The sequence below is a fragment of the Notechis scutatus genome, chromosome 2 (assembly GCF_049901735.1).
Source record: "Notechis scutatus isolate UNSWTSFEM ecotype Mainland chromosome 2, rNotScu1.2, whole genome shotgun sequence".
Lineage (NCBI taxonomy): Eukaryota > Metazoa > Chordata > Lepidosauria > Squamata > Elapidae > Notechis > Notechis scutatus.
In genome coordinates, this window is record NC_142010.1 from 205341764 (window position 1) to 205485942 (window position 144179).

Sequence of the window (144179 nt, forward strand, 5' to 3'; positions counted from 1 at the left end):
AAACAGAGGCTTGGTCTACATTTTATATATGATGTATTTATTTGTATGACACCATTATGATTATTTTTATAACCAACTCAAAGCAGTGAACATACCTAAAACTCCTCCCTCCTCCTATTTTTCCCACAACAACTATACTGGGAAGGGACTGGGCTGAGAAAGAGCAACTGGCCAAAAGTCACCCAGTGGCTTGCATGTCTAAGGCAAGATTGGAACTTACCATCTCCTGGTTACTAGCCTGATGTTTTAACCGCTAGACCAAAGTGGCTATATAACCTCAGATTCTGTGATTCTGTGATTTGGGATAATATTTGGGGTGACACAGCAAAAATCTTAACGATTTAATCCTGAGACCCTGGGTCTGTAAAACATATGTTCTATCATCAATATGTCTCTTTTGGAAAAGGTTTTAGAATTTTCTGCAAAACAGTAAAACGGGGCAGCAAAAATATTCCCTATTCTTTTCATCATATAGCATTCTCAACCCAAGTAGCAAAAACATGTGTAGCCGAATTGCACTCACCTGAATATTTCCCCCTCCCCGCCAGTGGTGCATGTAGTAACAAAGGAAGTAAATCTTCTTTGGCCATGCTGAGATCCCAAACCATAGACATCCCATAGAAAGGCAGATGATCCCTGTTTGGACATGTTTTGCAGGAGCAGTCCTTTTATTTTGAAAGGTAAGCTATACGTACAGTGTTTAAATACTTCGGTTCTTTAGCATTTGAGTCAAGTAAAATGAAAATAAAATATACACAGAGTAATTTACCTTGATTTGTATACCATATTTTTTTTCTTGAGCAGCTCAGATCTCCTTTCCCTTAACTCTGTTGGGCTGGTCTAAGAGAAAATGATGGATGAACTTCCCTCCAGAATCTCATAGAAACTGTGAGTTTGAACTTACATTTTATCAGTTGTACCCTGGTTTTCAAATTACTATTCTCTGAAAGGAGGAGGTGAGTCTTAAGATAGCCAGTTTCAAGGCAAATAAGCCTTTAAAGAATAATGGCAGCACCAGAATTTAGCAAAGAAACAATCACCTCCAAGTCTCTTAGTTAGGAGAGGCAAACCATTTTGTATTCAAATTCTCCCCAACACCACTCTAATTACAGATAGTCCTTGACCACAATTGAGCCCAGAATTTATGCTGCTAAGTGAGAAATTTGTTAAGTGAGTTTTGTCCCATTTTTATGACTTTTCTGGTCACAGTTGTTAAGTGAATCACTACAGCTCTTAAATTAGTGACACGGTTATTAAGTGAATCCAGTTTCCCCAATGGCTTTGCTTGTCGCAAAAGGGGATGACGTGGAACCTGGGACCATCATAAATGTGAGCCAGTTGTCAAGCACCTGAAAGTAAATCATGTGACCACGGGGATGCTGCAATGGTTGTAAGTGTGAACAAGTGTCATAAGTCACTTTTTCCAGGGCCGTTGTAACTTTGAATAGTCACTAAATGAACTGTTGTAACTCGAGGACTACCTGTATATTCTTGCTTGTATCATATCCACCAGCCCACAAGTAGACTAGGATTTTTGCAGGAAAAATAAGACACATAAGAGCATCTGGTATTTCTGAATTCTACAGAATATCAGAAACTGGAAAAATCATCAACCACATTGGCTAAAAATTCTCAAACCCATCAACCCCTCCATCAGTCCCTCCATTTCTGCATAGTTTAGAGGTTACCAAATCGTTAAACTTAACAACAACAACAACAACAACAACAACAACCACAACAACAAAACCTAATCAAGCATGTCAGTATGATGGCTTTATTCCTTGACCTCCAACCTGTGTTTTCTGTCCTATGATCAAAGATCACCATATCAGGCCTATTTCTGCAGAATAGTAAATGAAATCATTTAGTAGTTGAGGCACAACAACAAAAAATGTTAGTCATATCCAATGAGGTCTCAATGTAAGCCAGGATAAAAAGGTGTCCAGCAATAATGCAGAAACAGCGTATTTTCCTTTCTCCATGACTCTAGTCCAGTGTTTCTCAACCTTGGCAACTTTAAGATGGGTGGATTTAAAGTCCCAGAATTTCCCAGACAGCAAAGCTGAGGTCCATCCATCTTAAAGTTGCCAAGGTTGACAAACATTGCCCTAGCACAACACTGAAGATTGAAAGTTGAATCATGGCAACTGGACTTATTTTCTTGTTGATTTGAGACATGTGAGAAAAGTGTAGTTGCCATGAATCAACTTTCAGACGACTCTACCTGGATGGCTTAGAATCTTTATCGAATATTGTTATGCACCTGGAGGAATAAACTCTGAGGCTGGAGGAATTAATATATTCCAAACGAGCTCTCTGTTTAATCATCTTGCTCAGACTGATGAAGCTGCTTGGACGAGCCACAAAACATCTCAAACTAACAAGAAAGTAAGTCCAGTTGCCATTATTCAAGTTTCAGAACACTCTACCTGGATGACTGAGAATCTTTGTTGACATTTTGCTAAACACTGAAATCTGTCTTTTCAGGGGAAGGAGAGAAGGGAGGAGAAAGAGAAAGGAGGAGAGTGAGTGAGTGAGTGAGTGAGAGTGAATGTGTGTGTGTGTGAGAGAGAGAGAGGGAGAGGGAGAAACCATGCAATGTACTTACCTGGTTCTAGCATTAGAAAGGCCAGGATTTGGGTCATGATACCGCAACACACATTTCTTGGTCTTTTCCTCATTGACGTTTACATTGGAACCTATATAGCAGTCCCCCAGTTTGAAGGCTCTTCTTAGCAGTTCTAATAAAGCTTTGCTGTTGCTGAATCTCCACACTGGCTGGACTTGTACAGGTGAGCATTGCCCATTGCACACATCACATCTTCCTCTGGAAATAGGATTGATGGAGGATTTCGTCTGGAAATAGCATCCTTCATCTCTTTTGCTTAGAATTTAAAAGAGAAAGGAAGAAGAGGAGAAGGAACCCAGCTTTTTCCAACTCTTTTGAAAATAACATTTTTTTTTCCTCCTGCTTCACTTCAGGAGAGAGAGGAGAGAGAAAGAGAGAGAGGGAGGGAGGGAGGGAGGGTGGGAGAGAGAACAATAAGAGAAAGAATCATTCTCCTTATGTGATAAAGTAAAAGCTATAGGGAGTATGTTTATTTATTTATTTACAATAACTTGTGTGTCACCTCTTCTCATAACCCTAGGCAAGCAGGGTCCTGAGTTGGGTTAAGTGATGAAACATATAAAAGAGAGAGATGGATTGATGAAAAACAATATAAAATATGAAGGCTAGCTTTTACTGAAGAACAGGGCCCCTAAAATGAAATGTTTATGCTTATGAGACAAAAAAAAATCTATGTATATAAGAGTGTGCTGTTTCTATAACCAAAATGAGATGTACTTCTAAGCAATTTACTTGCAACTTGAAAGAAAATGGTTTCCTTGGCAACTGTGTAACAAACAAGAATTGCGTATGGATGAAGCATGACCTCACCTGAAAGACAAACAACTGTGTGCTTTTGTTTGTAAGTTCATGTCTACCTATGTCCCGATACTGGCTTTAGAATGATTGGGAATATTACAGTGATATGTTCCGTTGTTTCCACTCTCTGATCAACAAAAGGCAAAATGCACGTCCAAGGCATAAACACAGGTTTGCTGTAGAAAAGGATTTATTCCGCACAAAAGCCCTGTTCATAATAGTTATTGGGACAGAGAATTTTTACCACTGCATTTCCGTCATTCTGCAACACTTAAAAGTAAACTTTTAGCAAAGATCTCTCTGTGATAGTCACAGATATAAAGAAATATACAGTATATTTTTCCAATAACATGAATAAGGTATTTCATTTTCTTCTTTTATGGTAGTTGGAGATTGATGAAATCTAGTTTCAGATTCTGGTATGTTTACAACTTGACACTAAGGCTTAATGGTGATTTCCACTTTGTAAAAGTTTGCTTCGGTTGTACTGATCAATGAGACATCTGTAAAATTACCATACTTGAATGGCCATTAGAGGGTAGCAAAGAGATACATATAATCCTTAGTTTTTGCTGTCGTCTAGGAGTCCTCTGAATTTTTGCACCCCAAATCGATTAGTACTGTCATGTTCCAGCATATAACTTCTATATACTGTTGTTGCTCTCTAGCCCCATCTAATGGCCGAAGAGACAAATACCAATTATATTGTTTGAAGCTGACCCAACTCCTTTACCCATTAGCCTGCACTCTCAAAACAAGTGCATGCTGGGAAGCCAAACTACATTTCCTTTAGCATTTGGAGAAGGCAGAAGCACAAAGAAGAATCCATCTTAATCCGTGGCACACGCTCATCCAAAGACAAATCCACATCACACACACACACACACACACACACACACACAGCATCACTGGTGAGATTTAGATTACTTGTATTTATTAATTGTTATGTAATTCAGCACTGCCTATCTTGTATTTGATTCTCATTGTATGTATTCCTATTTTCCCCAGTTTCACCATATCATGTTTTTCAATAAAGCATCCACATGGTCTACTTTATTGGATGATAGGTGGGTTTAGCTGCATGTTGAGCTGCACACAGACTAACATGTAGTGAGGACAGAGCAAATACTAATGCCCACAACATGCCAAATTTTTTCCATAACTACGTAGTTAAAACTCATAAATCCTGTTAGAAAGCATTGGAATCATAATGGTAGAGAATCCAAAATCACCAAGGACTTGTCTCTGATATTCTATAGTACTGGTATTCATTCCTTGTAAATTATTTCCAAATTACCATTTGGTGCATGTACATTTATCTTTGTTTCTCTCTTCTAGCCTCTACCATAGGTCTTGCTAAGTTAACACTAATCACTCCACATTCATCTTCTCTTAACTTTAGTGTAATACTCTTATTATCTTTATTCTCAGAGTACAACATGTGTACAATGAGATTGGCTGAGCCTCCCTTGGTGCACCCACCTACCCCCCATACAACTCACAGTGAGGACAGAAGTCCCTAACCCAGTCCCAATCTTATTACATACTTATTAAAGTATGTGACCTTGTTGTACAATGCACCGGCCCCGCAAGTCTATCATACTATGTTGACATGAAGTTATTTTCTATTCAGGAGTTTGACAGCCCACGGGTAGAAACTGTTCTTTAGCCTGTTGGTGCGGCTGGCTATGCTTCTGTATCTCCTATCTAATGGTAGGAGAGTGAAGAAGTGCTGACCAGGGTGTGAGTTGTCCCTGGGAATTTTCCTCACTCTTCTAAGGCAGCGAGCCCCAGCGATGTCATCTAGTGGTATCAGGGAACAGTCCACGATGTTTTGTGCTGTGCTCACCACCCTCTGTAATGTCTTTCTATCCGCGGCTGTTAAGACAGCTTACCACACCGTAATGCAATATGTGAGGACGCTTTCTATTGTGGACCGGTAAAAGGAGGTCATCAGTCGTTGTTCCACTTTATTCTTTCGCAAGACCCTGAGGAAATGGACTCTCTGTTGGGGTTTTATGGCTACCTGGGTTGTGTTGATTTTTCAGGTAAGATCTTCACTGAGGTAGACTCCCAGGAATTTAAAGGAGGAAACTCTCTCCACACAACGCCCCCTTGATGTAAAGTGGGGCGGGTTCCTCTCTCTTCTTCCGGAAATCTAACATCATTTCCTTTGTCTTGCTGATGTTCAAGTGCAGGTTGTTTTCTAGGCGCCATGAGGATAATTTTTGAACCTCCCCTCCCCCCGTACGCTGTTTCGTCTCCACCTGTAATGAGACCTAATATGGTAGTATTATCTGCGAACTTAATGATCACAGTGGATGGGTCAGACGATACACAATCATGTGTGTACAGTGAGTACAGGTAGGGACTGAGCACACAGCCCTGTGGGCAGCCAGTCCTAAACTTCTGGGAGGTGGATGTGACAGACCCAGCGCTCATTATTTGTGGCCGGTCCCTCAGACAGTCTGACTCGAAAGCTAAGCTATTCTGCAACCCACATTTTAGGCAGAAAGGCAGTGTAATAGCAGAGATACAGAATATTTCATGCTGCCCTCTAGTGGTCATCCACGTTTTTGCAGTCCAGATATAGTAACTAGATATAATTTAAAACCCAGGTGCTTGAACCTCCACCTCAGTTTTCTTCAGCAAGAATAAAGAGTTTATTAACAGTGGTTGCTTCCCTCTACATCATATTGCACAAATTGCTAAAAGGAAACAGTTTTATTTATTTCTATTCAGGCCAAATTGCAAGACTCTTAAACCCAAAAAGTTATGTCACTGGAAATTAACCCTCTCCCAGCCCAGTCCCCTTAAAATGCAATGTGATTGCCATTCCCAGAACTGCCAGCCAGCAGGGCCACAGCAGGTATTAGAGGAAGCAGATGAATGAGGACTCTTGTTTAGGCTAAGTTAAGGTCCAATTATGGCTAGAGATTATACCAACTCACATTTGTGTCTTGAGTTTGGGAAGAATAGCTGAACTATAAATGAATATAAATGTCCAGTACAAACCTTACTTAGATTGGAGATTGTGTCTTATAAGTAAACAAATGGTAAGAACTTGTACTGAAAAACATATTTTAAAAAGTGGAGCACACACATAAGACTGAATGGTCCACTAACACTTTCCCTTCTAAGAAGAATTCATTCTTTCTTTCTGCACTCTTGCTCATTGTTTCCCAAACTATCCTACAAAAGTAGAAATGGAGGAAGAGGAGGACAACTATGTCCCTTAACTCATGAAGTACAACAGAATCCAATGAAATGCAACTTTAATGCTTATTTTTCTGTAATTCTAATTCTTTAGCTATCCTTCACTTCTCCATTGAGTTCACCAATATCTACAGTATCTTTTATTTATTTTATTTTGTCAAGCAATTATAAGATAACAGGTATAAGTATAAACAGGGTTATGAATACATGAAATGGATACATATAAGAGAAAAAAAAGAAACAATAGGACAGGGATGGAAGGCATGTTGGTGCACTTATGCACGCCCCCTACAGACCTCTTAGGAAAGGGGTGAGGTCAATAGTAGACAGTCTAAGGTTAAAGTTTTTGGGGTTTGGGGGAGAAACCACAGAGTCAGGTAGAGTATTCCAGACATTGACCACTCTGTTGCTGAAGTCGTATTTCCTGCAATCAAGTTTGGTGCAGTTTACCTTGTGTTTGTATCTATTGTGTGCTCTTGTATTGTTATGGTTAAAGCTGAAGTATTCATTGACAGGTAGGACATTGGAATGTATGATTTTATATACTATACTTAGATTGGACCGAAGGCGGCGTAGTTCTAGGTTGTCTAGGTCTAGAATTTCAAGTCTGGAAAAGAATGAAATGTATAACGCTACATAGTATTGAAGCCAAAAGTTCAAATGTCCAGGTGGTAGAGTTAGGTCTCCAGTTTGAGATTCTGGAAAGTCACTACCAGTCCCTGGAGACCTTGATGGGTTCATTTGTGTGACTCATTTCTTGTTCGTTAAATATATGCTTCTAATGATTAGCAGAAAGAAGAGGGGGAAATACTCTTTCAGTCTTTGGAATTCCCAAAATGTTATTGCCATTGGTTTGAGGGATGATAGCATTCCTTACACGTGCACTCAGCTTTTATTTCTGGATTAAGAAATAGGGCTGAGAAAGAATCTGAGTCAAACCTAATCCGTCTGGCACACATACACCATATGCACACAAAGTGAATATTCCAGTTCACCGTCTTGAAATTTTTTGTTGTTATTTAGCTTTTTGTCTCTCTAGATCTCTTCTTCACATCCCTCCACCCCGCTGTCACCTCTAAAAGGGAAATCGGTATGCTCTGTGGGGTCTGTTAGACAATCAACATTAATTCAGAAGGGAAGCAAACAACCATCTCACTTTCCCTATGCCAGGTGTTCACTAATTGTGCAGCTGAATAATGGATAATGGCACTTCCTGGGATATTTATCAATCCACGTATCTTTTTACAATGCAAAAGAGATCATTTGAGATTGTAGCCTTCTCCTTCCCCCTCCCCCACACCTTGCCCTACTGCCAACTATTTTATTCATTAAAGAGGTGCTCTCTATAATGCCTGTGGCCTGAAAGGAAAGGGAATGAGAGGGGCCACATTACCTGAAAACAATAATGGAGTGCAATCCGACATGAGATTGTAATTAGGTTTAACCAGGGCCAGACGGGAGTTGCTATAATCAACATCACTCAAAATTCATTTCCCAGTTATGAAAGGAGGTGAGGTGAGCTTGACTTAATGGTGACCAAAACTAGCCTGTTTCCCATGCATCCACAACCTTTTGAAAGGGGAGACAAAAAGAGGGATAGAGGGAGACGATATTGTATTATCAGCACTCTAGTCAGCATCCTGTCCCTTTCAAGAAACAATGTTCTGCCATTTTAATGAGCTCTAGGGAAATAATAATGGGCTGATTATCACCTGAACTTTCAGACATTGTATTATCCTTTAGGGTTTCTAAGAAGCTAATATCCAAAGATGAATATTAGAATTTTTTTTTTTTTTTTTGCCTTTGAGTAAATTTCGCACTTAACAAACAAGGCAATATATTCTGGAAGCTGCAATGAAAATTTAGGGTGCAGATGATGTAGATAATCCCAGGTGTGTGAATACACCTGCTTAATACAACGTGGGAGACAGCCTAGCCACTTGCCTTATTTATTTCTCCAGTTTCCCAAGGTAAATTCTTTACCTGGAGAGAATGAAGATTATATGTATGGAGTAAGAAGGGAGCAACTGATTGACAGCTGAAATAGGCCACTTAATGTGTTAGAGGGTTACTTATGAGTTATAGTGATTCTCGGTTCACAATGTAGCACAGCCATGGCAAGCTACAATCTCTCAATTGCAATTCTGCAACCGTCATGCGGGGCGATTATAAGCTTTCCTGACAATCCTTCCTGTGTTGTAAGAATTCCTGTCTTCTGGAGACTGCTGTCTTGCAGTCTCCTAGTTAGGAGCATCCATATGGAACACAAAGTGAACAATCTTGCATTCCCTTTTCCTCCAGTGAAGGTTGAAGGAGCCAGTTTATTCACTGGCTTTTTGTTCTTTGCTACAGTCATAGTGAAACTATATTCAGAACATAATATCTTCCTTGGAAGTCCGTGAGTCTCATTGTAATATTGGCCACATCACCTCTGGTTTTAGGAAGTTTAAGCTTCTTTTTTTTTTCCTAAGGAAAAAGCAGGTCCAGCTGCCAAAAAGATTACTAGCTACTCATATATATCATATTTTATTTGCTTCCTTTGCATAGTATGATATAACCTAAGTGCTAAACATTGTTAAAACAGCAGCAAGTCAGGACCACTAGAACAAAGGTTAATTGTATAGCTAAAATTATATTTTTGAAAAGGCAACTGAACTGTTTTTTTTTTTTTTTAGGAGGAAGATTAAAAAACTTTTGCTTCCTATCCGGAAGCTTCATCAATTGTATTGATGAAGTTTCCAGGATAGGAAGTAAAATGTTTTTGTCTTTTTCTTCTTTCTCAAAATCAATCAATCAATCAATCAATAAATCAGACCAGTTGCCTTTTTAAAAATAAAATCACTTTTGATACAACTATGACCTGGCTGACTGAGAATCTCAGAATTCATAGCTATAATCATAGATATAAGAATATAATAATATACCCTTATTTATGCAATGTTAAGGTAATAAATATGACATCCATACATGATGATGTGTTCTTTTATTGGTTACAGCAGCATAATCTAAAATGCACCAAATTAATGCTGAGATTCAGGTGCCCATGTGCTGACAAGTTGAGTTAATAGAGATGGCAGCCCTGCCCGATCACTGGGAAGCCCACACCAATAGGAGTGGAAGCAGGAGTGGGATTCAAATTTTTTAACAACTGGTTCTGTGGGTGTGGCTTAGTTGGCGGGTGTGGCTTAGTGGTCATGCTATTGGCTGGGCATGGCCAACTCAATATCACTCACATCGAGGCACGCATCTCCTCACCTGGCCTCTCATGACTGTGGGGATGCTGCAACAGTTGTAAGTGTGAAAAATGGTCATGAGTCACTTTTTTCAGTGCCATTGTAACTTTGAATGGTCACTCCACACAAGCAAAGTACCAGCAAAGGAGGGGAAAAAAACTCCAGAGAAGTTCCTGAGACAGGAAGTCTAGTCCTGCCAAGAATGTAATAAGGGTTAATGGAGAGGCAGTTGCTGTAAGCAACACCAGAATGTTTCCTTCCTGCCTTCCTTACAGGATTAGGCCAGTAATTTCTTCTAACAACTGGTTCTCTGAACTGCTTAGAATGTTAACAACTGATTCTAGCAAAGAGGTGCGAACTGGTAGAATCCCACCCCTGAGTGGAAGAGATCTGCAAGGAGCTGAAATCCTTTATCCTGCTTGCTAATTAAAAAAAAAACCAAGCTAATTAGAATAAAGCTTACACAACCGCTTGCTCCTTTCTGTTCTTCCACATCAATTTATTATTTAAAAAAAAATCACAGGGGAATATTACAAAAGATCATCAAGAAAAAAATAACTCTAAATACAGTTATTACTTCAGGATGTCTAAGTGCAGTTGAGGCAACAAATGTTACCTTGAAACAAGGTTGCTTTAAAGCAGTGGTAGCGAGCCTATGGCATGCATGTCACGGGTGGCACACTGAGCCCTCTCTGTGGGCATGTGTGCCACCACCCCAGCTCAGCTCAGCTCCGCCATGCATGCTCATGTGCCTCCCACCAGCCAGCTTGTCTTTGGGTCTCTGCCATTCATGCGCAGAGAGCAAGGTGCATGCATGGGGGTGGGATGCATGCATGGGGCACATGTGTGGGGCACATGTGCAGGGACACACACACGTGAATGGGGGACATGTGTGTGCATGTGGGATGCACATACATGCACACATGGGGACACACATGCACATGTGGGGCATGCATACATGTTGCATTTTGAGTATGCACACACGTGTGCGCTTTGGGCACTCGGTGCCAAAAAGGTTCGCCATCACTGCTTTAAACCTTTTTTTAAAAAAAAAAAATCATAACATCTACAAACTCTAACTTTGCCTGTAAAAAGTAGGTAGGGCAGGTGGGAAGCTGATACCTCTATTTTGAGTTTTCTGAAGGTGAAAACTAATGGACAACCCATTTACCACTTTGAGGGTGAAAGAATAGTTTGTGCCACTGTCAGTTGTACATCAAGCATTTCGCTCTAATTCATGTCTAATTACAGTCTTGTGCTGCATTTATGCTTCCACATCTCCTAACAATAGTACATATTTTGGTAATTTAAGAGAGATGGGCTTTTCTTGCTCTTAGAGTGTTTCTCCAAGCAAAGAAAAATACTTATTATGTTGCTATCACAAATTATGCCATAGGTCGGCTGAAAGAGGCAACATCTGGTTTAATTATAGGAGATGAAGAAGGAACCACACACTACATTTATACTGATTGCTGTAACTCTGAGTTTTTCTTCATCTTCTTCTTTTTTTAGGCTGCAAACTTGTACTGTTTTTGTTTCCTAATGGAGAATGCTGTGCACCATTCCAGACCTTTTATCTATGTTCCATATTGTAGTTATATAGCTGTTGCTTAGACTGCGCGTCCTCTATCTGGTGCCTTCCAGATGTATTAGATTATACTCTCTTGCATGGCCAGGGTCAGGGATGCCTGTGGGGAGGTAAAAAAAGTCAAGATGGAGGTCCCAACCTTGCAACTGAGGTCCTGCCTTGCATCGTGATGCAGTTGACATGGGGCAAGGCTTCGATTGTGTGGTTATGGTGAACATCTTGATCTTTTTGACCTCATCCCTGAGGATATCCTTGGGCAATGGTGAGGGATGTTCTAGGTTATAGCTTTCTTCAAGGCTGCCTTTTCCCCATTCATACTTAGTACTATTTTATGCATAATTCATATCCCAAGGTTTTTTTTTTTACCCCAAGTACTGTGTTCTAATATATTATTTATGGTTAGTTTTTTTTTAGTTATTTATGCCACCCATGGTTGAGAAATTCAAAACATTGCATGTACATGGGAGACCCTACTCTCACTATAATTACAACATCCCTGTGAAAAAAGTTGGATTGAGAAAGAAAATAATGTAGTGCTGTGCCCCTCAACCTTTTGGGCACCAGGGACCAGTTCCATGGAGAAAGGTTTTTCTGTGGCCCAGAGGGAATGTGGTTTTATGTGCTGCCTCTGCATCCCATGAATGGGGCTTGGCTTGTTTGTGTGGCCAGCATGCCAGCAAGCTGTGGCATGATGCTGGTCCATAGACCTGGGTTTGGGGACCCCGATCTAAAAAGCTTCTGTGGCTCAGGTTGGACTTAAATCTGACTTTCTTCAGTTGTTTCACTTTGCCCATGCCATACAGGAGAATTTACTGGAGAAAGCAATTATGTTTGCAAGAGTTAGTGGTAAAAAGAAACCAGGCCATCAAAGAACACAGTGGCTGGATGCCATCAAAGCTGACACCAAACAGAAGATAGAAAAACTCAAAGAAATAATTCAAGATTGGAAGATGTGGTAAGGGCTGGCCCATAGAATTGCCGAGAGTTGCAGTCGACTGAATGAATATCATGTGTCATTTTAAATAAAAGACAGGAAAAGTAAATTATAGTAATATCATGATTATATGTTCTATACTATAAGTTTCTATGACTAATCTCTTAATTCAAGGATTTTATTGAATGAGGTTATACTGCACTAGTGAAGCCACACTTGGAATACTGCATCCAATTCTGGTCACCATGATACAAGAAAGATGCTGAAACCAAGGGAAAAAGTGCAGAGAAGAGCAACTAAGATGATAAGGGGCTTCTTCTTCTTCTTCTTCTTCTTCTTCTTCTTCTTCTTCTTCTTCTTCTTCTTCTTCTTCTTCTTCTTCTTCTTCTTCTTCTTCTTCTTCTCCTCCTCCTCCTCTCTCTAGTTGTCAGTCTAACCAGCCAACAAAAATAGAGTGTTATTATCTCCCCCAGCAAGCTTTCCCTCACTCAGGTAGGACAGCAAAATTTGCTTCAAACAATCACCTGGATCCAGATGCGATGGGAAATCTTTCATGAAAAGGAAAAGATCTTTCAGAAGAAAGCAAAACTTATACATGTACATTATGTCTACAAAATATAAACTTCTTTAATTTGGGCTGTATTTCTCTATTTAAATATGAAATGCATTTGGGGAGAAGCATCTGTGTTTTTCCTTTTTGAATAATTTTATTAAGTATTATATTGAACAGATAAAATAGATATCAAAAAAAATCCCCAAAACACATTAAAATATAGAAGATGTAGGAACTCCTCCCCCACCCCAAGAAAGAAAGAAAGAAAGAAAAAACATATATTCTAAAGAGCTGGAGTTCTTTTGTTGAGACAACAGCAGGTGTATTTTGTCTTTTTGGGATAGTGAATCTTTTTGAAGGGTGAACAAATGTAACCTATTTTATCCTTTATAAAGAACTAGTAATTTTCATATAGCCAGGAGCCACATTTAATTATTTTTCTCCTGCTATTTTGAAACAATGTAAGAAAAATATGATACAAATAGAAGAATCAGATACAGGTTTATTGACTTGAAATACAGGCAAAAAGCAATACATCAGAAATACCATAAAACTAATATGTTCCAATGATCATTAGAGACTCATTAAATATTTCATATCTCTTTTCTAATAAAAAGTCACATTGTTGAACTTTAAGCTAAAAGGGCTTCGTTAACACAGTTCAGGATGTTAAAAAAAGACTAGATTGTAAACAATTCATTAAATCAGTGCTGTAAATTGTACATTCAAATTAAGATATGAACTCTAAAACTCAAATTTTGAATGTGGCAAAGTTCCATGTATAAAATTGTAATCCAAGAATAGTTTCCAATTAGAATTATGTCTACATCAGAATATGAAGTTATTCTCAACATGGAGACAGACATACTCCCACAATTTAATTAGCCATTCTTCTGAAGAGGAGGTCAGAGATCTTTTCTAGTAAAAATAGAAAGATATAGAATTATTGCAATTTACATATACAAGGGGAATTTGGGGTATTTTGAAGGCATACATAATTCAGTGAAATATGAAGTTGCAATGGGGATTACAACTTTCAAATTTTGTTCCATTCTAAAATTTTCCAGTGTTGTTTGACGTAACCACATTGCCACCAGATAGGAAAAAAAAGATCCAATGTGCTCATTATATTTCCAACATTTATTTCCAGCCATGGTAGCACAATGATTAGAATGCACTCTGCCCACTGTTAGGAATTCAGTTCTGACTGACTCAAGGTTGACTCAGCCTTCTATCCTTCCGAGGTCAGTAAAATGAGGACTCAGATTGTTTGGGGACAATATGCTGACTCTGTAAGCTGGTTAGAGAGTGTAAAGCACTGTAAAGTGGTATATAAGTGTAAATGCTATTGCTATTATGCGGGGATCAGTTGGGGCTATTGCTGCTGAACCAGCCTCCCTCTTGTGTGACAACCTGTGCTCCTTGACTCCATAACGAACTTGGCATTAGCATTTTACCGGCTTTTTTCCCCCACCAAGTTTTTTTATTTTATATTTACAATAAATCCATCTTTCATTTAAACAGTGTATGGACTGGGTACATATAACTTCTGCTAACAATTGCAATTAATACTTTCTTACCAAAATAACAATAATCAATATAACGTTCCTTTATCAATTATCTCTTACATCTGTTGTCTTTATAACAATCTTAACTTATTTCTCTATATATTCATCTACTCAGTTTTAACTAGTTTTATTTTCCAACCATTAATTAAATAGGTCCCATACCATGTGATATTCAGTTTCTTATTTTTCTTTGATTGCCAATGTTAATCTATTCATCTCTGCACATTCTAATATTTTCTCAATCACCTTTTCCTCTGCCAGAATTTTTTTGCTTTTCCAATTCTGAGCAAATACAATTCTGGCTGCAGTCAATGCATGAATTATTAAATATATGATGCTGAAAACTATAAAACACAGAAGACAAAAAAAAAAAACATTACCAAAATCCATCTTCAGGATGACCGAAGAGCTAGCAATCCAAGATGTATGGCAAGAAATACACCCAAAAAATAACCAATATACATTCTACTCAAATAGACATTTGTCCTGGTCCAGGATTGATACGATGTGGGCATCAACAGATTTAATCTCTAATACACAAGAAATAAATATTGAAACAAATACAGGGGCAGACCATAATCCAATAAAAGTGACATGGAAGGCACCAAAAAAAGAGAACATTGAACTATATTTTTGATATTGATTATGGTCAGGCAGGATATTAAATAAGAACACACATACATTCAAGAAAAAGAGGACTTCAAAATTGCAATTCTGAAAGGCAAACCAAGAATAAATGACCTTGATCAGATAGAGTGAATAGCACAGGCTATTGTTTGGGGGGTTGTTGTTTTTGCTTCAGCAGAAAAAGTTAGAATTAATCTTAGATGCCTGGAATACTATGTTCTTTATAAAGATCTCTATAAAATAACCATTATAAAAGTACATTGGATGACAGTGTATCTTGTTCCAAACCAGATGGACAAATGCTTTTCAAAAGTAAAATCTGAAAATATCTCCAAGGATAAGATTAAAGAGGGACCATTAAAATGAGCATTGAATCCCTTTTTTTACAGGGGCTGTTAAACGGAAGCAGTATTTTGCAAGAGGTTAGTCTTTTGATGGAGTAATTACTCCAGAAGGGATTCTACCACCACCCTTTTAATAAACAATATGCATGATCCTTTGTATTATTGTTGTTTCAACTATACAACCACCCCATGGTAATCGCAAATTTAGGAGTAACTTCCAGTTCAGGAAATTTCTACTCCATAGTTAAAACTAGAATTTTTAAAATAAGGACTTATGGGTAACCAATTAGAAAAGAGTTGTGAAAGATTGATTTTGTACACTTTATGGTAATTGCAGAAAGATTATTGTCTTCCAGGACAAAAATGGAAGGTTACTGAATTGCTCCCAATGGGGGGATAGATGGTTAGAGTTGTTGGAAATGGCAAAACTAACCTATTTGGCCAAGTAGAAAAAAGTATTTTTTAGAGACTAGAAACCTTTTATGGACTTTGCTAAAAGAAGAAAAGAGTGAAATCATGATTTATGGATTTCAGGACTGAAAATGAGGAGAAATAAATATTGGGATGAAGGAATTCCTGAAAGAGTTAAGCGGGAGAGGAGATGATGGATTTATTAACATTTGTTGGAAGTGGTCCACTTTAATTTCTTCAGTTGTTTCCCTGTCTTTTTTGTTTTTCTTTGAACTTTCTTTTCTTTTCTCTTTTGAAAAAAAATATTTAATAAAAAAAATCCTTCATAGTTTACTGGCAATGAATGAAGTAGTCTATGGGAGTTAACCCTAATGGAGAGAAAATAATTTTTTTTACCAATCTTCAAAAATCAGCATTCAATATTGTACCTTGTTTAACCCCACTCCAATTCAGCATTCCCCAAGATAGTAAAAAACAAATGCCCTAAAAAAATTGCACTCTTTCTAGGGGCTAAAGTCTGGAAAGACCATATTTTTTTTGTGAATCATAGTTTTCGCTTAGAATACCTTGATTTTGAGCAACAGACTTCAAAAAACATTGGAATTCCTCTGTGAGGAATTTTGGTAGGGGATCTTCAGGAACCAAAAGCATCGAAGACAGGTGGTTCAATAGATAATGTGTCCTTTTGGAGCCTACTCAAAAAAGACATTCATTTTTGATAAACGGCTTTCAGTTCTTTATCAGCAAAATGATACACCTGAGGATTTTGTTTCATGCCCATCATAATGTAATAGGGACTACATGGTTGATAAAGTGAAGCACGGAGAGATCCCTATTAGTTGTATTGGGGGCAGCTACCTTGAAAATCAAGATTTTTTGGGACTGATATAAACATTCATAAACTTATGAAATGACCCAAACCCGTAAGTAAATTGATCTTCTCATCACTAACTAAAAAAGATTAATATGAACATTTATCTCCTACTCATAAAAATGTTATATTGCTTTAGTTAACATGAAAAAACAAATATTTTTAACTGCTAAAATTGCATGTGAAGATAAAAAGAATGTGTGGCTATGCCACTGAATCATTATTGAAATGTTTTTTCTAACATTTTAAAGTAGAGTTTTCTTAGGTTAACCTAGATATAATCCAAGTCTAAATATTTGAGGATTCATTCCTAAGTAATGAGTAGTTAATTTTCAATTCAATTCTTATATTTTGATTAAAGCTGGGTGTATTGAATAAAAGCATGCATGACCACTAAAAAAATTGGGGAGAGAGAAACCTGACTGATAAATTAAATAAAAATCTGGCAACAATAAAACTCACTGAATTAAAATGTTGCTATTGAACAATTATCTACTATATTAAATGTGCTTCACCACTGAAAGATTTATGATGTTTTATTAAAAGAACATTTAAACCTAGTCAAACTTACTTCCCTAAATACATTTTCAATGTACTTTTGTGATGGGCAGCTTCCAATATCTGGCACCTGTATAGACTACACAATGAATCTCTCAAAAGCCACATTTACTTAAGAGTTGAGATCCCAAGGTAGTAAATGTTCATTAGGCCCTTAAATGACTGCTTTAAAGCAGCTTTTGTAATGTTGAGAGCATATTTGCCCCTCCCCTCAGCTGCTCAATATTTATTTTAAATGTATTAAACTGCCTTTGAAATATTCATTGCACGAAAACCCTTTTTATGTTTGCGTGGATTAAATTTACACGTCCAAATTAATGCTATAAATTGCATTTACATAATTCATTTGCCACAAAGCAGCATTTGTTTCCCATGTATGGCCGTTAATATATGCATTGGAAAAAGCAACACAGAGCTGTATTGTTGTTTACATCAATAATTTGGCCTAAACAATTTGTCAACCACTTCTGTGTCACTCAGTTGTTTGGCTGCAGAATTTCTTCTTCCCTCTTTTGCCAAACACCAATATCCCTATTTCACAATTAATCATGTACGTGTGTTCTCAGGCAAAAAAGGATCTTGTTTAGAAGGCTAATGTGATCCCTAGGAAAACATTTTTTTATAAAAAAAATAATGTGTTAGTGTTGTGCTTATTGGAAAAGGCAGCAGGGGACTTATAGAAGGTCAGCCTCTAATAGCTTTCCTTTTGGGTGTTAAGCATCTTAATGAGGGAGGGTGGGAGAAAGGAAAAGAGAGAGAGAGAGAGAGAGAGTTAAATTGGGCAAACAAAATATAGCAGCTTAGAAGGATATCTCATTTTATCAGAGAAAAGCAATATAAATTATTGTTATAGTTTAAATTATAAGTGGGTTGCAGGACCTACCCCATTTCTCTGTGCCCTGGAGCTCACTCCAAATATAATTGCTGATTGTAGAGCACTTGCAAAGTGGCAAGCCACAGACTCTGTAGGAGATGACCAGGCTGAGCCTGAGGGTGGGGTCAAATGCATCATAAGTTTGGAGTCATTACAGCTCCCCCATAAGAGACCCAAGTCCAGCTCCTCTTGAAATCAGTTCACTGTTATCTGGTGCCAATTTGCCTTGACTGTTAGTAGATAGATTCTTATGAATAGGAAAATGAAATAAACTCATAGCACTTTTGAACTCTATCCTGGTCCTGATTTCTTATTCTTGATAGACCCGCCCTTCAATCACCGCTCATGCTCACCAGTAATGTTTGGCTTCTCCAAAGGGAAAATGGAGTTCTGGCTACTAAATGGTTTTTCCTACAGCTGAAATGTATTTTTTGGTGGCAGATAAACAAGAAAAAACATTTTCTTTTAAAGAAAGAAAGAAAGAAAGAAAGAAAGAAAGAAAGAAAGAAAATAAATAAATACAGTTGATTTGGAAAATGACCAGCAAATTTTGAAAAAAAAAAATACAACCTGAAGGTAAAAAATTAAATACGTTTTATTTTAAAAATATGCAGTGTTTTCAATCAGTACCATGGGGTCTCCAAACCTGGCAAGTTTAAGAGCTTTGGACTTCAACTCCCAGAATTCCCCAGCCAGCATATCAGAATACAGGAAGTGTTCACCTATTTATTACTTTGTGCTCGCTTACTGATGGCTGGCTTGAAAATTTTGGGACTTGAAGTGCACAAATCTTAAAGTTGCCAGATTTGGAGACCCCTAGTGTAGATTCAAGATGTGGTTTAATAATTAAAACACAGCATTGAAAATAATGAAGTTATTATATCATTTTAATACACTTACATCTTTACTTACCAACCACAGTTGGGATTGGCAGAATTCTGGAGGACTACAATGCGATGGAAGGATAGTGGTTTGGCTGCCCAGGTACCAGCTCGGTTGTAGGAAATGCTTGTGTGCTTTACCATGGTGCACCACAAGAGGGCAAGCTGGCTTCACATCACAAAGAAAGGCAACTGTCTCTTCCTGAAGCGCATCCAAGCGCGGCACCCTTTCCCTCTCTGGAGCCACCTCACAAACAGGCGCCACAAGTGGGAAGGTTCAGAAAGCAGGAATCTGACTGTCTGCATAGAGCACCAGCTCATTCCCCCCCACCAAAATGGTACCTATCTTTAATCAATGGAACTGCTTGTCTCCATAAGTTGTGGGTGCTCCATCACTGGATGGTTTTAAGAAGAGATCCCCACCCCCCCCTGTGACCCTTCCCCCCCCCCGCCCACGGCACAGCCATTTGGTCCTCAATGGTATAGAGTCTCCTGCTTGAGCAGAGTGTTGGACTATAAGTCTCCCAAGGTCCCTTCCAACTCTGTTATACTGTTACTGTTATACCACTGGGATGAGCAAAGGAAATGACATGCTTTCAATATCTGGGAAAACATACTTCTTAATTTTTGGTGGGGGGGATGGCTGAGCTCTGTTCTGATATAGTGAGTAGAAGGAATGATAATGCTTTTGTAATGGGTTTAAAATGATACTCAGGGATTTACAAATCTTGCAAAAGGCTTAAATGCTTTTAGAAATGAGTTATCCCATTAAAAAAACATGTGTTTCTTCTGAAAAATGCCATTGCTTCCATTTTCATGCACTTTGTGACCAAAATATGGTTTTGGGCAGGAGTGGGATTCAAATTTTTTAACAACTGGTTATGTGGGCGTGGCTTGTGGGGGGCATGGCTTGGTGGTCATGTGACTGGGTGGACATGGCTTGGTGATCATGTTATTGGCTGGGTGTGGCCAACTCAATATCACTCACATCGAGGCACGCATCTCCTCGCCTGGCCTCTCGTGACTGTGGGGATGCTGCAACAGTCGTAAGTGTGAAAAATGGTCATAAGTCACTTTTTTCAGTGCCATTGTAACTTTGAATGGTCACTCCACACAAGCAAAGTACCAGCAAAGGAGGAGAAAAAAACTCCAGAGAAGTTCCTGAGACAGGAAGTCTAGTCCTGCCAAGAATGTAATAAGGGTTAACGGAGAGGCAGTTTCTGTAAGCAACACCAGAATGTTTCCTTCCTGCCTTCCTTACAGGATTAGGCCAGTAATTTCTTCTAACAACCGGTTCTCCAAACTGTTTAGAATGTTAACAACCAGTTCTAGTGAATAGATGTGAACCGGTAGAATCCCACCCCTGGTTTTGGGGGCTCTGAGCATCATAAAATTATATATGAGGAGTGAATTGGCAGCATTTTCCAGCCATAATCGTGGAGTTCCTTGGGTAGATTGTCTTTCAGTACAAATTGCGACTTCTGCATAATGCAAATTCTTACTCCAGTATTAATGTGATCACTCCAGATGAAAAGAAGGAGTACAAAGAGTCTTGTTCTTGTTGTTTAACAACTAGGGGTCCATCCCCCAGTTCAAAAATGTTTGAATTTTATGTGTAAAAAAATAAAATCAAAATATGACTATAAGGTTTCCAGTCCTTTCCATACAAGGAAACTTTTTAGTTTGCCCATTGAGTGATTTCACTGATCAGCGTAAGACAAAAGTGAACAAAGCAAGACTTATTTCTGAGTAAATGTATTTTGGCTTGAAGGTTAGATATCAGTACCCGTTTTAAAAAAATAAATAAAACAATCTATTTTGCACTGCAAAAGCCAAAGTCTCTTGGAATCAATTGAACTTTAAAATGCTGTTATGTGCACATCTGTTAAAATTACAGAAAAGGCTTCACTTATGTAGCACTTGGGATGATGCTTAGATTTAAGAAAAAGATATTAAAAAAAATAAGCCTTAATGGTTGCTGGCATCATCTAAACTAGAACACATTTAATGTAATATCTTTTTAACAACTGTTATTTTATCTACTCATATTCTCCTTCTGAGCTTTTCATGAAATCAGTCTTGCATTGATGCAGGATAATAAATTGATAGTATCTGTCCCATTTGATGAGAGTTCTCCTTACTCTCTATATTTGCTGGTTTCGATCCCACAGAGATGTTCTAGTTCTTAGGGCAGGGGTCAGCAACCTTAAACACTCAAAGAGCCATTTGGACCCATTTCCCACAGTAAAGAAAACACCAGGAGCCACAAAACCTGGGTGGGCGTGGCCAACCCCATGTCACTCACTTCTAGTCACATGACACCCCCCAGCCACAGCCGATTATTAGGGCAGAGAACTGGTTGTTAAATCATTTGCCCCCCCCCGTCTCTGTCTGTCTGTTTCCTTTCCACTATTTGAGCCCCTCTGGAGAAATTAAGATTTCAAGTACAACTAAAGTTTAGCTCTCAGGTAGGTGCAAAGACTTTTACCTGTTATATCAAAGGAAAGGAAAGTGTGCTAGATGAGCAAATGGAGGTGGGGAAGAGAAACCAGCACATGAAATGCTTGATGGGTACAGAGATAAGATTGGCTCCTGGGGCATCTTCTGCAGGATCCCCTTCAACTCTGGCAGTGCCCTGGGATACCTCGCTGAATTAACAAGAGGACAACAGAAAAATACATTTATCTGAAATTTAAATCATAGGGCACATAACAAGAAACTGTGTCAGGGAGAATGCACACTTCTGTTATGACCTATCACTACTTAGTTTCAATGTGTGGAATTTCAATCACTCTTTCACAACTTGACTTATTTATTTATTTATTTGATTTGCCAATTGTTTACAAGATAATAAGTATAAATGTATACATAGTTGTGAATACATGAAATGGGTACATATAAGAAAAATAAAAGAATAAGAGAAACAATACGACAGGGACTTCTCCCTGGTAGCATTGGATTTCTTTAACAGCACCACTCAGTAGCCTCTGGAGGGACATGACATCCTTATTCCTTCCTTCCTTCCTTCCTTCCTTCCTTCCTTCCTTCCTTCCTTCCTTCCTTCCTTCCTTCCCTCCCCCCTCCTCCTCTGATTTTATCTTCCTTCCTTCTCCCCTCCTCTGATTTCACCTTCCTTCCTTTAATCCTGTGTATTATGGTTCGTTATTGTTAGTATTTATTAAAGAATGCTATGTAGCTTAGAAGGTCTCAGCAAAAATAACATCAGCTGTTGTTTGTGGCTGAAGCTACCCTGGGCTGTTATTTACATACATACACACACATCCCTAACCTATTTTTATTCCACTTTCCCTGTGTCCTTGGGAAAGGAATGGCATCTTTTCCCCATTCCTGTCTTTAATAATTAGAACTTTGCACCAGTGTGAGATTTAAGCACACATTTTGTGGAGTGTTTCTCCTCCCCCCCTTGAAAAGAGCCACCTCCCTCCTGCTGGCCTTTTGTGCTGGAGGAGGGGAGGAGGGGAGTGCTTCCCCATGCTGCCCCTTCTTTCTCTTGACCCCGCCATGGGAGGAGGAAGGCCAGGCTTGGAAGATGGCCCCCCACTCTGCAAGATCTGCCCCCTCCATTCTCTCCCAACCCTCTTTGCTGGTGGCAACAGCAAATGTACCACAATGAAGGTGGAATCCTGGTGCTGTGCAAAGGCAAGCACAGGGGTGCTTTGCTCCCGCAGTAAGGCTCCGGCCATCGCCACCACCACAACAGGGTGACAGGGAGCCACAGCAGAGGGATGAAAGAGCTGCATGCGGCTCTGGAGCTGCGGGTTGCCAACACCCATCTTAGGGAATGCCCCATAAGACTGCCTTGTCCCAAGCTTTTAAATACAGATAGTCCTTAACTTACAACAGTTCATTTAATGAACAAAGTTACAACAACATTGAAAAAACTTACAATCGTTGTAGTATGCCCATGGTCACATGATCAATATTCAGATACTTGGCCACTGATTCATTTATGATGGTTGCAGTGCCCGGAGGTCATGTAATTACCTTTTGCTATCTTCCGACAAGCAAAGTCAATGGGGAACCCAGATTCAGTTAAAACCTATGTTACTAACTTAACAACTGCAGTGATTCAATTAACAACTATGGCAAGAAAGATTGTAAAATGGAGAAAATTCATTTAAAAACTGTCTCACTTAGCAACATAAATTTTGGGCTTAACTGTGCTCATAAGATGAGTACTACCCGTGACACCATGCACAAAGTGAAATTCGAAAGAAATATAGTTTACTTGAGTGTTTTTCCTTCATCCCAGCTTTACCCCATTCCTCAGGAACATTGACATCTGTGCTAAAATTTCATTAGAAACCTCCAGAATTCTGGCAGACTCATCATACAGTTTTGCAAATAATATATTCTTAATCTTGTATTCTAGATTCAGCCAAATCCACAGTGTTTATTATCTCTGTCATTGTTAGCTTTAGGGCCTGCTTAGAAAAAAAAACATATTGAAAAAACAATTTGTACAGGAGCAAAGAGCAAGATACGTCTTTGCTTCAAAGCTGCAGCTATTTCTCATCCGTCTTGACAAGAAAAGTCTGCAATTCTACTCAAGCATTAATTAGCAATGATCGACTCAGATATCTGATTTACCACTATACATACAGGTAGTCCTCAAGTTACAACCACAATTGAGCCCAAGAGTTCTTGTTGTTGAGCAAGACAGTTTTAAAGTGAGCTTTGCCCCATTTTATCACTTTTCTTGCAACAATTGTTAAGTTAGTAATATGGTTGTTAAGTGTACCTGGCTTCCCCATTGACTTTCTTCATCAGAAGGTTGCAAAAGATAATCAACATGATCCTGGGACAATTGAATTGGCATCCTTCAGTCTCAAGAGACTATAGTGTCGTGCTATGAAACCGGGAACTGCCACTTCCCGTGTTGTTTCAATGCTGGATGCATAGCTGGAGTGTCCTCTCCAGAGCACGAAGCCTGGGTAATTTAATAGGGAAGGTAAATTGTTACCCAAGCAGCAGATCCCCCTTCTCCATGTCACTGGGATAGTCTAATTGAACAGAGCTGATACGATTAATCCCAGCTGCATCGCAGGAGGTACCAGAACATGATTGTACACAGTCAGGAACTGCTTTCGGGACTCCGGCTCTGGCTTTTGCCTCGAGGTTGACTCCTGAAGCCTTTTCCAATAGTAGGCATAGCTACAAGGCAGTGGAGGTTTGAAATCAGAGTTTCCCTTTTCCTAGAAGATGGTTCTACCATTTTATCTGCTGTTGGGGCATAAAGCCCTCTTCTGCCCTCAAAACTGTTGACCATTTTCTCCTGTAACCCTGGAAAGGGACCCTTACGAGGTGCTACCAGCTGGACCAAGGTTTTTTAAGGAGGTATTACTCCTCCAGCACTCCTCCTCACTCCAGGACACCCAGCTTGGCTCCATTTGCAGTGTCCATTATCCTCCAACTGTCACTTTCCAACCATTCCACTCTACCAGCTGTTGGCCTATCAGTTTCTTCATCTCTCTGTTTCTTCACAGTTAGTTTATCAAGCTTGTCAAGCTTGTCTCTTTCTTGCTTTTCCCTCTACACACTCTTCCACTTTCACATAACAATCTCTACAATCCAAATTCTTCAAAAACCTCTCTGCACAACACTTTGGAGTACCATCTATAAACACATGCAGCCGCTGTCGCCATCTTAAATTTTTTTTATTTTACATTGTAATAATGTAACACTACATTATTACAATGTAAATTATAATTTACATTGGGACACTACAACTATTGTGTTCTACAGAAGTTCTATTTCTTGATCTGCAATTTGAGTGGGAGTTTTGTTTGTTCTGATTACCTGAGCAGCCTGACAGTGAACTATAAAAGGGAGCTGTCAGACAGCATCAGCTGTTACCTGTCAGCTGGCTGATTCAGCAACATATCGGCAGACTAGGGTAACCTGTTTCTTTGTTACAATAAACATTGTTTTGTTCTTCAATGCCTACCTCAGCTCATTCTTAGAAAGAATATAACATTGGTGACGAGGATGGGATGCCTGCTTGAAAGCTGAGGAAGAAAGGGCCAGAGGTATTGTGTTTTTTTAAAATCTCAGGATAGACAAGATGTCAACTGCTCCAACATTTCCGTGTTTTCACCCATCGTCAGAAACTTGGGAATCTTACATTAATTGTTTTGACTGTTTCCTAGATGCTGCTGATTTGTCTGAGATTTCAAACCATAGGAAAAAAAGCATATTTCCTAAGCTTTTGCGGGGCCGTGGTTTTTGATACCACCACAGACTGTTAAAGCGGTATCCTGGGAAGATTTACAAGAACTTTTAAGTAATCATTACTCGCCTAAACCTTCTAGAATTGTGAGGCAGCACTCATTCAGGAAACGAGTATAGGCTGAGGGAGAGACTATCAGTACATACATGGCTGCCCTCCAAAAAGCAGCACTACATTGCGGGTTCTGGGATCTCGAGGATCAATTACTGGATCAATTAGCATGTAGTGTATGAGACCTCAGGCTTCAAAGATGTTTATTTGCCAAGGGTGATTTAACCCTTAAGATGGCTGTTGAAGAGTCTCAAGCAGCAGAAATGTCAATTATCTCTGCTGCTGAGATATAAGGCTCTAATAGCTCTGCTACATCCAACCCGAACGCTATTGTGCATTATGATGACAGTTTTCCTGACAAAAATTCTGAAGCTGATGAAGATGTAAATTGCCTCAGAGAACAGCCTCCACCACAGCGAAAGAATTGGATTCCTGATAACAAACCTATGCAACCACAAACAGCCTGCCTGAGTTGCGGTAGTAATCATTTTAGATCCACATGCAGATTTAGAAACATAATTTGTTTAAAATGTAAAAGAAAGGGACACATAGCTAGGGTCTGCAAATCAGGAAAAAACTTTAATCCACAATATCAACCTCAAGTTAGATTACAAAAACAAAAAGAAGAATGTTTTACTCTTACTAGGGCTTCTTACAATTCTAAGTCACCTAGCAAATTTAACCAGATCTATACTAACAAAATTCATGTGACTGTCTCCTTAGAAGGAAAGCAGTGTCCAATGGAAGTTGATACCGGCTCATCGCTATCCATTGTATCCTGGAGCACATTAAAAAGGTTAGTTCCTGCTATCACAAAGAAACATCTCCAGCCATGCAAACTGTCCTTAAAAGACTACCAAGGGTGTTCCATTCCAGTAATGGGCACAGGTCAATTCAATATCCAGTTTCAAAACTTTGAGGGACTAATTCCTCTCACAATAGTAGAAGGCAACCTACTAAGCCTATTAGGGTTAGACTGGTTCACATTTTTGGGACTTACAATATCTGGAATACATTCCATTCAGGATCAGGATTTACAAGCATTATTAAATGATTTTAAGGAAGTATTTAGCGAAGAATTAGGTCAGTATGTAGGAACTCCAATCTCATTTACCGTGGACCCCAATATAGCACCCATCAGGTTAAAACCGAGAAGAGTTCCATTTGCAATACAACCTAAAGTAGATGCTGAATTGGATAAATTAATAGCCCAAGGGGTTCTAGAACCCACAATGGGAGACCCCTATTGTGACACCTTTGAAGTGTGATGGTTCTATGAGGATTTGTGCAGACTATAAAAGTACCATAAATAAGGCTTGGCAAACCAATGCTTACCCAGTGCCAATAATCCAGCATCTGTTGCATTCACTGGGAAAGGGGTCTATTTTTGCAAAACTCGATATGGCTCAGGCCTATCAACAGCTACCTGTTGACAACCTTACAGTGGAGGCACAGACAATTGTCACCCATCGTGGTGCTTTTAAATGTACCAGATTACAATTTGGAGTTTCAGTAGCATCAGGGTTATTTCAATGCCTGATAGAGAGATTGCTTCAGGGCATTCCGGGGGTAGTGCCATACTTCGATGATGTTCTCATTTCTGCTTGCAACAAAGAAGAACTTTTCAAATGTCTCAGAAGGGTCCTAGCCTGTTTCAAAACAGCAGGCCTTAAATTGAAGGAAAACAAATGCAAATTTGCAGTCAGCCAAGTAGATTTTCTGGGATACCACATAGATGCCAAAGGTATTCATCCCATTGAGTCAAAGGTAAGAACTATTAAGGATGCCCCTACACCATTCAATAAGACTGAACTGCAAGTGTTTTTTGGGCTCCTGAATTTCTATAGCTCTTTTCTTCCGCGTAAGGCTTCTGTGGCAGAACCGTTACATAGATTATTGGATGCAAAGGCTTCCTGGTCATGGGGGCCCAAAGAAGAATTCTCTTTCAATGCTGTCAAAGCTCTGTTGTCATCTGACAGTGTGTTACTACAATTTGACAGGGATTTACCTTTGATACTTTGCTGCGATGCATCCCCTTTTGGGATAGGCGCTGTGTTGGCACACAAATTGCCAAATGGCCTGGAAGTGCCAATAGCATATTTCTCCAGGACCTTATCAAGTACTGAGAGAAATTCTGTACAGATCGATAAGGAAGCCTTAGCAGCAGTTGCTTCCGTAAAAAATTTCATGAGTTCCTCTATGGTCACCATTTTCAGCTTGTGACCGATCACAAACCTTTATTAGGCATTTTGTCTGGAGATCATCCAAGTCCTACAGTGCTGTCTCAAAAAATGACTAGATGGACAATATTCCTTGCTGCCTACTCATATACATTAATATACAGAGCTGGGAAACACCTTAGTCATGCAGACGCTTTAAGCTATTGTCCTTTACCAACCCCTGTAATTGACCCCGCACCACCATTAACTGTATTCTCTTTGGATGATCAACAATTACCTCTGACTGCAGCAGATATTGCTCAATGTTCATCAAGAGACCAAATAATATTACAGGTTTTGGACTGGGTGAGAAGGGGTTGGCCTGAAGGAAAATTAGACACCAAATTCTTACCATTTAGAGCCAGGCAGCATGAGATGTTCACCCAGCAGGGGTGTTTATTATGGGTTGCTCTGTCATTGTCCCTAGCAGGTTGAGGCCTGGGATAATAGATAGTTTATATGAAGGACATCCAGGTATTGCCAGAATGAAGGCACTGGCAAGGAGTTATGCCTGGTGGCCAGGCATAGACGCAGACATAACTACTAAGGTCAGGACATGCCAGGCATGTCAACTCTTGAGGCCTGCCCCACCACCTGCCAATCCAGGGGAATGGGAATTGGCTAAGTCCCCATGGTCACGAGTCCACATAGATTTGGCGGGCCCTTTCCACAGCCACATATTCTTAATTGTAGTGGACTCTTATTCCAAATGGGTTGAGTTGTCCCTCATGCATTCTACTACTTCGACAGCTGTCATAAAAGCATTGAACCATTTGTTTGCAACTCATGGTTTTCCAGATGTTCTTGTTTTGGACAATGGTCCACAATTTGCATCAGCTAGTTTCGAATTGTTTCTAGCTAAGAAGGGGGTCCAGCACACTCTGACAGCCCCTTATCACCTGGCAGTGAATGGGCAAGCTGAAAGGAATGTAAGGGCAGCCAAGGAGGTTTTAGGCAGACTCGAGGGAGAAGATTGGCACTCAAAATTAGCCACTTATTTACTATCACAACATATCACCCCTAGCTCAGTGACAAATTGTTCTCCAGCAGAGATGCTGATGGGAAGGAGGCTTAGAAATAATTTAGATAGGCTCCATCCAAGCTACTCTCCTTCAATTCCATTAGATTCTTTTAGCCAGGTGAGGTCATTCCAGGTACACGACCCTGTGTGTGCTAGGAATTTTGGGGGTAATCCCTTCTGGTTGCCCGGCCAAGTGGTGGCTGTCACAAGCCCCAGGTCCTATAAAATTGGGTTACAGGATGGCAGAATATGGCGACGCCATATCGACCAATTGAGAGGTCATTGGGGCTCATCCCAGAGTAACTCAGAGGGGGACGAGCAAACAGAGGGAATGTTTTGTGGGTATGATGCACTGGACTACGAGACACCGATGAGTGATGCGTGTGCTGACACAAACTTACCTGATGAAGAGTTCTTGAGAGAGTCCGACTCATCTTCAGCGAGAAGTCCAGCGCCACCACATCCGGAGCGTTTGGTGACAGCTGATCCATTCCAACCAGCTGCAAAGACTGAACTGCATAGGTTGGGGCGAGAGAGACGACGTCCCACCTATTTACATGATTATGCATGCTCCTAGCTGGGGGAAAGGAGTATTGTGTTCTACAGAAGTTCTATTTCTTGATCCGCCATTTGAGCAGGAGTTTTGTTTGTTCTGATTGGCTGAGCAGCCTGACAGTGAACTATAAAAGGGAGCTGTCAGACAACATCAGCTGTTACCTGTCAGCTGGCTGATTCAGCAACAGATCGGCAGACTAGGGTAACCTGTTTCTTTGTTACAATAAACATTGTTTCGTTCTTCAATGCCTGCCTCAGCTCATTCTTAGAAAGAATATAATAACAGTCATAAATACATGCCAGTTGCCAACCCCCCTAATTTTGATCATGTGACCAGGGGATGCTGCAAGAGTTCTGTGAGAAATAGTCCTAGGTCACTTTTTTCAATACCAATAACACTGAACAGTCACTAAATGAATGAATTGTAAGTCAAGGGCTACTTGTATAAGGAAAACCAAAAATCACACTGCAGCTGGATTGATACTTTGTGCCAACCAATCAAATGGTCTATATGGTTTTGATGTTGTATGATGGGGAAACCCGGTCACTGTGGCTTATTAAAAAAAACATGGTTAAACAAACTATGGATTAACACAATGTGTGAATCAGGTGGCTATTCGTGTTTACAAAAGAAACTTGATAAGTGCAGAAGATTACGGGTAGAACATAACTAGATAAGCAATCACATTACAGACAGGAAGAATCCATATATGCACAGAAATCAGACCTCTCCACAGGATTTAAGTTCTAGTCATTTTGTTCCATTTTTTAAAGTCAATGAAAATTTGGCTCTTCACTTCCCATCTTTGAACCTGGGAGCAACCTCAGTGTTTACATAGTTGTTCTGCCTAGCTTAGAAATTGGGGGTTCATACATTATCAACTTCATTTAGTATTTAGTGTTTATTTGATTTGTCAATCACTTACAAGATACAGGTATAAGAATAAATATAGTTTTGAATACATGAGATAAATACTTATAAGAAAAAACAATAGGACAGGGACGGTAGGCACAATTGGTGCGCTTATGCATGCCCCCCCATAGGCCTCTTAGGAAGGGGGTGAGGTCAATAGTAGACAGTCTAAGGTTAAAGTTTTTGGGGTTTGGGGAAGAAACCACAGAGTCAGGTAGAGTATTTCAAACATTGACCACTCTGTTGCTGAAGTCGTATTTTCTGCAGTCAAGTTTGGTGCGGTTTACCTTGAGTTTGTATCAAACTCAATGATTGAGTTTAATCATCCCTAACAGGCAATTTTTCTCCTTGGACTTCATTGCTTAAAGCTGTGATTTGGAGGCCTGTGTGCTGCTTGCAGCTCTCCCCATCCTAAAATTGCATTGTTGAGATTTGGTAGCAGAAAGATCAATTTCACTGATGTTTTTTTGCTCTCTAAAATCAAAGCTGGACTGGGACAAATATGATAATATTGTTGTTTGGATGCTTATATGTCCTGTGCTTTTATATGTTTTTAGCCATCCAGCAGTGAGATTGGCAGAAACATATTGGACAGATAAATAAATAAAACATGCAGTATTACTTTAGAGCTAAAATGGAATTCATATGCAAAGCCTGTGTATCTTATTTTTTGCAACATATATGCTGTCAGTGTAACGCAAGTTCACTTTAAATATTAAACTATACATTATATATCACACAAACAAGGATCAGTTTAAGCAACTGGAATGGACTGATTGCTTTCAATCCCTAGGAAAAATATATATTATTCAGATATTTAATGACTATATTACCCCATGTTTAATTTTCTAGGACATGGATAAAAGTCAGATTTATAATATTAATGAAATTTAAGCCTCAGTCAAGCCACAACAATAAAGGGTCATTAAGTTTTAGAAAATAATTCTCATGTAAACGTTCTCCAAATGATTCTAAAACAAGCAAGTCTTCAGTGTGAAATATATTCAATTTTATGTTTTTAGGTTAATGTTTGTTTGCTCTTTGGAATCCACAAAACCCAACCCATCTGGGTTTGGGCTGTTCCTGCTGAGGTAGAAACTTTTTAATATTGATTTGAGTATCAAATGCTTTCCATTTGATATTGTTCCAAAATATGCTGGAATGAAAGCACAATATATTTTTTTTCTATCATCTGGGCAGAAACCAATTTTTTTTTTTTAAAAAAAGTTTAGTACGCAGTGTGATGACTGAGGCTGCTTTGTTTTCAGGCTTCGAGTCACTTTGCTTTTATATTTTTTAACTTCCTTGGATGATCTGTATTTCATCCAACGATGCAGGTAATTTTAAATTGCAGCTGAATTTATACTTGTTAAAGATGTAAAGCTTCAATTACTGCCTGCAACCAGAAACCAACTCAGTATCTTGAACATTTGTGTCCTCTCCTTTTCTATTCCATTTTAGGCACTAACGAAGTGCTAGTACAGTAGTACTTTCCTCCTTGTTTTGCTTTCTATGTTAATCTACTTAGTGAAGAGTTCAAAGATTCACACCTTATTTTCTTTTTTAAACAAAAATATTTTGTTAGAATTTTACAGTACAATGAAATGAAAAAGAATGAAAAGAAATAACAATGAAAAGAAAAATAAGAAAAAAGGAAGAATTAGAAAAAAGAAAAAAGTAAAGAAAAGAAAGAAAACATTAAAGTTTGACTTCAACTCTTCTTTCTATTAAATGATTGCCATCTTACTTTTTCTCCTTCTTCTTTAACCCTTTCTAATCTCCAATCCATAAATAATCAGTTTTGCCTTTTCTTGTTTCAGCAAAAATTCCATATAAGGCTTCCAGTCTTTATAACTGTTTTTTCTCTGACCAAACAGAATAACTTTGCCATTTCTGCAAGCTATGTCAGTTTTATAATTTAACCCTCCACTGTGCGTTATTTTGTTATTCTTCTATCTTTATGCTTACAATAATCTTGTCACAGTTGCAATATACAATAATGATTTTTCATATTTATTTTTGAGTTCGACATTCATAAAGCCACATACAAATAATTCTGGTTTCATTGTAATATTAATCTGTGATATCTTTTGCATCGTAATATAAATTTGCACCCAAACTTCTTCTTCTTTTTTCCAGAAATCCACCATGCATGATTAAAAAGTCCCTCTTTCTTTTTACACTTCTAATCCTTGTTTTACATTCCTTTAGACATTTTAGACAATTTAGCTGGGGTTGTATACCATGGATAACATCATTTTATAAAAGTTTTGTCTTAAATTATTACAATGTAAATTACATTTCTCAGATTTTCTCCTCCATAGCAATATTTATATTATAACCAAAGTCTAAAGCCCTTTTTACCATACAGTCTTTAATCTGTTCATCCTCTGTTTTAAAACTTAGTAACAATTTGTTAATTTTAGGTATTCTATGAAAATAATTTGTGCATAAGTCTATTTCAAATTCTGTTTCCTTCTTGTTGATTCTGATTGTCCTTTTGTCCATATTAAACTTTTCTTTCATCTCATTAAAAGAAAACTATTGAAAATAATGTTCTTTTGTGACTAATTTTTCTCTTCATCTTCCTTTTTTTCCTTATCTTGTACTAATAAGCCCTCATATGTTAAACCTCATCATTTTATAACCACTCTTTTGCTTCTATAAAAACCTTGTCATTAAAGATACCTGTGGACAAAGTCTGGGATTATATTTGTTCTGTATCTTAACATGTTTCTCAGGTAATTATTCTTAAAAATCTAAATTTATTTTCACTTTGTCATAAAAAGTTTGCACATTATTTTCTGATCGTGAATTAGCCTGATTTTATTGCCTCAAAGAGTTTCAGAAAAAAATACAGGCTCTTTAAATTTGGAACAATTTAGAAATATATCAGTCAGGCAAATGTGACTGACAGAAAAAAAAGAAAAGAAAACCAAATTCATAGCTATTAATGTATCTGGTACCTACTGTTTTTTCATTTCGAGATAATCAAATCTAACTGTCCTGTGTGTAAAAGATGAATAAATAAATGTGTATTATTACTAATTCTTTGAATTGCCTGTTGCAGCTGCCCAGTATGTTCTTGTGGGATTTATCAACTGAAGAGCACAACTAAAAATGTTTACAATAATAAACAAAGTACTCTGTTTGGTCAATTTAATTATTTAATGAAATCAAGTTCTTGCTTTGAAAAACGGGTTATTCGCTTCTTATTTTTGAATGGTCCAAACAAACTCATTTCATGAGCTTTATTGAGTCCCTATATGAGGTAAAGCTGGAGAATTATTATGATTAATCTTTAGAGAGTATATTTTCTTGTAGACTCTCTCTCTATAAAACCAGGATATGGTCCTTGAGATATTGCAAATAGAACAGGCACTTAATTCCTGAGAGAGAAAAAGCACAAATGAGAATGGGAATAATAGAATGTTATTCTAATTTAGAATGAGGTATATTTATATAAACACTATTTATTAGAGTTTATTAGTAGTTATTTTATATTTATTTATTATAAGTTGTTTTGTTTTATTAAACTTAGGAATAATAATAAATAAATAATAAAAAAGTCATAATAATAAATTGCATTTGCTCACAGTTGACCATGGTTTTTTAGTTCTGGAGGAACTGCCTGGGGTGAAGACTAGCCCCAGATGTCTGAGAATGGTTTGAACCTATTGGGCCTAAGGAAGTGGACAGGGTCCTGAGCACTGCTAGCTCATCCTTCTCTCTAGATCCATGCCTCTCTTGTTTGCTAAGACATTTTAAACACAGGATTGGCATTTGAGTAGACTCTAGGTCTGGTGAATTCTTTGAGTCACAAGGTTGATCCTTTCAAGGAGGATTTGATCTGCCTGCTACCCAAGAAGCCATTCCTGGACCTCACAATACTGGATAATTTTCATCTAGTATACAATGTCCATTTTTTGGAGAAATTGATTGTGCAGCAGCTTCACAAGGCCCCGGATGAAGCAGATATTTTATTAAATTTATATGCTACCTATCACCCTGATAAGGTGACTTTGAAGTGCATTTATACAGGGGTGGGATTCAACATTTTTAACAACCGGTTATGTGGCTTAGGTGGTGGGTGTGGCTTGGTGGTCATGTTATTGATTGGGTGTGGCCAACTCAATATCACTCACATCGAGGCACGCATCTCCTCGCCTGACCTCTCATGACTGTGGGGATGCTGCAACAGTTGTAAGTGTGAAAAATGGTCATAAGTCACTTTTTTTAGTGCCGTTGTAACTTTGAATGGTCACTCCACACAAGCAAAGTACCAGCAAAGGAGAGGAAAAAAACTCCAGAGATGTTCCTGAGACAGGAAGTCTAGTCCTACCAAGAATGTAATAAGAGTTAATGGAGAGGCAGTTTCTGCAAGCAACACCAGAATGTGAGGTGGTATTCAGCAGGTTCTGACCAGTTCTGGAGAACTGGTAACAGAAATTTTGAGTAGTTCGGAGAACCGGTAGTGGAAATTTTGAGTAGTTCAGAATACCACCATTGACTGGCCCTGCCCCCATCTATTCTCTGCCTCCCAAGTCCTAGCTGATCGCCTGGGTCTTCTTTTGTTGCCCTGAACAGGAGAATGGAGCTGGAAAGCAGGTTAGTGGGGTGGGGAGGGAATGAGATTTTGCAGTGTCCCTCCCCTGCCATGGCCACCAAGCCACACCCACCAAGTCACGCCCACAGAACCGGTAGTAAAAAAATTTGAATCCTACCACTGACCAGAATGTTTCCTTCCTGCCTTCCTTACAGGATTAGGCCAGTAATTTCTTCTAACAACTGGTTCTCTGAACTGCTTAGAATGTTAACAACTGGTTCTAGAGAATAGGTGCAAACTGGTAGAATCCCACCCCTGCATTTATACATTCTATATAATTTCTCTGGCATCCTGTACCAAAGATACATATTAAAAAAAATGAACAAGGAAAGGATTTGATATCACTCAAAAGTTTCTTGTTCCTCAGAGATAGTGGTCTCTGACAGATTTAATGCTCTGAAAGATGAGGGAATAGCCACCTTGCTCAAATTATGGTCAGTGCCTTTAAAAGGACAATAGGTTTCATATTTCCTTAATCACATTCAGGAATTACTTAATTGTTTTTCAGCTATTAGGAACCTTTACATCAGGGGTGTCAAACTCACATCGTCATGACTGTGTCACATGACATATCGAGACTTTCCCCCCCTTCGCTAAACCAGGCCTGGGCGTGACCAGCATGTGATGCACCCTTCCTGTGGGACGCAAGTTTGACAGCCCTGCTTTACGTGAAGAAGTTTTATAGCACTAGGTGAGTTTCCTTCGATCGGTAATAAAAAATTTAATTTTAATTTTAAGAACTTAAAATGTTTTTTAATAAACAGAAAAAAGGTGATTAAAACTTCAATTTTAGAAAGCTACAAACAGATTAAGGCTCCAGATATATCTGAAATAAGATTTTGAAATTATTTATAAATAATCCTTGTGGGAAATTCTTTTTTTACAATTTTTATTTTATTCAAAATAATAAATTATTTATTTTGATAAAAAAGACAAGACTTTAAAAATTGGACGCTAGGGATTTATTTGTTCAGTGTTAATACTGATATATTGTTATCTCTAATAATCTTTAAGTGACTTTTGGTGACATCAAGACTGAAATAATGATGGTTTATAGACTTGTTTATAGATAAGAGATGGCTATCAGAAGGAGAATGATTGTTGCACTTTAAGAGAAAGTGATAAGTTACTAAAATTGTTCATACTCATGATAAATGTGAGAAGTTATTTCTTTATATTTGTTTTCTTTTTCTTTGCTATATATTTATTTCTTTTCACTTTCTCTTTTTGCTTTCTGCACTTTTTCTTTTCTTTTCTTTTTAAAGATTGTATTAGTTTTGCTTTTACTATAGAAAAAGGAAATAGGAGAATAACCTGATAAATTATTGGCTTTTCATTTTCTGTAAACTAATACTTGCTGCTCAGTTGTTTGCCATAAGGAGCATCATATAAATCCAATAATTAATGGATTAATAAACCAATAAAATATTCCTCAGGAACAATTATAGTCATTACAATTTAATTTTTATGTTTTAATATTGAAAATTGTATTCCACACACATGGATATTTCTAGTAAACAGAAAAATTATTTTTTAAATGGTAACAATTATTCCAGAAATGTTAGATGTAGAGCAATTGGACTGTATCCTAACTTTACAAGAAATCTATGATATTATTGATATGATGAACTATAGAAAGGCCCCTGGACTTGGTAAATGGAATAAACTTTTAAAGATGGAAATTACTCCTATACCACTGGGAATTTTTTCAGGTGTCTTATGAAAACAAGCCCTTCATTCTGTATGAATGAAGCCTGTATCACTTTAATTTTGAAGGCTGGCAGGGATCCTACAAAGTGTGTACAAGCTATCACCCATTATCTCTTTTACAGGTAACAATCTTAAGACAACATATGTATAGTAACAATCGTACTGTGTTGTTGATAGTAATATTTTAACAATAACATTGTTAAGATGATGATCAAGAAATTGCAATAATAGATCCAGCACAATCTTGGTCCACATGCGAGCATCATTTTCAGATAATAGACTCACCTCTCTCTCTCTCTCTCTCTTTTAATTTGATAACCACAAACCACTCAGGTTACTTTATGGAAAAAGCTTTTGATGTGGTTCAAATTAAGTTTTTTGTTCAAGTGTTCCAAAAGTTTAGATTTCTTAAAGATTTCATTTAATGGATTATCATGTACAGGTAGTCCCTGGCATGATAATTCGTTTAGTGACTGTGCAAAATTACAACAGCACTGAAATAAGTGACATGACCATTTGTCACACTTAAACAGCTTCCTCATGGTTACGTGATCAATATTCAGGCACTCGGTAACTGGCTCATATTTATGACTGTTGCAGTGTCCTAGGATCATGTGATCAACTTTTGTGACCTGATGAGCAAAGTCAATGGGAAGCCAGGTTCACTTAACAACCATATTACTAATTTAACAACTACAGGGATTCCCTTAACAACTGTGGCAAAAAAGGTCATAAAATAAAGCAAAACTCCCTTAACAATAGTGTCACTTAGCAATAGAAATTTTGGATTCAATTGTGTTCATAGGTTAAGGACTACCTGTATTACCTTAATGCTTCTGCATGTCTAATTACAAATGGGATTATTTCACTAGCAATTAAAATGCAATGAAGATGTCTCTAAGTTGTAAATAGGCATTCTGAGGAATGGCCACTGTTTGCTTACATAGTATGCAGCTAGGCATAGGAAGTTGAGTGCTGTAAGAGATTAGTAGAACTTTTTAATTAATGGAACTTTTCAATGTTTCATTTACTAAAAGAGTAGACCCTTTTGGCAAATGATAAATTTTTCATCATGTTAGCATTTCTCGATATTTTAATTTGACAAAGCTGGACTAATATTTTCAAGTGAACTGTAATGTTTCAGTTAGTTTTTTTCTAGATATCTCTTATGTTTACAGTTCCTAGTTGGTATCATTTTAACAATATATGTTTTCATATTATTACTTTCCAATTATTAATTATAAATCAATTAAATTCTTAAAAACATATTTCTGAAACATTGAAGAATCAAGAAACATATCTGACCTTCCTCAGAATATCTTTTGGTAGGTTATTCAATTTAAGCATTTCTATTTGGGTAAAATAAAACACATTCTTTTGTTTCTTCTGTTCTAATTCTTTTTAAAAAAGACACTCAAGATACTAGTTCAGATATTATTGCTGTTTCTGAAAATCTGCGTCATGGGAAGTGCTTGAGGAATTAACTCCTAATTCTTCAAAATGTAACTTTTAAGGCAGTAATTCTCTTTTACACAACGTGAAAAGTAGCTGATGAAACCAGTACTAGTTAGTCACATAACTTCTGGAATAATGCATTTCAATGTTCCAACCCAGTCAACCAGTGGAAGATTGCTTTAAATAGTATGAAATTCTGTGGCATTAAAATTAAAGTAACTCAAAATTTTGTTTCAAATATACCAGACACCTTAGAGAATGTTTAATAAGAGATGGTTGCAGTTGACATGCTGATGAGATTGGACCTTAGAAGCTGGATCATTTGTTCATTTTGGATAACCCACATTCTGGGTTGAAATAATTAATCTTCTTTTGTGTGGCTAAATTGTATAGAATTTGGAATCCAGAATTGAGGGTTTTATCATAAAACATATTACAAAGGAAGAAGAAATCTCTCTTAATTTATGTTGATTTCAACTTTTCCCATTTTTTTCCTCACAAAGAGACAAGGAAAAAGGTTTCTGAATGATAGGGTTAATTTCTCCAAGTTCTTAGGGGTCCTAATAAATGTACATGTGTTGATTAGTCTTGGACACGAAGTTTCTTTAAAAATGTATAGGTTGCATCCTGAATTCAACAATACATGAACCAAATTTCATAGGACAAGCTCAGGGAGCAAGAACGTGATTTTTTTTTTTTTTTTAAGAACTTCCCTGACGAAACCCTGCCATCTAGTGTTTCTTTTTCAAGAATTAGAAAAGAAGAAATAGTGGTGTGCTTTATTTTACCCAAACAGAAACTGAGTTTCTTAAAACTCATTGTTGTGCTTCATCAGCCTAATATTTAGCAACACTGGACTTGCAACAAGGAGGCTGTAAGATTTATTTTGCCTCTCTCAAAAGAACAAGGCAATGCAACAAATGAAGGGTGGGAGTAAAGGGAACAGACACACAGTTCCAACTTAGGTCTCTATGTTACAAATCTGAGGCTGGATCCCACCCCCTCATATTATTACTATCCTGATTATCATATTGACAATTTTATATTTGACAGGAAAGCAGTTTCCATATCACAATGGAACATTAAGAAAAGTAGCTAGCTATGATTCTTTGGGCATAGGCATCTGACAAGGATAAATGAGTAATTTTTAAAAGATTAGGACGGTAAAAGAGCCAGCTGCTAGCCAAAATTATGTGGTCCCCCATGATTAGCAACAACCTTTTAAAACAACTAATATAATACAATGTTTTCCTTATATAAAATATGGACCTCACCAATGATCTTTTAGATCAGTTTTTTTCTTTCAGATTATCTCATTGTAGATTTGTTAGTATCAAAAAACCAAAAAGCTACTCAGATTGTTGTATCTAGGCTGCAAGTATTTTATATGCAACAACAACTTTTATATTCTACACCCTATCAAGGAATTTATGGACTGTCTCTGCTTAATTATTTTCCTGTGCAATCTGGAGGTCCTCCTGGACTCATAACTCCTGCTTGATGAGCAGGTGGCAGTCATGGCTTAAGAGCCTTCGCACAATTTCGCTTTCTGTACCAGCTGTATTAGTTCCTGGTCCAGCAAGTCCTGTTTATACTCACTCAGGCCTTGGCCACCTTCAAGTTTGACTACTGCAATGCATTCTTCATGAACAGCACATGTTACAACTCTGCTCCACAACCTGCCTGGTTGCCAGATTGCTTCTGGGTACAACTCAAGGTGCTGGTTTTAACATTTAAAGCCCTGCATGGCATGAGACTGGGCTATCAGAGGAATCGTTTTTCCCACTTACATCAGCCTGTTGTGAATCAATAAAAGTTAATAACTTAAATGCAAATCAGGGTTTGAAAACCTGCACACTTGATTGGTCCTTATACAACAACTTTGGATTGGGCCAGAACTAGTCCCTGATTGGCCACTATTTGGACTATTCTTATTGGTTATTAGTTTGAACTTGTTGCTCATCTCATTGGGTAATAAGGTAGCAGCTAACCCTATAAAAGGGTTACTGCTGCCCATAGCCTTGCTCTGTTCTGTTCTATTTAATGTTATTAAAGAGTTGAAGTCACTGGTCAGATGTCTGGTCTCCATTATTCTCCATACTTAACACAGCCTATACCAGATCTTGCAGGGAAGGCAGGCCATGAGTATTACTGGCCAGGGACCTAAATTTGGTTGATTTCAGAGATGTGCCTTCTCTGTTAGGGCACATGACTTATGGAGCATCCTTCCCACTGAAAACAGATTGGCCCCATCCCATCCCTTTAACATATTCTCCAAAACCTCAAGATCTGGATGTTTATGGAAATTCTCAGTTATCCAGGTCATGGTGTCCCAAAAGTGCTTTTTCAAGAGGCAACTGGGCTTTCTTGTTATTCTTTGAAGGCGTTTCACTTCTCATCCAAGAGGTTCATGTCCAGTTGCCTCCTGAAAAAGCACCTTTGGGATTTCAAGATCTAGTTATGTGAGCAGGCCTGCAGCTCCCATGGAACTGGAGACTTGGCTAGATGGTATTGAGGGGGACATTAAAAAAAAACCCCTCACTTTAATTGTACTTTGAAGACATTTACTACTATTTTTTAATTACATTTTACTCACTGTTTAAATATTTTTAATCTATTGTTGTGCGTCACCCAGAAATGGGCGAAATGGGCACCTATATACAGTTGATTAATAAATAAATGAATATAACTCTCGACTCTTTCCCCTAAGCTAGTTAATAAAATTATTTACATTCCATTGTGCAAAAATACAAATCGTACTTGTGTCAACATTTCAGTTCTTTAACAAAACAAGAAAGCTTTTCATTGGGACCTTAAAAAAGAAAAACTGTTAGATCAGTTTTTCCTATAAAAATTCTTATTTACTTACAGGTTCCTGTTTACAGCTCCATATCTTGGCAAAATACACACTGAAAAGTCTCTCCAAATTCAAATTTGAATAAAGTGAAATTTGAAGGACAGATGGGCAAAAAAAAAAAAAAAAGAGAGAGAGAGAGAGAGACATCTGCTGTGATTTAGTTGGAAGTTATATGCAAACAGAGGAAGCTTCATTCTGGATTTCCTCGCAGTAGAGAGAAATGGCTTCTTGTCCCAGAAAATCCTTGCGGAATTACTTTGGATCATCCAAAGTCTTTTTTGAATATCTGCAAGTAGAGATTAGGTAAAAGAGGAATCCCTGGTTCATGCACTATTGTTTCCAGTCTAAGTAATTTTTATTTTCCTCATTCAAGTCATTAGCTTTATAATTAAAACTTATACCTCTATTTCCTTTATTAAATTAGCAGCTTCCTGTGTTTTTTTTTTCTAAAGAGGGAAAATTAGAAGATCAAACTGAGCTCATTCATGTCATGTGTTCTTTATAAAATAATTGGTAAGATTTTTGCTTTTGTATTTACTGAGGGAAAATGCATAGAAAGACTGTTACTGTTTTTGTTGATATAATGAATTGTTGTGAGGAAGTGTAATACGTATCACAAAATGCTTTTAAGGTCCAGGTTTCTAATGGTATTGCTCAGATCTTTCCAAAACCAGTGAGAAATTAAAAAGTGTCATTTAGCTGTACTTGAAAGTTCAGAATTGATTTTAATTAAAACTAGTTTATTCCTCATATAAACTGTTAGATCGGGTAGATCGGGCTCATTGAGACACGAGACCAAAGTGAACAGTCAGCTCTTTATTGAATATACAGTTCTGTCCAAGACCTGCGAGCCGCTTGGCTTTATTCAGCCGGCCGGCGGCTCGGCGGCCAATGACAACGCTTTGAATTTCCCGCGATCGGCTCGGCCAATCGCGGTAGATTCGTAGCGCGCCAATCACATCAGTTTAGTTAACCAATCGGGTTGCGGTCCGTGTGGACCAATCAGAACTCAGGATTTGGAGAATGTTAATATAGAACATAAACTATGTTATTTTCTTAGTACACATTACTAAGATAGCATTTTATCTATATAGCAGCTCTGGATAGAAAAACGTTATTTCAAAAATCTGGCTGATAAAATGTTTTATTGGTTCGGAAATTTCCCTATCCCTGTATGAAAATACAATTTCTATTAATTCAGTTCACCGTTCACTTCTTTATAGGAGTGAATGGAAAAAGGCAAATTCCATGTTATGAAACATCAGGAAAATTAAACAAATGAATTTGTAATAACTTCAAGGAAATCTAAAGTGCCTCATTTTCTGCAATCATGTGTACAATCCTGGTCATTACATTTAACTGCAACAACACAACACCAACAAACCCCAGCCACAAAAAAGCCCCAAATGGGAGTATGGAGTAAGGAAGAAGCTTAAGACTGCACCACCTTGATTCTCTTTAGTATAAAAGGGGAAGGGGAAAGAGAAATAAAATTTGTCAGGCTTTTATGATTCTTTTATTTTATGCTATAGCAGCAGTTCTTGTGAAGTCTCTTTCTTGACCTGGCCTACTTTGAAGGGCTGACATGAGACCACCTTTCCTTCTACATGTTTTCTAGATGTACTGAAAACTTCTACTTCCACAATACAGCATAGATTTTAAAATTACTAGAACTGAAGTCTATCACACCTGGAGAGTACTGCACTGAGATCATATAAATACCAGAATGACAAGAATATCAATAATTGTTATATGTCTCTAGGATCAGAAATAACATACCACCAGCTGCAGAAAAGCAAATTCTATTGCCACCATGTTCTTGTGATTATTCGGATAGAAAACATATATGTTCTGATCTCATAAGACCCTCCTCCTTCTCTCCCTCCCCCCTCTCTCGCATGCACACATGAACTCATATATAGCATGTTTTTTTGTGGCACAACTAAACTACATGAACTTAAACTTGCTTTTTAAAAACACACAATACTTCCATTAGATGTTTTTTCAAAGAATGAGGTCAGCAGTTTTATATGACCAGAAAGAACTATGCGTGTAGAAAAGAGTTTATTAATTTTATTAAAAATTAAATGTTACCATTACAATATATACAGATTTCAGAATGATATTTTTATCAACATGTTTTCCATGTTGCCGAAATAATGTACAAAATGCCCTTGGAAAATATTTTGAAGGTTAAAAAGAAAAAGACTGCTTAAATATTATTAAGATAAATCATTTAACATTTTTTAAAAACAGAAATTTGACAAAGTTCTATTGCAATACACAATAATTAAAAAAAAACTTTTATTTAAAAAACATTTTTCTTTTTTTTCTTTTCCTTTCTATTAATAATTCTTTTCTTTTTCTCTTTGTTCCTCTTTATTAATAAAAGGAAAATAAAAGATCAAAGTTATCTATTGATGCATGGCAATTTCCATGTATTTATTCATGAAATAACAGAATAGATACTATGATCTACCAAAATCTCCATTGCAATGTTTTTCAAATTCAACAACTTGAAATTATGTGGACTTCAGTTCCCAGAATTCCCCAGCCAACATGCAGTCTGGCTCTGGAATTCTGGGAGTTTAAGTCTTCACAATTTAAAGTACTTCTTTGAATGAGGGAATTGTCCTTTTACCTCTTAAATACGCCTTGGTTTCAGAGGTGGTATTCAGCAGGTTCTGACCAGTTCTGGAGAACTGGTAGCGGAAATTTTGAGTAGTTCAGAGAACAGGCAAATACCACCTCTGACTGGCCCTGCTGCCATCTATTCTCTGCCTCCCGAGTCCCAGCTGATCGGCTGGATCTTCTTTTATTGCCCTGGACAGGAGAATGGAGCTGGAAAGAGTTAGTAGGGCGGGGAGGGAATGGGATTTTGCAGTAACCTTCCCCCAGGCATGGGGAGGGAATTGAGATTTTGCAGTATCCTTCCCCTGGAGTGGGGTGGGAATGGAGATTTTACAGTATCCTTCCCCTGCCATACCCACCAAGCCACGCCAACAGAACCGGTAGTAAAAAAATTTGAATCCCACCACTGCTTGGTTTGCCATCTTTTCAAGAAGCCCTTATTAGACCCCTCTATGCAAGACAACTTTCATTCAGTATTTAACCTCTCCTTTTGGGGGAAGGTGATTGAGAAGGTGATTAGATTGTAGTTTCAGTGAATCGTGGATGAAATGAATTATCCTTTTCAGTCAGGATTCAGATCCAGTTATGGGATAGTAATGGCACTGGTTGTACTTTTGGAAGAACTCTAGCTGGTATGATGAGGGTTGTGCTTCTAGCCTTGCTTTTTTGTAAGACTGGCAGCAATACAAATTGATAAATATATAAAAATAACTGAAACAGAGCATATTTATTTAATTATATGGGTTAGTATTACCCCTGCATTTCCTTAAGAATCTGGCAGAACAAATTCTAATAGCAAAAACTGTATTTTCTTTTATAGATCATATAATAGTACTTAAATTGATATTTTGTTGATATTGTAGCAACAAAAGTACCTTTGTGCCTATAAATTTCATTAATTTATACCCATGACCATGCATTTTTGAATGGTGGTGGTGATGGGAAGCTGATTTTCAAGTGGAACTGGTTTTCCTTGATTAATATCTGAATGAAAATATTCCCAGTTTTTAAAAATTATATACTTTATATAATTTACATACAGTACATAGCTATATTATAAACAGTGCATAACTCTTAAAGTAAATAACAACTCAATTCTGGGAAAGAAGAAGGGGTAGGAAAGAAAGTCAAGATAGCCCTGATTTGATTTTGTTGGCACAAGAGGGCCTAGACGGAAACTCTGGCAAGATTTTAAAATTCTGTTATTATATCCTATAACACCAAAGCGGAGTTCAATTAGTTTGTTAGTTGCTTGTTTTCTGACTTGGATTTGGAAATAAGCTCCATATATGGAAAAGAAGCAGCTTCATTCTGATCTTAATTCTTAGGATCACATTAAAATAACAATCTTATCTCAGTAGAACAAAACAGGGATTTTGATCGGTATCTAAACAGGTGTAAATTAAGCAAACGTAGAGTCACTTTAAATAATTATTGAATATTTCTCTGATGGGTTCAAATTGAATTAATGTGATGGAACCTGTCTCCATCTTATCCCATCACAGGCTGCATTTTAACCAAGTTTAGTGGCTTGTTGCATCAACGCGATCCAAGCTGGGAATTGGTGCAAACCAGACCTTTTAACCTACGATGTGTTGTCAAGTTATTTCCATAAATCCAAGATGGAAGTCATTTCAGATTCAAATGTCTTTTAAAATCTTAAATGTGAATTGTGATATATAGTGTGTGCAAGTTTTTTTTTCTCCTTACAAATATATCAACATGTCCTTCATCAACAACATTATGAAAATAGAGGGTGCAGATGGCTATCACTCCAGTTTAAATGAAAACAAGTTTTTTCCCCTTGTCTATGTTAGCAACAAGATCACCCCATTTCCATCTTGTCTTTTCTGTTCATTCACCATGAATTTGAATTCTATGAAACAGCTTAAGATAATGGAGTGACCAAGCTGCAATTAACCTTGGATGGGCCCAGCAGTTGGCAACATTGGTGCAAGGACCTTAAACCGCTGTTAGATTTTGGGAAGACCTCTGAAGAACTGTTGCCACTGTTTGATAAAAAAAAAAAAGAGAATGATTTTTTAAAATAATAATAATATGAATAAAATTACTTATCATACTTAACATTTCATCAGTGGATTACAACATTATTATAAACTGTAAAACAGAAAATGCAATGGATAAAATGTCCATTATGAATAATATTTTCAAAATGTTCTTGCACAACTAACAGCTTGTGTCATTGGCAATGAATTGATATGATTATTTCAGACTAGCTAGAACAGAACAATAAATTTAGCAAATGTAACAAAACTCGCCAGATTTCTTTGAGAGGTTCCCATTCTCCCTAAATTAGCATTTGGCCAGTGGGAAAAATTCTGTGCATGCAAAAGCCTTTGTTTGTTCATTAGCCTCCTACTTAATTAGAGTAAGGTTGCTTAAAATAAGGATATTAACTGGAAAAAAGAAAAGGTATAAACTGCATTTTTCACTAATCATAGATCTATAAGATTTCCAAATATAGATACTAGGCAAGAGAATTCTTAATGTATTGCAAATGCATCAATGAAGATAAAAATTTACCATAAATCTTCAAAAACTATACAAACTAAGACAAAGGTGTTCAAATATAAATTACTGTGTCTTGAACAGTAGAGAAGTAGAGAAGCATTTTTTTTAAAAAAACCAGCCTTTTATAACCCTTAAAAAAAGCTATCACCAGGAACTTCTGAAATATTATTATGCCATATTTTTATATATTATAGTTCATTTCACATACAGTGTTCTTGGAGTATCTACTGTCAATAAGCAGTTTGACTTCATACATGATCTCTATGGCGCGAGATTCTGATCTAATTACCTGGTAAAGAGGTTTAAACAGCAAGCAACTATTTCTGTGCTATTGTCATTTGCACTGAAGTTGCTTTGTAATAACGTTGTACATGGATTTTCAGATAGTATACCTGAAAAAGGGTCAGAAAAGATATTTGTATTAAGAAATGATACCTCTGGATTATGGCAACAAATTCACTGAGACACTGACTTGTACTTCATTTCTGTTTTTCATAAGGTTGTTCGATTTAAGAACTTTGTTTTATAAGTTTCTTAACCCAATTTTTGATAGTTGCTTTGCCTTCCATTTCCTCCCTTCCATTTAAGGAAGATAATTCCTGGAAGAGGCTCCTAGAGCAGGGGTCGCCAACCTTTTGGACCTCAGAGACCACCAAACTCATAATTTTAGATCCCAGGGACCACTAACTGGTTCTGTGGGCATGGCCTAATTTGTGGGTGTGGCTTGGTGGTCATGTGACTGGCTGGGCATGGCTTGTATGTAAATATTATAAATATTTATATAAATATTGATTTTTTTTATAAAAAAGAGCAACTTTTATCCAAAATCAGGCAAAGCAGGCAGATTGAGTTGCTCACAGAATCACAGATTTATTCAGTGATCTATCTATCTGCCATCGGCTAGCTCAGTCTGTCACATAAAATGTGCTTGCAAGCAAAGTCACAAAATTAACTCACAACACACCATGCATGTAAATATTGAATTTTTATTTTTTTAAAAAGAGCAACTTTTACCCAAAATCAGGCAAAGCAGGCAAATTGAGTTGCTCACAGAATCATTCAGTGATCTATCTATCTGCCATCAGCAAGCTCAGTCTCTCAAATTTGCTTGCTGTGAGTCTGTACTGAATTTGCTTGCAAGCAAACCTTCAGTCCTAAGGGAGGTTCAGCTGTGCTCAGTCGAAGATCTAAAGACTAGCTAGAAAGCAAGAAATCCATCCATTTCCTGCTTCCTAGCTAATCTAAATCTCCCGGCACAGCAGAACAGATGATGGTCGGAAAAAGGAAAAATAGCAATTTAGCAGGCAACTTTACTGGGTAAGGAGCGAGTGGGCGGGGAGGTTTCCCGCGGGCCATGTGGGCGGTGCAACCTTGTGTTTCTGTGCAGCCTGGATTAATTGCTTTGTGGGGGTGCTCTGGGAGTGAGATTTCTCTGTGGCCCACCAAAATTTTCTCACAGCCCACCGGTTGGCAACCACTGTCCTAGAAGATTCAGAGCCTTTCACACAGAGGGGATGCACTGATCTGCACTATGATGCCATAATAATATGGGGCACATGTAGGATTTGGGAAACGGCACCAAATAAGAACCATAGCTTTGTAGCATTTCTTCTGGAACAGCAGTTCTCCCACAAGTGAGAACTTTTAACTATCTCTGCTTTCCAGAATCTCCTCCCTGCTTCTTAAATCGAAGGTTCTTCTATAGCGTCACAATTTTCTCCAGTTTTTGAAGGATGACTTAGTTGCTTCCGCCATCAGCAACTTTTTGAAGACAGAAAGATGAAACACCAGCTGCATTCCATGGTTAAATGGAAAGATGGAGCAGAGCACTTGCATAGAGAAGAAAATTGTGGCAGAGACTATAAGGGAAGAGGCTGAGGTCTATGTAGAAAGATCTTCAAAAGGCTTCTGGGAGATGATAGAAGGGAAAGTTCCTCCCTTCAACTTTTTTCTCTCCAAATCTAAGCTATTATAATTGCTATCAAATCAACAGTTAATCAGGAATTTTTCTTCTTTCTATTTAAAATCAAATAATGATATCACTGAAGCACAATTATATCAAATTTAAGTCTTTCTAGAAACTCCACTGGTTTCAGTGGGGGAGTTCAATTTCCCCCGTGAGGCATAAAAGACCTGGATCATGTCAAACATAACATGTGAAATGGTGGCATGTAATGTTACAATACCTGCAACACAAGCTGTCATGAAGCAGGCCACAGTGCCAGCAATCATGGCCCTGAAGGCTCCTCCCGCAATGTCTCTCTTCCTGGAGGGAGCCAAGGATGCTGGAGACATGAATAGAAGGAAAAAAAACAACAAGTGAGCAATATGTAATGTTGAGACATTCGGGGCTTTTCTAACCCTTTTATAATCTCTGGAACAGCTTCAGTAAAGATTCTTGCTACTTAGGATAGATGCGGTTTAGATAACCATAAATGATATTGGTAATATCTTTTCAAATGAAAGTTCACTTGATAAAATCATGCAGAATTTATTTCTCTGTCCCTGAATCTATATAGGTTTTCCTTGCCTTTAATTCCCATTACCAAATTAATACAATAATTAGTCAACTTCTCATAAATATTATATAGTATATTGACATAATAGAAAGTACATTTCTGTCTGTGTTCCTTTGGCCTCTTCAAAGTCTGTGCAATTGCCTTCCATTCATCTCCTTTAAAAGTGATATGGTACTCTTTATTTACTAACAAGCTGTCAGCCTTGGAAGCCATATTAGCCTGAGAAGCTTCTATAGTGTCACATTCACATTGGGAAAATGGGAGGGGGGCATTCATAGAGTGGGGATAGTTAGCCATAATAGCATTCTTCTTCCCCAGTCAAGGTCATGTCACCCTGCACCTGGAGAAGGAATGGTTGGAGAAGTGTCTTCAGTGGGACTGATGCCTATTGGGTCATGTGTTGGACTGATGCATGCAGGGGATGGGATTTTGACCTTTCAATTACTAAGAGAAAACTGGAAGCTTCAGATTCAAGTTTTCCCAGATTGTTCTGACCCAAACCTTGTTCCAAGTAAACAAACACCAAATAGCGATAAAAGGAAAACCTTCTAATGCTTCTCTGCGAATTCCATTAATTCACGCTTAAAAGGCTATTAAAACTAATTGTCCCTGATAAGAACGAGACTTGCCAAGGTTGTGCAAGGCTGCCAAAAGCACGAGATTAAGTTGCCAAGAAATATTCCAAACAAAAAGTCTTCAAATGCAAACCAAGATAGTCTGAACTTCTACAAGGCTTGAAGTGCAAGAACTTCTTTACTTCCTGCAAAGAATATCCATCTCTCAGGCTGGCTTTTATCTCTTAAGGGAGGGGCCATTACTTTGCAACCTTACTTTCAAGTTGCCCGTACTGCTGCAGCTGCTCTTTCCTACGAGCAGCCCTGCACCCACACTTACTGGGCACAGGCTCCTCGGGGTTCTCTGCATCACTGCTGCCAGCCTCCACAATCACTCCACTCCCTGATGGTCCTGGCCTCATCCTTACATCACACGCAGGCTCCTCATCTGAGTCCTTGCTCTCTGAGACCTCAGCCATCCGCACCTGCTGCCGGCGAACCACAACACAGATGTGCCAGTATGATTGTCAAATAAAATGGAACTTTGAAAAAATGCCTGTCTCTGAGTTTTGTGGGTTGGAGTTCATTTGCTGGAACACTCCCCTCTTTTAGTTCCCTGATATGTATAAACGAGTATGAATATCTACAGTTTTGTTTGAGGGTACCATTCTGAATGTTTCATGGCATTTCCAGCTAATCAGTCTTCTTATCCCAAAATCCTTCCAATTTCAATCTTTAGTCTGGTTGGCATTATCCTGATATTTGAATGTTTCAAATTATTTTGGCATTAAGGCATTATGAGGATGGAGTGTGTTTATCAGACTCCTTTTCAAACTTGCAGGATGGTAACCAGGGTTAGCAATCAAGAGGCAGGGTGAACCAATTCCCTCTCTAATATTTCCCCATGGTGCCTATGCTTTAAGGTTCACCACTGCCAAACAACATTTCTCTATTTGTAGAAAAGTTAGCATTTATTCAATTATGACAGCAGACATAAGATGGCCATATACTTGTGTCAATATCTTCTTGAAAGATCTGTGCCCTTGCCCAGTTTGGAAGAGCTGAAATATGCTTATTTTTCAATGCTAGCTATGATCGATAGGATTGTACCTATAGTCACTTAGTTGTAAGACAATATCTTGCCAGCTCTTGAACTTAACCTGAAGTATTTTTGAAATATTTTGCAGCTGATGCTAATTGGAACTGCTTTTGAATGTTTTCTTTCACAGGGTTGTAAATTTATGAGAAAGAAAAATAGGGCCATCTCTAAAACTTCATCGCTCATCCTCCATAAATTCTACTATCCATGTTATGAGAGAATATAAAGTGAAATCTCATGTGGAAGAAACACTGAGAAAGGCAATGGAAAAGAGTCTTTTGAACATCCTGAACTTTCAGAAAGTGAAGATATAATACAGATCTTTGCCCCCAGTACAGATAAGAATGAGATAATGAAGATCTGCATAGGCTGGGCAAAGCTACACTTTTGAGAGAATACTCAAAAAGCTTTGAACTGTCTTGGAGGAGCTCATGTGAGGCAGCAGATTTGCTGTTGAAATGGGACACATCCCATTCTTACTTGTAAAGCAATTCAAATATTATGAAATATAATCTTCCAAATAATACCAACTCTAGATAAACATGGACACTATTTTCCAGTGTCCAATCTTATCTAGGCAATGGCTGTTGCTGCTCTGCAGATCTGAAATGCTTTAGATGCTGAATTTACAAAATACTGATTGACCCCAAGAGAGACTAAAAACACAGGCTTAAGACTAATTTATTTTTTTTAAAGATTGAGGTGCATTTTAATAAGAGTTCCTCAGCCTCAAAGCACTAATATTAGATCAACCAATCATCTTGATACATAATTATATTAAATGTTAACTCTGGAATCATTTACTTCTGCTAGATAATATACAAAGCAGAATATTTTGAATATTATCCAGACTGAAACTATTTCAATATTTATTTCAATTTTCATCTGAAATGGATACAATTACATATACACAAGAGAAACTTGCTTAATTCTGGAGCAAATCTGCTAATTTTGGACCAATCCGGATGATAACAGAGGTTTGTCCAAGGTTACAAACCTCTGTTAGAGGCAGGTTAATGAGTTTTTGTGCATCAAAGTGTTTGAATGGCTCTGTTATCCATAAAACACAAGAGTTTTATGCTTGGAATGCTTTTGCAGTGCTGAAAAAGTCAGTAATTTTTATTACTCTACCATCTCCAAAGGTGAAGGGTGAACAATTGTTCATCACAGCAAAAGATCTTGTTTTAAAAATAGACACTAGTTTTTCAAATTGCTCTGTATGTGGTAAATGCAAAGGATCAGGATCATACATGAAGTTGCAATTCAAAAACGATATACTGCTGAAGTCTATACACAAGTGTCTAGTCAACTAAAGCTCAATACTATATTGGCGCCCAATAGAGGTCAACAGAATTCAAGAGGGGTTGGATTTAGACCATTTGTGGCAAGGTAATGATTCTAAGTTGATGATGCGCAACTCTGCCCCAGCACTGCCTGTTCTTCTCTAAAAAGAAGTATACATGATTCTTACATAGTGCTCCAAGTATCATGCCCACTGAACCAAAATTTGCAAATCCACAAAGCGCGTAAGTGGCAATTGTTTCAGATCGTATCTGAAATAAAGCAAATAGAAGACCAATTACTTCCTCTTTATAGAAAGAGATTGGCTAAAATAGTTTTTAGTTTCTGGCTAATGGCATTTGAACATACAATAATGATATAATGTCTGTGTATGGTTTTGGAATGAGAATAAATTTGGACTTTCTCCATGCCCCCCCTTCCCCACTATAAAGAATTGCATATTAGAAGAAACCAGAAATAGAATATTTTCATACCCTTTATATATTTATCACATAGAGTATTTGGTTCCCATGACTAGATTTATACATACACACACTAAGTTTTTTTTGTATCATGTTGATGGTTTCCTGATAAGTGGCTAGAATTTCTCAAAATGTAGCTAATTTCAACACTGGCATGTCTGAATCCATTAGCAAACAAATGTAATATTTAATTGCCAAGGGCTATTTCAGATCTGCCAGCTATTTTGTGTCAAAAACATTTCTTAGTAGAAAATGGAACATGTGCATAGTGTGTCAATTCTAAGCATGCACACATTTGAATTTTGTGCAAAACTGATGTCACTTTGCATATGGTTTTCAAGAATGAGTAGGTTTAGTAGTATATATGATATCTTAAAGACAAAAAAATATTAAAAAATGAAACTATTTGAGAGAATCACAGCTTCCCTTATTGAACAGATTTGCATTATCCTGTGGTCATGTGTAAAAAGACAAGTTTTTCAAACAATAAAGTGCAAAATATGTTCCTGAATATTTCCTCCAATTAGACCACACAACTATCACGATTATGGAAAAATTATTAAGAATGAAATTCCTAATGGACTAGAACTTAGATTAAGCAGGGCAGGTTTAATGGTCTAGCAATTGTATTCCTACAAAGTATTAAACTTGGTTAGGGTTGGTTTTTGTGTGGTGGGGGGACAACTAATATGTTGTATCCCAGGCCATTTACTGATTCAATATACTGTGTGAATCCACAACATGAGTGAATATAGTAGTCAGGTTTTGTTTTGTAAACATAATAAATATTTTAGTTTCATTATTTCCCCCCCAAAACTTATTATAAAATCCATATCACAAAAGCTGTATTGCTAATAGCAAATTTGCTTCCCCCCAATGAATTCATCTAAAAGTGTCATCTTAATTGAAGGACAGCAGATATGTGAGAGCAAATTCTCACTTCTCTTTCCTGCTGTTCTCAATGTGTCAGCTGAATACACAGTAGTAGAACTGGAGCCTTAGTGATTTGGTCTCTTCATACTTCCACCACTACCTCAGAAAGTTTTAAGTTGACCCATGATCTGCACTTCCCTCCAACTTAAACCAGAGAGATGTCATTCATAGCAGTTAATGTACCCTCCTAATTGATTATAATTGATTAGACTGTCTACTATTGACTTCACCCCTTTCCTAAGAGGTCTGTAGGGGGTGTGCATAAGCGCACCAATGTTCCTACTGTCCCAGTCCTATTGTTTCTTTTTTAAATTTTTCTTATATGTATCCATTTCATGTACTCATAACTATGTTTATACTTATACCTGTTATCTTATAATCGCTTGACAAAATAAATAAATAAACAAACAAACAAACAAACAAACAAACAAACAAACAAACAAACAAATAAATAAATAAATAAATCAGGATGCACAAACTGATATATAACTAGAGCTTATTTGGGGTGTTATTCATAAAGAGTTTGGGTAGCTGGAAAGTCACCTCTCCTCTATTAATTAAAGGGACTTAAAACTTGGTAGAGGGAATTGGAGGGCCTAGGATCTGATAGAAAACTAAAAACTAAAGATCCTACCTGTGGTAAAACTGCCTATTCCTAACACTTTAGAGCAACAGAGATTCTGCTAGAAAACTGGTTTCATTCAATGTGTTCCCTTCTTGCACTTTAGCTGCAATGAAAATTAATTAGCTTAGCTGATGAACTGGTGATGTGAGATTGTACGAACATGAATTCCTGATTATATTTGCAGCTTTGCAGAAGCTTCTGAAAAAAAAAATCATTCAATAATCTCCCCCATCACTAATTTATAACACATTATGTATTATCAGGAAAACACATTTGCAACTTGTAGTTCATGCTGCATGCAGCCAAATTTTACTACACATAGCTAGATTTACTTTTAAACCTCAGTAAAACTTTCCAGTCGTGAAAAATCCTTTCACCTAGTTTAAATTTCAAAGATCTTCTTTCTATTTTTGAATTAGGAAATAAAAACACATGTCTTTGGTCTCCTGTTTTGGCACAACACAGATCCAAGAACTGAAGTTACAATTTTATCCATAACTATTGAAGATGTCTAATGTAAATTCCCAGAAAAGACTATTCTGATGCCCTTAAACCAAATATGAAAATTTCCCATTCCTTGCCAATGTTACTTTTAAAGTACTGTAAAAAATTAGGTCTAAGGCAAAGCTGATTTATCTCATTCCTTGTTTACAATGGTTCTCAAAAAGAACATTAGGTTCCCTCCAATATTGTGTCTTATTGATTACTAATAAATCAGAATTCTCCTTCTCTTTGACCTCTACTCTGCTTCAGTGCTAAAGTCATACACCAATGTTCATTTGGTTGATAGATAACATTATTAAATACAACCAAGGCATAACTTGGATTATGAACCACAAGAAAATGATATTACAAAAATATTTATATCAATTATGGCTTCACATCCATAGGAACACATACCTAACTTAGTCACTTAATCACTTAGTCATTCAGAAATATGGTCTAGGAAAGTTGACTGAACAAAAATCTATGAAGTATTAGATCTATTGAAAAGAGTTGTACAGGAATACTTACACTTAAGTACTGTTTCATACCATTGATGTACATTTGTCCTCCCTTCTTGCGTAGTTTAATCAAGTTTGCAAGGTGTTCATAAGCCACAAATTCATTGAAGAAAGTCTTGTAACCAAGGAGCCCACCAACAATAAAGCTGTCTTCCCAATCTACTCCCATCATAAAAGAAAATGGCATGAACAGATATGAACAGATTATCTATAAGGGAGAAAACAAGAACAAAGAGAAATATGAGCTATAAACCTTACTGAGTGCCTATTGACATTGATCACACAAGCAAGTTCTTGGAGCAGGGTAGTAGAGGCAATAAATACAGTATGCCTAAAATGTATTGTTATCAGCTAAAACTTTTATCTAACAATGCACTCTCAAGGTTAAAAAGTCTATTTATTATGGACACCACATCTTTAATCCAGAAAGAGGAAAAAATATAATTGAAATAAAAAAAATAAAACCCTTTAAATGGCCCTAGGAATTGGTTTAGATCCAAGAATAACATAAAACTGTCTCCTATTTTCAGGAGATTGATGATTGAATCTGCAAAATTATACATTGAGTGGAGAGAATGAATAGGAAAACATTATTACATCAATATTATATCACAAGAATACTACTCGCAAGATCATCAAATTAAAAGGATTGCCAGAAAGTCAAACTACACTGTGGAATTCTACATCTCGAACAGAGTTAGTTGTTTTACCCAAAATAGTGAAAGAGATCCCAATTTAGAGGGAAAAAACTTAATTCTTTCCTACCAATTTAGTTTAACTCTACATTAATTTAGTCATTCCTATGCTAACGGAGAGTGGTACAGTGGCCTAAAGGCGGAGCTCTCTCCTCACAATCAGGAGGGTTTGAGTTTGATCCTATCTAGAGAAAGATATTTCTCTCTCTCTGGGCACAATGAAAATATATCTGTTGAACAAAACTCTACATCGGAGACAGAAAGGGCATCCGGCCAGTAAAACACTCTGTTAACTCCATTCAGTTGCCCAGACTCCACCCTGCAAGGGATTATGGGGTCGTTAAAAGAAGATGATGATGATAATTCCCATGCTAAAGTCTTTTGTTTCTTGCCTGAGACAATTGTGAAAAAGACACCAGATAAGTGTTAATGGTGGGTACAGTTCTTAGAGCCGTGATGGTGAACCTATGGCACATGTGCCACAGGGTGGCACGCAGAGCCATTTGTGCGGGCACGCAAGCCCCAGGCAAAGTTACCTCACTGCGCATGCATGTGCATCCCAGCTGATTTTTGGCCTCTTTGAGGCTTTTTTTGGCCTCCCAGAAGCTCAAGGGAAGCCTCTGCAGCCTTTGGGGGCCAAAATCCACACTCGTTTCATCACTTCCTGTATTTCTGGAAATACCGGAAGTGATGAAACGGGCCTATTTTACGGCCTCCAAAGGCTGCAGAGGCTTCCCTTGAGCTCCTGGAAGGCTGAAAAGGCCTCAAACGGGCCAAAAATCAGCTGGGAGGCGCAGTGCAGGTAAGGGGGGGGAAATCACGCATGCATGTGCAGGGGCCCTGGGGCACATTTCCTTCTGGGTGCTGGCACGCGAGCATGTGTACACGAGCAATTTTTGGCACAAGAGCCCAAAAAGGTTAGCCACCACTGTCTTAGAGCATCCACTGTTGAACTTTTATCCTATTGATAGGATGGCGTTAGAATAATAGATGGGATGTACAATTGCCTGGGACAGTACAACCTCATCCATCACCAAAGATGGTACCAAAATACCATCCAAAGTGTCACTCAAAGCTATTCTATCTTGCCAGGGCTCAATTTTAATGCATTGCTCCCTATCCAGATCTCCACAAACTCTAAGCACTGAGAAAGGGCAGTCATAGCATTGCTTATGTAGTGTATTTAAATAGAGACTTCTAGGACGATGTTCCTATTGGTTAGCAGAAGCAATGATACGATTGGTTAGTAACGTTAGTATCTGATTGGCCGCCTATAAGCGGCGGGAAGTTTAACTAAATGTCATTGGTTGCGAGCCGTGGAGCAGCCGCTATAAAAGGGCTCCTGCGGTTCGACTGCAGTTGAAGTTACTGTTTATTATTTAAAGAGCTGAAGTCAACTCCGGTCTGCGAGTCTCTTTACTGGTGACAGAACAGCTTAACTCTCCACATTCTCGAAACCTCAAAATCTGCTTCAGTAGATTGAAGGAATTATTTTCTTTCAGATTGGCTAAAAGGAAATACCCACTGAATTCCTTCATCTCCTTTTGCTCAAAGGTAAAATGATTTGATATTTCTGAGCCACTGGGGGAAAAAATTATTCTGGGCTGTTCAATAAGCATTAAAAACTTACGCAGGAGAATAAAATCTGTAACATGGCTTGGGATGGGAGATGAGGGTTCAAGTCTCTTTCTATCCTACTTGGAGTCTCTGGATTGGAGTGGAACATACTTTTTCAAATAAATGTTCAAAGTGAGGCAGGAAGGCTGGAAGGAGCCATGTTTTAACTAATTAGGATCTCTTTGCCTATCAGGCAATTGGGGCCACTCTCAACTAGGTTGAATATTATGCCCCAAAAGTATCTGTGTTCCCTTTATGCTCCATTAGAAAGCAGGAAAAAAATCTCTCTTGGGAAACTGTCCAGGCCAGCTGTATCTCTTTTGTTTACTGCATTAATAACCTCCTCACTGAGTGCTTTTATAAATGGTCTCTTGTAGCTAGATAGATGAAGCTTCATTAGATTGTTAAGCAATCCATTACTCTTTTCTTTAACTGCATCAGGACTGTGGCTGCTTCCAAGGTAAGCATCTGCATGTAGCTAGCCATATTTTTCTTCTATGCTTAAAGTGGTATTCTTTTTGATCTCGATGGGAATTGAACCCCCCCCTTTCCTTTCTGCCATTCTAAATGTTGTTTTTCTCACCCATTTTATCATTTCCATGGTACCATATGTTACATTAAGTGGAAGCACTTTAATGCAGAAGGTTCTGCATTCAGGCATGCCCTAATAATACATAAATAATTGGCTCAACCTGTAATGAATTAATTCTGCCCTTTTCGTCCATGTGATCATTTCCCCTATTTATTTATTTATAGTTGCATCTTAGACCCATCTGCTCATAGTACACAGTTAAAGCAGGGAGAGACATCCAGTTCTCTTCCCTTGCTTTCCATCTGATCATTTCTTGCTCATTGTGAATATGTTAACTGATTGTAGATTAATCAACAGTTTTTGCTGAAGTGGGAATCTTTTTTTTCTAGGCTTGTTTAACAGAAGTACACCTGTACTTCTGTTACTTTCATGGCTTTTGAGATATTATATGGGGCTCAAAGGTGGGGTCAAGTTTTATTTCATGTATGTGTAAATTTCATTATAATTCCATTCTGTTTATATATTTAAGATTGGTATCCTTATGTGACTTAGAAAAGCTAAGTTTGGTAGCAACATTTCCGTAAGCTTAATCATAATAATGATTACATCAAATGATGGTATACACCTGTGGAAGTTACCGGGATGTGACTTTGAAGCCTCAAGTTGTGGACCCAATTTTCATACAAATGATCTGGGGATATTAACCTAACAGCAGATACATAGAAGTAGTGCCTTTATCTGTAAAATGCAAGATACACAATTTGTGTGACTTATTTGTCAAGACCACCTGGATACAAGCAGGATTTTTTTCTTTCAGATGTACAGTTGATCTTTGACTTACAACAACTTGTTTAGTGACTGTTCAAAGTTACAATGGCACTGAAAAAAGTGACTTGTGACTGTTTTTCAAACTTAGGACCGTTGCAGCATCCCCATGGTCACGTGATCAGAATTTGGATGCTTGGCACTTGTCATGTATTTATGATGGATGCAGTGTCTGCAGGTCATGTGATCACCTTTTGTGAAATTCTGACAAGCAAAGCCAATGGGAGAGCCAGATTCAACCACGTTAACAACGGCAGTGATTTGCTTAACAACTATGGCAAGAAAGATCATAAAACGGGGCAAAGCTCACTTAAAAACTGCCTCGCTTAGCAACAGAAATTCTGGGCTCCATTGAGTTCATACGTTGGGGACTCCATGTATGCAGGAGTGGGATTCAAAAAACCCAACAACCGGTTCTCTGCCCAGTTGCTGGGTGGGCGTGGTCATGGTGGGCATGGAACTTCTGGGAAGGCCAATTTTCGCCTTCCCTGAGTCTGGAGGCTTCCCTTGGGCCTCTGGGAGGGAGAAATCAGTCTCCCCCGGGCTCCGGAGGCTCTCCGGAAGCTGGAAACATGCTGGCTTCCAGACTTCCAGAACTTTCGGGAGGGCCATTTTTCACTTTCCCAGAGCCTTCGTGTGGACCCTGCGTTTACCTGCATCCAAAATGGGCTGTGTGGAGACTCCTGGGAGGAGTGGGGTGGGGTGGGCGGGGCCAGCTGGTCGGTTCAACTACCAGTTTGGCAAACCAGATGTAAATTTAACATCCGGTTCGCCTGAACCAGCCTGAACCGGCTGAATACCACCCCTGCCTGTATATATGTCTATGCACACACACACACACACACACACCTTATTCAGGTCCCATTCATTATTTAGATCTCAGCAGTAGAAAATTAAAACACAAACCAAATGCAAACCCACTACATGATTTTTGGCATGTAAATGGCACGAAGTAGCCATTTACTTCCATGTATTTTGGGCACTGAACTCCTTACCAGTAGTTTAGTTTGTATAACATGTTAATTAATCATTGTGCCTGATTTGGTTTTGGTGCTTTATCTATTCCCTTCAGCTGCCCCTCCTTCCTGGGCCCATGTAAGGAAATCCAGAATTAGTCACACTGAAGTACAGACATCTTTCTATCTCTTGCACAAATATTCTATTTTAAAATCACAACAATGTAATTTATTTATTTTTTTGCAGACTCTGTTACAGAAAAGTGCTTGGTCAAATACTTCAGTATTCAGAAGAGTGTCTTCTTCCAATCACTCTTAGCAGACAGTAGATATATCAGTGCAGGGAAACACAAATATTTTAAGGCAGGGTGTCCAGCCTTGACAACTTTAAGACTTGTGGATTTCAACTTCCAGAATTCCTCAGCCAGCCATGCTGAGAGTCGAAGTCCGTATGTCTTAAAGTTGCCAAGGTTGTCCACCCCTATCTTAAGGCATAACCTACAATTTCATATATTCTCTTAATAGTAGGCTGAAGTGAGGTCAAGGCTGCATCTCCCACATGCCTCTTGCTTGAGCTAACAGCTAATAGGACAATACCTCAAAGCTCAGTTGTGGGTAGTCGAACATGTTCCCCAGCCAAGACAGGACTGCATTAAAAAAGGCCAGCAAAGCAAGGAAGGCAATCAGATTCACAGCAATGTTGGCTACCAGTGGGATGGCAGCACTGGCACCTTGGCTGGCAGCTTCCAACAGGTTCCTAGCTTCTCTTCAGCAGCAAAAGAAAAGGTACACATTAGTGTGACATTTGTATATGGCTCAAAGTACAAACCCAGACAACCAAACAATCAAAACAATCTTTCCCCTACAATAACAGTATTCATCCTTTTTAAAATATTAGGAAGGCTAGCAACCAGAATAATAGAAGTAATATTTAATATTGTTAATAATTTTTGACACTGATATAGCCTTTTATGAATGCAAAAAGCCCTTATGGGGACTTTAAACAGGAATGCAGATCTTAAACATCCTATATCCTTCACTTGATCCTACAGTGAAAGGAACAGAATAAATAACTTCAAACAGCTGTTAATTAACGTTAATTAATAATTGATTATCATTATTATGTATTGATGAATTATTTGATCACACTCATTGTCTGTGAATTAGGAAGTGAATCATATTTGTGCTAAGTGAGTTTATGGTTACCAGAGAACTTATTTAAAAGTTCTCAGTTTATGGGAGTTATGAATTTTAATTCTTTCTGACTGATGCTTTGGGTTTTCAAATAGTGACGTGAAAACTTGCAATTCAGCCAGGGGTGGGATTCTACCAGTTCGCACCTATTCGCTAGAACCAGTTGTTAACATTCTAAGCAGTTCGGAGAACCGATTCTTAGAAGAAATTACTGGCCTAATCCTGTAAGGAAGGCAGGAAGGAAACATTCTGGTGTTGCTTACAGAAACTGCCTCTCCATTAACTCTTATTATATTCTTGGTAGGACTAGACTTTCTATCTCTGGAACTTCTCTGGAGTTTTTCCCCTTCCTTTGCTGGTACTTTGCTTGTGTGGAGTGACCATTCAAAGTTACAATGGCACTGAAAAAAGTGACGTATGACCATTTTTCACACTTACGACTGTTGCAGCACCCCCACAGTCATGAAAGTCCAGACAAGGAGATATGTGCCTCGATGTGAGTGATATTGAGTTGGCCACACCCAGCCAATAACATGACCACAAGTCACATTTACCCAGTCACATGACCACCAAGCCACGCCCACCAACTAAGCCATGCCCAGAGAACCGGTTGTTAACAATTTTGAATCCCACCCCTGAATTCACCAGCTGCTCTTTTTTCTTCTTACAGTCGGGGAATAATGGGAATAAATTTCAGTTGATATTTGAACTGTCTGAGGCACAGGATCTTGTTGGCATGGAAATGATGGCAATATTACCAGTTCTTTTCATTACAGATGACTTTGCTGAAATCAATCAAAAGCGAATTTGTGTTCCCCAGGTATGTTTCTTCTAGTTTCAATTAACCGTATTGTCCATAGATGAACTCTATGGAGTCCAGCAGCCATGAAAATATAATATGAATATATAAATTGCTTACCCTTTTTCCATTTTTGTATCCTGTTGGGCATTTATCTGGGGTTTTTCAGTCTCAGGCCAGAAGAGTTTAGCAACAGCCAAAGCTGCTGGTGCGGACATCACGGAAGCAGTTAATAAATGGGAAGCTGAAACCTGACAAATAAAAACAAATTAGTTTTTACATAAGGACAGTGTTATTCAACCTCAGCCACTTGAAGTCAGTGTAGGCTTTAGTTCCCAAAATTTCCCAGTCAGCAAGCTTTAGGGATGAGTTGAAAAAAAAGTTGTTTTACAAGTTGTAATAAAACATACATTGCTCAAAAAAATAAAGGGAACACAAAAATAAGACATCCTAGATCCAAATGAATGAAATATTCTTATTAAATACTTCGTTCATTACATAGTTGAATGTGCTGACAACAAAATCACACAAAAATTATCAATGGAAATCAAATTTAGCAACCCATGGAGGTCTGAATTTGGAGTTACACTCAAAATTAAAGTGGAAAAAAACACTACAGGCTGATCCAACTTTGATGTAATGTCCTTAAAACAAGTCAAAATGAGGCTCAGTAGTGTGTGTGGCCTCCACGTGCCTGTATGACCCCCCTACAACACCTGGGCATGCCCCTGATGAGGTGGTGGATGGTCTCCTGAGGGATCTCCTCCCACACCTGGACTAAAGCATCCCCCAACTCCTGGACAGTCTGTGGTGCAATGTGGCGTTGGTGGATGGAGTGAGACATGATGTCCCAGATGTGCTTAATTGGATTCAGGTCTGAGGAACGGGCGGGCCAGTCCATAGTATCAATGCCTTCGTCTTGCAGGAACTGCTGACACACTCCAGCCACATGAGGTCTAGCATTGTCTTGCATTAGGAGGAACCCAGGACCAACCGCACCAGCATATGGTCTCACAAGGGGTCTGAGGATCTCATCTCGGCACCTAATGGCAGTCAGGCTACCTCTGGTGAGCACATGGAGGGCTGTGCAGCCCCCTAAAGAAATGCCACCTCACACCATTACTGACCCACTGCCAAAGTAGTCATGCTGGAGGATGTTGCAGGCAGCAGAAAGTTCTCCACAGCATCTCCAGACCCTGTCACGTCTGTCACATGTGCTCAGTGTGAACCTGCTTTCATCTGTGAAGAGCACAGGGTGCCAGTGGTGAATTTGCCAATCTTGGTGTTCTCTGGCAAATGCCAAATGTCCTGCACAGTGTTGGGCTGTAAGCACAACTCCCACCTGTGGACATCGGGCCCTCATACCATCCTCATGGAGTCTGTTTCTGACTGTTTGAGTAGCCACATGCACATTTGTGGCCCACTGGAGGTCATTTTGCAGGGCTCTGGCAGTGCTCCTCCTGTCCCTCCTTGCACAAAGGTGGAGGTAGTGGTCCTGATGCTGGGTTGTTGCCCTCCTATGGCCTCCTCCATGTCTCCTGATGTACTGGCCTGTCTCCTGGTAGCGTCTCCTGCTCTGGACACTATGCTGACAGACACAGCAAACCTTCTTGCCACAGCTCACATTGATGTGGCATCCTGGATGAGCTGCACTACCTGAGCCACTTGTGTGGGTTGTAGACTCCATCTCATGCTACCACTAGAGTGACAGCACTGCCAGCATTCAAAAGTGACCAAACCATCAGTCAGAAAGCATAGGAACTGAGAAGAGGTCTGTGGTCACCACCTGCAGAACCACTCCTTTATTGGGGAGGTCTTGCTAACTGCCTATGCTTTCCACCTATTGTCTATTCCATTTGCACAACAGCATGTGAAATTGATTGTCAATCAGTGTTGCTACCTAAGTGGACAGTTTGATTTCACAGAAGTGTGATTGACTTGGAGTTACATTGTGTTGTTTAAATGTTCCCTTTATTTTTTTGAGCAGTGTATATTGCAATATTGGAATTATATGAATGCATCTCTTCTTCTCACTTATTTCTATATAGCTCCATGTAAAAATGGAGGCCAACAGGTTTTTAAAGGACAGGCAGAGTTTTGTATGAGAAAGGGGAATTTTAACTAAAGAAAGAAGTCTAGAAAAGCTCTGGAAATCATAGACACCCAGAGCAAATTCAGTGGCCACAATGTCAACACTCAGTAGCGAAAAGACATCAACCTGACAGAAGACAGCTGTATCATTAGGGTTAAAGTAGCTTCAGGGAGTGAGGAAAAACAACAACCTAATGAAGCAAAACATCCTTATGAAAACCAATCATGTTTAACAGCACAAACTCCTGAGTACAAGCAAGATAAAATAATCATTATCAATTACTGTGCTTCCATTCTTACCCCAAAGGAAATATATGCTCCTAAAACACTTCCAGCAATAGTGGCAAATCCAGCTGTCATGATAGCATGGAGTTCAGACTTGGTAACATAGGGCAGATATGGCTTTACCATGAGAGGAGACTCCGACTGCAAGGAAGAGAAATCAAATGTGGGTTTTAGTTAAATCAAGTTTTAGTGCTTGATTGTCAGGTGCAAAGGATCAGGATTACATGCTAAGTTGCAACAGATAAGATTCACTATTTAAGCCCATGAATAAGAATCCAGTTAACTAATGGCCAGTGCTAAATTGGTGCTAGATAAGAATCAACAAATTCAAGGAGGGTTGGACTTGGGTCACTTGTGGCAATGTAAGGACTCTTAACTGATGATGTGTTTAACTCCCTCCTTTAGCTCTACCTATTCTTTTCCTACAGATATGATCCAGGACAGTGGTCCCCAATGTTTCCAGCCCTGTGGACTGACAGCAGTGGCGGTGGGGGTGGGAGAGTATGGTGTTGCATATGTACATACCAGTGGTGGGATTCAATTTTTTTTTACTACCGGTTCTGTGTGTCAGGGCTCCAACAAATCCACCCTCATTCAAATCAAAAGTCTCTAGCCGCATCTCAGAGAAAAGTAAATTGGTTTATTAGAAGTTGCCATGTTGGTGTGTGTCTGGGTGCAGCCGATACTAAATCACATCATACATTTCCCCCTTGACCCTGGTCTTCCCCCCACCCCCTGGATGTGACTTCTCCAATGAGACACATCTGTCTCCAGGAGTCATCCATCAGGCTCTCCAATAACCTTCTTATGCTCCAACAACTTTGGGCTACTGAGGTGATTATCTAGGCATTTCAAGAATGCCTTGTTTTCCCCCACTCCTCTTTTCTGGCAGCTAAAAAGACCAAAGAAGTAATCTTTTCAGTTGACACTGTGGGTGCAGCATGGCTTGGTGGGTGTGGCTTGTTGGGCATGGCAGGGGAAGGATACTGTAAAATCTCCATTCCCACCCCACTCCAGGGGGAAGGTTACCACCGGTTCTCCGAACTATTCAAAATTTCCGCTACCAGTTTTCCAGAACTGGTCAGTACCTGCTGAATGCCACCTCTTGTGCAAATGGAGCTTCTTACACTCACCCACCATTTGTGTGGCCTGATTGCTAACAGGCTGTGGACTGGTAGCTGTCTGTGGACCAGGGGTTTGGGACCCCTGATCTAGGAAGCAAAAATTATATGAAGTACAGCAAGGAGTTTTAATGCAAAGAATTAGGGATAAACTTAACAGAACCTTCCAGCCCTTATTTATTGGTGAATCTGTAAAAGAAGTGCCTTTTTGAATATCTTCTTCCTTGGCTTTTTGTAGTTTCAATTGGGGTTATTCTTCTGGTAAAAAATGGTCAAAAGATAAAATTGTATAGATTTCTGTTTTAGGAGGAAATCTTGACAGAAAACATCTGCCTATTTTGGACACTGTTGCATGGATTTATGATGCCTTTTCTCATATAATCTAATGCAAATCCGGATCTGAACATTAGGCTAGTGAAAAAGTATGAGCCTGCAATATTCTTGTATATCATTCAGCATCTCTGCTCTAGGAGGAATCAATAACCAATTTATCTTGCTTCTGAGTTTTCTAAAACCATGAGAAACAAACAAGAAAAAAAAAAAAGAATAAGATAATTGTTAAAACTTACTCCCCCTGTAAAAATGTTTACTCTGCTAAGGCAGTATAATTGTTGACCTATTAGAAATTCTGGATCTTCCTTCATGCCTGGAATCTAACTACTTGTACTGCTTTGTCTCTTGGGAATGGATACTGAGTTGTGCAATGACATTTTAAGTAGATGATTTCCATGGCTGTTAATATCTACCCGGTAAAATTTAAGAAAAATATTATGGCAGTGTATGAAAAGTCTTTAAAAGTACATGTTCTTGTCTTGCTAGATGGACTATTTTCTATTAAAATTCTCTGCTTCACAAACTTACCATCCCCACAAATATATTGCCAGCTGCAACTAAAGATTCCACTGGACTTGTCTGTAAGGTAATTTGCATGATCCATCCAACCTACAATGCACAAAATCAATTGTTTTGGCCACATTCCAGCTGCTTCATGTATGTAGAATACAACAAACATCTTAACTTGAGTTAAAGTATATGTGTAAACTCCTCAAGGAATTCTCTCCTGTCAGCAATTTTCTTTAGGAGGGTCTTTGGAATATACCAATTGTATATGCCAATTTATTACAATACGTGAATCCCTAGCTGAGTCAGGTCTGCCAGTGTAGAATCACTGCCAGGGACATCCATGCATATCTTGATTTAGACAAAATATTATAAACTGGAACATATCAAGCTGCTTTGAGCTTTTGTAAGAAATCTATGAATAAATCAGTTTAGTCTGCCATATTGGCACAGGCTACATAAAATCTAAATTACAGAATTCGCATAAGACTAACAGAGCTTGGATAATGTATGTTGTACAGTTTATGAATACTTTGGCAAAGTTACAGGGACCTACATCTTCTAGTCTCTCCAGAAACCAGGAATTTAACCACAGCTCCATTGCAACATCAGGTTAATGTAATTCTATCATGCCTGGTTTTTTCTTCTTCTCCAACTTGTCCAAAAATTTAACTTACCAAACAAAGGGATGCAACTTTTAATAACCATAATCCTCCTATATTTGTGGAACATTTCAGATAACTGTTTGTCATTATAGGCAACACGTTAAACAATTTTGATTGGAAGAATTTCAGAGAACAGAAGGCAAAGAAATAGTAGATCAAGGAAGCTTTAGGGTGGGAATGAAATCAAAACATTTGGACTATCTAGTAGGTTTTTAAATTGGGATAATTGTAAAATATAGACCTAAGGCAGCACTTAAAACAGAATCAACTCTAAGTTGAACCAATGGCTTGATACTATCAAGGTAACATTATTCTCCCCAAATTGTTTCTACAGCCTTCTAGCAATGTTTCTTCCAGTGAGAAAAGTGACAGAATACATGGGAAGGATATAATCATACTACATATGCTTTTATAATTATAATTTTATAACTGAAGACCAATTATAATTTTATAACCAGAGACAAATTCCTTGTATGTCCAATCACACTTGGCCAATGAAGTATTCTATTCTATTCTATTCTATTCTATTCTATTCTATTCTATTCTATTCTATTCTATTCTATTCTATTCCATTCCATTCCATTCCATTCCATTTCTCAAAGTACCCAGGGCACTGTTACCTTTTTAATAAGCCACTGCATGAATCCAACGTGGTATAGCACAGACATCACTGTACTAAAGAAAATGATAATAGGCAGCACCTAGTTGAAGACAAAACATCTGTTAAGAACTGTTTCTAAGTTATCTAAATGTTTTTCTATGTTATAAATTTTAAACAGATCAACCCTGAAATACTGTAACATCAATCTTGTAATCAAACAGTTTGTCAGTGTTCATAAGCCAAAATAAATTAACATAATACATTCCAGAAACATGCTTGATTTGTAAAGATATCCGGAGAAGGAACTCTAAATCCTGAGTGCTACCAAAGAAAGACCAGCTACCCTTTATTCCTTTAAAAAACATGATTTTATTGAAACTTTTAAGAACAAGATAAAAATTAATCAAAATTAATATGAAGTAAGAAATAAATAAAGAAGAAATAAAAGAGAACTCAAAAAGTAGTTCCTTTTTAAAAAAAATATAGGAAAGAAATAAAAAAATATAAAAGAGACTTTGGTTAGTATATCATAGTATTTCAGACAATTCCAAATAATACATCTCCCATCAAAGAACTTGGTGAAACTGACTAGTACTTTAAACAGGAATATTTCTTTCAGGAAAATATTGTGCAGACAAAATGTTCTGTGCTTTACTGACTCATTTTGTAAACTTACCCACTATAACTTGGTCAGTGTAAACCAGGGACAACAAAAACAATGGCTATTTACCTTGAAGGCAAAGAAGTGATCGGTATACTTTTCACCAAACACAAATTTAGCACCAGCATCAGTGTATCCCAAGAAAATCTTAAAGGGAAGAGAAAGAGGAAGAATAAGTTGTTTTGAGGGTAAAATTCCCCACCACCTCAATTATTCTAATCCAATTTTTTGAAGACACTTATTTCTCAAGTATTCAACCAGTCACTATACATTCAGTGTTCAAGTAGTGGCTTGTATGAGATCAATTGAAAATAAGAACTAATGAATCATGAACTCTTGAATCAAGGGAAAGTCCCTTGGTTAAAAAAAAAAAAGTATAAGTTCCTCTCTGATTTAGGATGTTGTCAAAAGCTGGGTGTGATGCAACTTTTTTTTTCTTAAATGGAAATTAAGATTGCTGTTCTTGTTTTCGTTTTCATACAGACCACTCACTGCATAAATAGAAATCCCAAGAGTGAAAGACAAACTTTTCAGAGCTTCAAGTTAAGCAAAAATAATAAGCACTGTGGGAGTGGCAGTTATCTTTCTTCTTCCTGGTTCTTAGCTGCTGATCTAGCTTTATTTGTCCACACAGGGATTAGTATCTCTGCACCCTACACTTTTAATGTTCCAAGGAACTTTAATTGCTTCCTCCTGCCTAACCCAATATAAAACGTAAATGAAATGTTGCTAGGTCTCAAGAAAATTCAGAGATTCGTGTTTGTGATATAGTCCGTGTATTCTGCAATTTCATGAGGAAAAATAAAGCAACATATTGTTTAAGAGTTGTTAACCTAATCCTGCATAGCTTTTTCTCTGGTAATATCACACTACTAACTAAAGCACACAAAACATTTGCTAGATCAATACTTGAATATACTGTAGCTTATCAGTCTGGAACCTGCATTACGTATCTGATATTAATACAGTTGAGAAAGTCCATAAATATTTCACAAGAAGAGTTCTCCATTCCTCTACTCATTGCAGAATACCTTATGCCACCAGACTTGAAATTCTAGACCTAGACAATCTAGAAATACGCCACCTTTGGTCCGATCAAAATATAGTACATAAAATTATATATTGCAATGTCCTACCTGTCAGTGAATATTTCAGCTTCAACCATAACAATATAATAGATACAAGCACATAATAGATACAAACTCAAGGTAAACCGCACCAAACTTGATTGCAGGAAATATGACTTCAGCAACAGAGTGGTCAATGTCTGGAATCCTCTACCTGACTCTGTGGTTTCTTCCCCAAACCTCAAAAACTTTAACCTTAGACTGTCTACTATTGACCTCACCCCTTTCCTAACAGGTCTGTAGGGGGCGTGCATAAGCGCACCAACGTGCCTACCGTTCCTGTCCTATTGTTTCTTTTTATTTTTCTTATATGTATCCATTTCATGTATTCATAACTATGTTTATACTTATACCTGTTATCATATATTCGCTTGACAAAATAAAATAAATAAAAAAAAATTGTTCTACAAAAATAGGACAATTATTTCTGAGACTTTAAAAAAGCTAGGGTGGGGACATATAAATGCTGCAGCATTCTTAAAAGACCTTCTACGCACAAATTCCACCCGTGCTTTCTACAATTTTGTAAACAACAAACTAAAAGACTCAAGGTCCATCCCACCCCTGAAAGGACATAATGGCAAAGACTGCAACGATGACACCATCAAAGCAAACATCTTTAACACATTCTTTGGCTCAGTAATTGTAAACAGCAATGGATCAAGCCCAGTACTTCCTAGTCGAACCACAGAGAACTACAATGATCTAATACATATTAATTTTACAGAAGACATTGTTGAAAAAGCACTGTGCAATCTAAAACCATCCCTATCTATTGGACCAGACAGAATATGTGCCTACTTCTTAAAAAAGCTATCCACTGCCATAGCCGAACCTCTAAGCATAATCTTTGAAAAATCTTTCAGGACCAGCTTCTTGCCAAAACTATGGTCACAAGCCACGGTCATCCCCATCTTCAAAAAGGGAGACCCCAGCCTAGTTGAAAAGTACAGACCAATCTCCTTATGCTGCATCATCTGTAAAGTCATGGAATCAATTATTAACCAATCCATTATCCTCCACTTAGAGACAAACAACCTCCTCTCTAATAAACAATTTGGTTTCAGAAAAAACCTATCCTGTAATCTGCAACTCTTACACTGCAAAAACATATGGACTACACAACTCGATCAGGGCAAAGCAATAGATGCAATCTACATAGACTTCTGTAAAGCCTTTGATTCAGTGGTACACGACAAACCACTACTAAAACTAAAATCTTATGGTATCTCTGGACACCTACATAACTGGATAGAAGCATTCCTGTCAAACAGACAACAAATGGTCAAAATTGGGAGCGTCCCATCAAATTCTGTACCTGTCAACAGTGGTGTCCCCCAAGACAGTGTTTTAGGACCAACTCTCTTCATACTCTACATAAATGACTTCTGTGATCATATTAAGAGCAACTGCGTTCTCTTCGCTGATTATGTAAAGCTATTCAACACCACAGACAATACTACTACCCTCCAAAAAGACCTTGACTATGTATCAGAATGGTCAATCAAATGGCAACTTCAAATCTCAACAAATAAATGCTCTGTCTTACATATTGCCAAAAAAATAATAATCAGAAAATAAAATACAAGCTGAATAGTCAAGACCTTGTAGATGATCCAAACTCTGTCAAGGACCTTGGAGTACTCATATTTATTTATTTTATTTATTTGATTTGTCAATTGTTTACAAGATAATAAGTATAAGTGTATACATAGTTATGAATACATGAAATGGGTACATATAAGAAAAATAAAATAAAAATAAAAGAAACAATAGGACAGGGATGGTAGGCACGTTGGTGCGCTTATGCATGCCCCGTAGAGACCTCTTAGGAAAGGGGTGAGGTCAATAGTAGACAGTGTAAGGTTAAAGTTTTTGGGGTTTGGGGAAGAAACTACGGAGTCGGGTAGAGTATTCAATGATCTAAGTGCTACAGCCCACTGTAACTACATAGCCAAAAAGGCATTAAGAGTTGTTAATCTAATCCTACGTAGCTTCTTCTCTGGTAATATCACACTACTAACTAGAGTATACAAAATGTTTGCTAGACCAATACTTGAATACAGCTCATCAGTCTGTATCTGATTACGTATCTGATATTAACACAGTTGAGAAAGTCCAGAAATATTTCACAAGAAGACTTCTCTACTCCTCTACTCATTGCAGAATACCTTATGCCACCAGACTTGAAATTCTAGACCTAAAAAACCTAGAACTACACCGCCTTCAGTCCGATCTAAGTATAGTATATAAAATTATACATTGCAATGTCCTACCTGTCAATGAATACTTCAGCTTCAACCATAACAATACAAGAGCACACAATAGATACAAACTCAAGGTAAACCGCACCAAACTTGATTGCAGGAAATAGGACTTCAGCAACAGAGTGGTCAATGTCTGGAATATTCTACCTGACTCTGTGGTTTCTTCCCCAAACCCCAAAAACTTTAACCTTAGACTGTCCACTATTGACCTCACCCCCTTCCTAAGAGGCCTATAGGGGGCGTGCATAAGCGCACCAGTCGTGCCTACTGTCCCTGTCCTATTGTTTTTTATTTTTCTTATAAGTAACTATCTCATGTATTCAAAACTATATTTATTCTTATACCTGTATCTTGTAAGCAATTGACAAATCAAATAAATATTAAAAAATACTAAATACTATGGAGAGTCTTAGTCATCCAGGTCATGGTTGTCCCAAAGGTCCTTTGTCAGGAAGCAACTGGATTTTCTTGTTTTTTTCTTTTGAGGGTGTTTCTTGGATGCGAAGCAAAATGTCTTCAAAAGAAAAAACAACAAAAATCTAGTTGCCTCCTGAAAAAAGTACCTTTGGGACTGCAGGGCTCTTCTATAATAAAAATGTGAACCCTCAAACTAATTCTGAATTTCAAAAATCAAAACTAACAAGGAAGTTAGTTTAATAATGAGCTCTATCCTTCATACATATTAATTGTGCAGATCAATGCAAATCTGCAAAGGAAACATTCTGGGATTGTTTAGAAACACAGGGTACTTCCATAAGGAGAGAATTGGGAAATTTATTTATGTATTTATTTGTCAATCACATTTCTTAACCCCCTCTTTCCCTCAGAGAGGGACTTTGGGCATTGTAGTAATGGTAGAAGAATGTTTAAAAGAAAAGGCTGTATTTAAAAATGCTTCACTGTCAGTTACAGGTACTACTTGTATTGACATGGGGAAAAGGAAGACAATTATTCTGTTGTATCTTGCTCCAGTACAACAGTATTTTAATATCTTATGTTAAAATGCTTAAGATTTTTCTGGAGATTTTTCTCTTCTCTTAGGTACCCTATTTCTAACAGATTGGTTATGAAAGATGAAAATTAGAAGGGCAACAAATTGTGACAAACTGTATGAACCAGCCTATTTAAATAGCTAATGTATGTTATTATGCCTGCAGAAATCCACTACTGAATCATGATTTCAAAGGATGCAGGACTTAGGTTAAGGATAAATTAATGTGGTTTGTAATCCTCTGTTTTTGCCTCAGGCATGCTTAAGGTGTTTTTTGCTGCTTTTTTCCTTGTTAATTTTCAATGAAGGGAGCATTTTTATGCTCTTGGTATTCATCCTCACATCCTCCACTCTTGGCATGAATAGCTTCCAATAACTGCTTTATTCTTCCGTGACTGTGTGACACGTTCAGAGCTGATGCAACTTAAAGTTTTTTCCTAGCTTTTCCTTTTACCCCAGTGCAACTTTTGACATGGTTGAAATATGGCATACCTCATTGATGATGCAGCTATTGACACAATCAGGGCTCAAGATCTGCTAAGCAATTTCAGCCATTTTATACAATTGCAAGGAACACCTTCTTTCTGGTCACTGGAAATTGTCTTGACTATTTTGTTTTGTGCTATAGGAAAGACCTATTTCTATAGTAGTATTTGTCCAAGTAATGCTTGACTGGCACCCATGAAGGCAATTGTCAGAAGGGGTTTTAACACAGAAGGAGTGCTAGTGTTTGAAAAGAACTCTACTGCTATATTGCTAATCTTTGTTATTGATGTCTTCTACTGACCAGGTGTTTTGCTTGGTCATATTGTTATTGTTTGTATTACTTTGGCAATGGTGGTTGAGGGGGACACTGCCATCTTCTCTATTCCATTCCAGTGTTGATGCCATTGGTTGCCATGATGAGGATTGGCGTTGTTATTATGTGCAAGTCAATCACAACTGCTGGTCTCAATGGCCATCTGGGTGTGATCAACCATGAGGTCATACAGCTCATCTGTTATCAGTTGCTCCCTCCTGCTTCATCACACGTCTCTCTTTCATACCTTTCATCTATCAACCAGGCTTCCTTTGAATAGGGATTTACCTTCCCCCTCCCTCCTAGAAGAATACCAAATCTGTGCTTAGAAAAAGCTGAACTATGAACTATGCCCTGAAGACCTGCTGATGAGGAATCTTGACAAACAGCTCAACATGCAGTTCCAAGCATGCACCTATATTTGTTCATCCGTTCCCTATCCCACTGTAGGGAACATACTAGGTGACTATTTAGCCATTGACTAGCAATGATTAATGAGAGGGGATATCAAACTGGGAGATCCACCAATTGACTTCCTTAACATGTCCCTCATTGAAATACTAAGACCAGCACAATTTCTGGCTTTGTTTCTGTGGCAGATGTGGAAGTACAATTCATGTTGGAACATTTTTCTACTGACTGGAGAACTGGAGGATAACACTGTAATCCAATAGCATTGGGTTGGGATTTTAGATATTCAACAGAAGTTTATTACCCAATGTTTGGATAATAAACATTGTGGAGTTTTTTTCAAGTGAGTGTGGCCCAGTCAATGTGTTTAGTTGTGAGAAACTATAGGAAGGACAATGTAGTCTGGATATAAGAGCCATGGGAAGCAAATCTTTTCTTACAGTTGTCAACCCACATTATGAATGTGTTTCTGAAATCTGTATGATTCTTAGTTCTTTGGTTTGCCAGCATTGCATCATGCTGTTTTAGTTTAATGCTATCTGTGAACCCAGCTAAATATGGTTTCTTAAGTAAACCATCACTTACCTAGAAGGCAAACTGAGCTTTAAGTGGTAATTGAAAGTGCTATTTACAAACTGTATGGATTAAAGATGGGTACTGTACTTTTAAGATATTTCTTTATGAAGATAAAGTCTGCTCATCTCTATTCTTTTCAAGATTAAAAAAGATTGTTTTAAAAATTGTATTTCTGGCCTTATAAGTGATTTTCTACATGCAGCATTAACCATTTTATAATTTAAGATGCACAGGCAGATCAAATTGCCTATTGCAGATTAATTATCAGCAAATCTCTAGTGAAACTTGGTCACAAGTGAGGACAAATCTGATTATTTCTCTGATATTTTTTGAAGCAGACAATTGTCTTAATCTTTCTTGAGAATGAGTCCATATGAAATCAGAATTCAAAATTTAATTATAAGTGAACATGCACAGGAATGAGGCATTAGCAAAATACTATAGCTGCTATTTTACTCAGTCAGTTCAATTATCTGTCTAGTTTAAAATTATCCTGGCCCCTGGCAAAATTCATCAGCATTTCAAGAAACATTACTTACTAAAGATGCTTTAAGCAGAGGCATGGATGACCAAGTAAAAAAAAAAGCATCACCAAGGCACCCCTCCTAAGTACTCCTTGACTCTAACAGGTATAAACTGATCACTTGTAATAAAGATTATGAGTAGGTTCTCTTTTATTCTTACCTGCACTTGATTACCAAGCCAGTTGAATGCATCAAATCCTACTTTGGTCCTCAAGGTTATAAGTCCAAGAACAAACTGCATTGCAACACCCCAGATTACTGGCCTCCATACAACCTAGGCATACATAAAGAAAAACAAAACTATCAGATTTAAAATCAGCTCAAATTTGACAATATTGCATTGAATACTGTAGTAAATGGCAGGTGGTGATTCCACACAAGTGCCCCTGCCTGAAATGAGTGGGAAATATATTTGCATATTTCTTAATGTTTACAAAAGAAGGGGAGATTTTTTTTAAAAAAAAAATCATTGCATTAAATTTAAAGGTAAGACAGAAAAGTTATGCTTGTTTGAGTTCTTCCAGAAACCTTCCCCAATCTGGTTGCTTTTCAAGCAAGTGAGGTTCAATTCCAAAATTATTGATAAAGGCCAGGCTGGCTAAGGAATATTGGGAACTGATCCATACTTCTGGAAAGTACTGGAGAGGTTACATTATAGTTTATAATATCTTGGTGGAGAGTAAATTTCATGGAACTCTATTGTAAAAAGATTTGCAATAAAAGATATGGATACACTACAATGTTTGTTGTAGATTTTGCTTGTTCAGTGTACAATTACTCTGAGAGAGAGATGGGTGGGATCTAAATTTGATAATAAATAAATACCCAGTGTCACTTACTGACTACTGTTGAGACTGCCAACTTTCACTAAGTGGTGCAGTCATTAAGTGAATCATCTTGTCACCCCATCAATTTACATCAGTTCCAATTGTGAGGTTGTTAGGTGACTCACCATGGGTTATTAAATACAAAGTTACTACAACTTCCTCATTGACTTTGCTGGCTACAGCTGGCTGTAAAGGTTGCAAATGGCGACCACATGATTGTGAGACATCGCAACCATTGTAAATGAGTGCTGGTTGCAAAATGCCTGAATCATGATCTGTGGAGATGCAACTTTTAATCTCCTGTTTCATCATCTTTGTAACTTCAAATGGTTGCTGGTTTTCCATGGTTTTCCCCCACCTCTCTCCCCTACATAAGCCCTAACAGTTTTCAAAGGAATAGCTCTATCTGTGTTCCCCGTAACTTTCACAAAATTGGCCAGACAGGACAACGAAGACTAATGGAAAAAATATATCATAGATGAAGGGCTCATAAATGTTCCTTTTTCTTATGGAAGGGTAAGCAGGTTCTAGATAAAAAAAACCAATCTAGTCATTTTCCTCAGAAATTAAAGTGTTTCTGGGGTTTGTTATCAGAATTAGATTTCTCTGGGACATCCCTTGATATACACCTGTTAGCTAAAAGAAAGCTTTGCCTTAATTTTGAATGCCTAGACAGAAAAATTAAACTGGATTTTCTGGTAATGAAATCACATTCTTCTCATTTTACATAACATAGGTGATTGATATTTATTTTGTTCAAAAAGGAAAAGCAATAAAAAAGCAAGCAAGATATACTGGGTTAGCATTCCCATACTGGCAAATCTTCACAACTTTTGTTCTTTCTCCTTGTTTGTCTCATAATGGGGTTTCTACTTTCTCACCACTACATAAGAAGGGACTGCCTAACCCAGAATGAGATTGCCATCTATTTGGATATGCTAATTTAAATGGACAGGTGCCAGATTAAAATAAAAAAAATAACAAATAAATAAATCTTAGTATAGCAGAGAGAAGTGTGACCAAAGGATGCTTCTATTATGTGTCTCCATTACTGTTGATGGGCAATTTAAAACTACTCCTGGTTCTATGGCTCTTGTCAGACACAAAGAACCAGGATCATTCATTGAGTCTGAGCATAGATTATTTATTTTTTCAAACTATTTACAAGAATCTGATCAACTAAAGGTTAGCATTAAATTGGTGCTAGATAAAGATAAATGGGATTCAAGGGGGTGGTGAACTTGTGTTTCTTGTAGAAACACAGAGACTTTAAACTGATGATGCATTGAACTCTTCCAGCTCTGCCTGCTCTTCTGCTGCAGCTCTTTATTTTGAAATGGATTTGGACTAGCAGCCTTTAAATAGAGAGGGTTTTGAGTTGCTGACATTTATCAACAAATTGATGAACACTAATTGTACTTTTTATCCCAGTTTCTAACAAGATACAAAATAAATGAAGCATGCAAGCCTTCAGATAGGCTTAGCCATCTTGTGCCATCCCTGAAAAAAAACAATAAGCTGTTGTGCAATGCAACAAGATCATTGTCTCACTTCTGAAATAGAGAATGCCTTCAAACACAGAATTATCCAGTATGAACTGGGATATGCAACCAACTTATCTCTAAAGCTAAGTTGCACATTCTAGGACCAAATTTTCTATTACAACCAGGTGGAACCACAGACTCATCTACTCAGCCACCCAATCTTAAAAAAAACTTCAGCAATCTTCCATGGATGCTATTCAACTTGCAACAAAGCCTTGGGTGAACCGGAGTGATAAACTTTTAAAAACTGGTCTAGGGTTAGTCATTATGATGAAAACTAAACTTTCTATTTTATATATTCCTTCCTACCAAGCCCTACCTTATCTTACAAATATTTTATGTCCTTTTTAAATGCTTTTTTTAACATCATAGTTTAAGCCAACCCAATGTTCTCAATTTAGTATCCTTCATGTGTGTTGAAATTATACTTCCCAGAATTCTACAAATGTCATGCTATTTGGGAATTTTGATAGTTGTCTTGACATATCTGGAGGACATACAGTCTTCAGAGCCACTCTGGTCTAGTGGTTAAGGCACCAGGCTAGAATGCAAGAGACCATGAGTTCATATCCTGCTTTAAGCATGAAAGAAAACTGGGTAACCTGGGGCCGGTCACTCTCTCTCAGCACAATTCACCTGACAAGAATATTGTTGTGGGGAAAATAGGAGGAGAAAGGTTTGCTGGATATGTTAATCACCTTGAGTTATTTATAAAAATAATAAAGGTAGAATACCAATGAATAAATATATAAAACAAAGATACTAATAAAGGACAGTGAATAAGCTATGTTATCGGACATCTGCTCAATGTTTTGCAAATAGACATTAAATGTAAGAAAAGATATAAATGAAAGATTGTAAATACACTCACTTTAGTTGGGTACTTGGAGAAGATCAGCATCAAGAGAATGTACATAAGAAGCCCACCAAAGGAAATAAGCTGGTTGGTTCCTTGCTTGGCAGTATCAAAAATTAACCAACACACAACAGCAACTATTAAGATGATCCACACTACCCTAGAGAAAAGGTATTCAAACATTGCAATGAATGACTTAGGGGGAAGATCATCACCTTATTTCAGACCAGAGGTCTCCAAACTTGGCAACTTTAAGACTTGTGGACTTCAACTCCCAGAATTCCTCAGCCACCATAGAATTCTGGGAAGTCCACAAGTCTTAAAGTTGCCAAGTTTGGGGACCCCTGTTTTAGACTGTATCTCACTCTCTCCCCTCTCCCTCCACATAGACTATTCCAATACACACATCCTCACAACTATTTATTGTTAAAAACACACTAGCCATATACTGCTTCCCATTGGATACTTGATAACCTGCTTCTGTTGGCCTTGGACTGTAAAAAAAGGATGTTTTTTCAAACTCTTAGCTGTCAAACTGGAAGTACCAACTTCAGTTGGAGAAGTTGTCAGTGGCAGCAGTTGATGATGAAAAATGATTTCTGGTAAAAAGCCATTAGAGATTTAAGTTCCTTGGGGTTTTGGATTGTTTCTTTTTGTGTGTATCCTTAACAAAAATGTGGCAGTATAACTCTGATGAATAATAACAGGTTTTCTTTCTCTTTCTTTTTTATTGTGTTTTTAGTTTTGCTTGAGAGAGAGAGAAGAAAGGAAGAAAGGAAGAAAGGAAGAAAGGAAGAAAGGAAGTCAGTCAGTCATTTGGCTTCCAGTAATGGAGAGAACCCAACCTTCTGAATTTACTTCTGTATCTAATTGTCATTAAAATGCAGATTAAGGGATTGCTTTACAAGAGCTTAACTAAGCTTAATTTCCAAATAGTAAAATGAATGGCAGGGAAGAAAAAGGTAGCCAGAAAGACACAGAACAGTTCTTTTCAGCTCCGCCCATCACTGAATATGGTGGAATCCCAAAATTTCTGGGTACAGATAGCCATTTACTTACGACTGTCATTGACTCCGGGCTTATGATTTTAAGTTGTGCACTCAATATTTTGTAATAGTTGTTAGACAAAAACCACTGTTTAGTGAATTCCACATCATTGAATGAATACCATGGTCATTAAGTGAGTCTGTTTTCTCTGATGGGTGTTTTTTTGCCAAAAACTGAAAATAAGCCAGAAATGGCAAAAAAATGTGACCATGGGACACTGCAAACAACCATCAGTGCGAGCCAGTTTCCAAGTGCCCAAAATGCAATCACATGAATATGAGGTGGGGGGATGAGGGGTGGGCTACAGTAATTGGAACTTCAAAAGTAGGCCCTAAGTAGCTCTGGGGAGATCAGCCATAAACTTGAACGGTCATTAAATGACCAGTCATTAAGTGAGGGCTACCTGTACATCAGCCTGATAAGAAAGTTGTATTACCAAGTATAAACATTCTGTAAGAAAAAGTGTGAACTTTATCAAATATATATTCATTCTGGTACTTGGATTAGATAATTCTGTTCTAAAGATTTTAAGTACAAGGCATTTTTTTTAATAGCTAGGAGGAAATGTAACATAATTTATAGCATTTATACAGTACTGACAACCAGAAACAAGTGCATAATCTCATTTTCACTTTTTAAAAAAAGGAAAGTTGTTTAATTACCATTTCAGCCAAAACCATTGAGCTTTCAGAAATCTTCCCAAAGGGGACAGCAACTCTGCAATTCTACTCTCATATCTGGCTATGAAAAAGTCCCAACAGATGAAAAAAATGGCTAGGACAGTAAGGATGAAGAGCGCCAAGGCTCTGTGAAAATTCAAGACGCAGGCTGCAATCACCATTGCCAGATAAGCTGTAATGGAAAAAAAGCAAGATCATGACAGCTGTCCACACTGCATGCAAAATTTTTCCATCTCCTGTTCCCCCACAAAAAAACAAAACTGCAAGAGTTACCTGTAATTTTCAGATCACCAGTAATTAAACAGAAATGATTAGGCTTTTAAATGAATGAATTCTGTGTCGTACTGGAAATACTTAGATTTTTTAAAAATAAAACAGGTGCTTACATAAAACTCCATGTTTTTTTACCATCTAACCACACATCGCATCCATCGTGGTGAGAGACCTGTTCATTTTTTCATCCTTTCCCTAAAATGATATGTTTTAATTGGGCAAAAGGGGAAACTTCTTCTTCAGAAGAACGGAATGAGAATGATTGTTCCACTCATGACCAAATTGTCAACATCCTTTCCGCCTTGGTACTGACAAATTGGAGGAAAAGCATCTACATGGAAGAACATCTTTTGGTGACTCTTCAAAGTTTCTCAACAGCACCGAAAAAAGTGACTTCTGACCAGCTTTCACACTTACAACTGTTGCAACATCCCCACAGTCATGTGATCAAACTTCAGGTGCTTGACAACTGGCATGTATTGAAGATAGTTGCACTGTCTTGGGAGTGTGTCATGTGATCACCATTAGTAACCTTCACAGCTGATTTTTGACAAGCAAAATCAATGTTGGAGGCCAGATTCACTTAGCAACTGCACAATGCACAGTGATCTGCTTAAAATTATGGCAAAAATCATAAAATGGGACAAAACTCACTTAACAACTGCCTTGCTTAGCAATGGAAATTTTGGGCTTGGTTGTGGTCGTAAGTCAAGGACTACCTATATTCTCCCTGCTGGATTAGGGAAGGGCAAGATGCAAAATACTCTGTTTTACTCAAGCAGGCATAATAGTGGTTAATGAAACTGATATGGTGACTGCTCAATCTTACTTTTGCCTTGGGAAAATTATAATTGTTTCAGGAAGTTAAGCACAAACTAGGTTAAAGCAAGCACCACCTATTCCAATACAGAGTCAGTTGTTCCATGCAATCTAATTATCTGAATCAACACACACACAAAATAACCCCATCAAAGAAGTGAACAATAAAAGTACAAAGATTTCACTCCATAGTAATAGTGGGAGAGAGTATTAAAAGATGAGATGGTCCCCCAGACCTTACCCACCTGTCCCTCAAACCACAAGTAAACAAGGTGAGATGCCTTCCTGATAATTACCATTGTCTCATTCCCATTCCATAGTGGAGACATTTGTCTTTAAGTTTTCCAGTTTTAAAGTAATGTTTCCCTTCTTCTCTTAATACAATATTTTTCATGGAAGCTTTACAGAGAGAGATTCAAACTTGAAATAGGAAGATATCTCTTGGCTGTGGAAGTCTCCTAATTCAATTCTTTGTGCAAGGCAAGAATCTCCATAATATCCGGGCAAAAATTGCTGTCCAAACTTTGCTTGAAAACCTCTAATGATACAGTATCCCTGTCTCCAGGAGGCAAGCTCTTCCACAGTAACTCTTTGTAATTTGTGTAACCCTGTCCCATCTATATGTTTAGGAGAACAATCATTATTTTTTCCTGCTAGCAAGTGATGCTCAGTGGGAAGAGAAGCCAAATCAGAGGAATCCATCAATCACTTTTCTTAAGAGGTCCTCAATTAAAACTATAAGAGGAATATAGCTTATGAGCTTTATTCCTGAGACAAAATAAGGCTCAGCAATCAGGACAGTTCAATTTATGCAGCCTTACTTTTCTATTAATATAAGACTGGAGATAAGCACATTAACAAGGCCACTTGTCTGTATATTCAGGTAGTTAGGCTGTAATTCATTTAAGAATTTGAACACTAACATATTAAATTGTTCCAAAAAGCAATTTGTCAAACAGCATAGAACTTTCGAAATAGCCAACTGTGTAATTCCAATATCTCTTGACTGGTCTACACCTTAGCTAACATGTTTTACATAAATGAGAGCTTATCTTTTTGCAAAGATAGTCTTATGGCCAGAGAAGATTGCAGTAATTAGACTGGAATATAACATGGATTTTATTTTATGCCATTAATCTCACACTTTAAAAATATATAGACCCAAAATTCTATATAAAATTGCTATTTTCCGGAATGTATAATACATACCCGTAATTAGTGTTCCATAAATCATGTATCGGATTCTAGTTTTATGTTTCCTGCAAAATTGAAGGACCATATCATATTTTCTTGCAAGTTTCCTAGAAGGATAAATAAGTAAACAGGATAACTTAAAACAGACTATTTTGTACTGTAAGTAAATAAGTATGCATTACCCAACATATTATAATTAACAATGAACAGTACATATTGATTATACAGGAATTTTAGATTGTTTTCACATGTCTTCCTCATGCGAATAAAGGTTTTTACAACCATGTTTAGATGACCAAATTACAGCAATTTGATTTTAGATGTCATACGAAGCCAACAGCAAACAATCCACATGATGATAGCATTAGCAATAGCACTTAGACTTATATACCTCTTCACAGTACTTTACGGCCCTCTCTATGCATTTTACAGAGTCAGTATATTGCCCCCAATACAAGTGGGTCCCCATTTTACCCACCTCAGAAGGATGGAACTGGAAGGCCGAGTCAATCCTGTGCTGGTCAGAATCAAACTCCTGGCAGTGAGCAGTGAGTTAGCCTGCAGTACTGCATTCTAACCACTGCGCCACCACAGCTCATGAACTTAGTGACATGTGTGAAGCAAAGCTAAGATCCAGTGTGGTGTGATCAGACTTTGTGTAGTAGTTGGAAATCAAGGAGACCTGGGTTCCAGTCCATCCTTGGCTACCTAAGTGAGTCAGTTTTGGGCCAGTCTAATTAATTAATTTTGGCACAAGGTGAATCTGGGCAGCTTACAAAGTTAAAAGCAATAAACAACACAAATATATACAGCAATAAAACTGTAAGTTATGGTAAAAAGGTGGGGAAAGCGGGAAGAAGGTGTGCAGGCAGGGGATGAGGTGGGATCTGCTTTTAGTCCATCAACTACTTCCAGGGTGATACTCGCCCACTGGCAGAGCCAGGTTTTCAGAGATCAGGAGGGTAGGAGCAGATCTTACCCTGGAGGGATTAGATGTTCTAAAAGGTATCTCTTAATGCAAACTAGCCAAAAGGGCTGTTGCTATGGGAAAAAATAGGGGAGGGAATCTTGTGACAGCAACATTGCGTTCTTAGAAGAAGAAAAATGGGATATGATTTAAATAAATAATAATTTTAGGCCAATAAGTTAGAACCACCCTCTATGGAATTTTTTAGTATGACAGAATGACCTGAAGAAGAGGTCTTTGCTATTTACCAGAGGTGGTCTTCAGCAGGTTCTGACCAGTTCTGGAGAACTGGTAGCGGAAATTTTGAGTAGTTCGGAGAACCGGCAAATACCACTTCTGACTGGAGATTTTACAATATCCTTCCCCTGCCACGCCCACCAAGTCACGCCCACAGAACCAGTAGTAACATTTTTTGAATCCCACCACTGCTATTTACATATCGAAAAGAACTCTGAAGCCGAAAACTGAGCTCAGTGTGTCTGAATGCACTAAAACTTCACTTGATGGGGGACATTAATCGGTGGAGAACTCCTATGAAATTATTACCCCTTGCACCCAAGTTTCTTGTTTTCTTCTGATTCAGGTTGACTTCCATGTGGCTCACTGTCAATATTGATGTCTGTCTCATGCTAGGAGAAGAGAAAGCAAAATGGGTTATCAATCTTGTGTTTTTATTCCCTTGGCTCGTCTTCAAGGGCCAGATACAAAGAAAACTCGCCTTCCATTTCTCAGTGCTCTCAAGCTGTCTGTTCTCTTTTCACCATCCAACATTTGCTCAGTTATCTTAATAATCTTTAGGTATGTTTGATTGACAGGGTGGGGTTAGGTTACCCAAAACTTATAACTTTTCTCACCATGCCACAATCATATTCTGGTTCCTTCCCCGTTCCCAAACTACTTATTTAAAACAACTGTAGCATGAACGCTAACAAACAGAGAAAAACACAGTGTATTAAATCAGCATACAAAGCCAACACAAACAAAATTTATCATGACTGTGTTGCAGCAGATCCTGTTTCCAAATCAGGACACAAGACCATGAAAGGTTGGAGAATACAGGTTTTTATTTGTGCACAAAGGTTCAGAGCATTAACATGGCAAATTCTGAACCCCTGGCTCTTCCTGAGGCGTCACTTTTATACATTTCATAACCTCAGCCTAGCCCGGGGCGTTTCTTATGTTAAACTATACCAAAAAGGAGAAGTACATTTCTGTTATTTTCCAGACCCATCCTTATTCACTGAAACATGCTTACTTCCAGTTCAGCAATTTCGTGGTTTTGCACAATATTTCTATAAGAAGCAAGGTAAGGGATCAAAGAATTTCTGGTAAATGCATATTTTGTTTTTGACCTTCCAGGCTGCTTCAACTGAATGTGACCTATGAACCCACCCATTTTCCTCTTACCTCGTCAGATTGAAGGGAATTACTTCTTTCTAAGTTTCTGTTTCTTAATGCACTACTGTTCGTCTTTGAAGAGTCAGCGTCTTCCTGCAAGGCACAACATTTGAAGATGATATGACTTGAGATGAATAGACTTCAGTTAGCACATGGGACAACAGGGGTGTCGTATATCCTGCTGCCCCACTAGGTAGATCAATCCAGCAAACGATTTGGAATCTTCCAAATCTGATTGAATTCATCTACTTATCATTCAGTGAGTTAGGCAGGTATCTGCCTGAGCTGTTTCTGAATTCTGAATTATCTCTTTGCTCTGGACTTTAAAAAGTTTTATCCCCTTTTGCTTAGGTAGTGGTTCCTGCATATCTCTGCTCAGGCCATCTTCCATATTCTCTACAGATGCCTTCATAAGAAAGAAAGAGAATTAAAGGCAGGCAAAAGCCATTAATGGTAAGTGTGTACAGAATATTGAGATATTGTGAGGAGGATTGCATTCCCACTGCTGTGATAACAAAAAGTGGGAATAAGGTAGACAGGAGTGAATAAACTGCATTCTAGATCTCCAAATGCTCCCATTTTTTTGTGATTCCTGGATCCCCCTGCATCTGCACCTACATATTTCCATATTTTTCCAGCACAATGATCATTAAAAATCAGCTGCATGGTTTGTTGCTAGTTTGAAGTACGATCCGTACAAAAGTTGTAAGCTAAACACAATTTCCATGTTTTAATTTCTCTGGTTAAACTGGAATACCACACTGGGCAAGAAATAAACTACATACACACACACACACATTATATGGACTATTATCATGGGGGACCCATTCAAGTTGCAAATTCTAAGTTGGCAGTTACTATTATTGTGCTATCAATTGGAATTGAGTTATCTGCTGGCAAATAATGGAAGCTTTTAGTATTTTGAGAAATCAGAGTAGCATTCAGATTGGCTTACTATAAAATTGCAAATAAAAACTGCTTAATCAACTTTGGACAAAGGGGGACTGTTGGTTTTCAATGATTGGGGTAATTCATATGTGGTGGTCTCTCATGAAAAGAAGACACAACGCAGGGTTGTCTCGGGATGAAAGCCCAGAGCAAACTCCGACACCCTCTTTTATTAGAAGCAATCTTTGTTAACGTAGCAATTTTTGTTAGCGTCCTATCACAAACGCATTACATCACCCAAAATGCACTGATCATTCACATAAGCATACAAAGCTGCAAAGTTTAAGTTTGCTACAATTCTGGGTAAGAAATGGCAATAGTTTGTCCTTGCTCCTTGCTTCGTGTTGCAGCCAACCAACAGAAGGCTCCGTTGTCCTAGCACGTACACAAAGAACAAAGAATAATTCCCATATCTCCTCTGTTTTTCCTTTTTACGAGACAGGGAGTGTTTTAGTCCCAATAACAGCCTTTGTCAGGCACGTAGGCAAGAGTGCTGTGCATGCTGATGTTATCCACGACGTTCGTGACTTCTTCAACCATCACAAACATCTTGTCCTCATCTGGGTCGTCACAGGTTGGCTCTCCTATCTCATCTTCGGATGGCAGTGGTTCATATGTGTTAGTTATTTGTTGATTCCAGAGAGCCATTACCTGCGCAGTGGCTTTTTTCTCAGCCAAGAGGGATAAACTGTTAGAAATAGTGCGTACAAAGATGGGTAATACACAAGGCAATACAACACATCCCGCAGCAATCATACCAATGAGCACTACAATAGCTTGCAAACCAGGCAATTTTGGGAACCAGGATCCAAACATGTTATGAGCTTTGGGGGAATAGGGAGAGAGTTCAATTTGCCAATTTTGTCTTCATACTCCCAGAAAACTTTGGATGGTGTTGACTTTATGGAGGTGGTGTGGATTTTCAATATAATATAACCATATTGGTCACGTCCGGTACCGTCGATACCAAGACCTAAAAAACGATATTGTACCCCCTTAGATTCAGGTAAGTGAGTGTACAAGCAAATGGGATTACATTTGTCAGTGGTACATGAAGTGGAGCTTGATTTAACAGTGATATTAATATTTTGAGGGCCTCTTACTTGAGCAGACTCAATAGGTGGGGTGTACCAGTAGTTGTAAACAGTGGTGGCCCCCACGTTAGTCCCGGACACCTTTTGAAAGAGATATTTCTTTTCCTGTAGATAAGACCTCTGCCAGCTGTGTGAGCCGCAGGTAACTCCTGCAGCGTCGTTAGGACCTTGGCCTTTGCTGATGGCAAAGCAAGCATCAAAGCATACTGAGGTGTTGGTACCCCCGAGTGACATTATGGATTATGTACCCATTTTTTGTTTGACTGGTAGAGAACATTCCTGCAAGATCAGAACTGGAGCCACCTTTGTATGCATAGACATAGAGGGATGCTGTAACGGGTCCCACTGCCTTAGGCTTGTAGCACTGAATGCCTTTGGCAGTGTAACATCGCGCTATATTGAGTGTTGTTATGCAGACAAGGAGAGACCGTCGTGGAGTTGCACTCAGGCTTCAAAGTATGATAGATCAGGATGGATTGGGTTGTCGTTCCGCTGCAAGTAGTTTTGATGCAGGTGTCGCAGGAGGATGGGGTGGCTGTCGTATCGGCAGGAACGATGTGGAAGCCCAGGAAACAAATGATGAATGCAGCGGGCAGCTTCATGATGCTGATGTAGGCAAGGCTGGTTTGGGTAGAAAAGGCCTCACTTGTCGTCCGGGACCCAGGTGTTGTTGTTGTTGTAGGAAACAGCAGCGCACCCTTGTCCCCAGGTTATAAGTTCAGCAGGCCCGTGCCATGTGGGGTCTGGCAACTGTCGAAAGTAGACTGGAGGTCTAGGAGCATCCTTGGATGGAGAGCAAAAGTGTCGAGAAGCGGCAGAAGAAGCAGATGTGCCAGTCTCATTCAGGAAATTCAGTGTAAATAAGCACAAGTTAAGCTTGTTTTGCAGCGTGGGTAGCCCTGGGGTGAGTTTCCCCATCGAGTTTTGAACTTTGTCAAGAGCATTCTTTAGGGTCAGATTGTCTCTTTCTACTATGGCCTGCCCTTGAGAATTTATGGAATGCCAAATTTGTGCAAAATGCCCCATTGTTTACAAAAGGTAGCAAAGTTGGTACTAGTATAGGCGGGCCATTATCAGTTTTTAATTCCGAGGGCTTTCCCAGGCACGCAAATGGCCGGATGCAGTGGTTAATGACATGTTTTGTGGTCTCTCCTCTTTGCGGGAGGCCATGATGAACCCTGAGTATGTGTCCACTGAAACATGGATATATTTCCATGGTGCAAAAGGCGCATACTGGGTTACATCCATTTGCCAAATTTGGCATGCTTTTAAGCCTCTGGGATTTACTCCCATTGGCAGGGCAGGGCTTGCTTGCTGCAAGTAGGTCATTGAATAATTGCAGCAGCCTCTTGGGCAGTGATTTGGAATTCCTTCATAAGAGCCCTTTTTATTTTGATGAAAATAGTTATGACTGTCCCAAGGGGTTAGGGGAGAAAGAGAGAAAGCGGATAGAATAGTAGCAGCGGATGCGGCTGTTAATTGCTGCAATGCAAGGTCAAGCGAAGGGGAAGAGGGTGAGTCATTCTAGCTGCAATTTAGCGCCAAATTGAGAGAGCAAGTCCCTCCCCACAAATTCGTGTGAAGGGGAGGATGACAGGCTTAATTTGTGCAGTCCCTGTGAGATTTTCAGAAGTCACAGGGAGCCAAAATTTTGTACAGGATCATTTTTGCTACGACGTCACCCTTTGTAACTTAGCACAGAAAGGTTAATGGCTGAGAGTTTTGAGGAAGGATAAAGCAGATCGGGAACCACAGAGATTCCTTTGAGGAGGGCATGAGGGTGAGATTGTATAAGAGCAGTTTTATCGGAGGAGAAGGAGGCAGAAGGAGGAAGCTGTGCGCCGACAGAGAGTGGTAGATGGGGAAAGGATATGAGCACATCTTCTGCCACTGATAATTCATACACAGTGGATGGTATATGGGCAGCCTTGGGGAGGGGCTAGCTGCCGGCCCTCTACTCGCTTTCCTGAGGGTTCAGTTTTTGATCGACATTGATTAGCCCAATGATAGCCTTTCTTACATTTCGGGCAGACTGTTTTTGGTCGAACATCTCTACTGGCGGAGGGCTTTGCTGCCCCCCTGCCGGGGGCTCAACATTGTGATTTAAAATGACCGGGCTTCCCACAATTGTAACAATTACCAGATGGCTTATTACCTCTGGTGATAGCTGCAGCCATCATTTCGGAAGTGTTGGTGTGTTCCCACCACCCTGCAGGCTTGTAGGAATTGGGCTAGAGTGGCATCTGGAGAATTAATCAAGGGAGTAAGCAAGGTTTTGCAGTCTGCATTAGCGTTCTCATATGCCAATTTAAGAAGAATTTCCTGCCGAGCCGCCTCATTTGTAATTTGCCTTTGTAGGGCCGTTTGGAGCGTTCAATAAAATCGGCATAGGGTTCATTGGAATTTTGTAGAATTTTGCAAAAGATTGTGGAGGTATGAGGGTCATCCAAGCGAGAGAGAGCAAGCAGAGCGGCTTGTGCAGAAAGGTTAAGAGCATTAATATGGCTATTATATTGAGCTGTGGGAGCAGCAAAGGCACCCTCTCCTGCCAGTTAAGGCAGGAGAGGAAGGCACAGAAGGGAGAGCAAGAGAAGAAGAAGAGGGATTGGGTGAGGGGGTCAGGAGAAGGAGGGGGAGGTTTACCGACTTCATTTGCCTCCGGGGGCAGTCGGTTTAAGAGACACAGGCGCCACAGCGGGAGCAAGAGTTGTACAGCAGGATTCACATAGGGAGGGGGTGCAGAAAGGGGGCCAAGTAGGGGTTGCTCTAGAGAGGAGAGAGCCTCAAAACCACCCTCCAAGCAATTAATATAGACGAAGGGGCCCTAGGACTTGCGTGAAGGTATTTTCCAATCTCCTTCCATACTGTAGTTTTGATACTGCCTTTAGCCGGATAAGAAGGGCAGTGTTGCCAAATGTATTCTAGGAGTTCCTCAATAGAGGTTTTTGTGAGGGGGCATGAAGGGAGCCCCCTTTTAAAGGTAAAAAATTTCGTTTGGTCAATTCTCTGATTTCCTGAATGTGAGCTGCCTGTTCCTTAGAGAATCTACTACCCATACTCACGAGGGATCCGTTGTCGCCAGCGATTCAAGCGGATGGGGTGCACCAAGTCTATTCCAGACGATGAGAATGGGTGTGCCAAAGACATATCGCTTTTAGTGGATCACGTCGGGTCACCAGTTGTGGTGGTCTCTCATGAAAAGAAGACACAACGCAGGGTTGTCTCGGGATGAAAGCCCAGAGCAAACTCCAACACCCTCTTTTATTAGAAGCAATCTTTGTTAACGTAGCAATTTTTGTTAGCATCCTATCACAAACGCATTACATCACCCAAAATGCACTGATCATTCACATAAGCATACAAAGCTGCAAAGTTTAAGTTTGCTACAATTCTGGGTAAGAAATGGCAACAGTTTGTCCTTGCTCCTTGCTTCGTGTTGCAGCCAACCACCAGAAGGCTCCGTTGTCCTAGCACGTACACAAAGAACAAAGAATAATTCCCACATTCATATCGTGTAGTTAACTCATTATCTGCTGAATGTTTTACACATTGTATTTCTGGTTAAATACAATTTTGCAAGTTTCATTCTAGTCCAGTCTTGTATGTCTCACAGAGATCACATAAATCTTAACATTAGCTTAACAGTTAAAAAAACAAAGAAAGAAAAATATGGTCTGATTTGTACTATATCACTGCCCACAAAATAATATCAAGTGCAGTTCCTGGCCACAAAAAGATGGTCCAACCCTTTTTGGTTTCAGTATCCATGCATATAATTTTGGCACAGCTTCTAATTTTTCACAGAGAAACAAAGCCAGATCATGACTAAGAGGGTGGAGTAGAGAGAAACCGAATGAAGAGCAAATAGGTAGAATTTGTAGCCTTATATTTTGAGCAAACTCATGCTAGCAATTAGCAACATCCAGGCTCGGCTGGTATCTGCTGATTTATCCTTTGCCTGGCAAGGAAGGAAGAACATGGATTTTAGTACAATACCTTTAATGGTAATCCTGGGTAGCTATAGATTAATCGTAACTGTAATATGAATTTCCCACGCTTCCTTTATAATGAGTCAATAAAGGTGGAATCTTTTTGAAATGCTTTGTTTTTCAGATGTCTTCCTGCCTGGGCTAAATTGCCATTTGTAAATAAATAATCCATCAACTGATCCATCCTCAGCCTTCCCAGCCTCAAGAGAACTTTCCCAAACATGTCTATGGAGAGTTTTAGTCATAGTTGTCCCAAAGGTGCTTTAAAAAAAAAAAAAAGGCAACGGGACTGTTTTTTCCTGGAGGAGGAGGAGGAGGAGGAAGAAGATATTTCACTTCTTATCCAAGAAGCTTCATCAATTGTGACTGGATGATGGGAGGATGAAAGGATGGGTTCTGACAGGAAGGGGGAGGGGAATGGAAGGATGATATATTTTTGCAGTTATCTGGTTGTTAGCACTCTCTCTGACAGCTGTTGAGGCCACTTGGGGGTTTATTTGTGCCCTTGGGGGTCACCTGAATAATTTGGACTGTGATTCAGGTAACCCCCAAGTAGCCTCAACGGCTCTCAGAAAGAGTGCTAATGACCAGATGACTACAAACAAATATAATCGTTCCATTCCCCCCATCCCATCCTGTTAGAACCCATTCTTCCATCCAGTCACAACTGATGAAGCTTCTTGGATGAGAATTGAAATGTTTTCTTCTTCCTCAAGGAAAAAAAAGAATCCTGTTGCCTTTTGAAAATAAAAAAAAGTGCCTTTGAGTTTCCCAATTATGGTTTGTGTGAAGAAACCCGTTAATGAATTTCCTAAGTTAAATATACTGATTCACTGTAAAGGTGAGATTGGTCATTTCATTAGTGGATCAGAGTACAGTTCAACAGTCAGACAAATCAAAATCTGAAACCGATTAGAGTCTTAGCAGCCAAGCTTCAATTTTTCAAGGGTGAAGAGGGCCAACGGAGACCATTTGGTAAGGTGACCAACCGTCCTCCTTTAGGGAGGACACTCCTTTTGTAAGTTCTGTCCTCTCTCGAAAAGTGTCCTCCTACATGTCCTCCTTTTTGATATTTGAAGACTAATCTGTAAATCTCTGTATTTGATCAATGCTGATCCTATCCGTTGTGTGTGATGTGACGTATTTGTATTTGACATGATGATTCATCAAGGCCCGTTACAATGCGGCGAGACGTGATTATGAGACGCATGTGCCCCACACAGGAGAATTATTTTGAGAGAGTGCGCCGTGCACTATTGTCTTTGTTTTTTTCCTTCAATTTATTTGTGTCCTCCTTCTCATTGTAAAAAATTGATCACCTTACATTTGGTGAAGCGGAATCAGAGGAAAAAAACAAACTGTGCTCGGTTTCCCCCCCCCCCCAGCTTTTACTTTAACTTATTTCAATATACAGAATTAAGGATAGGAGGCAGTGGGAGGCATCTGGGAACAAACTCTTCCCATCACCAACCTTAAATCCCACAAATACACAGTTCCTGGCAGAAATATGATTTGGGGCCTCTAAGGTAGAGCCTTTGAAATTTTAGAGGTGGAGTTGGAAATACCTTGCCTTCCAGAATCTTCCTTCTCCATTTCCACCCTGTATTCCTTCCCTAAAAATTCCAACACTGGGTCCAAATGATGATCTCAGGCAGGTCTGTTAAACTGGCAGCCCGCGGGCCAGATATGACACATGCCCACCCCAGCTCCGCAAAGGCAAAAAACATTGTGCTATGTCACGATCCAACCCATGATGCAATCGATTTTGATACTCATGATCAGGGATTGACATTTATCCATTTTGCCACTGAATATTTGTAATGGGATCTTGTGGTGCTGTAAGGAATGAAGGGTGCTTCTTCCACTTTAAGAGGTGCTGGGAGCCTCTGCTAAAACTGGAGGTCACATGCTATTTTTTAGCTGACCTCTACTATCTATGAATGATCACACTGGCATTTTAAAATAAAAAAAGAATGGCTTTTAAGCTTAATAAATTATTTAGCTAAATCCAAAGAGGCACATTTTAAAGCTAATAAAAGCCACATTTTTTGTATTTGTATTAAATATAATTGAGTATCTTTATTTAATAGTATTAAAATGCAGGCAATCTTGTGGACTGTAAACTTACCTTCCATTTGATAATGATAGTCCTTTTTATTTTTAGTTATTTATTTATTTTTGTCAAGCGATTATAAGATAAAAGGTATAAGTATAAACATAGTTATGAATACATGAAATGGATACATATAAGAAAAATAAAAAGAAACAATAGGACAGGGACGGTAGGCACATTGGTGCGCTTATGCACGCACCCTACAAACCTCTTAGGAAAGGTGAGGCCAATAGTAGACAGTCTAAGGTTAAAGTTTTTGGGGTTTGGGGAAGAAACCAGAGTCAGGTAGAGTATTCCAGACATTGATTACTCTGTTGCTGAAGTCATATTTCCTGCAATCAAGTTTGGTGGGGTTTACCTTGAGTTTGTATCTATTGTGTGCTTTTGTATTGTTATGGTTGAAGCTGAAGTATTCATTGACAGGTAGGACATTGCAATGTATGATTTTATATACTATAGTTAAATCGGACCGAAGGTGATGTAGTTCTAGATTTTCTAGGTCTAGAATTTCAAGTCTGGTGGCATAAGGTATTTTGCAACGAGTAGAGGAGTGGAGAACTCTTCTTGTGAAATATTTCTGGACTTTCTCAACTGTATTAATATCAGATACGTATTGTATCCAGTGAATAGATGTTGCCAATCAAGAGATGAGAGATCGTTGTCTATAAGATCCTAGTTGCCTTTTTTGAAGTTATAATTGGGGATCCCGTCGTTATGATGATTTTTGTTGAACTTACTTTTCAAACAACAGACACTTTTAAATCTTAGTAATATAATAACGAGAACCAGTTTGGTGCAGTAGTTAAAGTAACAGGCCAGAAATGGAGAAACCATGAGTTCTAGTCCTGTCTTAGGAACTCAGCTTGATGATCTTGGGCCAATCATTCACACTCAGTCTTAGTCAAATATTTAACCTCTTGATATACATACATTACCTACATAATAAACTTGAAAACTGAGGGAAATCTAGATTCAAATGTCTGCAAAGTCATGGGCCTTTTTAAGTGTCCTTGGACACTCACTCAACTCATTTCATAGAGTTGTGAAGATAAAATGGAAGATACGCACAAACATAGATCTACACACACACACACACACACACACACACACACACACACACACACACACACACACAAATACACATTCTGCTCCCTGGGTGGTATTCTGACCAGTTCTGGAGAACCGGTAGTGGAAATTTTGAGTAGTTCGGAGAACCGGCAAATGCCACCTCTGACTGGCCCCGCTCCCATCTATTCTCTGCCTCCCGAGTCCCAGCTGATTGGCTGGGTCTTCTTTTGTTGCCCTGCACAAGAGAACAGAGCTAGAAAGCAGATTAGTGGGGTGGGGAGGGAATGGGGTTTTTGCAGTATCCTTCCCCTGCCACACCCACCAAGCCACACCCACAGAACTGGTACTAATTTTTTTTGAATCCCACCATTGGAATAGAGGAAAGAGGCAAAGCACAAAAATCAATTCCTTAATTTCATTAAGTTTTCATTTTGTTTATTTGTTTAAAAAACACCCTTTGTCTGCCTGTCCTGATTCTGCCATATAAGAGGTCAAACTACAAGCCCTGGACTTTTACTTATCTGTTTAATATGCCACAAACTTTAAGATGCAATTGCACCCTCCAAACTTCAGGCATGCAACAATAAAATGTAGGAACTGTATTTTTGCAAGGACCATAAATTACACTCCTTATTTTCTTCTTGTGGCATTTTCTCTTCTGCAGTACCGTATTTTGCTAAAGATCAGTAAGAAAACACAATTTTTGGTCCGTTTAGTAGCTGGTTTTGCAACAAAGATGCAAGCTCTTTGTTTTCTTGTAAATGAGTTTCTTTTTCCTTTAAAAAAAAAAAACTTTCTACAAGACTTCCTACAAATCTTGCACAGGAAAAAGCTGAAATTGGACATCTTGCAAAAGAGATTGCAAAGAGCATTTTCCTCTTGCATTCTCGAGAAAGTTCTGTTGCATGCTCATGATCTTTTCTATTTTCTTTTCCTCATCTGACCTTACTGAGCAGAATTTTTTTGATTAATAGCTGATTTGTTCCCATTATCCCATCAAAGTTTTGTTTGCCACAAAAGTCCTTCTTAGAAAATCATAAGAGTTTTATTCCAATCTTGTGCTTGCATTAGTAAATACTTTTCTTTCTTTCTTTTTTTAGCATTGTCTCTTAGTTAAAACTTATGACCCGAAGGCCATATCTAGTTTTCTATATTGATGGTTATTTGATTTACCGGTAAGTGATAAATGCATATGTGAGTGCTTTCTACAATAGCTTCATCATCCAGTTAGGTTCCACATTTGAAAACAGGTCAATTGGGCAGAGAATGATGTATCCCACCTGGGTACCCTCCAGGGATGTTGTAGGAATTGCACTGAGGTGTAATGATTCAAGAAATGGAATGGGACTGTCAGCCTCAAGATATCTTCCATAATATATATATTCTGCATCCTAACTATTTCATCTTCTCTGCTGCTATGCCAATCTATTTCTTTCGGCTGTCATTAGCAACGGAGGGAGGGGGGAACTTGGAGGGGAAGAAAGCTGGAGGTGTTTTGCATTCCTTTGCTGTGGGTAGCAAGGGGAGGGGGATTCCTGTCTTTAACTTTCCATTTCTTGGCTAGCTTCTATCCCCTTTTGCGCAACTGCGAACTTTTATCAAAATATGTCAAGGTCAACGGACAGAAGCCTCATCACCACTTGGAGATGGCCACATGATCGTATTCAGAACTTTTAATTGGAAGAGTCATTTGGACTTTGGGGGGTGGGAGCATTTCCATTCCTTTGTATATGTTATCTGCGCGGCAATTTCTCAGATTCGGAATTAAATCTGTAGCTTCCACTTTGATTTCCAGTAAAAGGATAACTTTGCTCTAACCCATGGAGTCTGAGTATTTCTTTCTTGGATTTTGAAGGGAGCACACACTGACAGGGACAATGTTGAAGTCCTCATTTCACTGTCAAGAAATGGAATGGGACAATGTTGAAATCCTCATTTCACTGTGGAGATCACAGTTTACCTTTAGGCATATTTCAACAGGGTTGTGAAGATAAAATGAAGGTCATCCCACAGACACTGCTTTAAAAGAAGGATAGCTATAGCTGGACCGGATGCCTCAATGTCAGTCACTCATAGCAGTAGCAACAAGCAAGAGCAAAAGCTACAGCACTTAGACTTACATTTATTTATTTACCGTATTTGCCGGCGTATAAGACGACTTTTTTGCCCTGAAAAACATGCCTCCAATTGGGGGGGTCATCTTATATGCCGGGTCGTCTTATACGCCGGCAAATAGTAATTGGGAAGCACTGCGGCTGCCCGCGGCTGAGGCACTTTTGCGCACCGTGGAAACGAATCCTGTGAAGCCGAAAGGAGCAGCCAGCCTTCTCCCAGCTCCCAAGGAAACGAGGCTCGCACCGCCCGAGCTCTGCTGAGGTATCCGGCTGGGGCTGTCAGGAGTTGTTACCGCTGGCGCAGCTCCGCACGGCTCCAGTCCCGCATTGCCTCGGGAAGGGAAAGGCAAAACCAGGAGCCGCTGCTGCCATTGCCAAGCGCCGCCGCGGCTCTTCCTTTTTGCCTTTCCCTTCCCGAGGCAACGCGGGACTGGAGCCGCGCGGAGCTGCGCCAACGGTAACAACTCCTGACAGCCCCAGCCGGATACCTCAGCGGAGCTCGGGCGGTGCGAGCCTCGTTTCCTTGGGAGCTGGGAGAAGGCTGGCTGCTCCTTTCGGCTTCACGGGATTCATTTCCACGGTGCACAAAAGTGCCTCAAAAAAAAAAAAAGTGCAAAAGTGGAAGGCGTGCGGAAGAGGGGGCGAGTATATAACAAACTATATTTTGAGTGGAAATGTTGGGGGGTCGTCTTATACGCCGGGTCGCCTTATACGCCGGCATATACGGTATTTGATTTGTCAATTGTTTACAAGATAATAGATATAAGTATAAACATGAGTAAGAATACAGGAAATAGGTATAATTAAATGGGGACAATAGGACAGGGACAGTAGCACGATGGTGCACTTATGCATGCCCCTTACAGACCTCTTAGGAATGGGGTTAATTTGAGGTTAAAGGAGTGGGGGTTAGAAGATGTAACAACAGAGTCAGGTCGTGCATTCCAGGCATTGACCACTCTGTTGCTGAAGTCGTACTTTCTGCAATCATACATTCCATAATCATACATTCCATAATGCTTTACAGCCAAGACCTTGTTGATGATCCAAACTCTGTCAAGGACCTTGGAGTGCTCATCTCAAATGATCTAAGTGCTAGAGCCCACTGTAACTACATAGCCAAAAAGCCATTAAGAGTTGTTAATCTAATCCTACATAGCTTCTTTTCTGGTAATATCACACTACTAACTAGAGGATACAAAACATTTGCTAGACCAATACTTGAATACAGCTCATCAGTCTGGAACCCACATTATGTATCTGATATTAACACAATAGAGAAAGTCCAGAAATATTTCACAAGAAGACTTCTCCACTCCTCTACTCATTGCAGAATACCTTATGCCACCAGACTTGAAATTCTAGACCTAGAAAAGCTAGAACTACGCCTCCTTCAGTCCGATCTAAGTATAGTATATAAAATCATACATTGCAATGTCCTACCTGTCAATGAATACTTCAGCTTCAACCACAACTATACAAGAGCACACAATACCCTGTTTCTCCAACAATACGGCCTCCCCCAATAGGAAGTCACAGCATGTTTTATAGGCATGAAATGAAATTAAGCCCCTCCCCCAAATTAAGGCCTATATTAAAACATGCGAAATGGGGGGAATGGTGGTGGGGGGCTTGCCATTAGGAAGTACTTTTGTTGCATACCCGGATATGGTGCTGTCTGCGTTGACCCCGATACGAAGTGCCCCACCAACACCAAGGTCAACATCCAAGCAGTCGCCACCTGCCCTAAGATGCGGGGGGGTGGGGGGTGGAATTAAGTCACCCCCAAAAAGATGGCCTAGCCATTTTTTCGGGGCTCAAAAAAAAATAAGATCCGGCCTTATTATATGAGAAACACGGTAGATACAAACGCATGGTTAACTGCACCAAACTTGATTGCAGGAAATACGACTATTCATAACTATGAATATTCATAACTATGTTTATACTTATACCTATTATCTTGTAAGCAATTAACAAATCAAAATAAATATAAAATAAAATAAATAAATAATGACACTTTCAATTCAACCTGAGTAATAGTGAGAATGAAGATATTAAGAATTAATTCATAACAAACACTTATGAGGAAGAAGGTGAAAAAGAGAAAAGGTTGCCAATCCTTCTTACTTCCTACATCCCACAGTTGTCCCTGTTAAACTTGATAATAATTCACAGCGGCTATTATGTGATATTTTGACCACAAAAAAAAAAAAAAAAAAAAGCTAAGTGCCACTGGATGATTGATATAAGTTCTTCACTTATTTTTTAGAATAAATAAACTGGAACACATTTATATTAATGTCGACTGATAGTCTTTGTTTTAAGTTTAATGATTAATCTATTCATCTCTGAAAATCAAAGAAATTAACTTGGTGCCAAAAGGGTATGGGAGATCCAAGGAAAACCCTACTTCAGAGTAAAGGTTCTATCAATCTATTTTCTTCTTCTTTTTAACCAGCTTTAAATTGAAGCATGATATGGATATCTATCTTTGGGGGTGTTTTTTCTTCTTCTTATGATGGGATTAGTTCAGTCTTTTCCCATCTGGCCTCGTCTCTTCCAGATATTATGAAATAAAACAGCCAGAATTCTAGCTGATTGGAATTACAGCCCAAATATTTAGAAACTACCCTAACTCCAAACTACTACTAGATGTAGGAACCAGTGAGATTGTGGGGGGTAGGAGAGGGAGGAGATGCAATTTAGATTAGAATGGGATTTCAGGAGAAAACTTCCTTCCTAAATGCACTTGTTCCCATCAAAATCTGAGTTTCTTGATTTTCTAAAGTTGTTTAAAAATGAATCATTCCAAGATAATAAAAATCTTTATTGATTAGCCCTTGGGCCATATCAAAGTGCAAAGTTCCAGCAACAATTTGAAGTAGTGTTGATAACATTGGTACAATGGAACAAGATACTTAAAGATGCAATTATACATACAAATGTGTTGCAAAACAATCATGTTGTACAATGAATACTGCTACCACAATCATTACAATCTGTGCAACGTGATCTAGACTGGAAATCTGATTCCCCCAAATAGGTTTAATAAGTTCAGAATGTATCTAAAAGTTGTACTTGCAACTAATTCAGTTCCCGAATCAAACAGGAGTAGGACTAATTTGTTCTATTGATATAATAATCCAGGGAGGGGGGGGGAAAACACAGCAAGTGGCATATCTCTTCACAATGGCGTAATTGTATCCAGTCTTTGAGAAAAGAGCATTTGCACTGACAGGATTTTTCTTAGCAAGTTTATTTGTTATTAAAAAATTGTTGCTTGTTGCGAAGCAGGTGACAGTGCTTCCCAGAAACTGTGTTCAAGTATATGAACTTTTTCTAGAACAACAAAAAACAACCCATTTTAGACTTACCTCAAATCCTGGGTTCTTGTAGCAATTGGAAGAAGTGCGGTTAATTGTGGACATAGCTGTAGACATAGCTGTAATCCCACAAAGGTATTTAAAGAAACAGGCACCTCTCCTGCTGGCAGAGCTGTAACTATGGTCCTACCCAGCCAAGCAGCAACATCTAGATAAGCTGTATGTTCTCTCCTTCTTGACATTTGTCTGACTCTTAACCACACCCTTACACTCAGGTCATTGCTCCACTTCCCTGTGTGTCTCTGAGCAGTCATTCTCCCATACAAAACTGTAAAACTCCAAGTTTGTGAAATTTGTAAGATGGTGATTAACACTTGCCTATGAGCATCAAGTGCTTGCTTGTGGAACAATGAAACTGCCCATTCTACAATTTTGGGAGGCAACCCACATTTCTACACCGTGTTATAAATGAATGGGAAAGGACGATGTTCCTAATGATTGAAGAACTTCTGAAAGAACTGAAGGTTTGGATTTATGTCTGGGAGTGTCGCAGAAATGGGCAGAACATAGATCTAGATCTTTGCAAGTTAGATAGATTTCTTTGAAAGATGGGAAAGATTCATGACCAAGAATGGTAGCATGGTTCAATAGTGTACTACGTGACAATTGGAATTGACCCATTGGCTTGAGGCCTGAGCCTGATGTTATGGGATTAGAGAGTGTGACTGGCTCAAAGTCATCCAATGGGCTTTCATGCATAAGTTGGAGCTAGAACTCCAAGTTTCTTGGTTTCTAGCCTGCTACCCTAACTAGTAGGCCAAGCTGACTCTAACATATACATAAACACCTTTTTTGATGTTTCCTTTGGATAATTGTAATTGTTAAATACATTATTTTCTGTAAAAATGGAGATAGAAAAACATTAAATATAATACACCAAAAGCTTGATTTTATGGTATCAGCATAATACCATAAAGTAAAACAATAAAGTTTACTCTCAGAATCAGGGAAATGTCAGCCATCTTATTTTGTATGTATGTCATTGCACACATATTGAAAAGGAAATGGGGCTTCCATTATACAGTTGTGCCTACCACCTTGAATTTTTTTAGTTCCTGAACAGGCATCCCTGTTCAAACTTGGGTTCATAATATACATTGTCACAATGTGGTTTGTCTGAATTTGACTTAGTCTATTGCCATTCTTAAACCATGGTTTATAGTGCATGTTGGGCAATCCTAGGCAATCATGATTTATCCAATGAAATAAGTTTAAACAAACCATGATCATGGTCTTGCTTTTTGAAGGAAAAAGCAGAGATGGCCACTTGCAAATCTTATCAATGAAGCATATTTCTAAATTTCAAGAGAAAGACCACTGTTTATTTTGAGGAATATTGTTTGTAGTTTTTTTTTTATGGCTGAAGATAGGGAGGAAGCACTCAGAACCACCCTCATAGACCTGTTAAAAGTTTTTACACACAACCTGGGAAATACAACAAAGTTACAGGAAGTTAATTTCACAAATAGTACCACTTCTTTTCTTGACTGAGTTCCCGCTGTCATTTCCTGCTGTTTAATAATAACATGATTGAAAAACACTTCAAAATTATGTAAATATTCCTCTAATGCTAACATCAGAGTATTGTGTGATCAAGCAATGAGTCAATCATTTAAGAAACAGCACAGAAAGGGTAGTTTAGAGGATACATAAGCCTTGCATTAATCTGTTCACCACTAGCTGATTCTACCTGAACTGGTATATAACTTGTTAAAAACTGACCAGTCAAGATGAATTAATCATTAGTTACCTTTTACGTAAAGGAGATATGATTGCTGACAGTACTGGCAATGAGTAGGCAGCCCAGTAAAAACAGCTGAGAGATCTTAAGGAACGCTAATGTGAACATGTCGATCTTTGAATAAAAATATGCACCTTATCTGTAGAACTGGCTCTTTACATTAAAGGATTGGAAAATAGCCAATGTAATACAATATTTCAAAAAAGACAAAGGAAGTTCCAGGAAGCACAGGGTAGGTAAATGGGAGGTACGTATTATTAGGTACAAAATTATAAGTTATGTAACAGGTATTAACCAAGCAGATACTTTCTGCAAGGATCTAAGTTTTTTGAGTGTGTCAATTGGCATGCTTACAAGAGGTATTTTTGCATATTATTTAATAAAAATATATGCCAAGTAGACTAAGAATACTTAGTAGACATAGAATAAGCCCTAAAGAAGATGAATAATTTAATAACACATGTAAGAAGTGGGTGCTCTCCTAACTCATTCTTGCAATAAAAATACCTAAAATACCGTGTCCTTACAATGGACAGATCTAGATGGTAGATCCCACAAACTCTTTTTAGAATTGACTTTTTAAAATGTGTGTACAAATGGACTAAGTTAATAATTATGTTAAAGGCACAAGAGTATTTAAAGTGGTTAAACAAAAGTGGTGTGTGCAGTAATTCAGAAGATATTTACAAATAGGGGTAAATGACAAAATGTTAGCAAGGTAAAATAATGTTTTTGAGGGAAAATGTTATAATATCACATATATGCACCATATGATGGCAGTTTTTGTTATGTCATTCTGGGATTTGTGCATTGTGAAAATAATATTACCATCTAGATGTTCATTAGAAAGGAAATAAAACCACCCTTTTCACAATATTTTTATCTAAATCAATGGTGCAATTTTTACCTGTACATACTAAGATATTCCTTGTGATATTCTGAGGTCAGTCAGATTTTCTCTGCTTTAGTCTTAACATTTTGGTACTTGTTTTTTTAAAAAATTATTATTATATCAGTCGTGTGATTCCTGTTGTGAGCTGAGTTCCAATTACATACCAGTTCATGTTCTTTTTGATGCATCATGTGCCATCAAGTTGGTGTTGACTCTTAGAAAGCAGATTTCTTCCTCTCTAATCTGGTCTTTCAGGTCTTCTAACAGTATACCTGTGGCCACCATAACTGAGTCTATTCACTTTTTTGCTGGTCATTCTCTTCTTTTTTCCCCCTTTACCTTTCCCAGCATTGGAACCTTCTCCAGAGAGCTAGGGCATAATGTGCTCAAAATAGAATAACTTTTATTGTGGCCATTTGTGACTTGAGTGAAAGTTCTGGGTTGATTTGTTCAATAATCCATTGGCTTGTTTTCTGGGCTGTCCAAGGAATTCGCAGGAGTCTCCTTCAACACCGACGTTCAAAACCATCAATTTCTCTTCCTATCCTACTTCTTCAAAGTCCAACTTTCACTTCCATAGGACATCCCAGGGAAGACCATTGCCTGACATATAGACACAACATGGCATCTGAGAATCTCTGTAAGGGAGGAAAGCATTTCTTGATGGCTTGCTCCTTGGGTGCCACTTAAATTTGTTGAACAGAACCAGCTCATTTCTCATTTCATGAACATTTTCCATCTCTTTGGAACAAATCATGAGCAAATTTGGGGAATACTTTCTGTTGCTAAAAACCTTCATTAGCAGATAATGATACAAATCCTGAGTTATTAATTTAGTTACAGTGAAAGATTACGATTGAAAAGAACCCTAGATATTACATTCCACCTTACATTTATAGGTTGATCTCAAATGTCTCTGGAGAAATAAATGATTTGGAATGTGCTGTAATGTTTATAAAATAATAAATAAAGTTACATTACAATCAGCATTATGATCAGCAATAACACCAGCAAGTGTCCTGCTGCATTTGTCTCAACAAATTGCAAATTGCCTCACCAAAGAGGGCTGTGCCAGTATAAAAATAGATCAAATTAGACATAATGCAAACAAATTCCTCAACAAGAAAAGGCAAGATAAATTTTTCTGGGAAACTAGGCAAACGTGGAAATTGTGTAATACATAATATTTTGAAATGGTAGACTGTCATGGGTCTGTGTGTTTATGTGCAGTATGTGTGTGTATGTGTGCATGTGTCGCATGTAGTAGTTAGTAGGGACTTCCCTGGTTCAGCGCTGTCTAAATTTATTTGGCTTGCAGTTCTCAGAATTTCTGATAAGATGTTAGGTTGAAGAAGGCCAATAGGTGGTGCCATTCTTCAAGGCTATGATTATAAGCAGCAAGGAAAAGCAACAATAAAACAAAATATGATTTTTGTCCTAAGAAGGTAACAGAAAATTGTATTTATGCACATTTCATAACACTGAATGGGATATTACTTCAATATATCCAGTTTGGCCTAGTGCTTAAGGCACCACCCTAGAAACCAGAACACTCTGTGTTCCAGTCCTGCCTTAGCCAGGAAAGCTGGCTGGGTGACTTTGGGCCAGTCCATCTCTTTCAGCTCCTCCCTCATCACCTCCTAGGATTGTTGCTGTGGGGCAAACAGGAGGTGGGATATGAATAAAATAAATAAGTGTATGAAAGTAATAATTTTCTATAAGGATACTTTCCCTTTTTCGGGGAGTTAGTTTGTATTTTAAGGTATGATGTTGAAATTTAATAAAGATTTATATCTATCTATCTATTAATGCAATATTCGGTTTTCAATTCAATTGTACAGAAGGAGGTGTATTTGTGTTTTATTTTTTATAGTTATAAATGTACACTGGAGATGGCATTTAATTTCATTGTATGAGGTGCAATGACAATAAAGTAAACTATCTATCACATATCATCTATTATTATATATTTATTAAGTTTCAACTTCATACATTAACATAAGTATATGGAGTATGGATGTATTTGTGTGTACCGTGTTTCTCATATAATAAGGCCGAATTTCATTTCATGCCTATAAAACATGCTGGGACTTCCTATTGGGGGAGGCCATATTGTTGGAGAAACAGGGTATGTATATGTACAGTATATAGATAATCCACATGTGTGTGTGTGTGTGTGTATAGTGATTTTTCTTGTCAAAACCTTGGGACACTGCAATTGTCATTAGTATGAAGCATCTGAATTTTGATCACGGGATGCTACAAAGGCCGTAAAGTGTGAAAAATGGTCATAAGTCACTTTTTTCCAGTGCTGTTATAACTTTGAGTGAACACTAAATGAACTGTTGTTCAATGTGAAGCCACAGTTGCCAGTTTTTTAGCTGGTGTTGGTCTTCATATGTATCAATGTACTTGTGCAGTATATGTGAAGATTTAATGACACTGAAAAAGTGTCATTAAAAGAAAAAACCATAATATACCTGACCTATACTTTTTTTTAGTTTGCTTATTACTAGGAGTTGCTATGTTACACTTGTACTGGTGCACTGATTTAAATGAAGAAATATGTTTTCCCTCCTTCTATTACAAGTCCCCCCCAAAGGCTGAAGAAATATTCAAAAATGTTTTGTTTCTGACTTAGTAATTTGTTTTGGGACATACCATTCATTTCACATGGTTTTACTCTTAAGCACTTAAAATATCTGTCATAATTCCAAATGGAAACAGGAAGTGAATTACCTTTAAAAGCTGCCTAAAGCAGTTAAAGCAAAGATGAACTGTCGGCATCAAGCTATAATAGATGGGAAACATAGAGGAGCCTAATTAATGACTGTTAGGGATAACATGGTTACTTAACTTAGTTTGGGTAAAATAATATATATAGACTATGATTGTGTGTGTCACTTTAAATGCAGACCATGTATTTTGGGTGCGGTTGTAAAATCACCATAAGAGGGAGCAAGAGAGCTTAATGTTTGCTGGCTTTTACTGGATTGCTGACAATGATGGATTGATGGTGATAACTGCCTGTTTTCCCTGCTATTGCTGAATACACCCTAGCAATGACTGATGTGGCATTACTGTTCTCTCTCCCAAACCTAACTGGAGATAACTGGAGTTTTGGGGGTTTCTTCCCCAAACCCCAAAAACTTTAACCTTAGACTGTCTACTATTGACCTCACTCCTTTCCTAAGAGGTCTAGACGTAAGGAGCATGCATAAGTGCACCAATGTGCCTACCATCCCTGTCCTATTGTTACTTTTTTATTCGTATCCATTTCGTGTATTCATAACCATGCTTATACTTATACCTGTTATCTAATACTTGCTTGACAAATAAATAAAATAAATAAATATTGTTTCAAGATGATGAGGTGGAATTTCTCAAAATATTTAGAAAGAGGTACATCTGGGTACTGAGCACTATATATTCAGAGTGTGAAGTATAATACCATACAATGGAATATGCTATATTCATATTATTGAAGAGTATTGTTTAGACTATTGCATATTGTATAGAATTCTGTGCAGAGATTTGAGGAAGAGTCTTATATTAAATGTCTCATTTATTCTGAGCCACGGAAGCTCCATTTGACCACACTTAACACTGTTGTTGTTTTCTAGGCCTGTGGCTACATTTCTGTCCCTATCTTGTGAAAAATAGCAATAGACTTTTATACAGATTTATAGTGCTTTACAGCAGTTTACAGAGTCAGCATGTTGCCCCCAACAATCTGGGTCCTCATGTTATCAACCTTGGAAGGATGGAAGGCTAAGTCAACCTTGAACTGGTGAGAATTGAACTTGAAAAAGTTAACATTCTCCCTTCTTGGGGATATTTATTCCTGGTAAAGATGGTACCTGAGTCTAGTCTGTTGCTTTACAGAATCCAATTTGCCATTTTCTTGAATTAAAAGACTTCTAAAATAATATTAAAAATCAGGTGAGGCAAGGAAAATAGCCAGTGTTAAAAAAAATAGATCCACTGGTGCCCACTGTTCAAAATTCACGAGAAGCAATGTCAAAACCAGATAATATTAAAATAGTTAGAATTCCAAGATATGCGATGGGCACCAAGAGCAGTGAGGAAGAGATAAACTCTATAAACCAGGAAAAACCTCAAAGCAAGATGATTGGACCTCTGAACAGAATATGAGCTTCTCTGCTTTTGTAGGAAGCATTCAGATTTTATAAGCTAACAGCATTTTCTCTTAGCAATGACAGGTATTAAACACATGATGGCAGCATTCACTTGAATTTGTTCATTTTTCATAACACAGAGGCCAAATGGTAATAATAATAGTAATTCTTTTAAAATGGGAATTTATTCTGTAGGTGTTTCCAATTCTTAAAAATATATTTTAAAAAGAAATGCAACATTAATAAGGTGAGCTCCACATTAACAATGAAATATTCAATATATTTCAAAACCTAAGACAACAAGACTTAGATACTGTTTGTGTAATCTTACAATAAAGTGGAATTAGTTTATTTGGGCACCTTTCCTATTTTGACTACCACACAAGGCTGGCAAAACTCTGATATAAAAAGAAAAATTTTCAATTGCTTCCTGAATGCCAAGAAAAAAATGGAGCCCAAATGCATCTCTTAAGAACACATACCCATACTGTAGGGACAATCACCGAGATAACACCTCTACTTCATAAACCTTTCACTTTTTGCAGATATTTGACCTTAAGCAAACCTTATCTAAATGTTCTGGACCATATTGAACAAAGTAGTTACAAATGTAACCCAAATGTCACATCACACAGAGTATCATGGGTCATTTGACAGCATTTCCAGCTCAACCTGCTAGTAATGCCCTAGTTCAAATCAACAGGTGAACTTTATCCAAAGGTTGATACAGATGTTAAATATTAGGAGGGGAAGGATTCTACTCAGGGATAGTCCGTATTGGACCACTGCTTCTTTCCAATGACTAATGATTGGAATTCTCTGCTCAGATTCAGGAGCAGAGCTATCTCCAAGTGATGGCTCCAACAGGCAGCCTCTCAGGCAGCCAGGGAGTTTGTCATGGTTTACATTACAACACCATCAAGAGGACTTATAGGACCAAGAGAGATACACTGTCCAATTCATTCCTAATGAACCATCCACCATTGTAACCAATGCTGCCTCCATCCCACACCCTGTCTTAATCCTGATTGAAGGAGATTTATATCATTTGTTTTCCCCAACAACTCATGTAGCTGACTCCACACCATTTTTTCTATTTTTGTTAAAGAAGTATATTTTATTAAGGTTTTTAACATACAGTAGTAGTACAGTAGTACAAGCAAATACAAAAAGAAAAAAAGAAAGTGGAAAGGAAAGGAATACAAAGTGCCAAAGGAAAAAGAAATAAAATAAAGAAACAAAAACATATAAGAACAAGGAAAAAAAGAACATTTAAAGAAGTGAATCCTGATCAATGAGTGCAAGCAGATTTGACATTTCTCCACCATTTACAGAATTAGATATATAATCCACTTCTCTAATTCCCCCTTTCCATTTGCAAATCCCAAAATTGTTGTCATTTTATTGCAGACATCAACAAAAGTTTTATAAAGGTTTTCCAGCATTATATGATAGTATTTTATATTTTATCCTTTATCAAACAAGTCAATTGTATATTTTTTGGGGTGGGGAGGGTGCTAACAATATTGAACTTTAATTCATCAATTTACTGTTGTGGGATTGAATCTCCATCCAAACTTTCTTTCTCCAGCCTCAAAGATTTCTTCAAAACTTAAAAAAACCGTCTTTTGTAAATCCATTGATAAGTCTTTGTCCAGGACATTTTTTAATCTCTTGGTTTATAATTTGTATTTCCACTTTGACTGTCATCTCTTATAATCTACTTTATAATCTGTTAAAAATGTTTCTATATAATCTGAAATTTGTTTCACCTCTTCATTCTATCATCTGTAAATTCCTGTATGTTATTCCTTTTTCATCTTTCATTTCCTCTTTCCTAAAGATCTTGCATTAGCAGGTGCAGTAATTATTGCTGTCAGTTTAATTGCAAGTTTCTCTTCCAATTCTTCAATGATCCTTTGAAATACCTTAAATGTCATTTCTGTATGTATCTTTTTATAAATTTCACTGTTATTTTTTTCCAAATCCAAGATTAAAAAACAGGTTAAACTTTTTTGTCTGCTTTCTGGAAATTTAGCCCCCTCTAGTGTTCAATTTCTATAGTCTCAGATTTCATTTTTTATATTCAAATTTCAACCAAACATCTCTTTCCTGATAGGTTAAATAATTTAGCATTACATGCAGGTATTGTTTTATTTATCTTATTATTTCAAAAGTCTTGGTAACAGTTATTTAAAGAAAAATCTTAACAAAGGTTCCAATGTTCCCAATAATTCCCACCCCTTGATCCATTTAAAACTTTCTTGACTAAAATTCTTATTCATTTTTTGCCATTTTTAATGTTTTTAAAGTTCTAAACTTTTAGCTAATTTTTCCTCTATTTAGGGATGTTTCACCAGATAGTTTTTAAAAATTTGTTGCTTGACAAGACTGTCATATTTTGTAATAATACTTCTAACACGTGAGTGCACACAAACTGCTTTATTTTTCTTAAGTCCTCCCTTCTGGTTCCTTCATACTGCGTCACCTCAAAATATGTCCCTCACTACTCTCTGTCTAACATTGCTTCCTCTTCACAGCTAAACATCAACAGGTTCCATTTACCCTACACCACAACTCCCTTTTCTAGAGAACAAAGGGTAGACTACCTTTGTCTCACCAGACCTTAGAGCAGGCTTGTCCAACCCGCAGGCCCGCGGCCGCATGCAACCCAGGTCGCCTCATAATGCGGCCCAACACCCACCCCAACCTTCATGAAAGATCCAGCGAGGAGGAGGAGGAGAGGCAGGCGCGAGGCGGGGCGAGGCAAGCAACAGAAAAGGCGGGCAGCCGCAGCCCAAAAGTCCCGTCCCACCACCTCCTGCTGTTGCCGCCACCGCCACCGCTGCTGCTTCTGCCCCCGCCACTGCTGCCGCCGCTGCTGCTTCTGCCCCCACCGCTGCCGCCGCTGCTGCTTCTGCCCCCCGCCGCCGCCGCTGCTGCTTCTGCCCCGCCTCCGCCGCCTCTGCTGCTGCTTCTGCCCCCGCCGCCCCGCTGCTACTGCTGCTACTGCTGCTTCTGCCCCCGCCACCGCTGCTGCCACTGCTGCTTCTGCCCCCGCCACCGCTGCCACCGCTGCTGCATTTGCAGGAGGAGAGGTAGGCGTGAGGTGGGCGAGCTTTCTTCCCCCTCCCCCGCAAAATTTGGCTGGAAAATTATAAAATAAAAATAAATAATTTTTAATAAATAATAAATAATAATTTTATTTTATTTTTTTTATTTTATAATTTAATTTAATTTAATTTAATTTAATTTTTAATTTAATTTAATTTAATTTAATTTAATTTATTAATTATTAATTTAAATATTTTATGCCCAGGAAGTGAAAGGTTGGACACCCTGCCTTAGAGGATTATTCTGCCTCTTTTGTTGAAGGTCTAAATCCTGTAGGGAAGAAAATGTTATCATATAACTATTTACTAATCCAATACACCTAACTGTGTTTAAACTATTCTGCACCTCAGATTTCTTACTGAACTACACATCAACATTAACTCTTTTTCACTTTCTCAGTTCACAGATTCAGTCTCTCTGGTTTAACTATAATTCTCCCAGACCTTGTCCTTAGGGTAGCTGTCACACTAGGAAAGTTTTTAAGTATTTTCCCAGGTGATGTAGAAACTTGTTCACTGTTTGTCTCTGGTAACTCCTGCTGCTCCACCGCTCCTCCTTCACTTGCATGTGTGTGTAAGGGTATCAAGTGCTGACGATTGCGTCTCACCACACCTTTAGGTACATCTACCAGATATGACCTTGGACTTGTGTGCTTCTGCAGCACAGTCCCAGATTCTTTTGTATCAGTGACCCATACATGCTCTCCTGGTACCAAATCACTAAGAGGTTTTGCACGATGTCTCCTGTTGTAGTATTCAGTATTTATTTTCCTCTTCTGTCTCTCTTTACGAGCAAAATGGTCAACATATGGCAATGCTGGGTCTAGCTAAGAGGGAAGAGTCGGCACAGTGGTACGAAGATGTCCCCCCATAAGCAGCTGAGCCGGACTGAACCCACTCTGGAGAGGGGTAGCTCTGTAGGCAAGCAGGGCCAGATAAGGGTCGCTAGCCTTTTTCAAGAGACTTTTCACTGTCTGAACTGCATGTTCAGTTTCTCTATTACTTTGTGGAAACTTTGGACTGCTGGTAACGTGTTTGAACCCATATGTGGATGCAAAGTGAGAGAAATCTTGGCCAGAAAACTGTGGTCCATTGTCTGACATCAACTCCTCTGGAATCCCATGCCCGGCAAAGATTGACTTCAGATGGACAATGACATCAGTTGACTTAGTGTTCGATAGCAGTGCAATCTCGACATATCTGGAGAAATAGTCTATCACAACTAAGTATGTTTTCCTTCCAAGTACAAACATGTCAATCCCTAACTTTTGCCATGGTCTCTCCGGGCACTCAGATGTCATGAGTGGCTCTTTAGGATTCTGACGCTCTTGAATACATGTCCTGCATTTGAGCACCATTTCACTGACCTGCTGACTGAGTCCTGGCCACCACACAGACTGACGAGCACGTTCTTTGCATTTCACCACCCCTTGGTGCCCTTCATGCAGCGTCTCCAACACCTCATTCCTCAGAGTGTATGGGATCACAAGCCTAGTGTCTTTCAGTAGTAATCCATCTTGTACAGTGAGTGTCGCTCATTCTGGCCAGTATTCTCTCAGTGCAGGTTCCTGTTTTGCATGCACTGGCCATCCATCTGCACACAATTTCATGACTCGAGAGCAAATATTATCAGCTTGCAACTGCTCTTTTATGATTTCCATATATGTGTGGCTAACAGGCAAGGTGTCTACTACACAGTCCACATATATGTTAGTGCTTTCCATCAGCTCCAGTTCTGCTTTGGACATGTGAGAGTCCATAGGTGAATGTGACAATGTGTCTGCTGTCCAAAGTGACTTTCCGGGCACACGCACAATGTAGTAACATACACCTTCTCTGTAATTTGTTTTGCTCCTTTCTTTAGCTGTAGTTTGGCAAACCCCATCACTTCCAGTGGAATTCTCCCTGGACCCAGTAGAGGTCTCTCTGCTTTTTGCAGCACCGGCACCTGTGTGTTGTGAAAAATGTTGGCGAAATTCTTCTGTGAAACAACAGTGACATCTGCTCCGGTATCCAACTTGAACGCGATGTCTTTATCCATCATTCTGATTTCCACAGTCCATGGATCAGCATGTTATGTCACAGAGCCGAGAAAGAAGCTTCTCTCCTCTTCCTCAATGCCATGCACAGCCTTGCTTGCAAAACATACACGTTGATAGTGACCCTTTTCCCCACATGTATGGCATTTAGCATCCTTAGCAGGACATTCCTGTCTAGGGTGAAGCATGCCACTGCATTTGTGACACTGGGGGTCTTTAGTGTTTTTGTTCTGCCTGCTTAGCGGCTTTGCTCCATCATTCTTTGATCTGCTGAATTTTTGCTTTTCTTTCTGATGCCTGCCTTTAAACTGTCTGTCCAAAGAGTTCACATCCTTTAGGTTTACAGCACTAGCACCACTTCTCAATGTGATTTGCTGTTTTTTAATCTCCTCTGATTGTCTTGCCATATTAATAGCTTTATCCAGGTCTACGTCTTTTTCCATTTGCATGCGTTCTGATAGCCGAGTATCGACCAAGCCTACTACAATCCTGACTCTGATGAGCTCCTCATGTAGTGCTCCATAGTTACAGTGTTCTGCTAATGCATACAGCGCTGTGACAAATGCATCAACTGTCTCATTTGCTTCTTGTTTGCGCATATTAAACCTTGCACACTCATACACAATGTTCCTTTTTTACTACAAAGAATGACTGAAAGCCGTCCCTTACTTTAGTACACTGACGCTGATCAGCTTCACTGAGTTTCAGGCCACGTAGAACATCATCTGCTTCGTCTCCCATACAGTAAATCAAAGTGTTCACCTGATTTTCTTCGGAGCTTATTGCGAGATTGCTTGCTTACCTAAATCTCTCGAATCGCCGTATCCATTTTGTCCACTCATTTGGTTTGGAAAAATCAAAGGGCTCTGGTGGTTGGATGGTAAAAGTAGCGCTGGGTGTGCTAGCCATTCTGCTAACTCCTTCCTCATTCTGCTCATCCCCACTGTCGCTCATTTTCCTCTTTTGGGTAGACCTCGTTGTTCAGTTACCGTGTTACAGAACTTTTGACACCATGTCATATTTTCTAATAATACTCCTAACATGCGAGTTCTCTGCACACAAACTTCTTTATTTTTCTTAACTCCTCCCTTCTGGTTCCTTCATACTGTGTCACCTCAAAATATGTCCCTCACTACTCTCTGTTTAACATTGGTTCCTCTTCACAGTTAAACATCAACAGGTTCCATTTACCCTACACCACAAAGACCTCTTTTAACTTTGAAATAACCGTAAATCCAAAACATTATAGAGAGTGAGGCTAACAAACCCAATCTCCTTAAAGGCTCTGCCATGGTTCAGGGCTTTCCTTGTCACCCAGTTTTCAGACCCATATGTTGAATGCATCCTACAGTCTCCTCATAAAGATAAATGGTTTGGAGTATAAGTGGGCAATCTCTCATCCTTAAATGGAGAAGTTCCATTATACTAGGCTTATTGCCAGTTCTTTGATCTTTGTTGATATTGCTAACTCTGCTGTTTAGAAGATGTCCTAGCTCACCATTGCCTCACCTGGAAGTTGCAATTCTTCACCACTTTACCATCTGCCATTATTGTGACATGTATTCATAACTATCTTTATACTTATACCTATTATCTTATAATCGCTTGACAAAATAAGTAAATAAATAAATAAATAAATAAATAAATAAATAAATAAATAAATAAATAAATAAATACAAAGATCCAGTTGAGGTATTGATCCAACCCACCAATGGTAAAATTCATTCCTCAGAGCATCCTCAGCTTCCACAAACTACAAACAAACCCTGGTAACATTGCAAAGAGTTGACCCCCTTGCTTCATGTGGCTCTGTCCAGTTGGCACTTACTTCTGAATGAATGTGAACAACTTTATGTGCAAAGAAACACATGAAAACTTCTGGGCAGACTGAAAGTATCTTATTCCATTCATCCTTCTTCCAACAGGTCCAGAGCATCCAAATGGGACGGTTGAAGAGAGTCTATGGAAACAGCAAGAATGGAGAAGTACATTCTTCACTATTTTATTGCCACTGTGAAGAGCCAAATCTTGGCAAGTACCAGTATTAAGTCATATTCAAATTTGAGTTAATTGTTTATCTATTTTGGTGTTAAGAATTTGTACCTTTGAAGATTTAAGAGTACAAGAATAAACTATTTAGATCTATTTTTGAACAGAAGTTCTAATAATTGAGGGGCTACCACCAAGAAGAGCGAGTCAACCTATTCTCCAAAACACCTGAAGGCAGGACAAGAAGCAATGGATGGAAACTAATCAAGGAGAGATCAAACTTAAGTAGAAATTTCCTGACAATTAGAAGAATCCACTAGTTGAATGGCTTGCCTTCAGAATTTGAGAGTGCTCTGTCACTGGATGTTTTTAAGGGCAGCCATTTGTCTGAACTAGTATAGGATCTTCTGTTTGATCAGGGAGTTGGACTAGAAGATCTCCAATGTCCCTTCCAATTCTGTTATTCTTTCAGACTCAAAAGACCAGCTCCACGTGCAAAGTCCCAGCTTTATTGCTAAGCTCCCTACATACAGGAATATTCTCAATTAATGGTTAGTACCTGCTTAGAGTTAGATAACGGTCCACGAAATTCAAGGGAGGTTGGACTTAGTCTGGCTGTGGCTATGTTGTGGTTCTAGGCTGATCGCTCTTTTAACTCTGCCCCCGGGTTCCACCACAATTTCCAAATAGATATTAGCCTTACCTGAAGTCCCAAAATACAGTATTTATTTCTCACATTATCAACTAATGTTTTGAAAACAGATGCACACACAACATTTATAAGAACTGCTAACCTATAAAGGCCAAATAAATGCAAACTATTTGACTTTCTAAAAAAATACACACAAAGTAATATATTGCTGGGCGTACATATGTTAAAGATTTTAATCTTTGAAAAGTAAATATAGTTATCAGCAGGAATCAGACTGACCATGTTTTGTAATTACAGTAAGAGTTTTATTTAAATGTTTTGTTTTAAGCATATTTGTTTCAAAGAACAATTTGCCAGAAGTAAGTTGGCTGTGTCGAGAGGAAAGATAAAAATGTGTAATCGAGTATGAATGATAGAAAACACACCCTCAGGGTGGAATTGCTACTTCTTGTTGTAAGAAATTCTCTGTTGCTCAGAGAAGGGAGTGAAGAAGAAAACTATCACACCAGCAGGATCCTATCCAAAGAACCAGTTAAGGAAGAGAGTACAAAATGAGATTTAAAAAGGAAAAAAAAAAGGACCTTGCCCAGTCCCCCAGTGTTAATGGCTGGGGAAATAATGGAAATTGATTTGATGACTGATCTCTACTGGAGTGCATGTAAAACAAAAAAAGGCATCTTTCTGCATAAGTGCAGAACTTTAAAGCAAAGACTCAAAGGCTCTCTCTATATTAAGAACCAGATTAACATCATATTTTAAAGAAGAGGTCTCCAAACTTGGCAACTTTAACACTTGTGGACTCCCAGAAGTTTTAAAGTTGCCAAGTTTGGGGACCTCTGTTTTCAAGCAAGGTAATAATAATTCCCTAAAGACAGCACAACAGAAGAGAAAGAGCTGGAGAAAAAAAAATCACAAAATACAAAGCTCTGCAAATAGAAGTGAAATGACTGTGGCAAAAGAAAGCAAGGATAGTATCGATAGTAATCAGGATCTTAGGTACAATCTCAGAAAAACTGGAGCATCCCTTGAGCACCATTGGTATTGGCAAAATCACCTCAGTCAGCTGCAAAATCACCTCAGTCAGTTACTTAAAACAGCCTATATATCCCATGACGATACCTCTAACACCCTCAAACAGCATCTGCCTATCCTAGGTCCTTGGGAAGGACTCAATAGGTGGATAAAAATGCCAAATCCAGTCTGAACATCTGGCTGACTCTGCAGCAAACCGTAATAATTAATAATCATAATAATGTCTCCACAGGATAATTAGAACTACGCTTTATTAATAAATGTGTATTAATAGAATCTTGCAAGTATATGCTTGTGTTTCCCCTTCTTTTCCCACCATCCCCAGGGAATTAGAGGGGAGCCAATCTGAGTCTTTTTCTAATATTTTCCTACCCTTCCACTACTCTTCCCACCAACTTAATGCATGCTTCTTCTGCACTTAATGGATGCTTCTTTTTCTCCAAAGGCTTGTGGATGCCTTCTCAAATACATTTCTTTGCAAGCTGCCTGGAATCACTAAAAGTGAGCTGGATGGCCATATACAGTACATTTCCATAAATCAATCAATCAATCTCCATAGGTCCCTATCATTAAATCCAGAGTTTAAAGATATCAAATCAGATAACAGTCTCTTGGATTTTTGTTAATTCCTTTGTTCATTTATGTATTCCTTAAAACAATTCTTCAAGGAGCTGGAATGGTAATGAGATGGGAGGAAACAATTGCTTAATAAGTAGATGAACTAGCACAGGGATCTCCAACCTTGGCAACTGTAAGGCTTGTGGACTTCAACTCCCAGAGTTCCTCAGCCAACGAAACTGGGAGTTGTAGTCCACAAGTACCCAAGAATTAAAATTGCTAAGGTTGGAGACCCCTGATCTGGCAAGTTCTGAAAATTTCAGGAGAAATAATGAATTCATGTGTAAAAATATATCATTTAAAAATGCCTGAGAGCTTTAGTACAGGAGCAACAGGGGAGGGATCAGTATCAATAGTATGAAAATGGCAGATGCAACCAGGGGGTTGAAGGGGTTGAAGGAGTGGTGGATTAAGGTTCACTAGTGCCCTAATCACTCACAAATCTCGGTGGCCCTCTCCTTTGTACATACTGAACAAACAATGCCATATTCTCAATTTTGTGGTGCCCCCTTTGGGCCTGGTGCCCTAAGCACGTGTTAGTGTGCTTAATGGTTAATACACCATTGGGTTGAAGCCATGCCCTTCTTTTTACAACTATACACACTTGGGTTTTAAATTTCATGGATCCCCCACATAAGGCTCTGCTTTAATGTAATATTCATTACTATTTCTACAATAAATATAATGATAAGCAAGGGAATTGTGCAGGTCCTTTCCAAACAATGACCAACTTATAGAGCAGGGTCTGAAGGTGCTTCCAACTGAGGCTTTTGTGATAAACATTTCCTGCCTTATTTACAGAATTTTATGTGGATCTCATCCAACAACATTATTTGATCTGTCATTCGCCCATCTTTTTTCACTCCTGGCACCATTTTAATTTCCAGAGAAAAGATGCTAAGAGGACAAAAAAGGAGAAACGATTGCACAATTGTTTTTAATTGTTAGCACTACAATCCCACCGTCTGAAAGCAACCTTAATAATTTGGATGAACTTGTTGCAGACACAGCACGATGGAAAAACAAGTCCTTCTGGGACATGGAATGAAGAATCTGGAACAAATTCATTTTGTGAAAGAAATGGCTCAAAAATACCTTTAACCAAGACCCAGAAAATCCAAAACTTCTCATCTGCCCCCAGTCTGTTTATGTAATACCCCTAAATTTGTCATTCTCTCGGCCAGAGCACAAACACAGAACGCACAATAAGGAACTTTGAAAGGGTGGGCCTCTCTTGCTATGAATCTGTCAACAGACAGGACGGAGCAAAAATTAGTTCTACTCTAATTTTCCAGTCAGGCAGGATTGGAGCATTAAGCTTTTACAATCTACAAAAAATAAATAAATTGTGGAACACTTTAAAAGTTTCTTGCTTGGCTTTTGTAATGGTGGGACAGAATTAGGAATTTCAAATCAATTAAGATAGGTGATAATAGGTATTCTGTAACGACCAGAATCAAAACAGGTTGCTGGAATCTTTAATAGATGTGCAGTGTTGCATCACAGTTATTTTAGATCCTGGTCTTACAATTTACGTCTGTATGTAATTTCAGCTGTGAAGCAGATAAATGACATTTTTCTTCACTCTTGGTCACTCTTGTTGAACACAAGTCTTTCCTTGAATGGATGGACACCAGATTTTCTTTGTTAGAAGTATAAAATTGTGAGGATTTATGGTCACATATAACATGAGTTGGTGTTTGTTTGGAATTATGCTTTCATGCATATAATATAAGTAGTTTTACAGGAATTAAATATGTGATTTTCCTAAAATCTAAAATGTTAAATATGTTGATTTGATGTTCAACAGTTCACTAAAGCTTTGGAATCTGACTGTTTAATAGATATTATGATTGTATCAAGCCTGAAGGAGAGAGCGGGTTAAAACAATTATACTGAAGAACTGAAAAATTGTTTATTCCAGATGTATTGAATGGCTTTTAGAAATGTGTGATTTATCCCTCTTGGAAAAGTCAGTGTTTTCTACAAAGCAAAGAGTGAAACAACATGTACTACTTTGGCAGAGATTGGGAGATATTTTACAATAATATTTTGTTGTAAATTACACCATAGTACTCTATGATATTTATTAATAAACTAACAACTATTAATAATTTTAATATATAAAGTCATTTTTCCTTTAGTATTTCTGTTTTTTTTTTCTGTTTCAGTTTTAGTTTAAGGATTGTTTGATTTAAATAACATATTTAGGTATTTTGTCAATACTTTGCATTTTATTGTAAAATAAAATGTAATAAGCTTTTCCTTTGACCCATATTTCAGCTCTGAAGACCCCAATGTCAGTGGGAACCTTTTCAAAGCATATAGAATTTAAGTTTGGCTCAGCAAAAGGGACCACACTTCATTTGGGAACATTCTGTAGCTCAGCAGCTATATTACCCCATCCTTTTGGTCACCTGGGACTGGTTCCGTGGAGAGAGGTTTTTCCATAGATTGGAGGGGGTGTGGTTTCACATGCTGCCTGCATCCCATGGATGGCGCTTTGGTTGTTTGCATGGCCTAGTTGCTGGTGTGCCACAGACTGGTGCCAGTCCAGAGACTGGGAGTTGGGGACCCCTGTTGTAGCTAACATTGGAGGATAAGAAGATTCTGCTTGCTAGCATATCACTTTCACAAATATATTGTATGTATGTTTGTCATTTTTTTGACATTTTAAATGCACTGCTTTCTCAAATGCTGATACAATGCTTCTGGTATATTCACTGCATTGCATCTTCACAATTTGTACCTTACAGATCTCAGAATTCTAACAATGTCATTCAAATATTTAGAGGCAGAAGAGAACAGAATAACAGAGTTGGAGGGAACTTTGGAGGTCTTCTAGTCCGTTCCCCTGCTCAGGGAGACCTTATACCAGTGATGGTGAACATTTTTGTTGTGGTCTGCCGAAAGTACACGCACTTGCAATAGCAGACGCACGTGCGTGCCGGCACCCACAATGCAATGTGCCCCGACCCCCCTGCACACGCACATGCAACACCCCTGCCCCCTTACCTGCATTATGCATACATGCACCTCCCAGCTGATTTACAGCCCGCTTGAGGCTGTTTTCACCCTACTGGAGGGTTGAGGGAAGCCTCTGTAGCCTCGGGAGGCTGAAAAGGGCCCATTTCAGCACTTCTGGTATTTCTGGAAGACCCATTTTTCGGCCTCCCAAAGCTGCAGAGGCTTCCCTCGAGCCTCAGGGAGAGTGAAAACATACTCAAACGGGCCGAAGATCAGCTGGGAGGTGCACTGATGTGCAGTGCAGGTAAGTTTGTCTGGGACTTGTGTGCCCACACAAGTGGGTCTGTGTGCTACCTGTGGCACACGTGCCATGGATTCGCCATCACGGCCCTATACCATTCCGGACAAGTGGCTGTTCAGTCTCTTCTTAAAAGCCACCAGTGATGGACCACCCACAACTTTGGAAGTCAAGCCATTCCACTAGTTAATTGATTTCATTATTAGGAAATTTCTCCTTAGTTCTAGATTGCTTCTCTCTTTGATCAGCTTCCATCCGTTGTTTCTTGTCTTGCTTTCTGGTGCTTTGGAAAATAGATTATGACAATCTTCACTTTTGTGACAGTCCCTCAAATACTGGAACACTGCTACCATGTCACCCCTAGTCTTTCTTTTGATTAGATAACCCAATTCCTGCAACTGTTCTTCATATGTTTTAACCTCCATTCCTCTAATCATTATACTGAGTCAAGCTGCCCTATAGAAATGGTAACATTTTAAGAGTATGTAATAATTTGAAATAGCTCATCTGACATATGAATTTGCAGCTCTATATCCCATAGCGAATAACAACTATTTAATAGACTTTATGTAATAAGAGGGAAGAGAAGCCAAAATCAGTTGAAAATTAAACTCAAAAAGAGCTAGAAAACCTGCTAATGCAACGCCTTTTGAGCAAATGTAGGAAATTTGCTGCAATAGCATTTTTCACACTGAAGTTATTCAGAATAAATATGTCACTGCCAATCTTAAAATACATGCTTTGGTTCAGTAGTCAATGGAAATGGGAAAAGGTAAAGTAGACTCAACATTCTCTTTCCAGTTCTCATCAATGTCTTCATCCAAATCCTCCATTATGTATTAATATTGAATTTTAACCATTTTAACCCATTTAAAGGTTAAATACAAACCTCAATGCAGGAACCAGATTGTTAACAATGTAAGCCATAATTTAATAAAACATTGAACAATGCATACTTAAAAATGATTACAAAAATCTGTATAATTTTACTCTCTTTATATATACTAAGCAACTTGAACAGCATGTATCTGAATATGAAGATGGAATGAAATTCCTCTTCTAAGGTTGCCATAGAGCAAATCCTTGGAATATGACCTTCTCCCAAAGGCCATTCCATTTGATCCATTCAAGTTAATTGGGCAGGTACATAAGGTAGCATCTTGCAGTGAAGGTTGCATCTAATCTGAAGCTTCTCTGATGGAAGATCCATTACAATGTCTTTCAGAGAAACATGGAAGAAGACAATTTTGGCATCCTTCCATCCTCAGAATGATCCCAGATGTTGGGGGACTTTCAAAGCAGGGTGGAAAATCAGAGAGCTGAAGAAAAAAAAATCAACAAAATTGACCATATTTGCTATTTGATGATGGAAATTTTTGCTAGATCCTGCACCTTGTTTAGCTAGGAGGAAAGTTGATTACATTAAACATTAGCTGCAGACAAACCTATGATTTGAGACAGAGAGATGGAAAAAAACACTTTTGTTGCTTCACAGAAGCATTTTCTTTAACTATGCCTTCAGCTATTTCCATTATTACCTAACTATTCACATCTGAGAATATTTCAGTGTCTTTTAACGATGTTGAGAATTTCAGTAACTACTTTCATGAAGCTCAGTGACCTCATTATTTTGATCAGCTGGGTGTTCGGCAGCATAACTTCACATCCCATAAATGATTAATTTATTGCTGAATGTTTCAAGGGAGCACAGAGGAATATTTCAGCGAGATAAGGAGATCATCTGGAACATTATGAACACTTGTCTAATAGGAGCTTATTGGACTCTAGCCTTGTACCTTTTAACAAAAGAGCTATGACTAAACTAGGTTGCCAATATTTAAAGAATTATGAAACCAACAATGAAAGCAACTATAAAACTGATGTTATTCCATGGTTGTTTCTTCCTTCTAAATTATGCACAGTGAAAAATTAGATGTTTATCTGTGTGTAAATATATTAATTTCCACTGGCTTTACTGGAATTTATTGAATCCATCACAGAAAAGGTTTCTTGTATATGTTGTATTTCCTCTATATCACTTTTCACAATAAAAAGATTTGTGTATGTGCATTTCTCTACTTACATTGTACAGGGCATGATTTTTATGCAATTATCTGTTCTACTTTATCTCCTATTTTTTTCAAATGACAATAAAAATGGATGCTTAACCACTCAAGGTAATAAAAATACAAACCAAGTAAAATGAATAAAATGAAAAAGAGCTAAGCATTGGTGTGAATGAAATTTAAATTGAGACAAAATCTATGTTAGATTTTTGGGTATAAGTTGGGTATCATTAATGGGCGGATACGAACCAAATGGCTCATTACAGAAAGTCATTTGGTGACCTAGGAATGAATGAGAATGGTGACATCTTTTTAAAACCCCAAATAAGTGTAAGCATATTCATATGCAGAAATGGCAAAAGAATGGACATAAAGGCACGGAGACTTAACTGTTTATGATGAAAGTTCATGCAGTAGTGTCAAGAGTTTGTTTTACCTGCTATTTTAATATAATGGATTTTTGTAGCCCATTTCTCATATTTACAAAATAATCCTGCCTGATCCCAGGCTCATTTCCTGTGGTGCCAGCTACAATCCTCACAAATGGAGTTTTTCTCATTTATGTTTGGCTATTTTCCCTTTTCTTATCTCATGCCTTAAATTTAATTGGGCTATTATTTCTTACTCCTTTTTTGTTTTTTTGCATGTTGCTTTCCCCAAAAAGAAAAACAGTGTAAGGAGTATATATATTTAAAAATCAGGATGCTTTCTATTAATGATCATTTCCAATTTTGTCCATACTGTCTGGAACAAATATTTTATTCTAATTGCACCTTAATATTAATTCCTGTTATAAACAACATATCCTAGTTTTAACAATAAAATGACCAAACCACACCAGTTTGACAGTCTTTCAAAAGTTCATGTTTATTTCCAATGAGGTTAAACAACTTTGCCCATTGGCACCATTACTGTCCTGTCAAACTGGTTTTTTTTTATTTTAAAAATGACTAATTTAGGATTTTTTCTACAGGTTAAGTATGTAGTTAATCTGAAGGAATTGAAATAGTTGTGGTAAAGGATTACTGGACAATAAACAAAAGATTGCAATTAATGGCTTATTGCATTAGGACTAGCACTGCTGGTTTTAATTGTTATCCCACTTTATAACCAGGCAGTTTAATAGTCTTAATATCAGTTAATTGACAATAATATCTTCCAGAAAGGGTTATATTTTCAGGCTCCAAATGAACACTTAAATGCTTCAAAAGTGTATAAGAAATCAGGGGTTTATATACAGCAAATGTTTCCTGTGTTTAGGGTAGTGTTCTCCCACAATAAACTTTATGGTATTGAAATTTAGAGAGAGACAAAATAACAGAGAACACATTTAAGAATTAAATTAAAACAAAAAATGTTTTAATTCTTTATACAGTAGTTTATTTGATTTTTCCTTAGCATGTTGGGGGATCAGGATTGTTATTCATGGGTGAACTTCCGGTTTGTCGGCTTCGCGAGCGGCAGGGATTTGCGAAGCTGCGCGATCCCTGCCGCGTTAGCCGTTTTTGGGGCTCCGACCCAGTCGGGTACGGAGCTAGGCTGCCCTGCAGGGGCAGCTGAAGGTAGGGGATCCGGAGAAGGGTTTGGGGTGCTGCAGACCCCCTCCTGGCCGGCAGAACCCCTTTTCCCAGGACGGTGCAGCGGCGGTCCGTAATGGCCGCCACAAAGAAGCTGGCAGCCGGGTAAGAATGCGCAGGAGGAAGTGGAGAAAGTGATTGAGAGGAGAAAGTTTTTCTTGGCTCCTAGGACTCTAAGACATATTTAATAAAATTCCTGAAAAGTATGACTTTCTGAATAATACCTGCCAGAAGAGGAAAAAAGCGGCTGCTGGAAGGTGCTGAAAGGATAGCTTTCCCTCTTTTCCTACGGAATAAATAACTGGATATTAAGAAACCTATTTTTTTAGGTGGAAATTGGTTTTAAGCGATGAGTGGGAAGAGAGAGGATTAAAAAGAAAATATTTGTATGCTAAGATTTGTTGGAGCAGATGCCTTAAGGATTTGAAGACTAGAATATATTGTAACAAGACTTTAAACAGATTTGGACTTTCTTTCTCTTTGATTGATATCACCCCAGAAGGAGAAAGTGAGAACTCTGCCTTGGTTTGGACTGATTGATAACTTTGGGACTGTTTTATCTTTTTTTATTTTCTTTTGAATATTCTGGTTGTTGTAAGAAGAAAGAAGGAGAAAAGAAAAGAAAAGATTTATAATGGCTCTTTCTGTTGAGGAACTAAGAAATGGTGTGGAAGAAGCTTTCCTTTTCTTAGAAATGGCGCTACTAATTATCAACAAAAATTACAACAGATGAAGACAGCAGAGGAACAAGAAAGAAAGGAAGGAGCCATCTTTAATGAATCTCAGAATTTGATCCAGAAAAAAGGAAGAGAGAAAGAAAAGAAAAGAAGAGAAAAGAAGAAAACTAAAGGATTTAAGGACTTAAGATCTAAAAAAACATTTAAGAAAGGGAAAAATAAAGTGCAAAACCAATATGATGATTGTAAACAAAGGGGAAAAGAAATACGACAGAGAAGGGAAGCCGGTAAGGCAGAGGCTAGAAGAAGGGGGTAGAAAGGTTTGTTGGGAAAAGAAAGAAAGGGAAAAGGTGGAGAAAAGCTACAACGTTTTGAAATTAAATGGAAAAAGGAATTTTTTATGGATAATGGATAAAGTATAATTTAAAAAAAAAAAAGATTTTGCAAGGTACATAAGATGAGATGGTAGTATTGCAATGGTTTAAGAGTTGATAAGAGATTAAAATGTTAAAATGTTTAAAAATGATTGGTTTTAAAACTTAATAATAGGAGAGGTTTAGAATATTGTTTTAATTAAAGAGTTTAATAAAATTATGGTATTGATGTTATTATAAAATTTTTATTATAGTATTTCTTTTAATATTTGGATTTATTCTCTAATTATGCACTTAATTGTGTTGGATGTATTAGTTAGATAGAATGTACCAAGCAAAATCTGATTGGGTATTAGATATTATTTTAAAGATTAATTTGATTAACTTGGGGGAGATAGAAAGGCATCATACTCTGATTAATGATTTCAGGAGAAACTGATTTTCTTTTTTTCATAAGGGATGAGACAAAGGGATGATAAAAAATGGACAAAAGATACAAATATAATGATTTAAACTAAGATGATTAATTAAGGTAGAATTAAGAAGTGTGAAATATGTGGAGAAGTTAATATAGAAGGCTTAGAATGGTAAATAAAATAAGTAATGATATGTAAGATGAGCATGAATATAATTGAAGTCCATGAAGAGAGAGACACCTGGGTCCAAGTTACTTTCCAAAAGATATTTTTTTATGTTTTGTGTGTTGTGTGTATATGTCTTTTTGGGGGAGAATTGGTAAAAACTTGTAGAAATATAGAATGAGAATAATGGTAACTAAGTCAGAAAGAAACAGATGAAATAATAATAATGATATTGAATAAGAGTAAAGAGAAGTAAAGAGAAATTGAATAAGAGGTTTTGGTATATTATATGGAAATGGTTTAAAACAGAATCATAATTTATCTGACTTGTTAAATTTACAAGGGAAAAAGGTTTAAACATGTAATGAATAATGATAATTTGTGTGTTTTAAAAATTAATAAAACTTGTTTTTAAAAAAAAAAAGGATTGTTATTCATGGTATGGTATATACTGTATGATACATGTTATTCATGGTGTACATGGTACATGTTTGGGTGAATGCAGCTCATTGAGATTGATTCAACAAATCATACATTTTCCAATATGTAACTCAATGCTTTCCAGGAAAGCTGGGAAAGTTTAAAATATTAAGAGATAGGAAGATTTTCTACAGACATGCTGACATATTGTTTAACTAGCCCTAGCTCTAAAAGTTAATCAAAGGAAGGGAAGATAAAATGAAAGAAAGGATGCTAGTTTGGGAGAGAGCAGAGAAAATGATAGAGAGATTAGGTTAGAAACATATATAGGATACTGACTTTAGACCTTTAGACCCCAAACTTGGCAACTTTAAGACTTGTGAACTTCACCTCCCAGAATTCCCAAGCCAGATATCTGGACCATTGTTCCCCACTCCTGCCTTAGAGCTTCCCCATTGATAGAAGAGTTGGCAATAGACTTTGTGAGAATAATTTCTTTAGGATTAGGAAGATTCCGCGACTGGCCAAACACAGGATTGACTGCAGCTTTTAACTGGGGAAAGACTGACAAGAAATAAAGGGCTTAAAAGGTAACCCAACAGAGACATTAGATTGCATCCAATGAGGTTTCATTACTATCTGAAGGCTCAATGAATCACTGCCTGGAGATTTTACTAAGATTTTTTTCTGCTCCTCTCTGCTCCTTTTTTCTGCAGTTCTCTGAACTTTTCCTGGATTTTGAGAACAGCATAAAATACACCAGACAATTTGAATGGGGCAGATAAAATTGGCAGTGCATCCTCTGATGGTTCATCCAATGAATGAAATGCAACATATGTGCACATTCTTATTTATTTACTGAATAAGAATTGAAAAGGAAAGAGTTTGACAAGAGTATGAATTGTGAATAGGAACAATATCCTATTCATAACAATTGTCCTACCTGTCAATGAATACTTCAGCTTCAACCATAACAATACAAGAGCACACAATAGATACAAACTCAAGGTTAATCGCACCAAACTTGATTGCAAGAAATACGACTTCAGCAACAGAGTGGTCAATGTCTGGAATACTCTACCTGACTCTGTGGTTTCTTCCCCAAACCCCACTTTAACCTTAGACTGACTACTATTGACTTCACCCCTTTCCTAAGTGCATAAGCGCACCAACCATCCCTGTCCTATTGTTTCTTTTTATTTTTCTTATATGTATCCATTTCATGTATTCATAACTATGTTTATGCTTATACCTATTATCTTGTAAGCAATTGACAAATCAAATCAAATAAATAAATAAATAAATAAATAAATAAATAAATAAATATAAAGGGCTATTCTGAAACCTGTTTGAATTTGTAAAAAGACAGGGTTAACCCTGAGGACACAATTTTGCATGTTTGCTTGTATCTATATGAGAGAAAGGGGTGAAAAAGGAATATTTAATTTGGATCAGGAAAGGCAATATAAAACCCATGGAGTTTAATAAAAACTCATGGAGTTTAACTACTTGGAATACTGTTAGAATCAGAAACTATTTTTATTAGCAAAAAGTACCTCTCTTTGACTACTTCCTCAATTTTTAAAAATATCCCTGCTTTATTAAAACTGAATTAATGAAGAATATCAAACACACACAAGCAGGTAGACTTACTGTTCTACAAAATTCAGTGATTTGGAAAGCTTGAAGAAACATTGACTGGAAAGTAAACTTGCTATTCAGGTCTCATTTGTTTGTTTGCTAGCTGTACTTAATCTACCTTGCTCAATCTAAAAAAAAAAGGCAGGTGGGATCTGATCATTACTTGCATGGGAAATTACCAAAAAATACCAGGATTATAGTCTCACCAAGAAGAGAAGCAACTTAGAACTAAGGAGAAAAATTCTAACAGTGAGAACAATTAACCAGTAGAACAAATTGCTTTTAGAAGTTGTGGGTGCCCTATCACTGAAGCTTTTAAGAAGAAGGTCCCTTCCAATTCTGTTACTGAGATTGGGAAGTAAGTAAAAGGAAAACATGGAAGAAGGCAAATAATTTCTATATTGCTAAATTATTGCCATTTATCATAAGACAAGCTCAACTGATCTATGTCCCTTATATCCCCCTTCCGATTTTAAATATCCTAAAGTTGTTTACAGTCATTATAAAAGCACGGTATAAAAACAAAACAGGATGGAAACCATTTTTATGCTCTTCGTATTCTATTTATAAAAACATCATTTTAGAGGGAGTTAACAGCTGGGAAGAACAACATAAAAAGTTATGCTTCCCATTCTATAGAATTCCATTAGTGGAAAAGTAGAAACAAAACATTATTATTTTCAGATGCATTGCTGTAACCGCCAAAATCATTTTGCAGATACCCAATACTGTAGACAATTCTACTTTATCTTAAAGAGTCACCAAGTCTCTCCAAATGGTCTAGATTTGAGATTTGGCCAATTGTGATGCACTTTCTAGCTATAATTAATTTAATATTTAATAATTGGAGCACGTTCTCAATACAATGATGAAAACACTCTACGCTTTCTTTTCTAGACAAGTTATAAATTTTCTCAACATTGGCATTTTCAATACCTCATCATTAAATTATTGCTATGCACCTATTGGAGTTACTTTCACTAATGAATGTCAACTGTTTCCTTTTTATGTAGGGTCTTACTTTATATATTTGATGTTGAAAGTATGTTCTTTCATTATTGGAGAAACATTATCATAAAAGCCATTAGATCAAAGTCTAAAGTCTGTGATGCAATTTACAACAAGTGATGCAGAGGGCTATAATGGCCTTTACAAGCTTTTCCACTTGAACTCCAGTAGGAGTTCGATCCTCACCGAACAGTTCCCACAAACTGTCTAACCTCTCTTGAATTCTGTTGACACTTATCTAGAGCGAATTTAGTGCTGACCATTAGTTGACTAGATTCTTGTATATATGGACGAGCAATGAATCATCTTAACTGGAACTTAATGCATGGTCTTTGCACCTGACACTATTAATTAAAATAAGAATGTGAACCTCCTCTTCTCATATCCAATCACAGTCATGATGTACAGTATGAGAACTCCTGTTGCACATGAAGCTGCAATGAAAATATGGATAAACACAGCATGACACTAGTACTGGATTTAACTTTTAAAGCAACTAGGGTGGTAAGTAGGACTTTACAAGATGGCTACAATAATGAACATTATGGAGTCATGAACAATAATACACCAGTGATGCTCTTAAACAAAAATAGACAAAAACATTTTAAAAAGTATTCTATGAAATCTTGATAAGGAGAAATGTGCAATAGCTAATTCAATATTGCTCAATATGCTTCCCTTCCTCTGTCCCTCCCTCCTTCTTTTTCCTACTTTAAAAAAAAGAAACAGCTGCTATGTTATTATGTAATCCAGAGCAACTAAAATAGTCAAATCTGCATGTCTTACATTTAGGTGCCTTTCCTCAACTTCTAGGCTTGACTGGATTCCCATTCTTTAAAAGGTATGTTTTTCTTTAACTGTTTAAAAATATTAACTGAAGTCAGAAGTTGACAGCTGAAAAATTAATTAGCTAATCCCAGGAGTGCCTGATAAACACATGTGGTCATGGGAACATGTTTTTGACATCTAGAAGGGAAAACACTGGAACAATGTTTCATGTTTAACTGCAGGAAGATATTTTATCTTTTTCTTCAAAAGTGAAAAGAATCCTTTATGTATTCAAAGCAAATTATAAGAAACACAATCTAATACTGTACTATTAGGGGTAATTCATCCCATGTTGTTAAATGGTTACTTTTAGAAACGGTCCTACAGCTCACGGAAGGAGCCAAGAGCATTTTGGCAAGGGAGTTTAGCAAGAAAAATGAAGCTGAAGGCACTTTCTTCCTTTTCTTTTTCTCTCTTTTTTCGGCCTTTCTCACTTCTGGAGCTCATGAACAGAGCGAGCAAGTGGGGAGAAAACATTGCTGTGACCTACAAAGTGCATGCAAGTCCTTTGTTTAGTGACTTATGACTGTTTTCACACTTAGGACAGCATCCCTCATGGTCCCATGATCAAAATTTGGACGCTTGGCAACTGATGCTGGATTTATGATGGTTACAGTCTCCCAAGGTCATGGAGGATGGAGAAGCTGGATCATTTAACAACTGCAGTGATTCACTTAACAACTGTGGCAAGAGAGGTCAGAAAATGGGGCAAAACTCACTTAACAACTCTCTCACTTAGCAATGGAAATTTTGGGTTCAGTTTGGGTCGTAAGTGCAGGCCTATCTGCATTGGCCTGAAGGGGATCCAAGCTAGCCCTCCAGCAATTGCAAGGTTGTTTTTTAATTTGAGAAAAAATGAAGAGATTTGGAGAGAGTTGTTGTATTGACTGTACCAGGAAACAAAAGAGCTATCTTCAGTTAGACACCTGAAACTCTCCAAAAAGAGGCAGAGAAAGGAAAAGGACACCAAAGACGAGGAAGAAAACCCACTTTGTTTTAGTGCCTGTTCCGCTAATTTCAATGTAGAAAATAATACATTAATGGAGAGTTTATTTTCTTTTACAAAAAGCTGGATTGGAATAATTGCTTGGAGGAAAGACACACTTAATCCTTTCTCTCTTCACCTTTCCCCCTCTGATTGCCATGGGAAGCTTTTTTCCCCCCTAACTGAAAAAAGTATACAAGCCCACAAGCGATGTACTCCTCCCTCAAGTCTCGCCATTCTAATTGAGAAGTCCTCCTGGGATTTTTGTAAAAAAAAAAATATAACAGGGAGTTCCCATCTCAATCATCCTACATAATATCTAGATACAATATGGTTTTAAAGTCCATCCAAATTAATGAGACTAAAAAGTGCCTAACTCTGTCTGGATTATACCCTTCCTTTGTTTATAGAAATAGGCATAGACTTTTATAGAAGTACCTTCAGCTGCAAGCTCTTATGTCTTTCACCAGACACATTAAATCTGATTCTCGGCTGCCATACATTCCCTTTTAATGAAGGCTAGAAAAACCATTAACTGGAGAACTAGTCTATGGTTGCTACAACCTGTTATTCCAATTTAGTTCGTAGACTGGAGTTTTGAAGCTTCATTGATTGCTTTCAGCACAACGTATTTCAAGGGAGAAGAAAAAAGATCAATGGCTATGGAGTGAAAAACAAAAAGTGCAAGTGAAGAATATATCTTTTAGCAGTCAATTAGACCCTTGGTAATGTTCGGTGTCTCATGCCAAACATAGCACACATTACTACTTGATCTTAGCCAAAAAGTTGAGAAGCTGTTGTTTGATTTTACATCATCTTCATAAGAAAACAAGTAATGAAAGGCAAGGATAGGATAGGAACTATAAATTGACGATGGCTTCGGCATATAAAGAAAATTTATATAAAATGTTTTATAGGTGGCATCTACCACTGGCAAGATTGGCAAAAACGTTCAGTAACTTGTCTGCAAAATGCTGGAAATGTAATCATAACCAAGGGACTTATTACTACATTGGTGGACTTGCACCAAAGCAAAACAATATTGGGAGAAAATAGAGAACTGGCTGGAAAAAATAATTAAACAGAAGATAGATTGGAAACCAGAAGTATATTTGCTGGGCATAATCCCAGAGGGTTACGATAAAGGATCTGCATATTTAATTTTACATATACCAACAGTAGCAAGGATTAGCTATGTAAAATTCTGGAAAAATGAGAACACCCCGCCAGATGAGGAGGTAATTAGGACATTTTTAGAATATGCTGAGATGGACAGATTAACCTTAAAAATAAAGAAAAAGAAGACTCAGAATACTACTTGATCTGGAATAAATTCTATGACTGGTTAAAGACAAGGGGTAGAAGTTAGAGAAATAAAACAATGAATGTTTTTATTAAAAACAGAAATGGTGTATAACTACAATTTTATATGATATTATAAGTATTCTTATTAGAAAATGGGACAATATTTTTAATAGTACTAGCTATGGTTCTTATTCTTTGTAAATAACAGACTCAGACAAAATACTGCATTCAAAAATGTTTATGTATAAAAATTTTAAAAAAAAAAGAAAGGCAAGGAATTGTTCACTACCTTTATAGATCTCAGTGCAGCTTCTGATTTCACAAACAGAAACAGTTGGTGGAAGAAATTGGCCACCTTCAACAGGGAAGCAGACTGGTTAAGGCTCTCGAAAGTGCATTTGGGTATACATGGTTCTCTACCTCAGAGTATACTTACCCATTAAAGATGTTAGACAGAGTTGTAGTCTATCCCCAGGGCTCTTCAACCTCTCTGTCAATGATATTATAGGAGTCCTGTATGCTTTCATATGCCAACGATCCATGATAAATTTATTAATATTCTTTTCAATGCTCACGATATGGTTCTAATGGCACAGTCTCAAAAAGGTCTGAGATGAGAAGACTGTTGTGAAAGATAAAGAGCTACTTGCATTCTCAAATTTCTAAAGCAGGGGTGTCCGATCTTGGCAACCTGTGGATTTCAACTCCTAGAATTCCCCAGCTCTAACCCATGTTCTTTTGCTGGAAACAATGTCTGAACTCTAGCTCTTGTGTGATGTCTTTGTTCATGTAAGAAACCTTAAAACTCTAACCCTTGGATTGTCTCAGAGCCTTGACCCACCTCTTGCAATTTTGGAATGAATCTTGATTCTGGACTATTGTACTGTGAGCCCTATTTGAAAACAATTCAATCAGGCAATCATCTAAGGCTGTTTTGGTTTGCACGCTATTACTCTTGACCTTGAGTAAATTCACAGATACTGTAGCACCTGTGTGTGAGTCAATAACCTGAAGCAGAAAAGATATTGATTCTTTGTATTTACCACATATATATCTTATCTTATCTTATGTTCAAAATACACCTTGTAATTTACCTTTATTTTTTGATATGGTTATAAGATCAATCAATAAACTCCTCCTCCTCATGCGAAACATAAATTGAGGAAATATGCCTCATATAGATAGTCCTCAATTTACAGCCGCAACCGAGCCCAGAATTTCTGTTGTTAAGTGAGACATTGTTAAGTGAGTAATTGTTGTAAGTCGAGACTACCTGTACTTTTGGGGATGACTTCTTCTTGACTAGCAACTAGTATTCCTCCACTTACTGATGAAAGTTTATGGGACCAGTATTTATTTTATAGATATCTGCCACAAGTAATCAAAAGAAAAAAATCTATTTTAGGGGCATGGCATATATCCATTAAGAAGCATGCAAAGAACAATGGGAATCAGAGCATATAATCAAACAAATGTAAATACCTGATAGATTCATGGGAGATATCCGATCTTGGCATCTCTCAGGCAAGCATGAAAAAAAGATTGATGTTTGGAAAAATGAATATATTTTTGAATAAGGTGCCCTTGAGCATTTCTAGAGTGGTATTTCTCATCTCAACACTGTTAAGGTATATGGCTGGGGACTCCAAGTCCTGGCAGGGGAATTCTGGGAGTTAAAGTCCACACATTTTAATATTCATTTCTACTAAAAATGTCTTCCAAAATGGATAGGCTTTGTTTTGGCTTTCTTTCCTGACTTTTAGAGTGCTTCGATGCTACAGAAGAAAAGTCCACATGACAAAACATTTAAATACCAATATATTAAATATAAATTTAAAAATCTTATGGAATTGAAAGAATCTATGTATCTGTTAGATGCAGAACTGACTATTGTGTGCTAATAAAGCTAATAACTTCTTCATAACTGATGAACATGTAACCATCATTTAGCATCCAATGAGTTCTTCATCCCCATTGCTTATCCACTTCCTTCTGAGCCATTTTATATAAACAAATACCTTGTGTAACATCCCCAGCAGCCATTAGTGACTGACATTTTCTCCCCATTTTGAGCAGGCAGAATAAACAAGACTTCCCTCCTTTAAAAAGATCTACCTCAGAAATTGCACTGTCCAGATTATAGCTGCCAATCTGCCATCCTGGGCCTTACTAGCCAAATGTTTTGTTCTCACAGGAAGGGAGGGCCTCATATTTTCAGACCTATCAGGCATGGCTGGTATTTTCTCCCCACAACTGCACATACACTGCATGGCCATTTCAACCTTGGACATAGCTTTCTTCTCTTTGGCAGAGAAGGTCGTTAGCTTGGAGGTTTTGCTAGGCCCTGGACCTAACAGGTCTGTTCAACCTTGGCAACTTTAAAACTTATTCCAGAATTTTATTTATTTATTTATTTATTTATTTATTTATTTATTTATTTATTTATTTATTTATTTATTTATTTATTTATTTATTTATTTATTTATTTATTTGATTTGCCAATTGTTTACAAGATAGTAAGTATAAGTGTATACATAGTTGTGAATACATGAAATGGGTACATATAAGAAAAATAAAAGAAGAATAAGAGAAACAATAGGACAGGGACGGTAGGCACGTTGGTGCGCTTATGCACGCCCCCACAGACCTCTTAGGAAAGGGGTGAGGTCAATAGTAGACAGTCTAAGGTTAAAGTTTTTGGGGTTTGGGGAAGAAACTACAGAGTCGGGTAGAGTATTCCAGACATTGACCACTCTATTGCTGAAGTCGTATTTCCTGCAATCAAGTTTGGTGCGGTTAACTTTGAGTTTGTATCTATTGTGTGCTCTTGTGTTGTTATGGTTGAAGCTGAAGTATTCATTGACAGGTAGGACATTTCAATGTATGATTTTATATACCATGCTTAAATCAGACCGAAGACGGCGTAATTCAAGGTTTTCTAGTTCTAGAATTTCAAGTCTGGTGGCATAAGGTATTCTACAACGAGTAGAGGAGTGGAGAACTCTTCTTGTGAAATATTTCTGGACTTTCTCAATTGTGCTAATATCAGATACGTAATGTGGGTTCCAGACTGATGAACTGTATTCGAGTATTGGTCTAGCAAATGTTTTGTATGCTCTGGTTAGTAGTGTGATATTACAAGAGAAACAGCTACGTAGGATTAGGTTAACAACTCTTAATGCCTTTTTGGCTATGTAGTTGCAGTGGGCTCTAGCACTTAGATCATTAGAGGTGAGTATTCCAAGGTCCTTTACAGAGCTTGGGTCATCAACAAGATCTTGACTATTCAGCTTGTATTTTATTTTCTGATTTTTTTGCCAATATGTAAGACAGAGCATTTATTTGTTGAGATTTGAAGTTGCCATTTGTTTGACCATTCTGATACATAGTCAAGATCTTTTGTAGGGTAGCAGTATTGTCTGTGGTATTGAACAGCTTTACATCATCAGTGAAAAGAACGCAATTGCTCTTACTATGATCACAGAGGTCATTCCCCAGCCAGAATATCTATAGTATGGAAGCTGTCCTAGATTCTGCATTCCTGGATGACCATTGAGAACTAGCAGTCTTAGTGTCTCCTCACCACAAGTTCCTAGCCTCCTTTTGTGAGTCCAAATCTATGTGGAATCATCTTGTCTTCTGTATCCATGTAAATAGGACAGTTTAATAACAATTAGGACCTGTGGTGGTACAGTGATTAGATGGTAGGCTAATTCTGCCAACTGCCAGGATTTCGATTCTGGGTGGCTCAAGGTTGACTCAGCCTTCCATCCTTCTGAGCTTGGTAAAATGAGGACCCAGATTGTTGGAGGCAAGATGCTAACTCCATAAACTACTTAGAGAGGGCTGTGAAGCAGTATAAAGGTGGTATATACTATAAGTCTAAATACTATTGCTATTATTATAGTGTCTCTGCCATCCAGTGCCCCTCTTGAATTTTTCAGGGCTGAAAAATTTCCCTTTCCAGATATGTTTGTTTACATCTAGCTCAGTAGATGCATTCTATCTACACTGCTGATGGTGCAGTCTGAAACCTCTATATGCTGAACAAAATGTGGGGTCATAGTCACATTTTGAGAATATTTTAAAGAAACCCTTTTCTTTTCCTAGGGAAAAAAAATCAAGCAATTAACATGACTATCCTTCATAAGACTTTTTTTTTTTTTTTGCAAAGATATTATATATTTTTCAGAAAGATAAAAACCCAGTTTTCTGAAAACATAGATTATATCTAGATTTTTACATTAGAAGGAGCTTGGTAGCAGTTTTTATTACAAGGTAAATTTGCATTTGATCAAATGAGTTATAGCTCAGAAAAGGACAAGCCGTTTAATAAAAAAAATGTTAGACAAGGTTATGCCAAAACGTTTGTTTTTTTGCTGCAATAGGCCAACTCTTTCTATAATATCCAGGTCTTTAACAGTGAATCACTATTTTTTGAAGAATGGTACAATCATTTGTGGCCACAATGATTTTGAAACATATTATGAATGGGGATTGAATTGGGGTTAATTCAGCCAGTGTACATGAACTGTGGCAACTTCCAAATGTGTGAAACTTGGTTCCCCAAATTCTCAGCCATAACTAGACTGACTGAGGAATTCTGGGAATTGAATTCTATGCGTCTGGAACTTGTCAAAGTTGGAAACAGTGCCTTAAGCAGCCATGCATACCTTTGCATATCCTAGATATGAAATACTGCCTTAAGTGAGCTGAGTAATATTATATCATGGAGTCTGGAAATGTAAATAAGCCAGTGAAGTAAGATATTTAATGGGCCAATTTGTACAGATAATCATTTAATTTCTCCTCTATAGCCAAGTTCTATACAGATTCTATCTATTTTTTTTTACTTTTTATCCAGTTATATATTTCTGTCAGTTGTCAACTCTTTTGATATTTGCACCCTGGTTATCATAGAACTGTTTATTCTGTGTCAAAAGGTTAGAGTGCACTTCTTTTTAAAAATGTGGTCAATAAATAATTGGCCCATTTGTTTTATAAACATCGTTGTTCTGATTTATCTTTAAGGGAGGATGGTTAATGTGTAGAAAAATCTTTGGTGCACATTAGACTGCAGACTTGTATTCTAGTCCCTCTTTGTTTCATAGTTCTCATATATTATAAGGTCATCTATTATTTATTTTGCAGTTACCATAAAGTCTGAACATTTGCAGCGCCCATGAGTAATTGACAATACAGACTATCAACAATAAATCTCTGCTTGGGAGATTTTATTTTCCCCACAATATCACTGCTGGCTAAAAATGTGGCAAATGAGGATTGAAAACTTGGCTCTCGGTCTTCTTGTGTACAAGATAAAACAAAAAGACAGTTGGAAGTTGAATTATATTAAACAATATTATTAAAATAAAACGGGATTTAGGAAGCAGCCAGAAATGCAAACTTTTTCCTTCAGTTCTACCAGTTTTCCTCTCAAATATAAATAGATTGCCATAGATAGTTCTGAATAAAGTTAAAAGAATGATTGAGCTTAACTTTGATAATGATGAATATGAACCAAATATGGAAAAAGCAAGGGGAGCCTGGCAATCAAATTTAGGTTAATCCACTCTACCATGTTTCCTGTAGCTACGCAAGCTATGATTGTGGAAGTCGAACCTTTAAAAAGCAAGGCAGGAAGAAAATTGTCTCGTTTGAGCTGTGGTGCTGGAGAAGGCTCCCGCATATTCTTTGGACAGCAAAGGTGACTAACAAACAAGTACTGGAGAGCATAACACCAGACACATCACTGGAAGGCAAAATCACAAAACTGTGCTCACTTATTCTGGCCATGCCATGAGTGGCAATTCACTTGAGAAAGCAATTATGCATGGAAGAGTTAGTGGTAAATGGAAACCAGGCCGCCAATGAACACGGTGGCTGGACACTATCAAAGCTAACACCAGCCAGTCCAGAGCATAGAACAACTCAAAGAAGTAGTGCAAGATCAGAAGATGTGAAGAGACATGACCCATGCTAAGGGTTGTACATGACTGAATGCATAACATCATCATCAACAACTTTTATGAGGAATTGATATGAACAAGAATTTTTAGTCCTCCTAATCTCTGGCTTAAAAGGAACATATTGTTTTTCAGTGCCAAAACGTGAGGAAAATGTAGACTTGAATCTTTAAAGCTGTGCTTCCTCCCTCTCTCCCCCCCACTTCCCCCCATGCTTACATGGACTTCTAGTAAACTTCTATAGATTTGGTAACTGTAAATATCTTAATTCAGAAGACATAGTAAAATCTATCCATTTCTTTGCTTGGAAGCAGAGCTAGGAAATCCACAGTTGCAACTGGCTTCCCAAAATCTATGCCTCTGCCAAGGTTGCAGGACCTTTATCTCCTTCAGAATTTTCAATGATCAGCCTAATGCCTGAGAAGCTGGAAACAATTCTTGATGTAATTCAATAGGGAAAATTACATTGCTAGATGTCTTACATGGCAGCAGCCGCATCACTTGGATCCAGGGATATATCCATAGGGCAGGGTTCTCCAACCTTAATTTTAAGATGCATGGACTTCAATTCCCAGATTTATCTAGTTGGCATACTGTCTGGGAAATTCTGGAAGTTTAAGTATACATATCTTAAAGTTGAGAATGAGAAACACTAACATGTGATAGAGAAAATAAAAAAGATGGCAGCCATGATTCTGTGTGCCACTGCTGCTCGTATGCTGGGTGCTGAATGTGTTGCTTAGGACTGTTGTGTGACTCTAAGCTGCCGTGGGCATTTGAAATGAAAAACAGCATTGCTACTCAAATCCCATTTTTAAGAAGTCCAGATAAATGTGAGACTGAGGCAATTAAGATCTCCCACTACTCTCTCTCCCCCACCCCCAAATCTCACAGCAATTCAGAAAAGAAAATGAGGGAAAATCTACACTGTCAACAATAAGTGACCAATAAGAAAACAGCACAACAGGTTCCATTAAGTTTAATGGTCCTCTTAGGATGTGTGATAAGACTGGCCGTGCCTGAGGCAACTTGAATCTAAGGAGGCAGGCAGGCAATGGGTTCAGGGATGGCAGAATGAGAGCACTCTGGCTTGCCTGCCCTTGCCAGCTGGCTGGCTTTCTCTACTCAAGAGAAAACTTAGCCAGATTGCTCTAGTCACCAGGGAATGGTAGCCATATCTAGAAGTGCCAAAGCTGCAGGTGCAAAACGAAAAGGGTTTTAGAAGACCTCTTAAAATAGCATTTGGTGAAGCAGCTGGCAACGGTCTTACAATTCTCCTGGCCTGTCATTCCAGTTTCATGCTGTGTGAAAGGACCCTTGAGAGAGAGTTGGTAGAAGCTGTGCGAAGAACTGGAGAGGAAAAGGAGCAGGTTGAAGAGTAAGGAGTAGCCCCTGCTACAGCTTGATTATGGTGGTGAGGGGCAGAATTTGGAGTGGCAGGAGGTGGCCCTGCCTGTCTATCTGCCAGACTTACATGGTAAGCAGCTGAAATGGAGAAAGGAAGCTCACATCTGCATGGTGTCACTTTTGATGAGAACTGTTTCATGCTAGGATCTGCAGGTCCCTTGTCATTAACCTCATCACAATAGTTTGTATCATTCATTTCAGCTGCTGAATACAGGTAGTTAGTCCTCAACTTACATCCATTCATTTATTGACGGTTCACAGTTACCACGGCACTGAAGAAAGGTGACCTATGACCATTTTTCCCACATGATCATATGATCAGTGCTGCTGTAACTTCAAACAGTCACTAAACAAATGGTTGTAAGTCAAGGATTACCTGTGAATGATAGATGAGACTGAAAGATTGTTACGTGGTGAGCTTTGTGATCAAATGAGGGTTTATACACGGGTTTTTCCAATCCTAGTCCAGATCTCTAACCGCTACACTGAACTGACTTGCTATAGCTAAAGATGAGGTATTTTCTAAGATTCAGGTTTTGTTGTGGTTAGTCAGCAGCAGGTGCAGACGGCTGAATAGAGCGTGGACTCAGATGAGGGGCCAGGACCATTAGGGAGTGGACTGCTGCCTTCAGTGATTGTGGGGGCTGGCAGCAGTGAAGAGGAGGTTCCCGAGGAGTCTGTGTCAAGTGTGTGTGCGCGCAGGATTGCTCGTAGGAAAGAGCAGCTACAACAGCATGGGTGACTTAGGAGTAAGGCTGCAAGGTAATGGCCCCTCCTTCAAGAAGATAAAAGCCAGATGTGAAAGGAACGTACTTTGCAGAAGGCAAAGACATTTTGAAACTCCAGCCTCGTGGACATTCCAGTATCCTGAGTTTGTATTTGAAGATTCTTGTATTGCAAATTATTTCATGTCTGTTATCTTTTGGCAAGTCTCGCACAGTTTGGCAAGGCTTGTGCTTATCACAGCTAATTATTTTGTAAAAGCATTACAAGGTAAAGCATTACAAGGTTTCTGTTCCTTTTGGATTGTGTTTGATTTGTTGGAAAAGGGTCAGAACAGGTTTCACTTGACTGGCAATATTCTGTTGCTTCCACTGTATCAATATAATTCTGTATAAATAGTTATATTATGTAATGGCCTGCCAACATAGTGCCTAGATATATTGTACGAAAGGTACTTTTTCCAGGTGGCCTCAATGACTCTCTGAAAGAATGCAAATGACCAGCTGTCTTCAAGGAGTATAAATCCTTCCATTCCCCACCATCCACTCAGAGTTCAATAAGCCTCATGGATTAGAAGTGAAACGTCTTCAAAGAAAAACCAGAAAGTCCAGTTGCCTCTTGAAAAAGCACCTTTGGGACAACCATGACCTGGATGACTGAGAATCTCCATAGACGTTTAGATATATTGTACTATAATTTCAATTATCCTTGCCTGGCATGCAAATCTATAGTCAATTAATCTGACTTCAGGTAGTCCCCCACCATTTGCATCTTATCACTGCATGAGCATGCCCTGGCCATGTGCATTTCCCCACCCTGCAGGGTTGATGTGACACAAACGAGGCTGGTTTAAGTACTTTACCTGGGAAGCATATCAGTAGTCTGATATATCCAAAAGTTTGGGTTTTAGGTTGATGTGTTAGAATTTTCCATCTATTACTATGAAAGGATATCGTGGGACTTGGAACAAAGACAATGGGTGCTGAATAGGAATTGGCAATGGGGCAACTAATTTAATTGTAGGGTACTTTTCTGTGACCCAAGTATGAATGAAAAACACTTCAACTTAGTAGTGGGCAAAGGCAATTTGTAAAACGGTAGGATTGCCACATTGCAATCTGGAACGACTCTTTTGCTTTATACGTGATATGGGACACAGAATAAGGGAAATGCAACTTCCTCGGTGTCTACTTTTGTGCCAGTGAAGATCAGTCTTCCCCATCTACTTAAATATACACAGATGCTAATTCTAAATATTGGACATTAGAGAAAGAGAGAATGTGTTCGTGTGGTCAGACAGAATACACAAGCTGTGCATATGCATGAATTGCGCAATGAAAATAAAAAATGAATGTGGAATTAATGATGACCTAGAGAGAGTCTTTACTATATAGTAAAAGAGGTGGGATTTCAGAGTAATTTGTGCAAAGTTCCAAGTAATTTAATTCAACCCAAAAAAGAAAATACAGTCTTTTTTCCTCATCTTACCTTGCCTGCCTCCTTCAGGGCTCAGATATTTTGTTCTCTTTCCATTCCTACCTCATAGAGGTTCAACATCCTTATAACATAACATCATACATAGTTATGTTGCACAAACTACACTGCTCAAAAAAAATAAAGGGAACACTTAAACAACACAATGTAACTCCAAGTCACACTTCTGTGAAATCAAACTGTCCTCTTAGGTAGCAACACTGATTGACAATCAATTTCACATGCTGTTGTACAAATGGAATAGACAACAGGTGGAAAGCAGAGGCAGTTAGCAAGACATCCCCAATAAAGCAGTGGTTCTGCAAGTGGTGACCACAGACCTCTTCTCAGTTCCTATGCTTTCTGGCTGATGGTTTGGTCACTTTTGAATGCTGGCGGTGCTTTCACTCTAGTGGTAGCATGAGACAGAGTCTACAACCCACACAAGTGGCTCAGGTAGTGCAGCTCATCCAGGATGGCACATCAATGCGAGCTGTGGCAAGAAGGTTTGCTGTGTCTGTCAGCGTAGTGTCCAGAGCATGGAGGCGCTACCAGGAGACAGGCCAGTACACCAGGAGATGTGGAGGAGGCCGTAGGAGGGCAACAACCCAGCATCAGGACCGCTACCTACACCTTTGTGCAAGGAGGGACAGGAGGAGCACTGCCAGAACCCTGCAAAATGACCTCCAGTGGGCCACAAATGTGCATGTGGCTGCTCTAACGGTCAGAAACAGACTCCATGAGGGTGATACGAGGGCCTGACGTCCGCAGGTGGGGGTTGTGCTTACAGCCCAACACCGTGCAGGATGTTTGGCATTTGCCAGAGAACACCAAGATTGGCAAATTCACCACTGGTGCCCTGTGCTCTTCACAGATGAAAGCAGGTTCACACTGAGCACATGTGACAGACGTGACAGGGTCTGCAGATGCTGTGGAGAACATTCTGCTGCCTGCAGCATCCTCGAGCATGACCGGTTTGGCAGTGGGTCAGTAATGGTGTGGGGTGGCATTTCTTTAGGGGGCCACACAGCCCTCCATGTGCTCACCAGAGGTAGCCTGACTGCCATTAGGTACCGAGACGAGATCCTCAGACCCCTTGTGAGACCATATGCTGGTGCGGTTGGCTCTGGGTTCCTCCTAATGCAAGACAATGCTAGACCTCTTGTGGCTGGAGTGTGTCAGCAGTTCCTGCAAGACGAAGGCATGGATGCTATGGACTGGCCCGCCTGTTCCCCAGACCTGAATCCAATTGAGCACATCTGGGACATCATGTCTCGCTCCATCCACCAACGCCATGTTGCATCACAGACTGTCCAGGAGTTGGGGGATGCTTTAGTCCAGGTGTGGGAGGAGATCCCTCAGGAGACCATCCACCACCTCATCAGGAGCATGCCCAGGCATTGTAGGGAGGTCATACAGGCACGTGGAGGCCACACACACTACTGATCCTCATTTTGACTTGTTTTAAGGACATTACATCAAAGTTGGATCAGCCTGTAGTGTTTTTTTCCACTTTAATTTTGAGTGTAACTCCAAATCCAGACCTCCATGGGTTGCTAAATTTGATTGCCATTGATAATTTTGGTGTGATTTTGTTCTCAGCACATTCAACTATGTAATGAATGAAGTATTTAATAAGAATATTTCATTCATTCAGATCTAGGATGTCTTATTTTTGTGTTCCCTTTATTTTTTTTTGAGCAGTGTATAATATAGAAAACAATAGACAAAAAGTATGTTGCAACATCAGAGTACATACCCCAGCTCTTTGCACTTGCATTCTGACATCAGAATATATATGTATACCTTTTGGTTTGTTCCCTTCACTCCACCATGGCCTTGGAAGGCAGAACCTTGTCTTTACTAACTTGTGAAGAGAGTGGAGACCTTATTATATTACTTTAGGACTAGTCATAGCATAGAAGGCTAGACACCTATGAGATTGGGGCTCCCCAAAGTCAATATTGACCTTCACCTTGCTAATGTTGTCATTGCTTTGTTGTTATTATCCGTTGCACTATTAGTTAAAGTAGCATTTATTTAAATATTTTCATATAATAAATGCTTGAGGGGTTGATGAACAAATTGCAACTTCATGAAGAAGTTGATGAGCTTTTGAACTAAAAACTCTCTCCAGTCCACCTCCCTCCCATTAGATAATAATCTGTGTATTATATTGAGGAAAAAAAGAGTTATAAATGTGGATGCAATATTCACTTTGTGTATTCACTGCTTGAGATTTTATTTCAAGTGGTTTTGTGAGGAATTAAGAAATAGAAATGGGTGGGTGCTATTCACCCACTGTAATTATCTTCTCAGATGTTTATATTTATTGCCGATAGTTGTGATACATGGGAAGATATAGTGGAAATTGTAGTAGACTTTGACAATATTGGGCTCTATGCTTTAGAAAATATTTTCCCCAACCCCCAGTGACTCTGGTATTCTGAGCAATGTAACCTCATTCTACGTCTCACTTCAGCTGCTAATATCTTTCTATAGCAGACGCCTAAAATCGTACTAACAGAGTAAATTGATACCGTGGATTTCTTCAGAACACCTTTATGAAGTTCAGTGATGGTTAGTCTCAAGTAAGTAGGAATAGGAATCTAGCCCAAGCATAAAGCTAAAATACAAATAAATAATGTTCCTGGGGATCTTCACCAAGATCTAGACACTGATAAAATGTTCCTCTCTACTAATTGTATTTTGATACAGTTAAAAGATAACCAAAGCTTTCATTGCAATTTCCAAACAAGATGGCCATCCAAGGTGAAGTACATTGTGGTTTGTCAAATTACCTGCCAACATTTTTAAATTAACTGCCAGGGTGAAATGAATGAATACACAATGTATTTACAAGACATCTGGAGAACATTTCAGGAGCTGCTTTTATTAGTCAACTTAATTGTTTAACTAAAAACACATTTACTTTCTTAGACTCTATTTGATACCCAGATAACAAAATCACAAAGCAAAATAGATAGATGTACCTTTTAAGGATTGGAAATATAAGTCTTATTAAAGCTTAACCAAGCTATTGAGCTGTTCTATGAAAGTAAATCTTAGTCCTTAAATGGGACAAGTAAATCTTCTTTAGAGTTACATTAGTTACATTAATAACAAAGATTCTAATGTTTCACCAGTGTACAAACTGCATATCCAAAGTATCCTAAGAGCATGTAAAATAGGGGTGTATAAACAATGGGGCCCCAAGCATTGGTCATGTTTCCCAGATTCTCTTCAAAAATTGTCATCAAGTTGAATATTTTACTATGGCAGAAGAAGAGAATTAAATCTTCATAAGGAGCAATATTTTCAAAATGATTAAATTCAAAGGCATTGTGTAAACACATTTCAAGTTTGCATATGGCGATAGTTCTTTAAAGAAACACTTAAAGTGTAAATACTTTAAAGGTTGGCATCCAATTGTTTTTGTCTAATTTGTCCTATTCATTTAGGTCTAACAATTCCAGTTTGGATTTAATTTTAAGTAATAACTGATGGGTTCATATATCACACAAAGCCAAAAGCATGAAACCACTTTAAAAAAAGTTTTTAAATATAATGAACATATATATGACAATATAACATGGAAAAAAATCTTACAAAGATAATCTGATGGTATGCATTGGAATCTTTGGTACAACAACTGTAAAATAACTGTAAAGACAAGGAAAGAAATGAAAAATAGATTTCAAAAGAATGGCTGATATTTTTCAAGAAATGCTGTAAATTAAAGGATTCAATGAATTTGGCATATTTTCTTCTTTTCCATTAAATGTGAATCTGCAAAACAGCTTTTTTTCCATTATTAAAAGAGAGATAGAACAGGAGCCATAACATTATTTCCTATGGAAAAAAAGTCAGGAATATGTATGTATGTATGTATGTATGTATGTATGTATGTATGTATGGTATTCAGCTTTGTTCAGGTATTTTCCCACGTCATTATAGTTGTGCTTTTAAAGTTGTAGCAACGTTTCGGCAGAATCTCATCTGCCATCATCAGGCTTGATCATCATCAGATGAACACAATACAGAAGCCTGATGATGGCAGATGAGTTGCTACAACTTTAAAAGCACAACTATAATGATGTGGGAAAATACCTGAACAAAGCTGGATACCATATATGTAAGTACCCGCGAAAACTTAAGAATATATGTGTGTGTGTGTGTGTGTGTGTGTGTGTGTGTGTGTGTGTGTATGTATATGTATATGTATATGTATATGTATATGTATATAAAACTTAAGAATATATATATGTAAGAATATACATGTACTTACATACATGTAAGTACCTCGAAAACTTAAGAAAACATATATATTAAGAAAACAAATATATATATATATATATATATATATATATATATATATATATATATATATATATATATTTGTTTTCTTAAGTTTTGCATGGTACTTACATGTATGTGTATATATACAGAGCTACATTTGATTAGAAATTTTAAAAAGGACCCCATGCATAAATCAAGGAATTAATTTAGATATTTTGTTCCTGGCAAATGCATGGTAGGAAGAAGGTGAGTCAGAACAAAGACCAGCCTTTTCTGGGTATAAAAATCTATGACAGAGCAGATTGCGATTACATTTCCTTTTAAAAATATATGAAATAGCCAGGTATATCATTATTTTCTTGCAATGTACAAAAAGACCTGGCATCTTTACATAATGTAAGAGGAAAGAGGAAAGTTCTGGGAAGGAATCATCTTCAAAAAGCTCAATAATGTCCTGGTGCATTTTTGTTTGTTTGTTTCTTCAGTGCCTTCATGGTAGAAGAACGAAGTAGAAATTATGTGATGGTACAGATACTAATTTTGAATTAAAATTAATTGGAAAATTATCCAATCAGAAATCTATTCCTGAAAGTGGACAGGAACTACCTACCTTAATTGAACTACCTACCTTAATCACAAATCCCTATTTTTAATGTGATATAAATAACTGTCTCCATATAATTTAATTTCACCTATATTTTACATAATTTAATTAAAAACAGAAGAAACTGTGATTGTTCTGCAGATTACTCTTATTGTCTGCAAGTTGAGTCTTGGCAGCTGGACTTCTTTTCTTGTTGGTTCAAAACATTTTGCTGTTTCTTTGGTCTGAGCAAGTTGATTAGGGGGACTCCATATATGTCCTAAAAAGGGGAAAGTGTCTTCATTCCACAACATATGCCTGCTTTTTGTGTTGATATACAGTATTTTAATTTGAGCATCTCTTCCTATTAAATTATATTTAGCAGCCAAATACCCTATTGAGTTCCTGCAGGAAGATGGATTTTACCTGTGGTTTCGTGTTAAGGGTTACTATAATTAACTGGTCTGGGGTACTCTCTTTTGTTACAACTGGAAAGGTTTCACCCTGTAA

The 144179-nt window shown here is 38.1% G+C and overlaps 1 protein-coding gene and 2 long non-coding RNA genes across 4 annotated transcripts; 2 read left to right on the forward strand and 1 right to left on the reverse strand.

Annotated features, from left to right (window-relative positions):
• Positions 1 to 45055: 45055 nt before the first annotated feature.
• Positions 45056 to 98435, reverse strand: SLC28A3 (solute carrier family 28 member 3). Its single transcript, XM_026674719.2, has 18 exons — positions 98268 to 98435; positions 83574 to 83657; positions 82713 to 82795; positions 81215 to 81306; positions 78896 to 79085; positions 77202 to 77346; positions 74120 to 74233; positions 67334 to 67411; positions 66623 to 66703; positions 65359 to 65439; positions 63392 to 63517; positions 61121 to 61251; positions 59605 to 59773; positions 54393 to 54590; positions 51529 to 51610; positions 48072 to 48170; positions 46175 to 46277; positions 45056 to 45362 (listed from the first exon to the last, which is right to left on the reverse strand). The coding sequence occupies exons 1-18, from the start codon at positions 98331 to 98333 to the stop codon at positions 45242 to 45244; spliced, it is 2043 nt and encodes a 680-aa protein (XP_026530504.2). The 5' UTR covers positions 98334 to 98435; the 3' UTR covers positions 45056 to 45241.
• Positions 98436 to 100041: 1606 nt separating this feature from the next.
• LOC148132481 (uncharacterized) lies at positions 100042 to 116754 on the forward strand. Of its 2 annotated transcripts, none has more exons than XR_015748058.1 (3): positions 100042 to 100264; positions 112126 to 112231; positions 115496 to 116754. It is a non-coding gene; the product is annotated as an uncharacterized LOC148132481 (long non-coding RNA). The 2 variants fall into 2 exon arrangements; XR_015748059.1 differs by having other exon boundaries at positions 115379 to 116753.
• A 10114-nt stretch (positions 116755 to 126868) lies between these two features.
• Positions 126869 to 131144, forward strand: LOC148132482 (uncharacterized). Its single transcript, XR_015748060.1, has 3 exons — positions 126869 to 126941; positions 127471 to 129415; positions 129494 to 131144. It is a non-coding gene; the product is annotated as an uncharacterized LOC148132482 (long non-coding RNA).
• The last annotated feature ends 13035 nt before the right edge of the window (positions 131145 to 144179 follow it).

Coding starts and splice junctions, on each gene's coding strand:
- SLC28A3 (XM_026674719.2), bottom strand. CDS start 98,333: ATGTCTACAGCTATGTCCACAATTAACCGCACTTCTTCCAATTGCTAC. Junction 83,658..98,267: donor ACAAGAACCCAGGATTTGAG/GTAAGTCTAAAA, acceptor TGTGCCTTGCAG/GAAGACGCTGACTCTTCAAA. Junction 81,307..82,712: donor AAGAAACTTGGGTGCAAGGG/GTAATAATTTCA, acceptor TTATCCTTCTAG/GAAACTTGCAAGAAAATATG.